This window comes from Tinamus guttatus, unplaced genomic scaffold (genome assembly GCF_059628265.1).
Source record: "Tinamus guttatus ecotype Peru unplaced genomic scaffold, ASM5962826v1 Tinamus_guttatus_pri_ptg000052l, whole genome shotgun sequence".
NCBI classification, from domain to species: Eukaryota; Metazoa; Chordata; class Aves; order Tinamiformes; family Tinamidae; genus Tinamus; species Tinamus guttatus.
In genome coordinates this window covers 2,021,564-2,163,831 of record NW_028288586.1, presented here as the reverse complement: position 1 = coordinate 2,163,831, position 142,268 = coordinate 2,021,564, and the positions used below count along the sequence as shown (strand labels likewise).

General features: G+C 41.3%; 5 protein-coding genes across 7 annotated transcripts; 4 read left to right on the top strand and 1 right to left on the bottom strand.

Moving 5' to 3' along the window:
- Positions 1-248: 248 nt before the first annotated feature.
- ZCCHC4 (zinc finger CCHC-type containing 4) lies at positions 249-8,679 on the top strand. The gene is made up of 13 exons (XM_088540065.1): positions 249-360; positions 450-568; positions 866-948; positions 1,595-1,870; positions 2,382-2,462; positions 2,756-2,828; positions 3,675-3,825; positions 4,300-4,400; positions 5,670-5,791; positions 6,132-6,207; positions 6,677-6,728; positions 7,156-7,300; positions 8,535-8,679. Exons 1-13 carry the CDS (start codon positions 249-251, stop codon positions 8,665-8,667), a joined length of 1,524 nt encoding a protein of 507 aa, XP_088396191.1. The 3' UTR covers positions 8,668-8,679.
- A 632-nt stretch (positions 8,680-9,311) lies between these two features.
- On the top strand, positions 9,312-26,535 carry ANAPC4 (anaphase promoting complex subunit 4). The gene is made up of 28 exons (XM_088539940.1): positions 9,312-9,451; positions 9,947-10,052; positions 10,677-10,809; positions 11,962-12,036; positions 12,163-12,189; positions 12,286-12,330; positions 13,521-13,605; positions 13,992-14,102; positions 14,710-14,793; positions 15,029-15,115; positions 15,850-15,914; positions 16,017-16,059; positions 16,153-16,229; positions 16,669-16,769; positions 16,851-16,902; positions 17,208-17,263; positions 18,494-18,540; positions 19,162-19,218; positions 19,382-19,438; positions 19,970-20,063; positions 21,825-21,922; positions 22,420-22,481; positions 22,562-22,600; positions 22,688-22,789; positions 24,147-24,224; positions 24,919-25,089; positions 25,644-25,767; positions 26,189-26,535. The coding sequence occupies exons 1-28, from the start codon at positions 9,344-9,346 to the stop codon at positions 26,402-26,404; spliced, it is 2,400 nt and encodes a 799-aa protein (XP_088396066.1). The 5' UTR covers positions 9,312-9,343; the 3' UTR covers positions 26,405-26,535.
- A 39,888-nt stretch (positions 26,536-66,423) lies between these two features.
- Positions 66,424-77,510, top strand: SLC34A2 (solute carrier family 34 member 2). Its single transcript, XM_010222880.2, has 12 exons — positions 66,424-66,538; positions 66,639-66,776; positions 67,326-67,454; positions 68,377-68,520; positions 69,127-69,238; positions 70,886-71,081; positions 71,759-71,854; positions 73,564-73,684; positions 74,066-74,233; positions 75,055-75,171; positions 75,268-75,392; positions 76,842-77,510. The coding sequence occupies exons 1-12, from the start codon at positions 66,433-66,435 to the stop codon at positions 77,415-77,417; spliced, it is 2,028 nt and encodes a 675-aa protein (XP_010221182.2). The 5' UTR covers positions 66,424-66,432; the 3' UTR covers positions 77,418-77,510.
- A 17,335-nt stretch (positions 77,511-94,845) lies between these two features.
- SEL1L3 (SEL1L family member 3) lies at positions 94,846-123,014 on the bottom strand. 2 transcript variants are annotated; one of them, XM_088539938.1, is made up of 23 exons: positions 122,416-123,014; positions 121,144-121,270; positions 118,032-118,153; positions 117,108-117,223; positions 115,554-115,609; positions 114,439-114,571; positions 113,693-113,825; positions 112,800-112,946; positions 112,176-112,387; positions 110,785-110,964; positions 109,070-109,189; positions 108,299-108,439; positions 107,084-107,146; positions 106,084-106,260; positions 105,241-105,368; positions 104,505-104,588; positions 102,222-102,312; positions 102,027-102,111; positions 99,671-99,780; positions 98,262-98,389; positions 96,486-96,588; positions 96,318-96,390; positions 94,846-95,017 (listed from the first exon to the last, which is right to left on the bottom strand). In XM_088539938.1, the coding sequence occupies exons 1-23, from the start codon at positions 122,912-122,914 to the stop codon at positions 94,854-94,856; spliced, it is 3,192 nt and encodes a 1,063-aa protein (XP_088396064.1). In that variant the 5' UTR covers positions 122,915-123,014; the 3' UTR covers positions 94,846-94,853. The 2 variants fall into 2 exon arrangements, with proteins under 2 accessions (XP_088396064.1, XP_088396065.1); XM_088539939.1 differs by having other exon boundaries at positions 121,144-121,294; positions 122,416-122,515.
- A 4,493-nt stretch (positions 123,015-127,507) lies between these two features.
- SMIM20 (small integral membrane protein 20) lies at positions 127,508-139,181 on the top strand. Of its 2 annotated transcripts, none has more exons than XM_088539937.1 (3): positions 127,508-127,621; positions 129,338-129,394; positions 138,802-139,181. In XM_088539937.1, exons 1-3 carry the CDS (start codon positions 127,513-127,515, stop codon positions 138,822-138,824), a joined length of 189 nt encoding a protein of 62 aa, XP_088396063.1. In that variant the 5' UTR covers positions 127,508-127,512; the 3' UTR covers positions 138,825-139,181. The 2 variants fall into 2 exon arrangements, with proteins under 2 accessions (XP_088396063.1, XP_088396062.1); XM_088539936.1 differs by lacking the exon at positions 138,802-139,181 and adding an exon at positions 130,644-131,163.
- The last annotated feature ends 3,087 nt before the right edge of the window (positions 139,182-142,268 follow it).

Below are 142,268 nucleotides of genomic sequence, written 5' to 3'. Positions count from 1 at the left end.
TGCCTTCTGAGGACAATAAATGTCATAATCCCAAAGGCAGAGTTTTTAGTTTTGTTTTTTACTTCTCCTTGGCCGCCGGTAGTCCTTAAAGTGCTGGGTTTTTTTCCTTTTTTCCTTGGGCTTGGTCTACTCTGCTCCCCCTGCGGGCCCCGCCCCCCGAGCGCGCCGCGGGCCCCGCCCCCCGAGCGCGCCGCGCGGTGGCGCCGCGCTCCGTCTGCGCACGCGCCGCTCCAGCTCGCGGCGGTGTCATGGCGGCGCGCGGTGCGGAGGCGGCGGGCCCGCGTCTGGAGCGGCCGGTGCCGGTGCCGAGCGGGGCGACGCTGCTCGGCGCGGCCCCCGGCGCTCCCAGCTGCCCCCACGGTGAGCGGGGCCGGGCCGGGAGGTCGGGAGGGCCCCGTCGTGAGAGGGGCGGTTGAAACCATCGCGCGGTAACGGCTGCGCCTCGCCAGGGCCCACGCTTCTCTTCGTGAAGACGAGCCGAGCGCAGGAGCAGGGGAGGAGGTTTTACGCCTGCTCGGCTTGCAGGGATAGGAAGGACTGCAGCTTCTTCCAGTGGGAAGATGAGAAGGTACTTATTTTTTATTTTTCCCTTCACAGTATTCTTGCAGTGGAAAATAAATAAGTTATTTATTATAACTTTGCATAGTTTGAATTCAGAATGGGAGTGGTGTTACGCAGTGTGCCGCTACACGTGACACTGGTGTGAACACAGTTGTTCTTGTGGCTCCATAATCACACGGCTATGAGAATTTTTCTGAGCAGAGGTTGCACCTTTCTAGCTTAACGGTGAGATTTAATCTGCAAAACAGAGCTGTGTCTCTTTGTTTTGTAACTGAGCGTCTATATACATACATAAATTTTGCAGGTGTCGGAAGCTAGGCTTGCAGCACGTGAAGAATATAATAGAAATCATCAGCCTTCTTTTACTCACAGACAGAACGTGGAAAGGTATTTTCTTCTAAACATTTTCTTCAATTAAAAACAGGTTAATGTAAATTTAAGTATTCAGATGTAGATATAATGCTTTAGGATTTTCTTTTCTAAAATATAAAAACAAACTGAAGGGACTTGGGAAAATGAGAACTGTTGTATGCAAAGGGGAAATATTATGACCTAATTGAATATTTCAACCTGGGAATTACATATATACTTTTTTTTGTCTGTGCATTTCTTTTCATATTATGTGCCAACAGCAGGTCAGTAGCAGTTTGAATTCAAAAAAAATATTTGTAATTTTCAGTGGACTGTGCAGAAATGCCAGGCTGTAAGTTCATATTGTGCAAGCAAGTAAAGGTAACAGAGTAACAAGTAATCCTGGTTCTGTGCATATAGAGTCCACTTGATAGTAGTGGATAGTGTAATCCAGTAACTTTATTGAGTGTCTCAACACTTTTGGGTAGCATGTTACTTGCTGTCAGAGTGGCCTTTTTTTTTCTTTTTTTTTAATAAATATTTCATTGGTGGGTTTTTGCAACACAAGCTTAAACTGCATGCCTTTTAACTGTTCAAATTCTTACAAAATATGAACTTCTCCTTTATATCTTTTATAGATGTCTTTCCAAAATTTGTTCCTTTTTGTCTTTTGTGTTTAAAGATTAAAGAATTTTATTCTTCTGCCGCTCTCACAGAGGAAGTTTTGTCAGGATTGCCAGCAATTACTGTTGCCATCTGAATGGCAAGAACACAGTGGCCACCAGTTCCAATGTGATATCTCCACTGCCCAGTTAAAAACTCCCAGTCAACTTTTGTATCCCCTGGAGAACAAGAAGACAAATGCTCAGTATTTGTTTGCAGACAGAAGTTGCCAGTTCCTGCTGGATCTTATTATTGCCTTAGGATTCAGACGAGTGCTCTCTGTTGGCACACCCAGGTATCTTGTGGTGATTGTTACATCTTCCAAATCTGTCTCAAAAACGTGCAGCTTACTAATATTAAAATAATCTAGAATTTTCTCCCTCGGTAAGTAGTTCACTAGTCTTTAATTTTTGGGGATTATCCAAGCAGCTAGTGGGATCTTGCTTTGATCTGGTAAGATATGCAAGGTGACTATATCTGCAAGATGACTATATCTGCACTGCAATCTAAAAGAAATCTGCCAGTTAAAATCTCCTGCTTTATTTGCTGCAAAAGTGCCAATTAGTTTCTTTGCTTGCATTTGATTTCTTCACAATGGATTGAAGAGTGTTCACTGGCTTTTTAATTTTTTTTTTAAGACAGACATGTTTATAACTATAAATATTAGCCAAATGGAGTCACATTGTTATTATATTTTTTGTTTATTCAGTTTTCTGTAGCTATTTTTAATTTTAGTAAAGAATCAGGCATTCGTGTCTTGCAAGATATTTTCTGAAGCATATGGTTATATGGTTATTATATTCTAGACTTCATGAAATGATTCAGTCAAAAGCGTCACAAGACGAAGATTTCGGCGTTAGAAGCCTTCTACTAGATATTGATTTCAGGTAGGTTTTCTAAGCATATACCTGTCTGAAGAATACAGGCTTCTGCACATATTTACAAGTTGTCTGTTCTTATGTTTGAGAATGGTGCTTTTCTTTCACTTTCCCCACTCTGCATCTCCCCTTCCACACACATTCATCCATGACACCTACGGTTTGAGGAAAATATTTGTACTTCATTGTTCACAGTGTTAGTATTGTTGTAAGTAATCAGAATGCTTTTTAACTGTAAATGCTCTTTAGAGCAGACAAGATGCTGTTCTATTTTTCTACTAATTTTAAAATTTACTTTACAGGTATTCACAGTTCTATACAGAGGATGAATTCTGCCACTATAACATGTTTAATCATTATTTTTTTGGTGGAGAGGTAAGACCAAACATTTCTTGACTATTTCATAGTATAATCATAGTGTAATTAAATTCCAAACACTTTCAAAGTATTTATCTCAGTAATTACACAATTGCTGTTTGCTCTTCCCCTGTCATTAGTACTAGGCCATCTCTAACTTACATAAATGTACTTATTGTGATACTGTTCCCACTTTTTGGATAGCTTCCATATTTTTGTGTTCTAAAACCTAGTTTTGAATGGGTTCTTGAAAAGAGAGGAAAAAAAAAGCTGTCTAAAGGAAGCTGAGGGCTGGTCTGAAGCCTTGTCTTTGAGTCTTTTTAATCCAACACTCTATTCAGAGTTCATGTTATTGAATTAAATCAAAAGACCTTATTCAGCTGCATGAATAGTACTCTGGTTTTCTTTTCAAGATGTGGAAAGTTGATAGCTGTGATGGCAGTGTATCATTTAAGCATTCAAATTGCAGCACTTCAGAACATTAATATTGTAGAGAAAAATCTATTTTTAATTGCAATAAAGCTGAGTAATAGAGGGAACACTGCAAGCCAAATTGGGATGATGACTATGTTGCTTTTTAAATTATTTTTTAAAATAATGGAGTCAGTGTTGGATTGCTAAAATCTCCAATTTATAAATGCCTTGATACATCAGCTCAAACTGAATAAGGCAATTGTTTTCAATGCTGCAGTTCTGGTGTATGCTGGGTTTTGTTTTTTTTTCCCTGAAATCCTACATTCACCAACACAAGAAGAATGAATTACTTCTTCAAAGTTGTAACTGCTAAAATAATCTTTTCATTGCCAAATACAATCTAGTTTCCAGAAATGTAGATTCAAGAGCTGTAATTTGTGTCTCTCTCAGGCCGCACATGAAACTTGCCAGCAATTCTTGTACCAAGACACAGGTGAAAGAGTCATTATGGTGACTGATCCCCCTTTTGGAGGATTGGTGGAAGCACTGGCTTCTAGTTTCAAAAAGATGATGGCAATGTGGAAGGAGACAGAAAAAGAAGGTATTACAAGCAGATAGGTGGGTTGAGTTTGTAATATCACCCTAAGAAAAAGCACATATTTAAAAGTCCATAATTTTGGATATTCTAGTCAGTGCTAACACATATATTATGGTTTCTAATGATAAAATATTTGATTTACTAATACTTGGTCAAATAATACCTCTTATCTATTATATAATTATTTAATATCTATAGTTATCTACTAAAATCCACTTTACAATTGACATGGACTTTAAAGGGGGAGAAGAACAAACTATCAAACCAGTATTACTTCTTACCAACCTAGGGACGTGAAACAGGTGGTCTGAGTTAACTTACCACTCCATATAAATATGCCAAAAACATCCTGTCATCCTAGGAAGTAGATCCTATGACCTGCATGACATACATACATTGAGAGCAGTTAATGTAAACTTTTCATGCTTCATGTAGGCTGTTTTTCTTTAAAGTACATCTGACTCTCTGCACTTCTAGGTGATAACAAGCAAGAGATGCCCATGTTCTGGATATTTCCGTACTTCTTTGAGTCTCGCATTCTTGAGTTTTTCCCAAGCTTCAGTATGATGGACTATCAGGTATGACTAAGGCCACTGAGTCCCCTGAGCTTCCGTGCGAGGGGGTTATCAGTATGAGTGAGACCAGAGGCCTTGCTGATTTGTGGTGTGCTGTGCAAATGAGAAAATCAGTCAAAGTGGATCATGGATTGGCTTGTTTGCAGATGGCCTTCCACAACTTCCATTCTCCTGTTGGGGAGGCATTGCAAACCCTCTGATGCCCATCATGTAGACTGTGGGTTGTGAATTTGTATAAGGCCTACATTTGATAAACTGTGTCACACTGCTGCAGTTTTACTTACCTTTTAATTTTCCAGTCTTTTGTCCATTCGTTTGTTCTAAAATGTTTTCAATGGGACAAAACTTACAGTATCAAGTGCATGTTATTGCAAAACAGAGAACTTGAAACGCTATTGCGTTTTTCCAAAATGTTGAAATGTCAATAGTGCCCCCCCCTTCTTTTTTTTTTTTTTTTTTTTTTTTTTTTTTTTTTTAAGTGTTTCATCTGCAAAACTGCTAGAATCAGAATGGAACTGTAACAATGGAAGTTTTCATAATTGTGTAAAAAATGAACTTAAGGATTTGAACACAACAACATACTTGCTAAGATGTTTTGTGATCTCTTTACTGTTTATTGCTGGAAGTATATCCTGTACAGCTACGTAAAGCTACTTCTTGGCACTTGGGTCAGGAAGCAAAGAGAATTCTATCTTCAAGGGTAGTTTCACTTCTCTTCTGCCTTAAGATTGTACCAGGTATTGCAGAAAACCAATTTCATAGAAAGGAAATTTGTAGAAGACGACTGGAAAGCTGTATTAAGGCACAGATGCTGCATTCCTGCTAGTGTTCATAGAGGAAAATCTTCGTGCCAGGGTCTGCAAGAAGCAGCGCTAATTGGATTTGCAGCTATTTTAATTATTTTGGATAGGTTAAGATGCATAATAACTCTTGTACTACAAGACAAAAAAATAGTTCTTTTTTTAACAGGGAAAAACACCTCGTTTAAAGAAAAATGTAACAACTGCAATATCACAGTTATCTAGTGCAAAAGAGTAAAAAGGGAAAAGTTAAAAACTGTAGTGTTAGGAAGTGTGTTTCTGGAGTCTAGCCTTCTGTTATGGTACATGAATTCAGAAATGCTGTAAAATTTGTACTCTGACTAGGAGTTAGTCTTTATATAAAAATAAGAATTTAATAAGATATCTATAAAGACAATAAATTTGTATGTTCTGTCTATGATAACCGTTCAGTTCAAGACCTTTTCCCCCCTCTTCTCTCCTTATTTTCCAGGTAGACTATGACAATCATGCACTTTATAAACATGGCAAGACAGGTCGTAGGCAATCTCCTGTTCGTATCTTCACCAACATCACCCCAAGGATGATTGTACTCCCTGTTGAAGAGGGTTATAGGTAAGATGTCTTTACGCTGAAGTGACTATGAGAGTGTGTTTTTATTTGGGCCATGCAGTCCCAAATTTTATTGCTATTGCCAAACTTTTGAATGCAATATGTATTGCTAATTTGAATTCAAGCACATGAATTTTAGTATTTTCTACTTCAGGTGTCTCAATGATTGAGAGGCTCTGCTCTGAAGTAGTAATGTGAATCAAGAACATTATCTTTCATTTAGCAAAGTGATTTTGCAATCCTTACCCTTACCCTTACTGTCGACTCTATAAAACTTGCTTATGTAGTTTTGGATTTCTTGAGCAAGTATATACCAATGTATTTGTAACTTTATTTCTGCCAGGTTTTGCACTATATGTCAGAGATATGTTAGCTCTGGTAACCAACACTGTGAGATATGCAATTCATGTACATCTAAAGTAAGTATTTTGAGTTATTTCTGCAAATTTTGCACTAGTCAAATAACTTTGGTATTTTTTGCCATGGTAAAAACCTATTCTGGCATTGATTTCATTGGAAAACCCTAGCCAATTCAGTTCAGACAACTTCTCAGGATGTCATTTCTAACTCCCTGGGGATTAATTCCTGTTTCATGACTCCTTTGGCTTGGAAGGAGGGCTGCAGAAGTTCGCTGCTTGCTCTTTGTGATATTTTCTTTTGAGGGGTAATTTATTTATTTATTTAAGTTTGGGAAACTGAAGAACTTGTGAGCTTCAAAGTGTGGCAATTCTGCTGTGGTTGTCACAGATTCTAAAAGCTTCTTGCTTTTACGCTCTTTACAAAGTACATGTTGTTTTGTAATAAAATATATTGCTAGCTCAGTTTTAAGATGGAATCAATGGGTTTGTTTGGATTTTTTTTAAGAGAAAATGCATTCATCTTTTGTAGGATGGAAGACGATGGAAGCATTGTGCTCTTTGCAACAAATGTGTAAAACCGTGTAAGTACAGGAAAATATTTTTCTAAGGAAAAGTGCACTTGCTGTTTAAGCTATAATCCAAAAAAAAACTGGCATGACAAGCCAAAATATATAGAAGAAATATAATGTAATAATTCAGGACACAAGAATAAAGGAAGAAAAAAATCTCGATTTCAGAAATTGTCAGTAAATAAGTTGATTGGGTAGGTTTCCACTCTGTGGAAATGTGATGAATTCCTGCTAAGTCAAGGCATGCTAAATTCCACGAACATTTGTTATAGAACAACTTGCACGTTTTGATTTGTAATATTAGGACTTTCCTAATTTTGCAGACTTTTAAATGAGAATTTTATAAACGCATAGGCAATTTCTCTAAGTGAAAAGCTTGATTTCAAAATGACCATTATAAGCCTCTCTGAGATGATAGATCTTGCTATGCATTTTACAGCCTGGTTTCATTGTGACAAATGCAACTGCTGTGCTCTTCAAGACCATTCTTGTGAGAGGACCGACGCTGGCTGCTTCATTTGTGGCAAAGCAGGTCACAAGCGCAGTACCTGTCCCCGGCTCTCCCTCGCTAAAACAGCTTGCCAGTAAGTTTCATATTGCATGAATGTGACTGAAATTAACTTTCAGATGTGGGAGGTGATTCTTACTTCATGTAAGTGGTTATAGAAAGAGGAGATTTTAGACTTTTTATGCTGATACCAGTTTTCATTGTTGTTTGCATTGTCGTTGCATTGTAGTGGAAGTGTTGTGGGAAATTGTCAGCTGGAGGAGCATAAGATTGAAAAAAACAGTATGATTTGGGCAGCAAACTTACTATGTGTCCTAATCTAAACTGTAAAAATAGTGGCTTTTCTTTCAAAATGGATTTCTATGGATTCAACACTTACTAAATAGTGCATGGAAGATACCTCTGCTGAAAAGATTCAAAATAAATCTGAAGTAACCAAACACCTCTATCTCCTTCAAATTCCTCACCAAAGGGCAGACAAAGCAGCCACTGACACATTTTCCTTGATAGCTGTCTGTTCTGCTCGTTGTGTTTTCTGCTGTGTAGTTCTATACAACTTCTGTTGTAGTATCTTCAGGTGCCCTCTGTGCTAGACTCTAAATCTCTAGCCTGTAAGATGCTATCAATGAGGGGCATGTTAAGTGCTTTTTAAACTTCTTTTCCAGACTGTATTGGTTTGCTTACAGTTCTTCACTTGAGTGGGTGGATATATTGGTAGAAACAAGTCTGGCCTGCCAGAAGAGGCGCCTGTGTTGCATTGGACATTGGGAGGGCTGGATTGGCCTCAGGAGGTTGGCCGGGTGCGTGCCGGGTGGCGCTGGCCTGCAGGTGTCCTGCTCTGGTCCCGCTGAGCGCGTCCCTGAGCTCCGCTCCTACGGTAGTGGAGCTAAAATGTAGCAGTGTGCGTATATGTATGCATATACGTGTGTCTGTGTAGATGCATATGTAAATGTGTGTGTATGTACATTCATCTCTCCTTTTAATAAGTCCTTCCCTTAGTAGTTCGTTCTTTCTTTAAGAAAGTAAAAAGACATTAAAAAATTGTGAAAACCTAACTGTTTCTTCAGGCAGGCTCATCTTGTATTGTGATTTCAGGCCATCAGGACATTTTCTGTAATAAAAAATAAGCCTGCAGTTTGTCACAGGCAGAAAACAGTCCATTTGTAAAATGTACATACTGTAAAATGGAATGTCCCTTTGTCTTCTTGTGACAGTACTTGTGAGTTCATGTGCTTAAATGAACAAATTGTTTATATTATGAGCAAGCACTGCTGTTGCTTTAATATGTGCATTTCTTTCTTGCTTTACAGAACTGACAAAAAGAAAAGACATAAAACTGCAAATAAGGTAAAGATGGGGATCCATAGAACATCAGCTATGAAGCATGCAATACTCTCCAGAAAAAGAATAAAGAAGAAAAAGAGCTGCCACCTTCCCTCTTGATAGTTACCCAAAAGACTTACAAGCCTTTTTTTTTTTTTTTTTTTTTTGTAGCAGCGTGCTTTGATTCCCTTTTCTAACCCTATTAATGTTCAAAATAAAACCCGATTGAATTAAAAGGATTGTCACTTTATGTTTAACATCATTAGGGGAAGAAAATAAAAACCCACACACTGCGCTTCTAGCGCCCCTTTGCCTCCTGGGCCAGGGCTGTGTCCGGGCTTGGGCACGGCTCAATTCCGGGGGACCCTGAGCGGGAAGCAGGAGAAGGGTCGGGGCCGCGGCAGCTTCTCCCTGGGGCCGGCCTGCCGGGAGCGGCGGGTGGCTGCCCCTTGGCGGCACGGTGAGGAGCGCTGGGGGAAGCGCTGCAAGCGCTCGGGGCAGCTGCGCTGTGCTTTTAACCAGCGCCACGAGGTAGAGCCGGGGGCGGAGAAAGCCCGGGGCTGTAACGCGCTGGGCCGGGGCTGCAGCGCCGGCGGGCGGCGCGCGGGGCCGGGCCGGGCCGGGAGGCGCCGCCTCCGGAAGCCGCGAGCGGAGGCGGGAGCGGCGGCAGGGCCGGGGCTGGGCCCGGGCCCGGGGAGCGGAGCGGCGGCAGGGCCGGGCCCGGAGGAGCGGAGCGGAGCGGCGGCAGAGCTTGGCCAGGGCCGGGGCTGGGCCGGGCCCCGGCGCCGTGGGCGCCATGCCGCCCTTCCGGCAGGTCGGCGAGAAGCAGCTGCCGCAGGAGGTTCTCTTCATGGCCTGGTCCCCCAAGCGCGACCTCATCGCCCTGGCCAACCGCGCGGGGGAGGTGAGCGCCGCGCGGCTCCAGGAGGCCTCCCCGGCTGCCGCGGCGCGGCCCTCCCGCGCGCAGCCCCTTCCCGGGGCTCCGTGTCCTCGCGGTGATCCAGCGCGCGCAGCCCCTTGCCGGGGCTCCGTGTCCTCGCGGCCCTCCCGCGCGCAGCCCCTTCCCGGGGCTCCGTATCCTCGCGGTGATCCAGCGCGCGCAGCCCCTTCCCGGGGCTCCGTGTCCTCGCGGCCCTCCCGCGCGCAGCCCCTTCCCGGGGCTCCGTGTCCTCGCGGTGATCCAGCGCGAGGAGCACGAGCTCGTGCCTTCCACCCGCCCCGCACCGGGAGAAAACACGGGAAGGAGCCCTCACGTTGAAGGGAAGATGGCACCTGAGATGCCCGAGTGGCCAGGGAGCACTGGAGTTTCCTTCCCGAGCCGATTTACAAGCTAGCATTAATGGGGAAAGAATTATTATTATTATTATTTATTTTGATCTTGCACGTGTTTGGTTTTCAGGTCTTGCTCCATCGCCTTGCAAACTTCCAGCGCGTTTGGAGTTTACCTCCAAATGAAAATACGGGGAAGGAAGTGACTGCTCTCGCGTGGAGACCAGATGGCAAAAGTAATGTGGAGTATGAGTGACATGGTGCAATCAAAACAATAAAGAAACTGTTGGAAATCAGTGCAGATTGAGGTGGTGCTTTTTCCTGCTGTGGGAAATCTGCAAGTAAAGGGTATTGAAAGAAAAGCATAGCTTAATTTTTTATTTTTATTTTATTCAAAGTTATGGGAAGGATACACTGTTGAGGCTACTGCAAGAAAGATTTACAGAGTAAGTTTATGTATAAGAATGTTGTTTTCCAAGCTATAGCAAGGCTTCCAGTTCCTAAGCGGAGTATTTTCATTGCTGCATAGCATTTTACTGCTGTTGAATAGTCTTCAATTATAGATTAGCCTCAAAATTACAGAAACTAATGCATGTGCTTTATAAGAACTGTAGTGAAAAGCACCTAGGGTTCAAAATGCAGATAAATAATTATAAGGTCAGACTTTTGACTTAAAAATAGCATAGGAGAAAGTAGGTTTCAAGTGAGAATTTGGAGGCAATAAAAGACAAGGAGAAAACTAGATCCAACTATTCTGTCCAGTAATAGGCCTTGAAGGAATGTTGTTTTCTAGTCCAGCATAAAATAAATACAAAGCTTTGCATGTTGGTTATTAATATATTATACTTTACCTTCTCTAGTTTTGGCTTTTGGCCTTACTGATACCAAGCGGATTATTCTGTGTGATGTAGAAAAACCTGAAAGTTTGCACTCCTTCTCCGTGGACTCTTCCATTACCTACATGCACTGGATGGAGGTAACTGAAGAAAGCAGGTAGGTCTGAAAAACTCTACAGGTAAATGTGGGCGATGTACTACACAGGCTATCTTACTATGTAATATATAGTTAATATGTTACAAGGGGATAAATAAAATAATACAATAAATAGCTTTAGCACTTTCTAACCTTTTTGTTAAAATTAACTTTAGAATTGACATTTTTATGTGCTTATTTGTAGCGACGAAATCTTAGTCTTGAGGTTCTTTTAGGTTATATGGGAATATTGCAGCAAGATTTGAGCACCCACCTATTAAGAGCTTGCTTAATTTGGTGTTAATATGAGGACTGTCTCTCTCTTCAGTTTACATCAATGCGAACTAATGTATTCATTTATTAAACTATTTGTAATAATATTATTATTCATCAGTCTTGTTAACCAAGGAGAATGTTGTATTTAAATCTTAACTTCATTTCTGTTTATTATACCCTGACCCCTTTGGTGGGTCTGTCATGGGTGCAACTGCTTCAGGTTGTCAGAGTGCTGTGATCTCTCAAAAGCCTCTGATATGTGTCGTGCAGTGCAAGACAATAAGTAAACATCTATTTTTAGAAGTGAGAGGAGTTTGTTGGGGGGGAGGATGAGTTGGGGATTCTCTTCCCTGTAAAGTACAAATTAAAAATAGTAAGAAAGAAAATACATCTTATATGGAACTATGGAACTATAATTTTTTTCTTTAAGAAGCTAAATTTATCTCCTGATAGGCAGTTTCATGCTTTGCAGCGTGTCTAAGCTGTGGTGAAAAGTGCTGCCCTTTAGTCTTCCTTATACTGTAGTATGTGCCTTAAAATTGAAGGGTTTTTTTGAGATGCAGATGTGGTGGGAGACAGAGTTGAGTTTATAAAGAGTGTCTGCCACATCAGCATAATGGATAATTCATGGTGGATTTGTTGATAAACTACTGAGCAGATTAACATTTTTTTTTGTTCTCCTTTGGTGAAAATAAGAGTAGATTATGAATCTCCCTTCATTAATTTGTTGATTTCATAGATCAAATTATTAAGAGGGACTGAACCCTGAAATTGGCAACTTTTTAATTCATTGTGACCATTTGAATCTCTGCTGTAACTTCGGGGGTAGAAATAAATTCCATTTTCCCCTTTTTTGCAACTTTACTATCAGTAAAGACAATCATACTTCCTTTTCAGTGTTCTCACTTCATTTTACAACGCGGAGGATGAGTCAAATCTCCTTTTGCCTAAATTACCTGCACTACCAAAAAAGTAAGAATTACACAATGAAGATCTGATTTGTCATGTCATCACTGTTTTGATTATTAATCTTGATGCCGTAAAGTGCTTTGGATTACACATGCTCATTGTTACTGACAATAATTATTTTGTTTTCAGTTATAGCACCACTGCAAAAATCTTCAGGTGAGAAACTCATTTTATCTCTCTCTATTTTTTTCTTCCTTTTTTTTTTCTGTTATTGAGACAAGTTACATCTGCATCATTTTTTTTTGTTTTCAGTGAAGAAAAGTCAGACGAGATTATGAAGCTTCTGGGGGATGTAAGGTAAATTCTGTGGCTTTCTTTTTAATTGTAAAGTATTGGATAGTTTTCCTTTTTAAGTTACTAATAACTTATTTTTCATGGTTCTGGGGAAAGGGTTTGGAATGCCTTCTTTTTCATTTACAAAGATGAAGTCAGAAGAATGTGTTTTATTAAAAATGTCTTCATCGGTTTCCACTTGTTTTCCATTTCTATTTAGAAAGGTTGCCTGATGTGTGCTGATTTTCTTACCAGCAACTGCTGTTGCTGCCATAGATGCTTTTCTTGGTGAAAGATTTCCTGGTCTGCATTTGATGGGAATTTTGTGTATGTTTAAGATTAAGTTGATCCTGGGAACATTGCGAATTCTTGTTGTTCTGGGCAGGGCCTTGCTGTGGATTTGCCTTAGTGTAACAAAGGTTAATTTGACACACAACCTAAAGTTGGCTGTGTTAAGATTGCTTTCAAATAACTCAGTATCTTTTACTAGGGGAACTGTGAGGAGCAGTTGCCTGGGGTCTAGCGCATTGGATGGTGATCAGCGCTGCTGAATATTTGCTGTGCAGCCTAGATGAGGGCACTTCACTTCTGTGGTTGTTTTTCCATTTCCTTTCTCATACTCTCCCATGTAGACCCATTGCTGAGAATCATGCTCCTCATTTCAAAATCTACATCTCTGCACAGGCACCAGTTATTCCCTCTTAAGACATGATATCTGTTCTTATAGTAGGACTAAGATAAAAGATAGGGGAGATGTGTGTGTATGTGTTGTAAGAGCTTTGCTGACTCTGTGCTCTTTCAGACGTCCAATTAAACAAACCAAGAACTTTACAGATACTGCTTTGCTAAATTCTATATTTTATTTAAAGGAAACATTGCCTTTTCTCATATGGTAGCCTGTGTAATAGGCAGAAATTGCAGTTAATTTTCTGTTGTTTATACAGGGACACGTAATGTCATTTCCTTTATATTGGAGAGCATTACTCTTCACTGTAATGTAAGCCATACTTACTATGTAGTAGAAAGTATACTGGCATAAGACAGCAATAGACCAACTCCTTGTCCAAAGTTTCATGTTTTTAATGGATTAATTAAGGATTATATTTGTGTGCATTAGGATCTGACAGACAGGTGTGACTTCTGATAGTTTAGAGAGAAGATTTGTAGTTTTATTTTCTGGTATACTCATCGCACATCTGCTTCTTCTTTTACAGGCTCAATGCTCTTGTTCTTGGTGGCAGCTCAGGGTTCATTGAGATTTATGCTTATGGAATGTTCAAGATTGCTCTCGTAACTGGGGTACGTTCACTTCCTTCCCATAGATTTTTCCTCAAAATACACCTTGATTGAATAAAACAGTAGATGTATGAAATGAGTGAAATGGGATTGCTGAAGTTTCAAGAAAGGAATGATTGCTTGCTTATCGACAACTTTGTATAGTTTTAGGTCTTGTTTCAAATGCAACAAATTCAGCATTGATGCACAGTAACAAGGGTGCTTTATTTTCTGTACACTAGCTGAAAATTTTACTTTGAATTTTTGCATGTAATTGAATGAAGCTACCTTAGTAGGTAGCTGTACTGTTTGCTCTGCTAGCAACAGTAAATCTGCTAGCACAGTAAATACATAATTGTATTTCTTGTATAATGCAATATTTCGTTAACTTTTCAACTTGAATCCTTCAGGTGCCAGGTTCTTGTCGTGGCCTATGTTTGTCTAGCGATTTGAAATCACTATCAGTTATTACAGAGATACAAGACTCTCCAGACAGTGAAGCAAAGATGACATACTTTCAGGCAAGTAAAATAAGTTTACAATGTTCTTTAACAGTAAAAAAGCTGTAGTTTAGTTACTTTCAGGTAACTTCATGGTTATCCTGTTATTCGCAGCAACTATTATTATTACCTATTATTACCGCAAACTACTTTCTTCAGTCTTTCTAAAATTCACCTCAGTTTAGCTTTTGGGTTTGTCACATTAACTTGCAGTCTCATTGATGAGACTAATGGAAGTGAAGCTCTGGGACATTCTTTTAAAATATTACTTTGGATATGATATTAATTTATTCAATTATATCTATATTTATTCAGACTTTCTTTATTTTGCACACAAAGGCACAATAACAGTGTAGTAACTTATGAAGGCTATCAAGCATAGACATTCCTAAAATATTACTGTCAGGATTGCAAAATGTCAAAATAAGATTTTTTTTATCATGAAATTTTGTTGATACATCAAAATTATTTGTGCTCCTTTGACTTCGAATGTATTTCCCTATTAAAATCAACTTTGAGAAAGTGAGAAAAGAGGCTTTTTCTGTGGATTCCTCCCAGTCTGTCATTTCTGTAGTCTAAAATTTCTCTGGAGACAAATCATCTCTTAACTATTACTTGTTTGTTACAGCTGGACACTAGTCTCTTATCTAGTTACTTACCTGAAGTAACTCGAATGGCTCGAAAATTTACTCACATTTCAACTCTTCTACAGGTAAAATTTTGCTTTCACATCTCTAATACCTGGCTTTTACAGACTTCAGTCTGTAAAATGCAAATAAAGTATTATCTAGTAGGAACCTTAAGTTGATTTTAAGTTAATGTAGAGCTCTAACTTGGAAATTTTATAATATGTTTAGTTTATCTCCTAGTATTGTAACATTTTGGTCTTGAATGTGTATTGAAGCTGGAGAAAAGTAATAAAGCCAGTGCTTGTGTCTGTATTACAGTATATAAAGTTATCATTGACATGCATGTGTGAAGCCTGGGAGGAAATATTGATGCAGATGGACTCGCGGCTAACAAAGTTTGTGCAGGTACTGCAGAAATACACTTCTGACAGTAGCTGTTTTGTTACTGTTAACATAGTTTGTATCTTAATGCTGCTTAAGTTTAATGCCCCCCAGGCAGCAGTCTTTGAGTTGAGGCAACCCAGAAGCTATTCCATGTTAAATACTTTGAAGCTAAAGATACCTGAATATAATAAAGCATGATCATATTGTGATATTTCTGTATTTTATTTATTCTGAGTTTTTCAAAGTGATAGTTTCCAACTTCACAGTTGCTACTCAGTTGTTTTCTATTTAAGGTTGTGTGTTTATATCGTTCAGTCACTGATAGTCTGCCTACTATAAATATTGAGTGCAGTCCACCAGTGTTTTCAGCCTGGTTCAATAGCACAGGTGTAACAGACCCATGCTTTAGATGCTGTTGGACTGGCTTACATCCTGTGGCCATTGATCATGGCTAAAAGTTAATTTAAACTGGTAATAATTAAGTTAATTTAAACTGGTAATGATTTCTTTTAAACATAGATTCTTGGTGATGCTGAACTATTTGGAATTTTTACTGGGGAGTAGAAATGAAAATAACTTAAGTTACTTGACTCTGTCTTTGAGTTTCAGTGATCAGTAGTCTGATTTCAGCATTCAAGAATATGCTTGTTTTTTTCCTATATACTTTTTTTTTTTTCCTGTATACTAATGTGAGATTATTTGGTAGACTGAATTTAATCTGTTTACCTATCTATTTCAATCATTTTGACTGGCAGGAAAAGAATACAACCACTTCTGTGCAGGATGAGTTTATGCAGCTGTTATTATGGGGCAAAGCAAGGTAGTTACTGTTGTTTTATCTGAGTATGCATTTGCATTTGAAGTTGAAATACAAAATGAAAGTATGTTTGGTTCTCTTTTCTCTTCCAACTCCTGTCCTTAGTCTGGAACTTCAGGCATTATTAATGAACCAGCTGACAGTAAAGGTATGTTAATGTTTTTTAAATCTTCATGTATTCAGTATCCTTTAATTAATATCTTGTTATATAAACATATGTTAACATTTCTTTTCTTAACAGGGTTTAAAAAAACTTGGTCAGTCCATAGAGTCTTCGTACTCGAGTATACAAAAGTTGGTCATAAGTCATCTGCAGAGGTAAGTCACAAGATATCCAATGAATTAGAGAGAAATTGGCATATTATATGGCTCACTGAAAGAATTTGTGCTATATCGAGGGTTCTGTGAACGTAGGTGTGTTGGTGTGGAGACTGTGGTGTTGCGAAATGTGCTAATTTAATTTTGGATGCTGAAGAATTTTTGAGCATACTTCGAACAATCTCTATGGGCAACCAACTGCCCCTGACTAGTGTTTGGGTAGGAGCCATGCAAAACATTCATAGCAACTTTGGGTTGTGGTTAAAATAATTTTCCTGTGAAATAATAATTCACAAAAGCTATAATAATAGCTTTTATATACCAGACTACTGTATAAAAGTTCCTATTCACCCATTTAATAAAAATTCATTGTGCAGTGAAGTAATGAGTTTCCAAAGGACTGACTAAAAGACTTCACTACTTTGCTCTGCCTTCCTAGTGGCTCTGAGGCACTGTTATACCACTTGAGTGAATTGAAAGGAATGGCATTATGGAAACAAAAATATGAGTCTCTAGGATTAGATGCATCTGGAATTGAAGGTACAGTAGTGTTTGTGTGCTATTTACCCACTCCCATTTTACTTTTTCAGGCTTAGTAATAATGTTTTGCTCTCTTTGTAGATGCTATTACTGCTGTTGGTTCTTTCATCCTGAAAGCAAATGAGCTGCTTCAGTAAGTATAAGGCCTGGAGATAGATAGAAAGATTGATTGATTTTTAGGTTTTTTAAAAAAAGCCTATTAAGTGAAATGTCTGGGGAAGCATGTGGCTGAGAGGAGTGCAAGTTGGGAGAGCAAATCTCATCTCACTGCACCTTGGAGAATCCAACCTCAAGAGCAGTCCTACTCTGAAGGATGCTTTAAGCATTTTTTAAAAATTCCTAATGCTTGTGTGTCTGTCTGTTAACAAAGATGGAACTTAAACCTGGGCAGCTTGTGACAGAGAGACCAGGTAGTTTATTTTCTTGTTTCTTGTACAGGGTTATTGACAGCAGTATGAAAAACTTCAAAGCGTTTTTTCGATGGCTCTATGTTGGTAAGCTTCATTTCATAGTAAGCAGGCAGTGTCGGTTTTGTATTGTAAACATTGAGATGTTGGCAAGTAATTAAGCCAATCTGAAGTATAACTGTCTATTTATTGTTATCATAGAAAATTCTGGCACACACAAAAGGTTATGTTTGGAGCAACAATGATTATAAATTTATGATTGACATACTAAATAGCCATAGGTCCCAGTTATATTTATGTGCACAGAATTCAGAATACATGTAGGTATTTTATATGCTTATCCTGTAATATATTATTCCAAGTTGTTTTCTGCTTCATGACCAATTTGATTTGGAGAAATGAGAGCTGTGATTTACACAAATTTTGAAGTATGGCCTGACTGGCTGACTGGCCCATACTCTGCCACTGTTGGTATTTTTTTTTTTACCCCCCCCTGTGAGGACTTAGATACCAGCTAAGTTATGCACAGGTATAAACATTCTCTGAATGTTCTGATGCAATTTATAGACCCCCTCAGACTGTAGCTGAATAGCTACAAATTAAACATAAGAAAGAACCGAGGAATTTTATATTTTAGTGTTGCTAATTTTTGTAAGTGTTTGTAAATACACTTACAATTTTAGTTGTTTTTTAAACTGTTTTGCCAAAAAAAGCAGTTTTGTAAGTCACATCAGTCGTTATAATTTCATAATAATTAAAAACATTATATGTTAGTTTGTAGGTGCTAACGCTGCATTTCTGGTGCTTTTAAATTTAAAAATTGCAGAAAGCAGAACTGTAAGAATTATCATAACATTAACACTTTAAATAACCACTCTTTGCCACTGTTGAAACTAAACAAAGAACTTGGTATCTGAGCCTTAATGATTAAAATGTCTTTTTTTTTCAGTTCTCTTTAACACATGAATATTGCTATGCACAATATAACAGTGTATTATAGTTTTTTATTTTAATACTGTTAGTAGGAAAAAGAAGTCCTCACCAACCCCTAATAATAATTTAATCTTGATCTTGTAGAGGATGGAATTCACATAAAAAGGATAAAAATAGCTATGTGCAGATTAGTGTTACAAATAAGTGGGGCAGGTGAGCCTCAATTACAGTCTCAATTCGTAATCCTTCATTTTAGAGTCTTTTGTTTCTGAAAAATCCTTCTATGTTATTACCAGTGTCTTGTTACACAGCTATGAAAAAGGATGAGAATATTAGGGGGAAAAAAGAACTGTTAATACATTAAGAATATCATTTTTCCCTCAGCTATGTTGAGGATGTCAGAAGATCATGTGCTTCCTGAGCTGAACAAGGTAGTAGTAACTGCTAGTTTGTGGTGATATATTTTAATATTCTGCCAAACTTAGAGGGCAGTATTAAAAGCTTAATTTTGGTTCCAAACCTTGAACAATACTATCTGTACTGCTCCTTTGAGAAAGTTGATGGCCTCAGCTTTGAACTAATATACTCCATTTCACAAGTATTGCTTTTACTTTGTTAATACTACTCTTTTTACAAAGCATGTGTGTGAATGTGTGACAGCTGTGAAGTACTTGCCTAGTGGCTCTTTATATGCCCTAAATGTCCTCTTTTATTCCATTTCTGAAAATATCAAGGGTCCAGATGGTGAGCCTGCTTTTAGTGCTTCCTTCTCCAACAACTGCCTGTTTCTCTGACCCAAGTCAGTGGGATTTTAATATCCTTCCCAAAGACCTGGAAGGGGGGCTGGAATACTCCTGCTGCAGCAGCCTGCAGAGTGCAGTTGATGGGCGCAAGGACAGAGTTGTCATCCACAGTGACCTAGGCAGCCAGGATGGCCAGGGGACTGGAATAATCATCCTGTGAGGAGAGGCTGAGGGAGCTGGGTTTGTTTGGCCAAGAGAAAACACATTCCTTGCAGTTTCTACATTTTTATCCTTTTTTCTTTCTTATAGATGACTCAGAAAGATATCACATTTGTTGCTGATTTTCTTACTGAGCACTTCAATGAGGTAAGCTGTTTGCTGAATACCAAATATAGCATCTGAGTGTATTTTTGCTGATGATGATTGAACTTGGAAATCTTTAGGGAAAATAGTTGAATCTCTTTTTTGTACACTAGTTGTCATTGAACTTTGGGGTTAAATTTTCCTTTTGTATGTGTTTGTTTTTCAGGCACCGGAGCTCTATAATCGTAAAGGAAAATACTTCAATGTGGAAAGAGTTGGCCAGGTAAAGAACGAAGGAATGGAAAAAATAATAAGTACAAAAATTCTAGATGAAAAAATTTAAAGCTTTTCTTTTCTCTCCCTGCCCTTTCCTGTGTTGCACATTCCAGCTATGATAGAGGAGAGTATCAATTATTTTTCACTGTTGTTAGGAAAAGAAGTGTTTAAAATTTACTTTGTAATCTTAACCTTATGTATACTCTGTTTTAAGAAAGAGGTGAAATTATTTTGTGACCAGCAGTATTAGTGTAAAACTGAAATCTACTTATTGTCTTTATGCCATTATTCAGTGGATTTCAAAACATTTGCACTCATCCTTTATTTTAAGATTGGATTCACATGGAAATATGCTGTTTACAATAATTTGTTTTCTTATTAGCTCCTGGAAGAGGTGGAGGATTTAATATCGTATGTATGTGTTATTCTTAATATTAACAGAGATGCTTAGCAGACATGTGAGGGACAGTGTTGGAGGTGAGTTCTGGTGTCCTTTGTTCTTAAATAATGATCTTGTAAATGTCCTTTTCTTTTGTAGTACTTGAAAGATGAAGATGATGACCTTGTATCACCACCTAATACGGAAGGAAATCAATGGTTTAACTTTCTTAAAAATAGTACCCATCTTAAAGGTAACTTGTGCTTTATACAGTGAATCAAAGAAACATGTAGACCTTAACAAATTTAGAAGAATAATCTGTTTTTCACGCTTAAGTTATTTCTATGGTGTTGGTTATGTATTTTTATCTAAGTAGAATAAAATAAATGGACCTTGTTATTTAATAGAGTTTTCACGTAGCTGCTTATTCAGCCAGTTGCCCTTTGCTGTATATTAGGAGTTTCCTACTTTTTATGAACAAGTGTCAGAAATGTTGGTTTCTCATGAATCCCAGGAAGATGTCTATTTTAGGAGACTTTAATTCCTAAGCAAGTAATAATAAGGAAGGAATAATAAGGACATACACTTGGTCATACCTGACAGTGTCTTCTTCATTCTTTCTCTCTGGGATTTAAGATTTCACACTGCTGCTACATTGTTTTGTTTAATTAGTGTTAAAAGGGAAGTAAGAGACAATGACAAACTGATGCTGAGAATGACCAGAATAGTCATAGTTTCCATTAACCATAGCATCTAAGGACTGTAAAACTTCTACAGTGTGAGCTGTCTTGTTATTATGAGAGGGAATTTGCCATGGCTGCCTTTTTGGGTCTGTTAACAATTAAATGAAAAGAGGGGAGGCTGTTGCACCTTCTTCTATTTGGCAAAACAGTCTCTAGAAATATTTTAAGATATGCTTCTAAGATATATTTACCTAAATTATCAAAAATATATGTAGATTATTTGACACTTCACTTCTGTTACCCTCCAAGATCCATAGTTGTAGACAGATTGCTATGAATGTCTTTGTATTATTTAGTTATTGAGAGGTATGTTTGTTTTTCTTCTTAGGACTGTAAGGTTTATAGCGATTAGGAATGTTACATGTGCCTCTGTGCACATGCAACACTCTTACTACCATATTTTGGTGTCCTGTATTACTTTGCTGATTGACTTATTTTTTGTACTCTTTTCCAGCTAAATATTGGAAAAGAAACAGATTAGGTATATAAAATAAGTAGTAAGATTTATCTTTAAAACTAAGTGTCTTTTTATAATGTATCCTTCACAGAGGGAATGTCGTACCCAAAATACAGCTACTATAAAAAGTACAGAAATGCTTTTGCTAAAACAAGATATTGCATGTACAATTTCATGTACAACTGTACTGCTAGCTCTGGACTCCTTCAGCCACCTGTTTCTGTAGTTTCAAATGGGTGATGAAGGAATGCTGAAGGGATGAGCAGGTCTCTGCTTCTTCATTTCCCTCATGGCATGCTGTATTACAGATATAATTAATAATAATAAAAGGACCTGGAGGTCCTTTCCCACTCCAAGCTTCTGTTCTGTGGGGGACTAACTTCAAAATGCAGCTGGGCTGCTCAGGGCCCTGTGCAGTCGAGTCCTGGGTGCCTGCAGGGAGAGGGCCCCGGGCTCGCTGGGCCTGCTGCCTCGACGCGCCTCGGGGAAGCTTTCTTCTTGCACCCAGCTGGAAATTCCCTTGCTGGAGCTTATGACTGTTGCAACTTCTTCTGTCGCTGCGCGCTCAAGAGAAGGACATTGCCCTACCTTCAGAAAGTCTTCTGTAGCTGAAGAGCCCCTTTGGCTCCTTCTCTTTAGCTCTTTCTTCTGCAGGCTGAGCCAACCCCTCAGCTTCTCCTCATAAATCGTTCACTGCAGCCTCCTGACCATCTTAGTGCCCTGCCACCAAACTCGCTCCATTTTGCGTTATACAGTGCAGCATATTTTGAGGTACGCGAGTTTTTAAAACGAACTTTGGTTTATCTGTTTCCAGAAAGTCCACTATTGTTTCCTTATTACCCTGAGAAGTCGCTGCATTTTGTCAAAAGGCAAATGGAAGAGATCATTGATCAGTGTTTACAGAAACCAGCTGTAAGTTCTGTCTTTACAAATTACAACTTTATTTTAGGGTAGTTTCAACTGAAGACCAAGGGAAACTTAATCTTTAATCTTTGCTTTTGGCTGCCTACCCCATGGGTGGTACCACGCAGCCTCACTTCCCCTTTGCTGGGGGTCTCGAGCCTTTGGCTAAGGAGAAAAGAGTGGGATGTTTCTAATTTTCTTTCTTACTTGACCCTGTACATGGATGGAATCTATTTGAACATTAATTAGCATCACGTATGCACTATATCTTATATAGCTGTATTAGGTGGCCATATTCATTTTTATATTCTGAACAAATGCAGAGCAAGTGCATCAAGTGATAGTAGTGTTTGCAATGGAGATGTTTATTCCAGCATAGATGCTGGTGGCTTTCTCTTTCAAATGTACTTGGGTTTTACTTTGTCTTTTCTTTATTTGCCTTAAAAAGGTGTATAGCTGTGAGTAACTTCTTGTATCTTTTGGCTTGTTTTCATTGTATTTGATAGGATGTAATTGGAAAGTCAGTGCATCAAGCAGTCTGCATGACTCTCTACAAAACTTCTCAAAGGTATTTCTGCATTATTTTTAAACTCAGTTGCACAAGATTGTGCAAGTACTTTTTAAACTTTTTTTTTGCTTTCCTTTCAGTGAAGATTCCACGCCACAGTTATTTAAACTACCATTTCTGTAAGTATGTTGCTATTCTCTAGTGCATTTCGTTAACCAATTATTATAATTTGATATAACTTTTTATTTCATCCTCTCATGTTATAGGTGGAATGATAAAACCTCCAATATCCATTATGTTCTCTTCACCATATTAGAAAGCTCTGTTTCCAAAATATACATTTTGAGGAGACACACAGATACTTCCAGGTAAGAAATGGGGGAAGCACAGTGTTTGTGGGCTTTGGTACATGTGTATGTACAGTCAGTTACCACTTGAAACTTCCTGTAAAAAGGGATAAGCAGCATGAGCACAATCCCTCTTTGACTGAATCTATAAATGAGGAGTCCATTAGGAAGAGCAGTAGGAAAATGTGGTAGGAGTTTGTGTCTTACTAGACTTCAAGAATCTAATCATAAGACCCAAATTGTTTGTAGGCTTAGGATAAAAAAACAATCAGGCTGCTTTAGTTTTGCAGAATTACTCACAGAACTACTTGTTTGAGCGATAACATGTAAGGAACCAAACTTTAAAAGTTGGTTTATCGTCTTGTAAGTATTCTTTTGTTAACCCCTTGCAGCCTGTAATTTAATGCACTAATGAAAAATGGGAGGGTTGACTCATAGGTGAAACATCTCTTCTGGGTGTAGTTTTGTGCAGCTTCAGGAGTTTCTGCACCCAAGTTGCTGTTTATCACTGTCTCAGTTCTGATGCAACTGCTTAAGCTATATTCTGTCAGAGGGATCACTGAGATGTCTTGGCCTTAAAAAACATCAGGAACTCCTCCCAAAAGGATTTATTTTATAATCTGGGTTACTTCATGGGAGGAGATGATAAACTGTGATAGGGTGGGAATTTTTAAAGTGGTTTTACCACTGGAGAAAATGCATAGAATGGTTAAGGTTAGAAGGGACCTCTAGAGGTCATCTAGTCCAACCCCCCTGCACACGCAGGGTCACCTAGAGCACGTGGCACAGGACTGCGTCCAAGCGGGTTTTGAAGATCTCCAGAGAAGGAGACTCCACAACCTCTCTGGGCAGCCTGTTCCAGTGCTCTGTCACCCTCACTGTTAAGAAATTTTTCCTTAAGTTCCTGCGGAACTTTTGGTGTTTGTCTGTGGCCGTTACCTCTAGTTCTGTCGGTGAAGGTATTCTCTGTATTTTCAGCTGGGCGTCTCTGATGACAAAATTACAGCCTCGTGGTGTAGTTTCTATCTTGTTTTTTTCCCCCATTAGTATTTAAAGCAGTCTGAACTGGTGTTTTTATTGAGTTGAGTAATAACTAACTTAAGAGACATGAGATTAGGACAGTTGAGCTTGAAATTCATTAAAGAACCCAACCCCACAGCTGGATGCAGTTTCCCAGTTGAATTCATTACGCCTGTTTTGTTGGTGGAAGAAGAAAACCAAAGGTTTCCTTCCAATTATATTGTTAGAGATGTAGCCATGTATTTTTTAAAGCCTAGATACGCTGCAGCATCTCTTTCTATAGCACATCAGAGTTCTTTGGATTTCCTGAGTGGAAAAATAATTACCTGGGTATAATGAATGATCACTCTCCTTTTAGGTCTGTCAGTAATGGACTTACTGCTGTAGAGTTTGGAAGCTTCTTGAACAGCAGTATAAATGACAGCTCAGACTCAAGGTCAGTATATCTAGTTGACTTTCATTCCAGAATTGAAGATTGAATGCTCTGTTTTCCAGTGCTTATTATTACATGGAGTTAACTTCTCAAGTATTACACTTTTCCTGCCAAACAAGGTTAGTTGCCTAGCTTGTAGTCTCTGAGGGAGTCAGGCTATAAGGAAGGGCACAGGTACAGGATTGTGGGAGCCTCATTTTTTTATGCTAACTGAAGGTAGGCTACAGCTTTCTAGTTAAAAAAAAAAAAAAGCTATCTGGAAACAGCTCTCTTATCTGTAATGTTTGTAAAGTAAGACAGCATGAGAGTTGAGGTACCTGAATGAAAATATTCTAGAAGATGTTGGAGCAACTTATCCTTTAACAAGGAAAGGCCAGATGGGGTTGCCCTATGTGCTTTCAGTTGTGTTTCTAAGCGTTCCTCGTGTTTACTGTTTTTAGCATGCTTATTTCTTCCCATTTTAGGTGAAAAGTGAAAAGTTTTTGGTCCCTAAAATATTGCAGTGTTTTTGACTGTCTTTCAGTGTCTTGGCTGCAGGACATAGTGTTTTACAATTTACAATAAAGCTCACTGCCAACTATATAACATTAACCCTGTCAGTCCTAAAAATATTTCAGTTTTGTGTTCACTTTTATTCTTTGAAACTTTCCAAAAAGTAAATGCTGCTTTTTATTTATTTATTTATTTTTCACCATAGGTGCTACAGTTGTTTAGATGCACATTTCTATGATGATGAGACAATAACTGTAGTTCTGAAGGAAACTGTGGAACAAGAGGGGAAGGAGAGAATCTTGGCTCAACTGCCTTTATCTTCAGTGTACACTGATGAGGACCAAGAAAAGGAATTCATCTGGGATTCTGCTAAAAGGTATTTGAAAATCTTTCCTTGAGTTTTAAAAGGGAGAGCTGAAAAGAAGGTTAATTTCATATTTTACATACACACACACACACACACACATATATATATAAAATTTGAAAATAGACATATTGGCCCCTTCTTTTTATGTCATAAAGAATTGTGTGTTGAAGAATAAAGAAACTACTGAAGAACAAAGAGTGTATTTAAAACAAGACTATTTAAACTAATTCTGGCCACTGTGTTAGACAAATAATCCCTTCATACACAAGCCTTTGGTGAAGGCCAAACTTAGATGTAAGTGGAGGCATTGCCTTCAGCACTTTGTTCTGAAACTCTTCTTGTAGAGGAGAAGCTTGAACAAAGCTCATCCTCATCCTCTTGCTGCAGAGGATGCTGCCCAGGAGGGGGGAAGTTTAAGCTCTAAACTCCGTTCCCTTTTACCTCAGTTGAAACCTGGCGTGTCTCCCCAGACAAACAGACCAACTGATTTTTTTTTTTTTTTTTTTAATACTAGAGTTGTTTCTGATGCACTAGTTCTGTGCTTCTGTTCCTGTTATGTCCAGGTTGGATGAGCAAAGCGGTGAGATACCCACACGGACAGTGCTTTTGGAGAATCAGTGGAGAGTGCTGGAGAATATGAAAGCTCAGTATGTTGCTGTAAATGGTATTAGAAAAGTTTCCTGTGTGGTAAGTATAGTATCTGTCAACAAGCCTATGAATAATTATAAGAAATTTGTGCTATTGTCAGACAGAGTAATAACCTGTTTCTGTTAACTTAATGAAATTTATCAAGCATGTTTTTTTTTTTACTGAAAGATTTTCTCATTATCTATTACAAGTGTGTCAGGTTGCAGTCATACTTCTCATAACATAAAGTGGAAAACTTAAACCGAAGTTAATAGATTAGTTTGTGTTACTCTTCAATCGGAAAAGCAACAGAACAGTTGCTGGTTTGTTGTTATCTCCCTTTCAAAGAAAACAAACATTTGATAAAGGCTATTTTAAAGCCATTTACCAACGTGTAAAGTGGTATTGCTTTCCGGGGTGAGGCAGGTTGGGTGATTTTGTTTGATTGGTTCGTTAATGGAGATTTTTAATATTTGCATAGCTAAGTTCAAATCTCCGTCACGTGAGGGTGTTCGAAATGGATGTAGAAGACGATGGGGAGGCTGAAGAGGAAGAAGAAGAAGAAACAGCTCCGACTGCAGCTGGGGAACCTGAAGAGCTGAACCAGTCTGCCGGCAGCCAGGACAATGTGTGTGGTGCTCCTGCTGAAGAACTGCCTGGGGAGACTCAAGAGCAGGAATCGAGCCTGGATCCTTGACATCGTCATTGATACCGGGAAAGGGACAAAGCTGAAATCCAGCGTCAGGGCACCCAGGTGGCTTGTGCTGCACCGGCTCAGCAGTGTCAACGTGCTGTGTGTCAGGGCACTGCAGAGAGCTGGGGCTCTCTGTGTCTGTTTGTTGCCCTTTTGGGGTGGGGAGGCGGGTGGGAAGGCACATGACCTGATATGATTTCTGCCAGAGTTTTTGCATTTGCAGTTTTGTGTGGGTAGGAATAATAGGAAATAACAGGAGTTTTCCCAGCCAGACTGTTGCGTCCTGAATATTGCTCTTAAGAAGAATGACTTTGTGCGTGATAACAGCAATATCCCTTGTTTTAAGGACCAAATTATTTCCCTGTCAGACTGTGTTCTAATGAATGAGGGGAAAGACTTCTTGTAGAGCCAAAATTTAAATGTTTGTATTCCCAACAGCATGTCTGCAGATCAGTGTAAGACCAGTTAGACACCAAAATTTAGCAACTGTTACTTAAATACATAAAAAAATATTTTTGTCTACATTTGTATTCACAATAACATAATGTTTGTTCAAGCTGGGAAGGTCATTGGTCAGTGCAGCATTTTTGTTTGTTTTGTCAAAAATGTGTGTGCGCCTCAACCTGTCCATGGTTCTGTGAGATTATTCTTGAAAGTCTATGTCTCACGTTTTTGTAATGAAAAGTTACAACAGAGAGTCTATTTTTCTATTCTGATGTTACACTGTGTTCTTCCATAGCTAGTATATTTGTGTTCCTTACTAATATATATTTTGTCCAGTAAGAGCTAGAAACTTAAAATGTTTTCCTGTTGCCTACTAGCTTTTTGAACAAACAAAACTGCTAAATGCATGATCTTCCTCCAGGACAGTGAGTGCACCTTGGATTGTGAAAAGGAAGCCAGGTTTTACACCAGGTTTTACCCTTGTAAACAAAACAAAAAAAACCCCACAAACTTTTCTTTGACAGACACTTCTGATATATTTTTTCCCCTTTCTTACCAGCCTCCTTGGAAGTTGTTGGCTATTTAGTTTTATTGCTCTTGTCTAACAGATGCTAATGATTGAAATGTTTGAGGCCATAACATGCTAATGATCGTCTAACAGATGCTAATGACTGAGGCCCCAAGAAAGCTGTAGGGTGCAAAGGCCCCGTCAGAAGTGCTATGGATTTAGTTATCCTTGCTGAGCAATTACTGCTTTTACAGAAACAACTCAGCTCAAGCCTGTCCTTGCATTCTTCCAGGAAGTTTTTGCCCCTGGTCTCACTTTAAAAACTGCCACACTTGGAAAAAATTGTTTTGCTCTACTCTGCTGCATAGTTTTAGTGCATAGTTTCATATGGAAATGTTGTGATGTGTCCTGCCTAAAATTGTTTCCGAATTTGTGCAAGAGCAGCCGTGTGCCTCGCCAGCGTTGCGGGCCCTTCGGCCGTCTCCCTGTGGTTATTTGCACCTCCTTGGTCCAGTCTAGGACGTGAGCAAGCAGGAGTTTTGTTCCAGGCTTCACGAAGGACATAGGCAGTTTCTCCTTCTCCCAGGCACAGTACAAATGCATCCACTTAGATAAGTACTTTTCAATGCATTGCTCATTGCTTCTGTCAAAGTTTTTGTTTTGCTACCAAATTACTGTTGCTATAAATGTTCAGCTGGTTTTGCTTGCATGATGAGGAATAATCCTGAGATGTTTTTGAGGGACCCAGTGATCTGACTTGTCATCTTGATCTTGTTTTCTTCCTTCACTTTTATAGCAATCGAAGGCCTTCCTGTGCTATGACTTCTCATTCTTCCTTTTGTAGTTAAATACTTTTTTATTCTCAGCAAATGTGCTCACAGTCTGCTCTATACTATTAACCTTCAGATCTATAAAACCACAACTGATACCCCGATTTTTGTTTTAGTATCTACCTTTTTGTATGTGGTATTTCTAGCTTTTTTTAAAAAAAACATCAGGCTGCTTTTGTTTTTCTGTTATTTAGGTTATGTATTCCCTTTTCCTGCCCACATCTTTTCTGCCTGTTCTCCATGGCTTGGAAACTTGCACGTGCTTCAGTTTCTGCCTTGGTCCCTGATCTGTTAGTGTTGCTTTGCTTCTGGTGTTGGCACACTGTGACCTGCCCATGGTGGTGTTTCCCTCCACTTCTGTGAATTTGTTTTCCTTCTCATCTTCATAGAGGACCATTTCAGCACTGCTTAAAAAAACAAGAGAGAGAGAAAAATCAAAATTTAGTAACCAGGAGGCCTTGCTTCAACTAACTCTGCTTCCTTTGCTAGACATTCATTGATGTAAGTATTTTTGTAATAGTACTTGCAGGTAAGCTTGAGTCTGACTTTGAAAAACCTTGATAGAGAAGAGGAAAGTCATCTGTGTTAAGTTCTGAAGTTTCTCTGGTCAATGCTAATACCCATGGTCAGAGCTGGCTCATACAACCTGCTGCAGTGGTCTCTGAGAAGAGCTCTCTTGCCAGCCCAAACAAGCTGTTGCTGCTCAGGCTGGCTCCAGTCTAACTTTGGGCCTCACAAGCTGGTTTAGAGGGAGAGCTGACGTAGCCCTCGGCAAGGAGCTGGACATCTTGGAGAGGGGAAGGAAGACTTTTGCATGGATCTCGTGTAGGGCGCATTTTGGAGGATGCATATGAATGAGGAAAGGAATTGCTGTGGGATGGGTTTCAAGAGAGAGATAAAAAGAGTGTCAGGATCGCTGAGGACAAGACCGCGGGGAGCTCAAAGGAAAAGAAAGCTTTAGGTTTGCGTAGAGCTGACAGCAAACCAGCCAAGAGACCTCTGGTGCTAGCAAAGTCCGGAGCTGGGGCACGTCATGAAGGATATAACTGCAGTGTGGGCGTTTCAGCATCTTCGCGCCGGGGGGTATTGCACAGCTCCTGCCCGAGCTGCCCTTGCTGTGGCTCTGCCTGCAGCTCTCACAGAGATGTAATTACCCTGGCCACAGTGAATCAGATATCTTGGGTGGTTTCACACCCTTCCCATGCTTAATCTCGCAGATCAAGCGAAATATCCTCTTGGCCCTACCTCCTAGTGTGAACCTATTCTTTGAAAAAGTAAAAGGAAAAATTCTTAGGTCTAATTTAGGAAATAAAATGCCCTAATTTCAAACCTGTGATCTGATTGCTGTACCCAAGTAGAGCTGTTGCATGTTAGATCTGCTCTTGCAGTTCTCTTAATTGAAGCTGTTCCACTTTGAACACACCAATTATTTTTTCATTTCGCAAAAAAGTGTTTGAGTGTTTGATTTTATAGCCTGGAGATTGGGAAACTTGCTAGCCCTCACCTGGGAAAGTGAGGTTCAAGGTCTTCTAAATTGACCAAAAAACAGCATTTGTGGGTTTTTTGGGTTTTTTTTGTTTGTTTGTTTGTTTTTAAGGAAAAAGGAAAAAGAACTCCTAGTGGTGATACTTTTATGGAGTCTTACAGACATAACCATTTTCTCCTGTACTTTTTTTTTTCTGAATTAAGTTATTACAGTTTTCAGGTCTTCAGATTTTGCTCTCAGTCTTTCCCAAGAAACTCAGAAGTTGTTTAATGAAGATATATACTTGTTCTAAGATGCACTGAAAATCATTCTCTCTATTCTTTTTTTTTTTTTTTTTTTAAGTGATGTTAGGATATGAGCTAGTGAATAAGGCAGGTAAGTGTTTTTTTTTTTTTTTTTTTTGGTACTGTTTTCTAGAATATGTTTCAATGTATATTAATTATTTGAGAAAGATACTAAGACATGGAACAGTCTTAACAGAAGGCTGCTGAAGAGACTATTCAGAAGACAATTTGCACGCAGTAACTCATTAGTTCCCTTCTTGCCTTCAGATGCTGTGTGGTTCTCCTGTGTGCTTAAACAATTTCTCTGCTTTATTCTGCAGAGATCGTCGTCTTAGTTTTTCTCCATGGCTAGTGATCACTGACGTTTTGGAGAAAGGTAGTGGAAGTGCTGAGATTGGCATGGATGGGAATGGCTCTGGGTGCGGAGGCAGCAGCAGAAGGGCTCTAAGACTGATACCGCCTGGATCAGCAGGTCACCAAACCCCAGCATGAAGCTACATGCGGGTGTGCGGGACAGCAGCCCAGGAGGAAATGTGCAAATCCTGGTGACTCTCAGAGCCAGAACAGCATGAAGGAATTCATCATGGACAACTCCTAGAGGTGTAGAAAAGCCTACGCAAAATCAGCACCTGGTTACCCACCTGAAATGAACCCAGAAAAACTCAACAGCTGGTACCCCTTAAAGGCCTCCTGGATGCAAGAGTTTTGGAGCCCAGATGTTGCACAGACTACTCGTACAGGTGCATCCTGGTACCTGTTGCGTATGTTGGTGTGAGAGTGTGAATGAGTGAAATCAGCCTGTTTGAAAATGAAATCGGCCTCCCTTGGCATACCGGCTGGCTTTAGCATTGCTAATGCTGCTGCTGCCTTGCTGTTGTTTCCTACCTAGTAGGGGAAAATGTGAAAGGAAGACTTAGGAAAGGGCCTGGATTCCTCTGCAAACTCTACATCCAAGGCAGGGTCAAAATACAGATATACCTGTATGTCTTTAAAAATGATTCTCGAAAACTGCAATATTTTTCCCTTTTTTATCGTAGAGTTTCAAAGTTGATTTGTTGCTTCTCCATATTGGGACCAGATGATTTGCTTGGGTTTGCATCTGCAGGAGTTCTTGATAATACTCTTGAGACATACTTTAGAAATTAAAAATATTTTGATATGTAGAAAGGATGGTTATCTTGACAATAAAAAGAATTACTCCTGGTTCTCCCTCATCCTCCGTTTCTGACACTGAGAAATCATCATTAGGTATTCACATTGAAGGACTTTTTCCACTGATCCACAAATGTGCAGTTTTATTACATGGTATCTTGTTTTATTTTTTTAAATGTTTAAAATATTAAAACATTTAGAAAAAATATTTTCTATTTAAAGAATGAATGAAGGTGAGTATGCAAATGATCATATGTGGAATAACTGATGTGGTATCCTCCTCTAAGGATGAAATCTACATTTTGGAAAACTTAGTGGAAGTAGAGACAAGTAGGACCTCATTTCAACCAACGGAACTGATGGCTGGCTCAGGAGGAATAACAATTGCCTTGAGTTGGTTTGCAGAGAGGAGATAGATTGAGAGGACCAAAGTGTAAGGGATTTTGATCAAATTGCAGCAGGAGTTGAGTGTGGAGATTTCTCTCCTCCTGCTTCCCCCCCTTTTTTTTCCCATACACCCTTGATATATATTATCTTTTTAAACTGCTGATAGTTCCTAGATTGGGAGCTTAATCATTCAATCTTGAATGAAGAAACAACCTTATCTGTCATGGCCAAGTGTGCTGATACTTTGTCACAATTCAACCTCTTGCCAAAGTCCTGTGCTAGGCTGTCTTGAACCTAGAAAGACTGACACAGGGTCAATCTTTGATTCCAAAGTCCTGGTCAAAGGAGACCTTGGGAAGTGCAGAGGGGAAAGTCTTTGCCTCTGCTCCGCCTTTTCGCTTGATACTGAGCAGCTACGAAGGCCGAAGCATGGATGATGTCAGTCAACATCCTTCAGTTCAGGACATCATTAGGTGAGCAGAAAGCAGCAAATCTTTACAGTTGATAGGAGTCAAGGGGAGTAAGTCAATCCAAGAAAAAATGCTTAGAACATTTTGGACCCTTTGAAGGAAAGCATCAATTACATATTTAGTAGAACAAAACCCATCAGGAAGCCTGATTGCAGATGGTGTCAGTCTCCTCTACGCAGAGCTATGTTGAAGTCCCCACTGGCATGCTGGAATGAGCTGTCTCCAAGTGACGGAGGTAGGAATCAGAAGTGGTGCATGCTGGTTGCTTATTCTTTGGGAGGTTCTTCAAATGAATGAATGTGAAATTTGCACCTGCCATTTCCCCAGAATTTTTACTTCTGTTTTTCCTTGTGTTACCACAATAGACTTTTAGTTTTAAAGCTCCACAACAGACCAAAACTTCAAATTTCATGTTTTTTCTGCTTGTGTTTTGTGCTTGTGTTACCATGATAGACTTTTGATTTTAAAGCTCTATAACAGACCAAAACTCCAAATTTTACTTTTTTTCTGCTTGTGTTTTGTGCTTGGGCTAACCTGTATGTACTAGTGACAATGGCACATGCAGCTCAGTTAATACTGAGTTAAACTTGGGACAGTCTAATTTGCAGTGAGTCACTTTCAGGAAAACACCAGCAAGGTTAATTTAACTTGATCTGACCATGTCCCTGCCCTCCTATGCAAAGTATATCAACACATGGTGTTCACAGTGCAGCCATCTGGCTGGAATTGGCATTGTTTGCTCTTGTCAGGCCATGTTACGTTGCAGATCATTCAAGGTGAAGCTGGTTATACACGAACAGCTTGTATCCTTCAGACTGGTGTTCCTGTGCATTTGTTGTTCACCGTATGTGACGTGCTCCTAAGCTGAAATTCATGGGAGAGACTTTGCTGTAGCTGTGGCTAATTCTCCGTCCTCCACCTTGTAAAGGGCAGGTTGAGCCTCGCAGTAGCCTCCAATCACAAGGAAGCTCTTGGAAGGTCAATCTTTTCCTAAATGTAGTAATTTCATCCTCTAGGAAGCTGCTTGTCACTGTCAGCAAATGAAATAATGCACTGCGCACAGGTGCGAGTGCTTTGAACAGAAGCCCGCACTCTTTGCCATAGGTAGCCTGTAAAAAAAATTTGGGTGCTTTTTGAGAAAGCAGTCATGATTTTGCATGTGATGCTGTTTACACAACCCTCCTGTTTCAAGTTAGATCACTGTAGAAAATGGAGAATGTCATGTGGTAAAAAAGTAAATAGTGTGCAATCTTACCAGTTTCCTTAACTAACTCTGACTTTTGATTGTAGCTACAGCTGAGTTCTAGTTTCATCCTTATTCTCGTGTTCTCCAACTTTAATGCATCTAAACTCAAGGATGCGATTGTATGACCCAGCTCTTGGCAAAGCTCTTAATTTAATGCTTAGTCTTAAGCATCTGCAGTTCTGTCATCGATGATTTTTGAAGGAGCTGATCACTGATGTTAGGGAGACTGTGCCTGTCTTCTTAAAGGAATTCCTATTCAACCACAATTTGCAGTATTTAGATATGATTATTTCCAGGATGTTATTTTCTCAGTTTATTGGGTTAAAAAAAGGAAAATGCTCATTCTAGAAAGCTTTCCAAGTATTGCTTGAATACATTTTTTTCTAGAGTTGAGAAATTCTCTAAAAATAGTTTTGTTTTGTCAAAGCAGAAAATAGCTTCAGAAGTGCTCAGAAGGATAGATAAGGGAGAACATCCATGAGAAATTTAAGTGAGTAGAAAATCTCTCTTCCTACACAGACATTATCTACATTATGGTGAAAGAGCTTTTCATCCAGATGTGATCCTCCCTGTGTCTTTCATTTCTCTTTGCAATTATGGGCTTGCTTTTAGTAATTTAATGAAGTGAGTATGTGAGAGAGGCATTTTTTCTGTTACTCATTGCTCAAAGTTGCTTCATTGTTTGGATGGAGTGTGCTTAACATTTGTTCAGTAATGTAACTATGCAGACAAATATTCATAGTTTCAAATAACTCAAAATTATTTAGATAACAGAAGAAAAACTGCTTCCTACTTTATTCTTTCCCAGAAGTTTGGTTGAGGGAGTATTGTAGATTCCTGATGCATAGTTTCTGAGATGCCTGATCTCCAGTGCATTCTGAAGTTAATGTGCTACAGGGACCTTTTGGAAAGTAAAATCAGTGAATTCAATTGTTTTCAGCTGATTTTGGTGTTCCTCTCACAATATGTACTCAAATGCATCTGTTTTTTTTTTTTTTTTCCCTCCTTCTTCACTACCCCCACAGCCTGTATCATCACTTCATAAAATAATAAAGCACAGGCCATTGCAGAAAACGAGATAGAAAAACTTTTTTTTCATTAGGAGAAAATCTGTTAGAGTTGGTAGTGACATAGGGAGACAGAAAGGGGAAAAGCACAGTGCACGAGTGTGTCAAACTTTCCCACATCCACTGAAGAATTAAAAACAGCTCTGTCAGAGTATAAGAAAAGCAAACAAAGATCGTTTTAGCACTTTAACAAACAAAATACTTATCTGTATTGTAAATATGTTGCCAAACATATGTCAGGCAAACATCAGGCACAAGACACCGTACCAGGGCATGGAGAAAGCTTGAGTTGATGGGCTTCAGTCTGGAACGTTTTTCAGAACAGGAGCTTTCCGACGGTGAAGAGAAAATACCTGCTAGGCACCAGCTAAAGGGTTGTTTCCCCTAATATGGGTGGATAGGAAGTTTTTAAGAGTTGGGAGTGGATAAGGAATCCAAAAGGAGAAGTCACCTGTAATTTTGGGCAGAGCATGAAGAGTGGGAGGAAAGTGTAGGAGGAAATGGGAGAGACACAGGTGGAGACAGTATTGGGTAAGCTGATGACGTGAGACCTTGTGCCTAGAAAATGGGAGTTAGGGAAGAGCTCTAAAGTGACCCAACTCGATGGCTGCTCAAGGATGTTCTGCATCAGAGCAAATCGGTCTGAGTGTAGCATGTGCCTGGAGAGATACTTTTCTTTCTGCATGTGAAAATGACAAAAAGAACAAGTTAAGCTATTTTCTTTAGCACACTCCCATCAGGTAGGAGGTCCAGGCACGTTTCTATTCTTGTCAAGGGTGATATAATTTTGTCAGCAATTTTGCAGGATTTATTTTTGTGATGGAATGTGTCAGTGATTGCTAAGGTGCACTGTTTGCTCTATAGGAGTGGTAGGAGTATCAAAGGAGTATAAATTTGTTCTGTATCTGAAAATAAAACACTGGCAGAAAGCAAACGGAAATATGTGTCACTTTGAAAAAAATGCAATGTAAATCAAATCTGAATTTGTCTTAGAATTAACAATACGGTATTTCTATTTGGAGAAATATATCTGTAAATCATGTCTGGATACAATGAAAGATTTATTTCCAAAGTCAAATGCTGATAATGCCAATGAGATACCAAGAATGTAATACCTCTTTTTTTTTTTTTATTTTTCCTATTAGGTAAAGTTTCTTACCTATCCGAGAAAAATGTGAACTAAAATGGGGTTCAGCTGTTTGGTGTCTCCCAATGCCTCTACTATTTCTGCATGCTAATCTGTTCTTAACTTAGCACTGGGTAGCTCAAGAGGGTCCCATGGGTTCGTTGGGATGTGCCTTTAGGAAGCCTATGTTCTATCTAGGATTTTTTTTTTTTTAGCATAGCTCTGCTTTTTGCCAATCTGAATCTAAATTCCTTTGCCAGTCAGGACCACTATTTTTGTTTGCAGACCAATTCTTAGAGAAGCAGAAGAAAATGTGTGTGAAAAGAAACCCCCCAGAAGTTTGGTAGCACTTTTTTCCTGATTATTAGATAATCCATGTGTTTTATTACATGAAACACTACAGTTTTATTGTCTGTATTGGCTAACAGCAGCTTCATTCACCTGTTCGACCAAGTTAGGAATAGACCTGGAATGGTTAAAATCGAGAGAGTTCAATTTGAGCAGAGGACATTTTTCTCCTTGAGTAGAAGAATGTATTTAAGGTGACAAAACCATGAGCTTTTTTATGAAAGAAGGAGGGGAAAAATAGGAAATATTCTGCAAACTTTGATTTCATGAAATCTTTGTGGGATAGAGGAAGACCAGTGTGCTACTGAGGAGAATTACAGCTGGACAGGAGAACTGTGGGGATGAACAGTATCAAGATTTTAAGAAGCCATCTCTGCACTTTTATTACATATATTGAGACTACGTAGAATAAATTTTCCATTTTTCTCTCTACTTGTTTAAATTACTCTTGTCTAATCTGTCCTCAGTGTGTATATTTACTGCTGTAAATTCAAAGTGCTCTGTAGTAATTGCTTAAAAGTCACTTACTGGGTATTCCATCTCGTTGAATTGCTTGCAAAAGTAAGGACTGAAAGCAAATACAGAAAATCATGAGAACACAGATTAGGTGCATTTGTTTTTAAATTAAATGAGTGGAAAATATTTATGGGTCTCATTGTTCTCTACCTGTGAAAGAGCTACAATTGAATTCCTGTTTGTCTTCATCTTAAATAAACACTTATTTCTGGAAGCCTCTAAGCCTTTTATTTTTTTCTTATTTTTACTAGGACTTCAAAAGTCAATGTCTTCTGTTTAACAATCTGTTGGAGAACTCATTTAACTTCCTTTATTGACCTCGTAATGATGGATTGAAAGCCTCTGTTATGAAAATGTATTGGCCAGCCGGCATCAGTAATCTCTCCTCACACACTGACCTGCAACTGGAATTCATACCAAAAATGCCATTGTTGAGATCTTTGTACAGCCTTCAGTGCTGTGGCCATATGATTGGCATTTCAGAAATACAGATTTAATTCTCCCAAAAGAGGATTTGTTTGGGTTTAGGAATGTCCTGGAACGACTCATGAGTGTACAACTCCCTCATAATCAGTTGTTTTACTGATAGTTTGGAAATAGTCCATGATGTTCAGTATTTATAGGGAGAAATTAATGCATTTTATAAGACCACCTATAAGCTGATATCAACAGACTCACATTAAGTAACAGAAGCCCCTAGCTGCCTCAAATCATTGGAGCTAGAGGGGGCAATGATTCTACCTCTGTATGGATTCAGCTGAAATGGCAGAATTGCTACTGGAAGTTGCCTTAATTTCCCATTCCCTAAATTCCTATCTGATTCTGTTGCTTGGCTGCTGTCTTCAGATTCTTTTCAGAAGATGCCTGAAAAAACTTGCAGGCAAGTCACATACTGTGCTAGAGCTAAAGCAGGTATTGCCGCGAGTGTTACAAGGGGAAGAATTTGGTTGCCTGTCATTCTGATAGCTGTAGCCATTCTAAATGATTTGTAAATGTGTTTTAATTGCTTTCTAAACCCTTTAGATAAATGCATTCATTCATTTAATTATCTTCTATGTAAACATATTTTAAATAAGGTAATTAAAGAAACTTTCCGATAAAAACAATTGGGGACCTCAGTCTCCTTGCAAGACTTGTTTTGAAAACATCTAATAATTATAGTATGAATGAGCAATTTGTATTGCTTATTTATGATGTCTCATCTGGATTTGCCCTTGCCTGTGAAGCTTCATTTGGACTTGAATCAATTAATGACTCTAATTAGAGGATGGTGTTTGATTTGAGAGCAGGAAAGCAAGTTCATGCAGAGACAACACCCTCTTCTATATCTGGCAGCATCCTTGAATGATAACGCTACGTAATAATTAGGGATGTCAGGCAAGTTATGAGTTGATTCATCTCTGTAAGTGGTCCCGGAAGAGGAGAGGAAGACTCTTCCCTAGAAGAGGTTGCAGACAGCAGGACATATAATGTTTCTTAGGTGAATATCTTCAGAAGATTCTCTGATATTTCCATAGAGTACATACTTTTGCTAATATTCAAGTTCTTGAGCTTTGCAACTTCTCTGAAGTACAGAGATAGATGAAGCAGGTGCTGGTAAAGCTAAAGTTAGGAAAGTGAGCAGAAACATTGCACATGTACCCACACAGTGTACACATGTTGGGGAAATAGATCAAAATAACTGATTTTATAGAGGTGAAAGCAAAATCTTCAGGACCCTTGCTCTGAGTATTCATGAAACAGTAAAATTCTTGGTATTCTCTTTCTCTGCCAACTATCTATTAGAAAAGTAGTTCCTTTAAATGACCCATTCATATAAGTCTTGTGGGAAGATCATAAGACAGGCACAAGCAGACCAGAACCTAAAACTGCACAGATTGAGCCAACAGAGTAGAGAGACACTTTGGGCCACTTTTGACTAGGAGAGGTTTCATTTTAATGTTGGAGATTAGCCATAACTTAGAGCCTGTCTACAGACGCAGAAGTGATAGCTGCAAAGTCTTCAGATTTTAGTGCAAGAGATAATAGCTACTGCACCGAGTGGAATGTGCTGAGTCTGCTGAGTGCAAGAATATAAGTGGTAGTAAAAGTCTGGCTCTGCACTGCACGAACAAGAATATGTCCTACAGCTGGAAGAAACTACGCTCGTGTTCAGCTACATGTGCAGCAACACCCTTGTGCACTGGAGGCATTGGACTGCAAAGACACAGTTTAGGGATGTGGTGGTGTTCTCTTCCTCACATCATGGCAAATAAGGCTTTAGAGACTAGTGAGAATCATTGTCCACCTGGGTATATGGAACTTTGAAACATCAGAGAGCAAAAGTGAAGGGGATTTCTCACCCAGAGTATTTTACCTTGAATTACTTGTTGTTGTAACAAGAACATTCCAGTCAATGTAGTGCTTAAATTCCTTCCATGTTTTGTATGTTCACATGTGTTTTTCAGAGTAGCATTCTTAGCTCTTTCTGTAGCTGATAAAATTAATCAATGCACCTTTCGGATGTGGAGTTCCAAGCACCACACTCTGTATCAGTCATTTATTTCAGGAGTGATTTTTTCAGAATTGCAAAGCACTATAGATCCACATTGAGTGCATGACTAAAATTTAACTTTTATCTCTGAATTTTGGATTGCTTACATTGGGAGTAAGTACAAGCTGGAAAAAAAGTTGCTGTTAATTATAAAGCAGACTCAAAATATTGAGCAGCGTCTTTGGTTCCTTAGGTATCGTAACAGCGTCAAGAAGCGGCCAGCCTTTCTCAGGAAGTGTTAACGATACTGATGTCAAGCCGATGGTGCAAGTGCAAAATCATGTTCTGATTCTCGTGGCTGGGATAATGCTCCAAGATTAGATCTGATCTGATTTCAGCAGGTTGGGTACTGGAGAATAGCAAGACCTTGAAGTGTGTAGGAAGGACAGTGGATGGGGCCTACTGAAAGGGAGCTTCATTTCTGACAAGTAGAGGTCTGCAAATAGGAGTAGGGTAATTGAGAATGATTTTTCTGTTCCTGCCTCTTCGGAGGAGCAGGCAGTTGTGTGTTAACCTGTGCTCAGAGGTCTCAGACCAAAGGAACTTGCCTATACGGAGCGATGTCTCAGGAAGAGAGCTGAATTATGAATTTCTCTTTGGTTGACTGTTGCAACAAACTGCTGCTGGAAATACAGATCCTAAGCCAGCTAGTTCTCTTGGAAAGAAAGTTGGTTCTTAGTGTTTTGTTTTGAAAATTTTCACATTTTTTGCAGGGATAAAGATAAAAAAAAAAGGATTAAAAATTAGTCAGTGGAAGACATGGAGTTAAATAGAGACTCTTCCAAGTAAATTTATTGATGTTTTGAACCTGTAGCTGGCATGAGATAAGCAATAGCGTAGGAGGAAGCCACATATCAGACGCTGGGATTTTTGCCATTAAATGAGAAGATCAAGCCCTTAGAACACAAAAGTATCTTTTAGATGAGGCCTAGGTTCACTCTTCAGATAAATCACTGTGATAATAGGATACAGGCACAGGTTAACAGTCATAAAGTAGACTTGCGTTATCATCTAGGAAGTTTCTTCCTGCAACAATATAAACTTGCTTACTGAAAGACAGTAGAGGAATAGTGACAGCTGACATAAAATTTAATAGTTAAGAAGCTTTATCAATGTTCTAGAAAAAAAAGAACTAACTGAAAATTACAATTTAAGCATCTCAGAAGATATCCTGTTAAACATCAGCTGGGATTGTGTTCCACTTCTGTGATGCTTGAAACCCTTTTTTCTCTGGCTCCTACCCGGACCTGAAATCATGGCAAATAAGCTTTGGTTTTGTCATTAAGGTTGTTTGAAATAAGGACCCTTATTGATGCCAACAGTTTTTGGAGCTTGCAGGTCTGGACGAAGTGATGTATTTAGCTGCCCCTGTGAGATCATCGTGGTCATGTGAGCCTGGGGAACATCAAACCTGAGGAGGTTCTGATTCATACTGCGAAGGGCGAAGGAAAACATTGGGAGGGGGCTGCTTCGAGTAGAGAAAATCCAATGCCTCTTCTGCAAAGGACAACCCCCCACTACTGTGGGGAAAACCTGAAACCACCACCTGAGGGGCTTTACTCAAGGAAAGGCAAACTAAATATTACGGTAAGTAAAGGAGGCATGAGAAGTGCATGCGGATGCTGTAGGAAGTGCACTTGCAATTTAATTGGGGACAGATCAGGATATTCTGCAATAATGAATGCCTTGTTTCAGGGGAATGCATGACTCGCATTTGGTTTTGGCTCCAGCGTATCACTGTAGGTTAGTGAGTAGGTGTATTTTATGACTGTTTCAGGCTCAGTTTGTAGTTGTCCTTCCTGGAAGATAACAACCTGGAAGTTCGCCTGTCACGTTGTCCTTCACAAAGAATATTTGCACATATGTTTGTAAGTGAAGTCATAAAAAGAAGAACTGTTTCACATCCAAGAAAATAAATCACCTTGTGAACACTGTGCATCTAACTACCTGTCAGATTTAAGTTATATTTCACAAGAATAACAGCAAAACTGGGTCCTCAAGTTTTCATTGTATGATCTTAAAAAGACTTTTTTGCTTTTCAAATGATTTTTTTCAAATGAATGTGTCAATTATATGACATCTGCCCTTTCAAAAACAAATAAGAGTTATAATAATACAGGTATACACTGAACTGATATAATCTGACTAAGGGGTCAGTCTTCAATGCTGATGTAAATTGATCCAAGGCTTCATAGACCAATCCTCTTTGCTCTCCATTAGCTCTATGTTCTTAGTCTTTAGCTCACTGCTGATAGCTACTGGTGGCCTGGTCAGAAACACCATCAACAATGTCACCAGAAGAATGTTTAATTGTCCGGTTTCAGATGCTCTGTGCTGAGCTTGATCTCATCTTAACTCAATAAACAGTGAGTTAGAAGTGCTTTCTCACTGCCATTACTTTAATTCTTTGAATTAACAAAAGTAATAAACAGATTAGATTTAATTATACTTTTCTGCAATCATAATATTTTTCTAAGATTACAATATAAGAAAGAAATTTCTTTGCAGAATTCAGCTATCTAATGTTCTCTTTCATAGCATACCATGTCCTAAAATGCAGGCGATACAGCTTTCTTACGATAGCTTTATTATTAGATAGTGCTGATCTTGTTTATGCTTTATTTATTAAGCTCTGTGCTCTATAATAAATGCGAGTATAATGAATATCGCTACTTAAGTTACAAACCACCACAAGCTCAAAGATCAGAAAGCGATATTAAAAATAACCCCAAGTTACTTATAATCAGGCTGTAACCACTCCGGGCCTGTGTGCTGGTTAATAATTTGAGTGCTGGCTTCCGCGGGCACCCCTGTTCAACACAGGGTTTGCTGCTGTTTCAAATGGCAAGTGGCACTGGAGCTTGGACACAGCAGAAGGCTGAGGAGGCTCCTGAGCATTGGTTTGGAGCCCAGGGGTTGGAGGGAGGCTGTTCTAGGTGGGACAGACATTACTGCTCCTTCATTTCCTGTGTCCTTCATTTCCTGCTCCTTCATTTCCTGTGTCTTGCCAAGGTGCCCGTTTCTGTGACCCCTTCTCCCCTCTGAGCCCGACCAAGTCCTGTTTCTTGTGCACCCCGATCACTTTCTCTCCTCAGGTGTGTGCGGCCAAGCTCTTCTCCAGACAATGCCAGGTGTCCCTCTGAGCTCCCCATGTATGTTGTCACAAATGAGCTTTTCAGCTTCTTCCCTGCAACCCTTCCCACCTCCCCAGCCACTGTCCCATCAGTGCCCCAAGAGCTCTTTCCATTTTATTTGCCTGGCCAGCTTCTATTTCTAACCCTCTTTCTAAACCTTCCATCTCTCTCAGGCAAAATTTCCTTCCCTAGCAGCCTCCTCCCCTCAAAGCATCCCTATTCCCTGGCTCTGCCACACACCCTGTAATCCTCTTCGCATCTGTCTCCCTTCTTACTCATCCTACACCACTCCTTAATCTCTATCTATCTAGCCAACTCTGGTGACCAACTGTGACTGCATCTCCTCCCTATGAGATGGTCAATTTTTGCTAGATTCTAATCTCTTCCCTATCTCAATCTGCACACCTGTTCTCAGCTCCTCCCACGGTGCTGGACAATGTCACCAAGGCCACCAGAAATGTTGGAGACTGTCCTTAGTGCCAGTTTCACCTGCGTGGGAGCAGCAGGGCTGGCACTGCGCCTGCCATGCTGGAGCATGCAGTCCAGAGCTCTACTGAGGTGGCGTTTGATATATAAAATCCACTACTAACTTTTCACTTTTGGCGCTTTTAATATTGTTCTGCTCTCCATGGAAATGATTTTGGTTACTGCAAGCAGAGCAGTACAGTCACCTAGGGCAAAGCCACTTCTGTGAAAGTTTTTCTTCAGAAATAGACAACAACATTGATTTTATACATGATGATGAAAAAGTAGCTGGAGTTATCAATAGAGATTTTGATGCCTTCTTGACTTTTTGTTTTATTATTTAATTTTATTTTGTTTTAAATTCCCATGAGAATCTTAGAATGCTTAAGGTTGGAAGGGACCTCTAGAGGTCATCTAGTCCAACCCCCCTGTACACGCAGGGTCACCTAGAGCACGTGGCACAGGACTGCGTCCAAGGGGGTTTGGAAGATCTCCAGAGAAGGAGATTCCACAACCTCTCTGGGCAGCCTGTTCCAGTGCTCTGTCACCCTCACTGTTAAGAAATTTTTCCTTAAGTTCCCGTGGAACTTTTGATGCTTTAGTTTCTAGCCGTTTCTTCAAGTTCTGTCGGTGGCCACCAGTGAAAAGAGGCCAGCACCATCCTCCTCACTGCCTGCCTTGAGGTACTTATAGACACTGATCAGATCCCCTCTCAGCCTTCTCTTCTCCAGGCTGAACAGGCCCAGCTCCCTCAGCCTCTCCTCATAGAGCAGATGTTCCAGGCCCCTGATCATCCTCGTAGCCCTGCGCTGGACTCTCTCCAGCAGCTCCACATCCCTCTTGTACTGTGGAGTCCAGAACTGGACACAATACTCCAGATGTGGCCTCACCAGGGCTGAGTAGAGGGGCAGGATCACCTCCCTCGACCTGCTGGAGACGCTCTTCTTAATGCAGCCCAGGATTCCATGGGCCTTCTTGGCCACGAGGGCACACTGCTGCCTCATGGTCAACTTGTCAAGAATTATTCAGTCTGGCAGATGTGACTTGAAATATACTCAGATTTGGACTTGAAAAGTACGATGTATTATTTAATTTCTTCTCATCAAGAAAATTATCCAGACTCCTAAGGAGGGATGTAGATTTGGAATATAGTTCCCATTTTTTAACTGTAAGGATCATTTACCCTGGAAACAAATCAGATTGCATTTCCCATCATCTCATATTCAAGCCAAGACTGAATTTTTTTTCCTAATCTAGATGTTTCAGCTTAATCTAAAGTCATAGGTTTGACAGAGAATCATTTGGTCAAAATTTGAAACTGCAATTATACATATCAGAGGAGACAATAAATCATATTCTCTCTTTATATCTATGCAAAGAATTTCCTCAGTTGTTGCTTTCAAATTTTCTAAACTTTCTGGAGTGTGTTTTAAGGAGAGAGTACATGTTCTCAGGCGTTAAAACAAACAAAATTAAGCACCGCAACTCCAGAAGCAGGTTTGCTACCCGCAGTCTCCGGCTCAGAAGAACAAGCAGAGTAGGTAGTAGTCTCTAAACTTGTAGGAAACCACTGCAAGTGCCATTGCTTTTCTCTCTTACTTGAAGCAAATCCCTTAAATATGCTTTGCCTTATCTCCCTTCTGCCTTTTTAGGAGAATCTCTCCTTTAGTCTTTCTGAAACTCTTCCAGAAGCATAAACGGAGAATGCATTATGGTAGTTAAGTAATTTGGGGGTCAAAAGCTAATATTTATGTTGAGTAAGCATTTCTGTAGGCCAGCTGATTTAAATAGGACAAATTCTGTGAGAAAAGTGCTACTTACTGCTAGTGAGGACATAAAAATGCAGCCCTTTACTGGTGCCTCTTAACCTGCATTGTGCCATACAAACCCCTACTGACTGATGAAAGCTAAAGGTGGCACTCAACTTTCAGAGTCAGGCTCTCCAAAATAAGGCCTATTTTTTAGCCATTCTGAGCAAACACCAAATTAATTAGTGTTGTGAATAGCTGCAGCTCTGAAAATCATGCCATTTTAAAACATGGCCTTTCTCTTGTTGCTCTATGAGCAGGCTCTTGAAAGGCTGTTCTACCCGCAGTCGTCTCTCTAGCTCTTGCTTTCTTCTTTTTGCTTACAAATGCACAGGGTTCAGCTTTCCTTGCAAAGTCCATGGGCAGGGAGCCTGCATTACTAATTGGAAAACACGTCTTGGATGCCTCAGGAATTGGGACAGATAGGGCCTATTGGCCTGACTTGTGCCTGCATGTGTCAGGTCCAAGCACAGTCCTTACAAGTTTCACAGAGGGTAATATTTATTGACTTGGCCTTACTCCTTTGCAGTGAATTTTCCTAGAGCTAGATGTAACACTCTTGAGTGCTCACAACCATATCTAGAAATTGGAATGTCTTAATTTTGGGGTGCTCTATTGTTTATTTGACTTTCCTTTAATTCTAGGAACTCTGAGTGTTTGGTATCCATGAAGAAAAGCACATTGTTCGTGCTAAAAATAATAGAGAATACTCATGACTACAGCCATAAAGAAAAATAAGAGAGAAGATGGGAATGTCAAGTATTTGACTCTTCAGGCTTGGCTGGTGTTTGATTGCACTTGTTATTTGTAATCAAATGAAACTTTAAAAGACAGGTTGGCAACTGAGTGAGCTTTCTCTGAAGTGCGGAAGCGCTTTTCGAGCAATCTGCTTGACATTTTTTTTGCTGGATTTTAAGGCTGTCTTCTGTGACATCTGTCAGGAATGAAGCAATGCTCAATATTCAAGAGTCTTAGTCAGAGGAAAAAAAAAAAAGACATTTTTAAAGTCCAGAAAAATATCTAGACTTCTCAGCTTGTCCATCTAGTCTCTTCTGCCGTTCACTCCCTCTCCAGCTGGAGTCATTTGGTCAGTCAAATACTGTAAAATGCAAGAAAAATAGAATTGGTTTTTAAAAAGAAATTCCTGGCAGACCGCTTTTAGACTTTTCATCCATTCTGTGAAAAAAAGAGATACTATAAGCATATGAGTGTCTTATAAGCACTGTAAATGTCTTAGTTCAGCTCCACTGGTATCCACTGACTTTCATCACAGCAGCTAAAATATAGGAGCAAATAAATACTAATGGAGAGATTATCAGGGCTGCAGGGCCCTGAGGAGTCGAGAACATCCCTCTTCTCAGAGAGGGATGTTCTGCAGGTCCCTGTGCAGGTATGTAGGCCAGTGCATTACCTGCAGGTAACAGAGGTCATGAAAATTAGCAGGGCGAGCTCACAGCTCACAGACCTCTTCATGCCTCTCTCATAATGCAGCTTTTCTTGAAATGCAAGTATTTTTATTATGCTATATATGTGGATTAGTATTATACTATTTTTCTGTTTTTTTCCCCTTATTATTATACTCAAAGAAATGAAGGCTTTTGGTGATCAGTAATACTCATAGTTATGAGAATAAGAGACAATTAGGAAGTAGCCTGAAACCAGGGATTTTTGATTCCTTACGTGTGCCTGTGACATGACCATTTTGCTCAGAAGACGAGTGCTTGCTGCAAGCAGGCCATGCGTAGAGGTTTATAAAACAATTCAGCATGTTAGATGGTAATGCAATCTCATTAGATGTCAGAGCGATTTGGGCTTCATGTTCATAGAGGTCAGATCATTGCCAGGCATGGGAAGATGGTGCAGAAAGACCTGAAGAGGCACTGGTCTCAGCTTGCCTATCCAGAGGCAGTGGCTTTGTGCAGGACTGCCTGCTTTGACCCCAAACCGTGCTACCTGCTTTAAAGAAATGCTGCACTCTGTGTCATGTCACTGGCATGCGGACTGGCAGATCAGATGGTGCTTAGCACTGGTGTGGCTGTGTCACTCAGGGCTTCTGCATTTTGCTCACTCAGATTGTGCTCGTGGACACCTTTACTATACTCTCATGAGGCAATTTTTGTTACAATTCTGCTTGCTTCAAGTGTAAGACTAATTCTGTGGAAGCTGGGGAGTGAGTCTGCATGAAAATTATAAGCAGTCAGTGTAATGAAACTGGATGAAACAAAGGTGCCTAGCATCAAATATTACTGACGCAGGACACTACAGATACACGACAGCTGCCCGTTTCCTTCGTGCGTTTGGGAATGCAGATGACTCTTGTGGTTGTGCTGAATTCTCTGAAGCTTTCATCAAACACTGACCAGCACTTGCTCATCCGGAAGCTGTTGACATTCCCCATACCACCTAAATAAATGGGAAGAGGTGCATAGTTTGTTTCCGATTTTGGGAACCGGGTACAGTCCATTGCATTACAAATCTAACATACGTGTGTGAGAAATCAAAGATCATATTTTTGGATGTGAATAAATAGGCTGAAGAATATTTTGAGGATTGGGGTCGAGGATTGCATCATGGTGCTGTTTTATAGGTTTGCAGATAGAGTAACAAATTGTCGTATTCAAGTTTACATAGACTAGTATTTCTGAATCAAAGTAAACGCATCAATTTGGTGGTAAAAGCATCTATTTAATTATCAGTGTAACTTCTGGAATAACTGAATTTGCTTTAAGATATGTGGTAAATTTTGGAAGCAATTGTAAAAGCAGTTTGCAATATTAATACACATAGATCCGGAACAACAGGCCTAATTTGATGAGAGCACAAGGCTGGTGCAGCATCCATTGGCTTCTTTTGGTAGCACCAGAAATATGCTACAGAAATACAATTTACAGGCCTGAAATAATAACACTGGTAAGGCTGGAGTGCTCTTTACATTGAACTGAAGGCTGCCACACCGTGACGCTTTTACATACATGCATACATAAACACTACTACAAAGTCCCACTACCGAGGAAAGATGAAAACACTGAAGTTAGAAACACCTATTCTAGGGGGTACTTATTTTATACAAGGTCTTTGTCTTATTGATCAAAGTCAAGCTGTGTTGCTTAGGTTTGACTTTATTTTGGATCTTAGCTGTACAGAGATTTAACACTCCTGCTACTCAAAAGGAAGAGTTTTGTAACTACTTCTGCTGTGCTATAGTCCTTATATTTTATGGTCTTGGTCATTTTTTTTCCACATGGCACCTCTTTGCCAGTATGAGACATTCAGTTTGGCCTTTCTTTTTGTTGGCTTGCAAGCACAGTGTTGGCTTATAACCTCCTCCAGTCCAGCAAGCTGTTTGTCACCAGAGGCAAAGCTGAGGTTGGCACAGCCAACAGCTGAGCAACGTGAATCTCTCCTTTGTCATGCTTTGCATACCATTAGGTTTGGAGCACTGTTATTTATGTTTCCTTCTTGCGGGCTAGACATAAATTTGAGTTACTGCATGTTTATGAGATGTTTAAACATCCCACGATGTTTCTTTTCTGACTTCTTTAATTCAAAAGTCAACAGTCATTCTTCACCCCTGTCACAGCTGCTGGATCTTACAAAGTGTTATGCAGCATCGTGGCTGCACTCCCCAAGTCAGGCGAGTGTGCTACAACACCCGAGTATGGCTGCAGCACAGGCCACCCAAGGAGCACTGCTGCACCGCGAGGGCACGACACCTCGCCTCGACTTAATGTCCTCCCTGCAGCACTGCTTAGGTAACGCGGCTTCACTTCTGGAGCAGGTTTGGCAGTAGGTCAACGCTCCTAGAGCTGCCTGTTGTGCATGTAGATACATCTCAGCCCCAAGTTGTTGGATGAAAGGCATTAGCATGGCACATCTTGTAAAGAGAAGATGATAGTGATAGTACTTAATGCTTTTAGAGCCTTCTTTATTCATAGGTTGAAAGGAAGGGAGGTCTCTTGTGGAGGCAAGTGAAACACAAAGGTCAGGAATTTGTAAGAATTATGCAAGGCTCTGGCACATGCGGCAGCAGAACCAGATCTCCTACTCCTTTCTGACAGAAAGTTATATGTAATGTCAAGAATCTCCTCATTCCTTTATGCTTAAAAATAAACACAACAAAACAATGGTGCAGTGAAGATTATCGTGCTTGTTATAAATTTCCATTTTGTTATGGAAAGTATTACAGCTTTCCATGGAAAATACTATGGAAAGTATTGTAGCTATAGCCTACAATTAAAATCCTAGTTTTAAAATGGATGTTCAGCATATGTTGCCAAGTGGAAAAAAGAACCATGTCCTTATTTCTGTTCTAGAGAGTGTAAACTGCTGAAGGTCTTGAAAAGACTGGCTGGAAGCTTGCCATCTTTCTTGTTCAACATTTTTCAATATTTCAAGAGCTGATTTTACTCTGTCTTGTTGCCTGGCATTTGGATAAATGTTAACTTTAGAAAGATCTTCCTTTTCTTCTTCTCCAGCAGGAAGAACGGATTTACAGAGAATCTGTATTTTTCTAACAGAAAAAAAAAAGGCAGTGCTATCAAGGTCATGTACTTTCTTGACAGTTAAGAACACCACTAATGCCAGCTTGTGCTAATAGCATCTCACTCTACAGATCTCTCTTTGAGCACTTTGATGATATTCATCACATCCATAAGTACCTTTTACTTCTTGGCAATCCCTTGTATTCATGTAAACAGTCACTGTTAGATCTAATCAGATTTAAACATTTGCATCAAATGAAAGATGCAGAGCAGTGGCATATATTCCTATGTAGGCTGAGAAGATGGAATTTTAACACAAGTGAATGAAAGATCAAAGTTGGAATTATAGTCACCTCACGTATCTGCACAACATGGCAATCACCTGGCAGGGGGAGGTGTTTTTAAGGGACTATCTTCTAAAAAATGTTTTCTTCAAATTGGTACTATGAGTCAATAGAAAAGGTGCATTTAAGGAATCAATCAAAATTGGAAACCATGTGTTTTGTGTGTGTGCATGTGTGCGTATATGTATATACATACACTGTGTGTACAACTCTGGTTTAGCTTTACATTTAACTGCTTTCTGTAACAGGTCTTTTAATCATTCTCTATATGCATTACCCTTTTTTGTCTTTCCTCTTTTTGAACTTCTAGCTTTACAGCCTTCTCACTTTAAAGGGCTTGATGTTTCATTTGCCTATAAATATTTTGTTGATTTGCTGAATTTCCTCTGGGTCCTGGTGTTACTAGGATACAAAATTACTTTCACACCCCGGGCCTCAATTCTTTTTGCATGTGAGAGTGATATGCATCTAACATTGGCAAGAACAAAAAGGCTGTTGTTTTCTCTATTTTCTGGCCACTTGGAGGAATGTAAGATATACATTTCTAATTTTACTATGTTTCCGTAGTAGCCCTACTTAGCAAGACAATTGGGCTTAACACTTGCTCGCATGCTTGCAAACCAACTTGATTGTTTCTATTTGTATGAAAGGAACTGTGCTATCTAAAGGAGGTTCCTTATCAGGCCCTTGCCAGAGAGCCAGCTCAGCTATCCGAATTGTTCAGGTGATCAGATCCCGATCTTTTCTGGGTGCAAATGAGCTGACGTAGCTCTTGATCTCAGCAGTGGCTCTTGAAAAGACACACGTTTGCATGTCATAGCTGCGGCCGGAAGTATGCAGTCAGACCTCACTGCTTGTGATTTGTGAACTAAACTTTCACTCATGTCCCACAAACCCTTCCCTTTGCATGGACAGATGTCCCTCTCCCGGCCAAAGAAATCTCTCCTTCGGAAGTTTTATTATTAAAAGAAAATATATGAACACCACAAAGAGTTTGGACAACTCAGCATTCCCCAGGGATGGGAAGGTCTCACGCGCCTCCAGCTTCAACCTCCTTTCCCAGCTCCTTGCGGTTTTAGGCAGTGCTTCAGGAAGCAGATGTGGGCAGCCTGCTGCTGTTTCTCTTGAGGTGCTCACCTGACAAAAACCCCAATACATGGTGAGGGAGACCCCGGAGTATTTTATTGCCTCGTCAAGCTGTGCTGAGTGGCTTGACTCGTCTGGTTTCCAAATTCCTGCTCGTCCATATGTATGTTATTCCTGACTGTAATCAGTGTTTACTATGTAGGACTTTCTGCAAAATGTGGATAACAAAATATGCAAACTGTTTTTACTAATATGTGAGAAAACAGAAATTAATGGAAGGGGCATAAAGGTGGAGGGTGGCAGTGATTGGGTGCAGGAGGTGGCCTGCTTCGTTGGAGCCCCTGGAATCTGCCAGCAAAGGTCTCCTGCCCAATGGTTCCCCTGTTGGGAAAGGCTTGAACTGCACCAGCAAGATGTATCAAGCTCCCAGTAAAGTCCTGAGGAATTTCCTGTGATCTTCCCAGCTCCTGTTCTGTGAGCAGGGAGTAAGGGGCAGTTTCCGCTCCGAGCAGCCTTTTCCTCTCCGCGCGTGGCCGGGAGACACGCCGCTCTGCCGGCCCCTTGGGCCGACGCGAGTCACGCCGAACGAACAGGTGCTTTTCTGATGCACGAGCTGTGTCACCGGGCACTCGGGGAAGACTACGCCAGCTGTAGCACACCACACACCGTAATATTTCTCTGCTGTCAGGTAGGAAAGCATAATTTACTGTAATTACTGAAAGCATCTCCATTTTGTTTTTTTTTGGGGGGGAACATCTTGAGCACACTGCTTCATACGCACCTACTTTTGGGTGAACAAGAGTTTCCAGGGTGTGCACTTGCGGTGCTGGAAATGCTGATCCTCCACACAGTGTCTTCTTGTGCATTATTAATAGGTGTCACGGCAGTTCAGATGATGCCAAGCTTTAGAAGGCACTTCTTGTCACCTAAAGAAAGCAAATTTAGGAAAGAACTAAAAAAGAGTCCAGAAGCCTAATTTGATTTGTTTTTATATAAGAGCTTCTGGAGTACAACTCTATCCTGGTTGTGGAAGTAAGTATATGTTTTGTCTTTAAATAGGAGATAACACATTTGTTTATATACATAACAAGGAGAGAATCTGCTCTGTGATGGGTTTTAGGCAAACATATCTGTTAAATATTGCTCAAATGGTTTCTTCCTTTCTTTAAAAAACACTGAGATTAAAGCTTTGCTATTTGTGTTTGTATCTTTTTGGCAAAGAGAAGACAATACAATTTGAGGGGAGGGAGTGGGGGGAAATGCAGGATAGCTCCTAGAATCAGAGTTGCGGAAACTGAAATAGAACAAATTCCAAATGGTTCTTCCTTCCTTCAACCCTTTTGTAGCTCTAAAGTCACATTTTAACAGTCACATTTTTAACAGCCTTTCAAGCCAAGGCTAAAAATCCTTATTTAGTCCCATTGCTTCTTGCACAGCTAAGACAGTGGTAAAAGTGGTCTTAGCATCCAGATTATCCTAGTGCAGAAGAGGAGGAAAAAATAAAGAAAAGGTGGGGCTCCCCACAGTGCCAGATTGCTCCTGGAGCCCCTGGTGCAGCAGCTGCCCAGCGCAAGCCACTGGCCTCTTCTGAGGCGGCCCTGCAGCGTGAGCCTTGGGGTCTGCTCGCTGCTCCGCGCCAGCCACAGAAACGCGTGGGAGAGGGGCCCTTAGCGGTGTGCCTCGGGCTCGCTGCCGTGCCTTGCTCGCAGGCTCCGGAGGCTGCCTCCTGTCACCCACAGTCTCTCTGAGGTACCGCTGCAGAGGTCACAGGAATGATCTCAGCACCCGCGGTTATGTCCCTCGGGTGAGCAGCTCTCACCACTGCCCACTGGGACGTCCTGTCTGCAGGCCCTATCCCGAGGTTCTTCAGACACCACATTCCCCATGCTATGAGGCCAGGCTCCCGCTGAGGTGTGCAGGCGTCAGGAGAGGAGCAGTGTGGCCTGCAGTGCCCGTGCCGCTTGGCCATGGTGCCGGGAACCAGCAGTGTGTGGCCTTGGCAGCGATCGCGGCATGGCTTCAGGCCCGTCTTCTGCCCGAGCTGTGAGGAGTTCAGCTTGCCTAGCTGCAGAGTGCTGGGAAGAGGTTGCTTTCCAAGGCGGAGCGGCTCCGCTGGCCATGGCAGGAGGAAGGAGCTTAGCGGAGGGACGTTTTGCCCTGATGGTGGTGTCGGAGATCCAGCTCAGAGCAGAGCCTCCACACGAAGGCTGTGCCTGGAGCAGGACGTTTCAGTCACTCTCTTAGAGCCCGCACAAACCCACGGGTTGTGTCACACTGAGGCAGCGTGACGGAGCTCGCAGGTGTCCCCAGAAGGAGTTAGAACAGCTTGGTCCAAACTTTCTCGGCTTTCCCAAGCTGGTCACCCAAACATCCTACGCATAATGGCACAGACCAAACAGTCACTGAACTGCTTGTTTTAAGAAACACAAAGTATTCAGAAATGAATTCCCCTCCAATGGACAACTTTAAACTCAGGTCCATCAGAAATCTAGGAATTCTGAAACAGAGAGGGAAGTAAAGGAGGGAAATCCTGCTATTTCAGGTATGGTAAAATACTCAAGATAATATTAACATTCACTAGGGACTGCTTTTAACCTTTTGTGATGTTCAACATGCTGTAACATGTTAATTCCCTTTAATGTGAAAGGCACTATATAAAAATCCAATAATAAGTATTCCATATAAGTTTTTTGTATTTTCTTTACAAAATACATGAGAGAATGGAATCTGCTTTGTATTCCTCCAGAATAAATCATGCTATCTTTGCATTAATACCATTTACAGACTGCTTTACTCTTTAAAGTGTTGAACACTAACCAAATCTGCCTGATTAGTGGCCACTTTACCTATGATGAAACAGTAGGACTAATAAAGCAAGAAGCAGTGAATTTCCTTCAGAAATATCAATAAGTCACTAAAACCATAATGTTCTTCGTTACAATAAATTGGTCATACGTGCTGTTTGTCCATCCTATATCTAAACTTTGCTGGGGCAAAGGAGTGGCATCTATGCTTGTATGCTTGTGTTCCAACACAGTTTAAACATAAACTCACTATTTTTCAGTTTTCTTCAACATGCCTTCATGTTCTTCTACTTTGTTATATTATTTATTTGCTCCTGAGAAATACCCGTGTGTTTCTCAAGGTATTGTATTCCTCATAGCCTTCATCTAGAACCTGATGCTTCTTGTCCCCGGTGTGACTGCTAGTGCATCTGTTAAGCTCCTTGGCAGCACTGGGAATTTTGCATTCGCTCTGTCCATCTCTCTCACCTGCAGTGGTCAGGAAGGGCCTGGGACAGACTTTAATCGCTTTCTTATCCAAGTGTCCTATTGACTGCAGTGCATTTGGACTGAAAAGGGTTTTAGTTGTTATTTCCAACATTACGTTTCAGTGAAAACATGCTTAAATCTGTTGGAGAAGTTCAATGTATAGAAAAATCACCTAGAATAGTTACTCTGAAATAGCTGTTTAGAAATATCCTGCATATCACATTCAGAGCTTATATCATATATAAGCTCTATATTTCATCCTCTTCTTTTATTCAGTAATGTTTTCAAAATAAGTAAACTGTAAAGAAGTATTTAACTCACATGATGATGAAATAACATACTAAGCATTTACATAATGTATGGAAACCCTTGATGTGACTAATGAAAGAAAAGGTGGGTAAGTCATATTTTCTTTATTTAGAAATAGTTTAGGAGAGATTCTGAGTGAAAACTGATTAAAAAAGCTCAGACCAATCAGATCAAGGTTTGGGGGCCAAAGACAGCACGCAACATATTCGTAAATGGGCTTTGCAAAATTTATTGATATTAGCATAAAGTTACAGCTTTACAACTCTGTAAGTTTTAAGTTACACATCATCTGTAACAGAGACACCTGTTTAAATCTTAATATATGCAAAATGTCACTTGTTACCTCCAGATGAAAAAAAAGTCCTTCCACTACAATTAAGAAGCAATTCTTGTCTTCTCACCTGCACTAATTTATGCTTGTTACTTAAACAAAGAAACCTTTAATGCAATGTAAATGCAATGGAAATCTCGTTTTTTGTGACACTGTCATTTTTTTTTTGATACTGCCACAATTTTAATGAAAATGAAGCAACTGAGTAATGGATTCTTAAGACTCTGCTCCTGCAAATTAGAGAGATTGTGCAAGGCTCATAGCAGCAGCTGAACTAGGTCATGTTATGCCAGGAAAGTTATGCTCATAAATAAGCATAAGATTGGGGTCTGACTTTGGCTTTGGAAGAGGCTTTAGAGAATAGAGAGGACCCAAGCTGTATGTCCCGAGGTTGTCAGCTGGTCTGTTTTTTAAAATTATATTTCACTGTGCAGGTAAAGTGTTTATAATCATTTTGATAGTTAACAACATGCACCTTTTAAAAGAATAAAATTGTCTCTGTTCTATTATTCCTTCTGACTTGAGTGATTAACTAAGTAGAGTTTGGATCTAGTTGTTTTAGGAAAAAACACTAATTGTGGAGTCAGATAACCATGAAATAATCCTGCGTATTTATAGAGAATGCTCCAAATCCCGCTCCCCAAATTCAGTTGTAAGAAAAGGAGAGAGAGTATCTTCTTCTGATTTGATTTTGGAATTTCTTGGCTATTTTACCCTGCCACACATCTCCAAGCTTCTTCCTGCCAGCACTGAGCCCTAAAGGTGTCCTGTAATTTCTGCATCATGTGTATCCCCATTAAAGGCAACAGGATGTTATGAATTTTTCTTGTAAGGCCACATAACTGCAGTAAAAGTACTTGCCTGACACAAATTTCTCTCTTTTTTTTTTCTTTTTTTCTTTTTATTGGAAACAGGGAAAAGTCTGTATATTGGCCAAGTTTAAGGGCAGTGAGGAAATATTAGGTGTTGTAGTCCTGTTAAGGTTTGTTTTGTGTTTATCTTGCAGTTAACTTTTGGAAAAGCAAATACTGATCTCATTATTCCTTTAATTACCCCTTAAAACAAAACCAGAAACATTTGTTTAAAAGGATAAACTGTAAGCAATTAAAAAGCAGCTGCTACATATGTACCTCAGTCTGCATTATAACAGATATATATGTTTATTTGTATCCATAGATATATAAAAGTTCTTCTAAGTCAATGGGAACTGTGATGGTGTGGCTGAGGAAGATTTTTGCTAACTAACGAGAAGCAATGCCATTACAGATGGACGCATTTTGCTTATTCAGCTGAAGTCACTTATTACAGACATCTTTCAGACCGGTGTCTAAAGTCTACAATTCTATCAAAAAAGCAAAAAACATTAAAGTTCTACCCATGTAATTTGTAATAAGGACTGAAGATGAACACCCAATTTAAACTACAAGGAGACTGCGGTTTGGCTCCTGTGCCATTTTTGGTGTCATCTTTACTAGAATACAATCCTCCAAAAGTGACCAGTTTCATAGCTGCTAATAAGATGTAGACAAAGTAGTTATGGCTGGGAAGAGCTCCTGGGACAGAAGGAGAAAATTACTTTAATGTGTGGCACAGGGAGGTCTGCTAGTTGCAAGGTCTCACAAGTATGAAGCAAAATGAGTTTGTCCAATGCGGTAAGAAAATTACTGTAGTGCTTGCTCCAGAAAGCCTGTCCTTGCGCTTGTGCAGTCGTTCCGTTAATATCATCTCTTTCATGGAATCACAGAATCACATTTCAAGAAGATAACCTTACAGAAATGACATATATACACCATTTCATTTTAAAATGGAAACTGATGTACACTTGATAGAGCGACATACATCTTTTATACATGTGCAGAACAGTACATGCCTCCAGATAAGTTGCTCAGCCACAGTCCTAATGCAGTAGTCAAGTACTGATTTAGGGTTGTGTCAACGTGTTTCTCTTTTGAAAAAAAAAACAAAGGTTTTAAGCTGTCTGGTCACTTTATAGTAAAAACTCTTTCAAATACTGTGAGGATCAAACTTGCTTTATTTTCTTTGAATGACTTGAGCTCAAATCCTTCAGTGACTATTCTGAAAAAAAAAGATGATAATCATAAGTAATTAGACTTGAACTGTATTTTAAGGATTTTTTTTCTATTTGAGATTATTGAATAGTTGTTAATTTTACCAATTTAATTTAAGGATATGTGCTGAATTAGCATATTAGATAATTAGTTTTATGGAAAGCAAGCTTAAAGAAAAGAGATTTATCCTCTCACCTTATAGCAATAGGTTACCTTTAGATAACTTGCTCTAGAGTTATTCCAGGGCTGAAAACTCATAATCAAGAGATAACCAAGGATTTTTCTACCATAATAACAAGCATTGTCATTGGTAATTGGGATGTTTTTTAAAATTTGAATTTGAGGTGTTTAATGCTTTCTCTGAAATGCACAGTTCTGCACAGAAGTAGTACATTCATGTCCTTTGAAAGTGCAGTGTGTTTTGCAAGACGTCACTTATTTTGGCTAAATTCCTCATTTAAGTCATTGTCCAACAAGCCTTTCAGGTAGAAGCTGCGTAGGTAGAAGGGTTTTTAGAGCGTGGCTGCTGTACAGGAGAAGGAGGTCTGGAAGCAGCCCAAGGAAGCAGCTCCTGGGCAGGAGAGGGCACCAGGGAAATGCGAGCTAAGTGTCACCCTCAGCGCACACCCGCTCAGCTGGTGATCCTACCTGCTCATCCAGCTACCCGCAGCGGAGTGTCAGCCAAGGACTGACAAATTGTGTGGGAGGAAAACAATGCATTTTTTTAACAAAAATTGTCTTTGAACAGTCTTTAAATAATAAAGGAGTTAACAAAACCTACTTTCCCGAAGCACTTTGGGAACCGTAAGTTAAGGTTTATATAAGAGTGTAAATATGATTACTTATTTAAGACGTCTCACATTTCCCTTCACATCTTCTCTTCCTCGTCCTCCTCATTACTTGTTTACTGGGACGATGCTGTTTGCATTCATTAATATGTGTCCAAAACGGGAGGCACTGGTGGATGTGGCAGAGGAGATTGGCTGAGAGAGCCAGCGGGAGCAGGGGGGAAGCAGGGGGCTGCCGGGAGGGGGACATTATTAAAAAGTAAGAGCAGGTTAGCAAGAGGGGAAGAATATTGGGTTTCTTTTGTGATAAATATTTCTCATCCTAAAGAATTTGCAATATCTTTGTTTTAGGGTTGCTGGTTTTTTAGTGGGCATTTCTTAATTTTTTTAAATATTCAAGACAATAAAAGTTTGGAGCCTCATGATAAAAAAAAATCAGAACTGTGTCTAGACTTTAGTTTTCAAAGTGGGTGATATAATCCATATTTTTTGGCATTCTGATTGAAAGCTAATTCAGACTAGTGCTGGTCCTACTTCACACGTGCCATGTTTTAGTCTATGTCTTTTTGTCTGCTGTCAGTCCTGTGCGTTTTGATGAACCCCGAGATGGGTAGGGATATCCTCAGTGAATAGGAAGCCGAAACAAAACACTCCAAGGAGAACAGAAACATCCCTCGTCTGTGTCTTGGATGGCAAAAACACCTATCTGTGTGGCCGTGACCCAACCCCCAAGGTGCTGCCTTCACAGCTTCTGGGGGCTTTGCAACATGCTTAGTGACAGGGACCTGCAAGGCCAGCTTTGTAAGGAGGATAAGCTGGCTCTACAGCAAAGGGACTGCTCGGGTATCAGAAAACCAAACTGTGCCACTTTCCTTTCAAACACATCTCCTGTCTATCACTCTTGGCCATATTATTCCTTCATAAAAACTGGTTTCTCTGTTTTGAAGTACTTCTTTCCCTTCTTATCTATGAAAGCCCTTCTTGTAGCTTTTCTCTTATTGACTCCATCTCTTCATGTCTTATTTTCCCTTCCTGGTACAAACTCTGATGAATTCACCCTCTTTCTGACCTTTTCATTACTCAGCTTGGAAAACATGTTAAATACAACCACCCCAGTAATTATTTGGCATATCTTTATGTGGGAGACAATGAGATGAATAGGATTCTAACACAGTATTTTGTTATGGGATTCAGGTTCTTTATCCATAAATTCTGTGTTTTCCCACTGATGTCAAAACAATCTTGGGAATTATTAGTTCTGAGTACAGTCAAAACACTGGTGAAAAAAAGAAAAAAGAAAAACAGCATTCTGGGACCACATTGCAGTTATACCCACCTGAAATAGAGGAGTACTCAGACATTTTCCTTGTAGGCATTTAGACGTCAAAGTCTAACTTAGGCTTCTTAATGGAAAATAAATGGATCAATCAATGACGAAGTTGTGTCATTTACTCCACTGGACTTTTTCATTGGTAAGCTGTACTGTTAAAATGATTCAATGTAGCATACTTTTAAGAAGCTATCAAAAACTAGGGCCTAAATTCTTCTATGTAATTGAACAAGGAAGATGTTCCCAGCTGATTAGAGGCAATGCTTTAACCAAATTACTGTTCCAGCTGTAAATTATACTGAAATCAGCACCATTTCTTTCTTTACAATCAGTAAAGTGGTGTGGTGTTACATATTTAGAAGAAGAAAAGGCTAATTTAAACCACACACATGCAGTTTGCCTAGATTTGGCCAAGGTTTATAAACAAGTTAAAATGGGCAGCGTAATTTCCAAACACAAGCTCTTCAATAAGAGCTGTGTAGGTGTATTTTAGAGTTCCGACACCTTGTGTATTGCCTGAAGCACTTGTAGAATATTGAAAATTAAATTGAACAGTAAGAGAAATAATTTCTCAGCTGAGCATCTTGCTAATGTATGCTGTATTTTGCAGCTGTATCTACTAAAAAGATAGACTTGATCATGTGAATATTACTGCTAATGCATGTATTTCTTGGGCTGATCATGTCCCTTTGTAAGATAAATGGCTATTTCTTTATTTTAATTGTGTATAGGATACCTCTGATTTTCTGTTGCAGGACCTGGTTCTTGGAGATGAGTGGGGTGGGCAAGCCGCAAGGGAGCTTGCAGCACTTTATAGCACAGAGATCTTTGCAAGGGGATGCTTCTTGTCTGCGCTATCACTTTTTGCAGCGGGTAAGCGAGCAGACAGAGTTCACCTCTCTCAGAATTTACAAATGCCAGGAATTTTTTCCCACTCACGTTGAAACATTTTCTGCAACTGCATCTCCTGCTAAATCCTAGACTATCTCAGATGGGTTTTAGGCTGATACAGACTGACGCAAAGTAGCTGCAGAGTAATCCAGCGACTCCATGATAGGAAATCATGACCCTTGAAATGTGCTTGCTTGTTTTGTCTTATTAAATGTTCCCTATCCAGGTAAGGGGGTGGGGGCAGCACTGGGTTATTCTTCGCTAGGAGCCTCATCTCTTGAGCCCTTTCCTACCCGTGAAGGCAGCAATCTGGATGGCAGCTCAGCAGGCCTGCGCAGGACTTCAGCCTGCTCTGTCCCGCTCCTGAGTCCAGTCACATCCACCCCGTGCCTGGGCAATGAGCATCGCCGGTGGCTTGCGGAGGGACCGTCCCAGCGTGGCCCGTGACAAGCAGGGCATCGTGACAGGCCAGCTGAGCTGCAATGCGTGTGTCCTGTAACCCACCCTCCCGCCCGCGGAGCCGGCTTTCGCTGTGGGCGCTCACAGGGGGACCGACCACGGCTCCGAGTAACACGAGGATTCGCAGGTAAAGACTTAATCGCATTCCTTCTTTAGAAACTGCTGAGTTATATGTAACATAGAAGTGCACTTTTGTTATGAGAGCCGACCCTGGTGGGCGCAGGGCTCACGTTCGGGCACCCTGACTGCCTGACGCGGGACAGAACATGGTTCCTGCTCCGCAGGCAGCTCTCATGCCTCCATCGTTACCCTGAAGGAGGCCAAGAGCTGCTGGGCGGTCGCACATGAGGAGCTCTGCCGTTGTTGCCTGCAGATGGGCTTGTGGAGCTCACCGAGAGTGGGCAGCAAACGTGCCCCCTCGGCCGAGCGCGCAGAGGGACGTGTGAGTCAGCGTCGGGCCGCGAGGCCGCGAGCTGCTCTCCCCCTGAGCTCCCGCCGCGCCGCACACACACACGGGCCAAGCAGAGCTGCTGAGCAAGCTGCTGGTTTACAGCTCGTCTTCTAGGTATAACAGCGTGTTGAAACAGTACGGATTCAAAGGGGAAAAGCCCCGGAGCCTACACAGTCCCCCAAGTGCCCTGCCAGCAATGCCAGTCCCTTTTGGGAGGTCTAATCTGTAATATCATATGGATTTATTGGATAATCTATCTATTTACCGGACAGTCCTCTTCCTTGTTAGCGTTCTGAATGCAATTGCCAAAGGTGCTCGTTAAATCTCATTTAGGAGGAGAGCCACAGAAAGCCAAAATGCTAATGAGCTCTCCTTAATTGTAAACACGGGGCACTGATAAGAATGAAACTCCATCCTCCGTCCCGAGAGGAGTTCTTACGTGTTTCCTACTTACGCCGCTTTTTATCTGATTCTGCTTCACTTCTCTCCTTAGGCAGGTTAATAGACACTTGAAGAGGCAAATAACAGTATTGCACCTTCCTTGCAACCTTTTGAAAGACTTTTGAGGTTGCAAAATATTTTTTTGAAACTTATTATTGGAAAAAAAGAGATTATTGAACGATCAGGCAGACGGCGTTTTTTTTAGGCTGGAACAACCTGTTCCATAGCACTCTCATGAACACGTTAGTAACTCTTATTTATTGCTGATGGGACAGTTCCTAGAATGTGATAAGTGTGAAACAGCCCATAGTTTTATCACTCTTGGTTGCTGCCCACTCCTGCTAAAAAAAGGTTGATTGTGATCATTAAGCTGCAGGTAGGCAGTGCCTCTGGACTGTAAAATAGGAATGTTAGTATGTAGTGATGAAAGCAGACTTTGCTCAACACCTGTCTATATATATTGCAGGTCTCAGTGGCTGCCCAGCTGATCCATTCACTCCATTGCCTGCAAAGTACGACGTGGTAAGTAAAACAACTAAGATGAAGTTTGTTTGCTTATTTATTAAAATACTTGGCTAGGTTATAAACCTAGAGCTCAGCGTTCATTGCTCTAGAAATGGCAGCAGTGAGAGCTAATGTAGGGAGCTGGAGTGGCAAGTGAAATGTCATCCAGCTTCCAGCATTTACAGCTTGTGTTCTTTAACTGCATTTATATTGTAAGGATTTTTTTTAAATACATATGGCACTCATGCTTTTTTAAAAAATACTTTTAAACAAGGACTAGATTTACACAAACTATATTAGAATAACTAGATTTTTGTTGCTTACTACAAAGGAAATAAATATATTAGCTGCCAGAGATAAAATAATTGTCTATAACATAAAAACTATCATTTTAACTATTGTTTGAATTAGAAAGCAGCGAGATTTTCAGTCATAGTGTTCAGTGGTATTGGATACTGGAAAGTGTCTATGATGTGATTAATGAAACATATTGGAAGGAAATACTGCCAGTCAGTGTGTTAGCATAGATAGTGTGTAATGTCTGTGTGCAGCACTGTTGCAGTGCCAGGCTGTTCTTGATGGAAACATTTTCTTATGCTAATTCGGTTTGATATACTGCGGTAGAAGGAATACATTAGTCTAATGTGCTTAGTTCAACTAATGTGGCAGTAGGCAGGAATCAGCTGGTATCTCAGTAACTTTTATTAGCAGCTCTTCCATGTGATCAGTAAGTCTTTTTAATGTCATTACTTTTTCCTTTCTGGATTTTTTTTTTTACTATGTGTTTCATGTCAGGGATGGGGTAGGTGTCTGATTTAGTTATTTTACTGAGAAGTTTTTAATTTTCTCCTAAAATTTGTTGTTATTGTTTTATTTAAATATGCACTAGACATTTCAGGTAGTTTATTGATATATTTTCAATTTGGGGTCTTAACAGGCGGTGTCTGGTGCTTTGCTTATTTGTGAACACAAGAACTAATGTTTGGAATTTGTTTTCTGTCTGCACTAGCTTAGAAATATGTTTTATCTATGTTTTTAGTTTTGCCATGTGTTAGATTCAGGCTTGTGAGAAGGAAGTCTCAGGGATTGGAAGGCATAAACAGTGAGTACAATACTTATTTCTCTAGCTTTCACGCAGCTGTTTTTTCCTTAACTGCACATTAGGTAACAGTTTACACCCTGGGTAAGCACATTAACTTATTTAGAGAAAGAGCCCCAAGGAAGTGGCTGGTGCCAGAGCAAAGACAAAATTTGCTCCTAGCAAGGCTGAATTATTGCTGGCATTTATTTAACTTCTTACCTGTTCATTTGCACTTGGGGCTTTGTGGCTGCAAAGGAACAGGTTCTTGGACAAAATTATCAGCTGATGTAAAGGAACTAAATTAATTCATGCTGGCTAAGAATCTCTTCTCTCTATACAGTTTGCTTCTATGTATGAAATAATGTGTTTTGAGGGAAAAAAATTAATATGTCTTTAATGTGTGTATAAGAAGGAATGCTATATATTTACTTCTATAAAGTATTCATGATAAATATTTATACTTGCCAATTTGTACAGCTGGATATCAGATTAGTTGATTTTTAACATGAAGTCTGTAACAGCGTAGTGAATGGCAAGAAAGAGATGTGTATGGGTAGAAACTGAGAGAGAGGAGGGAGAGGAAGAGAGAGTGTGAGAGAGGAGTCTGGCTGGAACCGAAACTTGATTCAGGGCTGCTTGAGCAACCAGGAAAAAAACTCCAGCTGCGTGTATAGTCACGCTGCTGTTTGCAGTTATTGCCAGCTCTGTGTGAGAATAGCGCTATTTTCTCCAGAAATTTCATGTCATTCTGGTTTCGCTTTGCCTGTTCCCCTAGAAGTTGGATTTCCTTAGGGTTTACTGCTTCGTCCTGCGTATTCCGTGCACAGGTTGCCCTCTCGGCGAGCTGTCATGGCTGGAGGGCTACAAACAATACCGCGCAGACACACGCAAACGCTGCTCGCTGTGTTAAGTCCAGCAAAATTAATAGATTTACGGTTGTTTCCGAGATGAGACTCAAAAGCACAGGAAGCCGAGCCCCACAACAGAGAAAATGTTGTAACAGCTCAGTGAGTCACTGGGGGAGGCAGGACGGGATAACTGGATGACACCTAGTGTTGCTCAGATAATTCACTGGGAGTTCAGCTCGCAAGAATGTGGCCGTGAGAGAATGGCTGTAAACATCATGAGAGCCCACTTCGGCTCCGACTTTGTATCTCGCGTTTTCCTCCATGGCCTTAATTCCGTTGATTTCTTTTTATCTCCCTCTCGGGGGCTTCGGTTTCTTTCCTTGGTTGCAAGGATGTCACAGGTAGTTAGCATTTTCCGAAGGAAAGACAATACTTCCAAGGGAAGGAGCGAGCGGTGCGGGCTGGCGCGAGAGGCTCCGCGGCGCGAGCTGCTCAGCAAGGCCGGGTTACAGCCTGTGCAGGCGTTAGCTTTCAGCCCTTTGCAATATGCATAGAATATTTTGACCTGCTGCTGCCAGAAGGAAGCAGCTCCCGTTTCAGCACCTGTCTAAACAGGAGGATGCCCGCAGCGGTCGCCTGGGCTCGAGCCGGCCCGCTCCGCCCTGGCGCAGGCGTCCCGTCCCGCGTGGCCGCCCTGCCAGTGGATGCGGGAAGCGCCGCGCGGAGACGCCCGCGCTCGTGGCTCCTCGCTCTCTCACGGCGCCTCCGCCAGCACCGCTGCCACCCGCGCTGCTGCGTCCCGCCAGCGCCGGCTCTGCGTTGCGGGCGGTCACCAGCCCACCCGCTGCCTGTCCTAACGCGTTCCCTCGCTGCATGGCTGTATCCACAGTGCCCAAAAGTATATCTGCCAGGTCTGTGCTCTTAGATCCCTCTCCTCTTGTCTTTTGCTACTTTAGCTACTTCTGTCTTGTACAGAGTGATGTCTCTCGTAGATGGGCTTCTACACAGTGCCTGACATTAGCCCTTCCAAAGTGGCAGCTAATACGAGGGGCCAGGAATTGGCACAGGCACCTTTGTCATGCCGCTGCTCTGTTCTGCTGCAGCGCCCCGGCTTACTTAACAATATTTTTCTCAAGACATCAGTATCTGTCTTTGGGACAAGAAAAAATTCTCTGATGGAAAATTGCAGAATGTGGATTATCTTGTAGCATGGAGATTAATTAACAGTAAGTAGCTGGGGTCAAGACTCTTAAGAGCCAGTGTATCAGGTGGCTGTAAATTATCTCCTCAGCTGTTTCAATTAACAAGAGTTGGGATCTGTAGAAAGTTCGTAACACTTCAAGGATCTGTGTGGTTCTTCAGTCCTTGATACCAGTCACACAGAACAGTAACACCACTGCAAGCCCAGACACACAAGGCAAATGCTGTTAGGACATCTGGTGTTCAAGTCTGCCAAAGCAGACCTTGATTAGGACTTGTACGAATAGTTTTATATATGTACTTCGAAAAAAACACCCGTTTCCTTAAAGAGGTGCTCAATTCCCATTGTAGTGTATTTAGCACATAAAAACATAAACAATAGTAATGAAAGACATACCTGTGAGATCCTGAGCAATATGAGATACACTTATGAAAATATGCATTGCCAAATTCTTGAATGAGGAGAATTTATTTTGGAGACATAAAGGTGGTTCCTCTGCTGAAGCTTTGAAGCTGTTTTTTTTCTAGCAAGTGCATCAGTTCCATTCCCATTCTGTAACCATGGAGGCTGAACCCTTCGTTTCTGCACTGAATATCAGTGCAACAGAAGAGCTGTCAAAGTAGCTTCTGGCATCCCGCAGGCTGGCGTTGTTCAGCATATTCTACATCTCTCCTTGGTGGGAATATATTGCCAATGCAATTTCACATCTGAACTTCCTATGCAGCTTCATGGTTGTTTTTCACTTATACACTTATGCCGAGCAGATATTTTTATATAGGGCTCTTAAATTGCTGAGCATATGTAAACGCAACTTGTTTAACAAGATGGTGGTGTTCTGGTACAGGTGGGGCTTGGAGGTTGTGCTGGCACAGATGAAAATATAAGAATTTGCTCACAGCAAATGAAAAATCTTGTTGTAACAAGTAAGAGTGATTTTCCTCTATCTAGTCTGAGATCTTCCTCTGTGTATCTTAGAAGCTACTATGGATCTTATGCCTCTAGAAATGAGTGTGTTAAAGCACAGTTTTTGCTAATGGCATTCCAGAATAATTTTTCCTGTCCGTGTAGAAAGGGAGGAATCCTGTCCTCAGTGGAGGACCTAAATCAATGACTTTGTAAGGCATGAGTGTACATCTGTGACATGTCTTCCAGCTAAGGTTGAAAGCAAGAACAGGACGTGTGGCTTTGATGTGGGCAAGGACAAAACATTTTCAACACCAGCCGCATAAAAGATCGTGATTAGATGAATGGTTAATTGCACTTCCTTACCATGGCTGCTGAACATAGTTGAACCTTGTTTACAGGAGCATGATACCCACCCTAACCCTGACTCTTGGAGGCTGGACACAAGTTTTCTTGTTGGTTCAGCCCAGCCAGTGCTAGATTTACTTGGCCAGATAAATATTACGGATCTTTCAGGTTTTGGTTCAAGAAATAACAATCTCCTTTGCTTGTGCCTGGGCAAGATTTGTTATTAATGCTTTTACTTGTGCTTTTATTAGGCCTGCAGGATTTTGCCACGTGACTTAAAATATTTACCAAATGTGCTCAAACAGCCTCAGGAAGGTAGAGGTGCAGGCAGAAAACCTGCACTGAATGGGGGGAGCCAGCAGCTTCTCCTGATGCTGTTGCTATTTCGCCTTCATCAAGCACGGGACTTTTGGGCACACTGACAAGTGGCCATTGCCCTTTTAGTGACACTGTTGTCCGGCTGTTCAGCATGGATCCAGGCAACAGGCACTTGAAATTCTAGGGACTTCCTTCAACTTTTCCCTTTATGTCACCATGGAAATGAACCAGGAAAGGCAACAAGATTATCCTTAGCACGCATAACCCAAATCGGACAAAGTTTCAGGGAAGAAATTTCTAACTTCGTTTGCTAGGGATTGTATATTGGATTCCTAGTTTGGTGCCAGACGTCAGTTAAAACCAGAGGATGGAAAAAAGTTAGAGTCTTCTGAGGTTTTGATGAAAGGAGATAACACTAGCTAATTAAATACTTACAGTTTGGAAAGCTGTGAATCTTTACTTTCAAGATAGCTAAAAATAAACAAACATGCAAGCATGAGACAGAAATAATTTCTAAAAATTGTGTAAGTTGCACAAATAAATAAACTGTGTGATTCCATAAATAACATAGCAATTTCACAAATAAAGAAAAACAACATAAAGAGGAATAATAAAAATAAAAACCAAAACCCTGTGTTCAGGACCAAATTGTTTCCACTCCATTTCCATCTCTTTTTCTCTTAGAGACAATCATGTTTCTTGCCTACCTTGTTGTGAGTTCAATGTTTTGACTGCACACACATTTTAATGAGTACTTTGTTAGTTGTAGATCATGGCTCCTTGGCCTGAGGTGGAAAAGCCTGAAACCAATAACTATATAGGGGACTCTTCCAAACAAAACCAGAACATGCCTGGAAAGGAAGGAGAAAATCATAAAGGTAATGTGTGCTCACCTGTGCATTTCAATGGGATGTTTAGGGTTTTGGGCGAAGATTGAAGATAACGAATTCTGTCTTTGTGTGTGTTATATTTCATTAGGCAACGTAACTTCGCTTGGAAATAAAGGGGAAATTCAACCTGCATTTTCCACAATAGCCTTGATAGATGAGACAAGGCCAGAAGAAGAGGACCCATGGGCTCTGCCAGAACTTGCAGACACTGGGGTGAAGTGGTCAGGTAGCCATTTCTCAGTGTGCAAGTTACCTTCTCTTTTCCATCACTTCTGCTCTGTTTGTCTAAATTCATTTTCTGAAACGAGAAATTCTGGAGAACAGAATTTCAGATCTGAGCACAAATTTTCAGGTGTGGGCTTTACGTTCTCTGTGTCACAGGTAAAGTGTTATATTTTCTCAGATAAGAAGAATCTGGAAATCATGCCACTTATTGTACTTAAAGCCTGAGAAAATGTGCATAACAATCCAAAAGAGATATGATCTTATTTTCAGGCTCTCACTAGTTCTTCTTAACAGAGTTAGATGGATGTGTAAAACCAAGGGTCAATCTCAGATTTCGTAAAGCCTTTGTATTATATCCAAAGCTTTTAACTGTAATGGTTTTTTAGTTAAAAATTGCTTAAGAGCAACATTCTTTTGGATTTAATCATGCACCTGACTCACAACACTGTCCTTGACTCCACAGTTTCTCCTGGAGCACTAAACTGTTCCAGAGAGAATGCCGGATACATCAAACGCATTTTTCTTTATGTTTAACTTATTTGTTTTGCAGAACTGGATAGAAAAGGGAAAATCATTCGTGTATTGTATGGGATAGGGAAGTTTATCATCTTGCTTGGATTACTCTACTTATTCGTGTGTTCCCTGGACGTGCTGAGCTCTGCTTTTCAACTGGTAGGAGGTATGAAAATGCTTCTAAAATATCAAGAATGAGCTATGAATAAGACAGTAAATCTCTTCTGAGATTAGAAGCATCTGTCTTCACCAGCATGCTTAACAGATTTATACATGCAGAGATGGATTCAGAAGGAAGTATTTCTGATTGAAGATTGACCTCCCTTGAAAGGGGCCTTTGTTTCTGAAATTCCAAAGTGCTGTTGATGTTAGGGACTACTGGCCTGCACTACTTATGAAGTTCCCGATACTTCAGTGATAATTCACAGAACTACACCCATGCATAAATCTATCTCATGTGAAAATCATTTAAACAGGAAGAAATACGAAAATGTATCCTTGATCAAAGCATTCAACACTGAAATACCTCAAAAATCCTTTATAAATGAAGACTACTGAAATGTAATTTTTTTATTTGCTTCTTTCCAAGAGTGAAATTTTGCTCATGGATTCAGAGGTGGCAGTCAGAGAAGTATGTGGGCTTCTGTGTAGTTTTTCTAGATTTTTAGAACCGCAAAAACCCTGCAGAAACAGAAATAGGAACTGAATTAGTCAGAATTATTAAAGTATTTTTTGGAAGTAACCAAAAATATTAAGACAGTTATAGCATTTGAATGTATATTTGAATTTTATTGTCTTTCCATTGATGGAGGTAGTTACGTTGACTTCTCTATAGAGCTTACTAGAGCTTTTTCAGTTGCTGAAATGAAAGAATATAAAATATTCTCTGATATTGGGGAAACTGAGAGTTTAGGAACTGAGTTAGCATCCCTGGCCTACTTCACCTTGTCCCATCTTTCAGCTGACGAGCATGGCCACATGCGTATCATTTTATTGTTTGGATGTTCTTTAATCAAATGCTCTGCTAATTTCTAACTATTTTAAACTTTACCTAGCACTTCCCTGACTCTAAGAATATGTTTTCATAGGTAAAGCAGCAGGGGACATTTTTCAAGATGACTCCGTGTTGTCTAATCCGGTTGCGGGATTGGTGATAGGCGTTCTAGTGACCGTCATGGTCCAGAGCTCCAGCACTTCTTCTTCCATTGTGGTCAGCATGGTGTCCTCCACACGTAAGTCTGGTTACGGTATCTTACTAGATCACCCACAAATCTTGGTGCAGGGTGTACCCCTGCCTTTCTTAAAACTGCAGGAACTTTGGGTATAAGAATCAGGACTGCAGGAAAGGATTTTCACAGCTGCTGCTATCAAACTAGAAAAAATAAATAAATGAATGCCCTGCAGAAAAGGGTGTCCATAATTGTAATGAAAAGTATAGGATCCTTTAGCATTGAACACATTAGCTTTGGAATTATCTGCACATGTTCCTCCTGTGAAGCAGTTACTGAATGTCATCTGCTTTAGTGGCATCATTTCAAAATTCTGCAATAAGTAGGGTAATGCCTGGGAAGGAAAAGAATTTCTCTTAATCTGGCCCCTTACCATGTCATGAAAGGAGATAACCATGTGCTGCAGATTCTGGGAGGACCAACTAGCTGGTACTGCCTTCCCAAGGGGCTTGACTAAAGCAAACATATCTGGATCAGAGTGCCTAACCCCACTGGGATCAAATGAAATCACGATTCCTATGACATTAATAGGTGTTAATTTTCACTGGACTGAATAGTTTGCTGATGCTCTGATTTGTTTCATTCAGAGCTTCCTTTTCTGCCTTCTAGTGCTGACAGTTCGCTCGGCGATTCCTATCATAATGGGGGCGAACATCGGCACTTCGGTCACAAACACAATCGTGGCGCTCATGCAAGCGGGGGACAGGAACGAGTTTAGAAGGTACTGTACTTAAACTCCAGCTCTGAGGAGTTCATTTGCTTTTTCCTTAACAGATTTTCTTATGTATTCCCTGTCACTATTACAGTAATTCAGCTATTCTGCCATCCAACATTTAAATGTCTAGTTAGAAAAGTTGCAAGCAAACCTCTAAACCAGCCTTAATGAGCTATTAATACAGCAAATTTAAGTCATTTGGCATTTTACATCTTATCTCAATGAAGGTTTTTAAAAAAAAAAAAGGGGAAAGAAAAAAGGTCTTATTTTACTTTTCCATCAGTGATAATGATGGCATTTCTGTAATATTCTGCTTCCTAAACTGTCAGCTTCAAAAGGACAGCAAGTTCTAAGCTATTCCTCATGTACGTGCCATTATAGTCAAAGCATAAGGCTGTGTAGATATATGGCTTCATATAGTTGAAGAAAAGCATACTGAGTTTCTTTAAAAGGTTCGTGTTTACGTAAGAGTCTGTCATTTTTCATATGATCTCACAGAAACATAAATTTTCAAACTGTTCGCACTATTTCACCTGCCTTTCATTTTCTCTTTATCATGGGAGGGTTGTGCAAAAAGTTAATATTACACTAATTTTGACCTAACCACTGTCCTTAAGAGAGGCCTTGAATTTCTAAGGTTTTGAAGTTCACAGAAAGCAAGATCTGATAAGATGAAGGAAATAACATTTCCTCTATTAAATATAGATGGTGACAACTTTTAAATTGTCACTTGACGTTAGTTTTGAGAGAGCTTATAGCTTACTGGAGATAGGCAGTAAACTTGGGAGGGATGGGAGACTTTGGTACCTTGTTGTTTATGACACAAGCAGACACATGAAATAAATCAAGCCAGAAGCGTATTTCTGAGTTTTACTGTCCTGAATCTTTAATTTTGCTCACCTTTCTCACTTAAATTGCAGTGCTAGGGTAGCCTTATTGGTATCTGGGAAGCAAAAAAAGGAAAAAAAATAGTGACTAGCAATGATCAAAGTATTTTCTCTGTGGTAGTACTGTCAATTCTGCTGGTCTACTCTGAATGTTCCCCCTTGAGCAACTTGTCACGGGGAGCCAAAGTTACAGGATTAGCATTTCAGGGAGTGTTTCCTCTTCCTTTACTGCTCTTCACTTCAGAAGTTACATTGCAAAACATGATCAGGCAGATTGCTCAGGAGAACAGGGGAGTGATGGCCCCTGAGGATGCGGCTGCGGAGAGGAGGCTGAGAGGGAGATGTGCAGGAACACGTGCGAGGGCTACAAAGAGCATCTTGCTGCGTGAGCCAGGGAGAACAGCTCCTGGGGCAACCCCTGCTTAGGCGTTAAATACGCAACAGGAAGGGGCGAGAGGCAAAAACCAGCTCTACAATGACTTCTTTCTTCAGTCAATAATCTTGGCAGTCTTTGTTATGGGTTACTTTTTGTCTTTTCTTGTTTATCTTAGTTCAGTCTCTTGGCTGGTTGTTTTCACTTGGGCACCTCAGGCAGAAAAAAAATGTGCTCTTTAACAAAGCCACTGTCGTCTTCTGTGACCCTAAAATGAAATAATGCCCATCTCAAAATGGGCTTCTTTCTCACCCCTGGGGTTTCGTACCTAGCTGATGTTGTGCATATACTGCTTAATTAAAAGCAGCTCTGTTTTTTCATTTCCTCTTGCAGGGCTTTTGCTGGAGCTACAATTCACGATTTCTTCAATTGGCTTGCCGTATTTGCATTGCTGCCCATTGAGGTTGTTTCTGGTTATCTTTTCCATCTCACCAATGTTATAGTTGAGTCCTTTCATCTTGAAAGTGGCGACGATGCCCCTGAGCTACTAAAAGTTATCACGGACCCTTTTACAAAGCTCATCATTGAGGTACGCTCTTTCTGTCTCCAGCTGAAGCTTGCTTATTCAGTTATTACAATTAGTCAAACTTCTCTGTGTCCTTTGGGTTCAAGTTCATTGGCAAATAGATTTTTTCTTTTGGATCCTGCTTCTATTTCCCCCAAATTTCACCTTAATGATGATAAGCCTAACTAGGAGGACTGGGAATTGAGCTTGAAGTCTCCACAGCAGACACACAGGATGGCAACCTGTGGTCTCAATATTGTCAGATATTTGAGACACCTTAGCACATCAAGATTGTCTTCATGGGCCTTGAGGAGATGGCACAGAAACTTTTGGAAACTCTTACCAGCCTGGAGGGGCAGCTAGACAGCAGAACAGCTCACAGCTCCTAAAATGACAGTAAACACTTATAGCTAGGCAGATGTGTCAGTGTAGGGTGAGTAAGATGAAGTGGGAGGTGATTTGAGGAGACTGAGGCATGGGTAAATGGTTGTGTATGCAGAGCGGTACCCTTCTCTCTGGGTAAATCCTGGAGAGACTGGTACGTGTTGGGTAGCAGGCCCACCAACAGAGATGATCATGTAGACCTTGCATGGCTGAGCAGGCATCTTGCTTCCTAAGCAGAGGAAGCTTCTGAGCAGAGGTGAACAGAAGTAGGTGATAAAAGTTAGAATAATGTTTCCTTTTTTTCCCCCTCCTTTTAGCTTGATAAATCAGTAATTAATGCAATTGCTACAAATGATGAATCTGCAAAAAACAAAAGCCTGGTAAAGATTTGGTGTGTAACTGAAACCAATACGGTGAGTATTATGTTAAATTACATGTTAAGCTCCTCAGGAAACATACTACTGATCTGTAGTTACACTCCTTATTATAGGATCGTGAAATTAAATTTTTAAATAAGTATATATTTTTTCTTTTTTCATCAAAAAAGGAATGAAAACAATTTAATGTAATTTTTCCTTCACTGAAACCAAGCATGTCATGCCAATGGTGAGTGTGACCTGGTTGCCTGTAGTACTATGCAGCCCCTTGTTTGTCAGAACGGGCAGTTTGGAAAGAAGCCTTTCACTCCTTTCAAATCCAAGTTCCTTGAAATCCTGATATTCTTACTGACTCCCTGAAAGCAGAAAAATCTGCAATATGGTCACAACAAAACCTTTTTTCACCCACTATCTATCTATCTGATCTAACCAGGTTTAAACTCATTTGTGTTACAGTGGCCTGTTGGCATTTGGTTATTTCAGCTTTCTTGGAAAGCTGCCCTCTAGAAAGCCTCTGTGGGGGCTAAATCCTGTTGTTCTTCACCCAAGAAACACTATAGCTTGAAGGCAGCTGTTGCTCAGATGGGCATTAATACATATTTTGGAAGACTATAGAGCTAGGTATTTGGTTTGTGTTCTTCTGCTGTCTAACAATCAGAGCATTAAATAGCTCCTGGATCTCCAAGAAAGCTGTTCCATTTGTTATTATGGATATAAATGTAATTCCTAAAGTCCCAAAGCAAAAGATACTTCAGGGCATGCAGCTGAGAGCTTAAAATTAAGTGCATGGGTTTTTTAGAGGAGCCCAGCTCCTCTTGAATGACGACCTAGCTGGCCAGTGAAATGCTAGCTTGGGAGGTAGCCCTGGGAGCAGAGCTGCACGGACATGGAGCTCTGCCCAGGTTACCCAGCCACGGAGACGAGTGTCTCACCTCGGGGGACGCCGCGAGCGCCCCTGGTGCTGCCTGAGCGCTCGCAGCGAGGCCTGAGCCCTGCTCCCTCCTGTGCTCTGCCCGCTCTTAGGAGATAAGCCGTGGCACGGGAGCTTTAAGTGCAATACAGTCTTTTTCTGCATTTGCTTATATTGTGGCTATGTAACTGCTACCTCTGCACAGAATGAAATTACAAGAACACATCAAACTCCTGCAATTTTGAAATGAACTTGGTGGGTGATTGAACAGACTTGTGACAGATTTACGCTCTCCCCCATTTTTTTGTTAGTATGGAAATAAACATATTGACCCACTTTATAGCTAAAGCGTCTGGAAAAATTTCAAGACAGCGAGAAGCAATATTGTGTTGTATTTGCCATGGCTTATGTGCTTGGGTGGGCCAGTGACCAGGCTCCTTGCTGAAGATATGGGGGACGCTGCTGCTTCTCCTGCCTTCACCCAGTTTGGGTCATTCCGCACCAGTCAGAGGAGGACAGTGCATGTGCTTGTCCAGAGGCAGCACCCAGATTTTACCGCATTTCTGGAAAAGAGAATCAACGAAATGAATTTTAAAGATGCCTCCCATTCAGCAGTGTGCTTCCCAGTATATCTGGCTGGTAACCTCTGTTGCAGGGGTTGCAACAAAAATATTGCCTTGTCTTTAAAGCTGTGTCATCTAGTTACACTCCTGCTTATGAATCTGCCTTCAGTTATGAAAGCTTGATTGCAGGAAAGAAACAGGAGCACTTTGCCTGAGCTTTTAGTGAAGGGTTGCAGGTGACTGAACCATGTGCTTTGTCTGGCCATCTTTAGACTCTGCAGAATGTCACAATTCCACCTTCAGAAAACTGCACATTTCCTGAATTCTGCTGGTCCGAAGGAAACCTGACATGGACCCTCAAAAATATATCCGAAACAGAATATATTAGTAAATGTAAGTAGTAGAACTACATTTATTTTGGTGTCTTTACTGAGTTATGCAACTTTTTAATGTCTTTAGCAGACTGTTTTACAAGTAGTGGGTGATTGTATTATATGTGGGACAGCTGTGGGTGCAGCCAAAGCAGCTAGTGCTCCACTATAGTTAAACAGCTGGAGTTACTGGGACCATCACTGTATGTGGCTGCACATGGATCTCTTTCCCTGCTCCCTGGTGTAGTAAATGAGGACTTCAGTATCAGGTCACTCCTGCTGCTCAGGTGCCCTGGTGCTATGGTTGCTCTGCTGGAGCAGTTTCTTGGATACCTCTATCCCCATGGGGGTCGTGGGAAGCAGGGTGAGGACCAGGCTGACCCATTTCCCATTTCTTTTTCAGGCCGGCATCTCTTTGCAGAAGCAAACCTGCCTGATCTTGCCATCGGTCTCATCCTTCTGGCCTTGTCCCTGCTTGTTCTGTGCTCCTGTTTGGTGATGATCGTTAAACTCCTAAACTCTGTGCTGAAGGGGCAGGTGGCAAGCGTTATCAAGAAGACGATCAACACTGGTAATGTGAAGCTCGTGTTCCGGCACAAGGCCTACATGCTTCTTCTAGAGCAAGCTGGAGAAAAAAAAGTTTTTTAGTGATTTCCATTTACTTGCTCTGTTGCACTCTTTAATGCTCCCATGAGCAAGAAAGGGCAGCCAGAGGAGCCCTTTTTGACCGAGCAGCGGTACCTCCTGTGTGAACACTTTTTTTTCACTCAGCTGCCGCTTCTTCATTCTCTCTTGAATGAAGGGAGAGGCTAGAACGTGCAGCAAGGAAGAACAGTTCTCACACATATCTGGGGTAAAAGGGAGGCCTCACAGAAATAGGGAGGGCAGCAAAGTGGTCCCCATTAGGTCTTCTCTTGTCCTGACTGAATCAGAAAAGAAGAGCAGAAAGTAATCACAACAAATAACCTGATTTTTGCAGGATGGGTCTTCAGTGTTTTCTGAAGATCAGATTTATCTAGCAGAGACCTGTTTGCAAAAACCAAGGCATTTTAGACACTTAAAGCCTTTGTGTTGAACTCCATAGAAACATTTCTGTTTTTTTTTTTTTTTTCTTTTATTGCAGTAGAGCGTAATTACTACCCTGGATGAGGACAAAGGTCTACCAAGTCTAGTCATGTCAAAGTGTGTCTAGAGGTGGAAGTCTGGGGAGAGACTACAAAGATTAGGGTATATTTAGAGCAGTAGGACCAACAGTGACCCCAAATCTCGGCGTATGAGAAAATATACAAAGAATATATTTACATTTCAAATGTTTAATAGTATTTTAATTGCTATGTTATATCCTCTAAATACTTTCTAAATATGATGTCTTTTTTTTTTTTTTTTTTTTAGATTTTCCATTTCCATTTACTTGGCTGGCTGGGTACCTGGCTATGCTTGCAGGGGCTGGTATGACCTTCATTGTCCAAAGTAGTTCTGTTTTCACATCTGCTATTACACCTCTTGTTGGTAAGCTGTCTGTCAACATTGTATTCTGTATCCTTATGTTTTATCTTCTTCTTGTTCCAGAACCACTCAAGCTTGTTTGTTTTTTTTTTCTCCCAGGCATTGGTGTTATAAGCATTGAGCGCTCTTATCCTCTTACCTTAGGAGCTAACATTGGTACAACCACAACAGCTATACTTGCAGCTTTAGCAAGTCCAGGAAGTACACTAAAATATTCATTACAGGTTAGTACAAACCAATACTTCCTTGACTTCATTTAGAAATTGTGACCTTTCTGAATAAAAGCCTGATAAAATTAGCATGATTGCAAATATCCTCTATTGGAACATGGATATTGTGTTTGATTTTGTGTGTCCTGTTAATGACCGCTCATTGATTGTTGATGTATAGTGAAATTTTACTTTGATAAAGTTGGATTGATTTTAATGAATTCATTCAGAAGTGGGACAAGGTTGGGCATCTGACCACTCAGCATGGGATCTTTGCAACCTGGGATTTAGTGCCCACATTTCTGACCGCTCTCTTAGCAGATCCTCTACTTGGGTTGGTAATTTCTGTAAGATCATCTTCTCAGTGCCCTGTCTCTGTTTGTACCCTGGACAGGGACTCTGGTCATTTAGCAAGATGTAGCAGTGAGAATACGTACAGCTGTTTTCTCACTGTAATTCTGTGTAGATTTCTCTGGATTCCTTGTCTCAGGGAAGTAGGCAGCTTGCCTTGGGCACCATTTGCCTTCTTTAAAGAACATTCCGGGTAGAAGGCAGTATTTGAAGACAAGAACCCTCTACATCAAAGAGTGAAGATAATTTAGTGTTCTTTTGATTTTTTTTTTTACTAGCCGCAATGAAAGCTATTGACCCACGTGGAAAACCAGAAAGAAAATTATAGCAATGATTTTATTGTCCTCAGGCAAGATAAAATATATGTAATCATGAGAACACATTATCTTGATCAGGCTCAGATTTTGTGATAAGTAGCTATTTTTATAATGTACTATAAAAATGAAAACTATACTTTCATGCTTGCTTTAGTCTGATAATAATTAGAGAAGGAAAATAACATAATTGGAGCAGGGAACTTACTGCTTAGTGCACATATTCTTATTTATCCCAAATGACTTCTGAAAGCTTGAGGAAGTAGCTGTCTCTTGGCATTTACATTTTATAGAGAATTTTGAAGTTGGCCCTTATTTTTTTTATAAAGAATTTTTAAGTATTAATCGGGTGTTAGCTAATTTGGGGAAAATCCAGGTTTCTCTATAACCTTAATGCAATATCTCATTTATGCTTCCTTCTAAGTTCTCCTGTAGCTCTCACTCTGAACATTTCCTTATAGCTGCTTTCTTTCTGATGCACCCTCCTTGCAGCTGCAAGCTGCTTTTTACCTTCTCGGGTGCCATGAGATATGTTATGTTCTTTAGGCTTGCCTCGTTGTCAGATGCTGTGCCCTGTGTGCAGGCAGTGGGTCTGTGTCTGGAGGATGTGTTACTGCATCTTTGCTCTGCACTAGCAAAAGCCTTGCAGTGAAATAGCATCAAGGATGGGAGCAGAGGAAGAGGGGAGCAAGAGAAGGAAAACTGCAGAGTGTTAGGACCACTGCAAGCTGTTATTATGTGGGTAGGAGTTTTTAAAGGCATTTTAACTACTGAGCTTCTCTGATATTTTTGTTTCCAGATTGCGCTGTGCCACTTTTTCTTCAACGTCTCTGGGATTATTCTGTTTTACCCGCTGCCTTTTACCCGTCTGCCAATCCGCATGAGCAAGAGCTTGGGCAACATAACAGCCAAGTACAGATGGTTTGCTATATTTTATCTTCTCATCTGCTTCTTTCTCTTGCCTTTGTTTGTATTTGGTCTATCCCTGGCAGGCTGGCCAGTTCTTTTGGGTGTTTGCCTTCCCCTGCTTGCTCTTTGTATTGCTGTGGTTGTGATTAATGTTATGCAGTCGAAGAAGCCACACTCACTGCCTGAGAAGCTCCAAAACTGGGATTTCCTACCCATCTGGATGCACTCGCTGGAGCCCTGGGACAATATGATTATGTCTTCGCTTGCCTTTTGTGGGAAACACTGTTGCGGCTTCTGCAAATGCTGCAAAGTCAGCGCAGAACAGGAGGGTGCCAAAGACAAGCAGATAAAAACTATGGAGGTTTATGAAAACACCATTGCAATGGCTGATGAAGACAGAGGTGTAAGAAGAGTAGCACCCGTGGCTTGTGTTGAAAAAACGGGCACAAATAACACAGCCTTATAGTAGTGGACAACCCCCAATAGTCGAGATGCAGCATAGGACACTAAGGCTCTTGAGGACCAGCTGGGACAATGCACTGAGGACAGAGTGAACATTTTGTTAGGACAGCAGCTAGCCGTACATCACTCGTCAAGGAATGGAGTCAAACAAGCTTGGCAGTCCCCAGAAAATCTGTGATCAGGTGAAAAGCTAGGGACAGATTTGCTTATAGAGGATCTACTAGGTGGTCTGTTCATCCAATGCTATTGGTAGCAAACTAAAGAAACCCTGTGTAGTCCCACGAACTGAAAGGATGAAAGAAGGGGTGAACCACTCAAACTTCAGTAGGAAAAAAAACCTAAAAACCAAACAAACGATGTGCTTATCAAACAGCCTCCCTGACCTGCTGGATTGTTCAGCGAAAGTCACTTTATGTTACGCATAAGACTCTGGAAAAGAAAACAAACAAACATAAAAGAATCCTAATATTCTCATTTGCCTGTTTGCAGTGATGAAAAGGGAAAATAATAGTCCCAGTTTGGACAGAATCTGTTCTGTGTGCATGGAGGGAAAATAAAAGGTTCCTTCAGGAGCCCGGCAAGTCCTGCTGGGCATAAAGGTCCCATGAGGCCATTTTGAGCCCTCCCTGATCCCTGTAACACTGGGGATGGGAGCACTCGCCTTTTCTCTCAAAATGAAGGCCAAAATGTGCTTGATGTGTAACCTTCAACAGGCAAAGGGATCATGTGGTTTGCAGGCACCAAGTGGCTGCTGAAGGGCTTGGTGACTTGGGACGTGGCTCAGTGGCCGTTCCTCTCCAGATGGTCCTGCCTGATCTGTTCCCTTCTCCAAAGGACCTGTCCTGGCACAGGCAGAGGAACTGTGCAGGAACAGGGACCAGTGGCTGCAGTGAGGGAAGAGAAAGCCTCCCAAAGCAGGGCTGAGGCCAAGGGCTGTGTGTGCGGCCGTGGCTCCCCCTCACTGGGCCACAAAATGGCCTTGAGGGTAGTGCTGGAGTCTGGCTTTGGAGCTGCAAGAGAGCTGCAAGCGCAGGGCCTACGTGAGAGACAAAGGAGCGTTCACTCTGCACCTTCACTCTATGCTCTGAACCGCCCACCCGCCTTGGGGATAATGTGAATTTTACTACAAATTTTATGTAGCAATCAGATCCCAAATAAAAATCCACAGTGTAGTCGTATACGACTTGCTGGGAAGCCACCTGCGCTCAAACCTTACTGTTACTGATGTTTTAGTAAGGGCTTGTGAGACTTCTCGGAATCACAGAAAGACAAAACGTGTCATTTCAGCCTAAGGAAAGAGTATTTTTAAGAAGCATTAATACCTCTGCTGGCCTTCAATAGCTTAGACGTAAGTACGGAGTAGTATCCAGGTCCGACCACTTCAGGAAAAGAATCTGGTAGTTGGAGGTAAGCCAAGTTTCATTTGGAGACAGTTTACATGGCTGAGTTGTAGATGAAATTCAGTACAGAAATGCTGGCAAGACCCTTAGTTTGGTAGAGCCACTCAGTGCTGCTAGGATATAGTGACTTCTGAATAGTGGTTTGTTTTCTGCTCTAGAATTCAGTAGGCAGAATTGAGCTGTCAGGTAAATATGTACATTTTAGAAGTAAAAATTAGTTCATTTACTTTCTTTTTTTTAAACTGAGCTTTCAGCTGGCAAACTAATTTGTTAAATCTGTTTGTAAATCGTATCCATACTGAGATTCTAACTTGCTTTATAATCAGAGTGAATTTCCACAAGCTTTGGTGTAGTTCTGCTCTCCTTAGGTTTAGTAACAGAGAGCAGAGGTATGCCAAACTGTTTTACTGTTTTTTATTTTTAAATTTATTCATTTTCCTTCATGTTGTTCAAACAGAATTTTGTCAGTATCTGATTTTTTTTAAGTGGAATTTTATTATCTTCAATAGTTGTTCCTAGTTTTGTTCTCAGAATTCTGGATGCTTTCACAATGTTTCTTTAAATGCCAGCTGGCATTTCCTATGCTCTGCTTCTTCAGACATGGAAAAAAATGTCAGGAATTCTTTCAAAGTTATCTCATATTTCCATTAACCCTCCATTGAAATAGGGGACATTTTCATCCACTTTTAATCATTTCTTAAACAACTTGTCCATTGAATCTTGAAGTAAAGCCATCAAGCTCTACTTGATGATAACTTCCAGCAAAACATCAGAGAAAAAGCAGGTCTTAACGAGAATCAGGGCAGTAATTATATTCAGACATACAAGTACTTTGTATTCCTTGTTGTAACATTTCCCCATGCCATATCCCATTCTTACTTGCCTCTCTGTCTGCTTATGAATTTCGGGCCAGGTTGTGCTACTGTTTTAGGCAGGTTCCAGCACAGACACTTCACAGCACAACAGGTCCTGGTGTATTTCCCCCCATGCTCTTAAACATACTTGCTCTTTATTTATAATTATTTGAGTGTACAGGTTTTTTTCATAAGTTATACCGAAAAAGGCTCATGGGATTGTGTTATATATTACATATTTGAAAACTATGCAATGTTTATCTATAAAAATGTAAAAAGGAAGTACTGTATATTTTGTAACATAACTTTTAAAACTGTTTGTAACTGTGTATACTATATATTATAGAGGGTATTGGCTCCAAGGACACATTACACAAAGATTTGTTAGTAAAGCAGGATCAAATTTCTTAAAGATAAAAAACACCTACATATTTTCTTAATATGGCTTAATGCACAAGGACATTGAACTCTACTTTTCTAACAAGATTTAGAATTTTGGAAGTACAAGGTTTCTAAAAATGCTTTTTTAAACTCTTAGACAGTATATCTTTTAACTGTTCTGAGGGCAGTATATGGCTTTATACTTTGTCATGAATACTCATCTTGTCCATCCTCGTGCATTGAATGTAAAAATAAAGAGAAGTTTTAAAATACTAACATTTTTCGTAATATCCATTTATTTATGTAAGAAGGAAGTTTATATAAAAATACATGTTTAGGCAACTTCTATTCTGAGATGATACAGTGTAAAGAGAATAAGGACAGCATTAACCAGTGAATAAAACCACCTCAAACCTGTGTGTCCAACAGATTTTTGGAGGAAGGAATTTTTTTATTTTTTTAAAAAAGGCTGTTAGGGCTGGGCACGGCTGTCCGGGGGAGCAGGTTTTGCGGCCGGGCGCTGCAGCTCGGCCTCGGGGAAGGGAAGCAAAGGTTGCCCGCGTGCTCCTGCAGCCAGGGTACGTGTCACCGTGCCGGGCTCGGGGCCTGCTTGCTGGGGAAAGGACAGCAAGCCAAAGGTTTCCAAAGGGCCTCTCAGATCTCAGGATGTAAGTCACCTCAGGCCCACCTGCAAGATCAGCGGCAAATATAGTTTTGCTCTTGTTTGATTAACTGTGATCTATGTGGCTCAAATAAAAGAGCCTGAGAAATAAAAGGTAGAAAAACAGACCTTAAAAGCCTTTAAGACTATTATAAGTTGTTGGACTACCTAACCCTAAAACGAAAGGTAACCTAACCCCGATGCAACTGTCATTCCAAACTACACCTTATTTTAGTGAGATGAAGATAACAGAAATATTTCTTATAACACAAATATTTATGCAATATAGTATAAACCACCTTCTTCCCAAAAATGTAAGCAGAAAGTACCTTAGGCCTGTGGTTTAAAACTTACATCTCCCTACATTCACATGAAAAGAGGTGCATTCTGAATGCCATCACCCTCCATGACTCACTGTCCCTTATGAATCAAAGACCATCCAGGAAAACACGCACAGATCAGGCCATGTGTCTCACAATTTCCAAACCCTTCCAAGGGCTATGGAGGGCAAAGCTCAGCAGTGCCTATATGTGCTTAGTAACTGTAAGAGCTGTGCTGAACAGAAGACTTTAAAGCTCTCAAAAATGCTTCAGCTGGTTGCCTAATTGCTCCTTTTTTTTTTTTTTTTCCTCATCTAAACTTGTGGATTAACTGTGCTGTTCACAGCTCCTTGTGGAGCTTTTTTTTCTTTTGTCTTTGTCTTCTGTTTCTTTTTTGTTCCTGTGGTTCCAAATCCCTTGAGTATTCTGCATTTAAACTGTATTAAGCCTGCCATTATCAAGAATTCCTATCAATCAGAAATATTGGTTAACTACTTCATTATTTATCGCTGCAGCTACAGTCATTGGGGAACAGTCTGATTAATATACACTGTTCTAGGGATCTAGCTTTGCAGAGGTCCTTTGGTAGAGTAAACCAGAGACCTTAAGACAAATGTTGTCAAGAAAACAACTGGAACAATTTCTGGTCAACTGTTTTAGGCAACATCCTGCAAATGTAGCATAAATAATCTGGGGTGCAGATTGGTGTGGTACTGCTAACAATACTGTTAACCAATGAACAGCAGCGAAGAATCTGATCCTAACAAATAAAAGTAAATAATGAACAGTACTGAGCAAAAACCCACTACTTCAAAAGAAATATACCCTATACAAGTAGCAGAGGGTGCCAGTTGTACAGTGTCCATAGGCTGCGCTTCTGTGCAAGTGCTTTGTCCATGTTCAGACAGATTTTCTCTAGCTAATGTCTATTGCTGCTGTGCCATGTGCCGAAGACTTTGCACTGTATGTGTCAACCCACTTATAATACTTCTCTAGATCTTATTCCTTTTAATATATTTTACGACAAAGGAAATGTATCATTCATTTGAGAGAATGAGTGTTTACTGAATATATTGCACAGTAATTACCCTGATTTTCTTGAGCTGTCCCTAAACAGATTTCCCATAACAAAAGCTGTCTTTCAACAAGAGGGAGAAATAGAACGAAGGCTAATATTAAAAAGTTACAAACATTCCGTCTTACTCAGCACCTGATGAAATTTCCTAATTGTCGTTTACACTTTTGGGGCGTATCAATCTTTTTACGCTGCTCAGTGTGTAAGTAAACATTACTGTGGCATAAACAATCAAGGTAATTACAGGAGAAGATATTTTGCAACTAACAGCATAGCTGGCTGGCTTTTTTACACAATACAAAAAGCATAAATTACAGGACATGCAAACAGTTTATGCACCAAATGCTGCCCTTGGTTAGGCAACGTGCAGCCATAATTAACATTAGGAAAATCTGCTCACGTGTAAGCTAGGCTAGCATCAGGCCCTATTTTAAGTGACTAATGCTATGGCCTCAGGCACTGGATCTTAAATGACTGCCAGTAGCCTTGGTGTTCATACATAATACAAAAATATGGTATTGACTCTTGCTTGTTGCTTGCAGCTGTTATATTGCCTGAAAAGATGTTTTTAAATGTATCTATCAGTATTGTGAGTGATTTCTTTCCTTTTCTTCCTCAGAGCAGGAGGTTGAGCATGATTTGAAGCACTTGCCAGGGCAGCATGAAGTGCACACCTCCTACCAGCTAAGCATCCTCTGGGTCCTGATAGAGGGTGGTTTTGGTGGAAGGAGCATTTTCAGTGAAAACAGTGGCAACTGACTGCCCCCCACAAAAGGCCATAGACAGAAATGAAATCCCCCCAGCGCCACTAGCTCCAGGTGCAGGTGCTGCGTCTCTCCCGCTGAGTGCGGCCCTCACAGGGCGCCCCTCACCACACACTGGCCCCACTCAGAAGTGCTTTTGGTGATACTGGGAGGCCTCAGCCCCCTCCAGCCTTCACGACTTGACGAGGCAGCCTATGCCCTACCCTGGGCCCAGCTTGCGGGCTCTTGTGCTAGCAGCCAGAGCGAACTCAAGCAGTCTGATCATCCTGTGGAAATCTGCTTAGCCTCCTGCCATGCTGCCATGTTTCACTCCCCTTGGAGCTGACGCCTTCCTCCCAGAGAGGAGAAAGAGGAAAGAAGTAGCAACAAAACCCAAGTCGTTCATGGTAGCTCAGTTGGGCTCCTGTCCTTGCCATCAGCCCTGTCTGCCTGGGATGGCTCTTTCCCCTCATTCCCACAAGCTTTTGGCCCAAAGGCCTGACCTCCTGGTCAGACAACTGCACATATTTCTGAGCAGGCAGGGACCACTTTGGATTCCTCACCAGAGATTTCAACACTGGCGTGACATGCAGGGAGGGAATCTATTTAAATGCCTCTGCGGTGAAACAAATTCCCAGCGAGCACAGTGAGGCACTGCGGGCCCGGCGGGTGAACCTGGCAGTCCTTCTGCAGATACCTCATGGTCACAGGCGTGAGGGACCGCGTCCAGCCCACTCCTCCTGCCAGACGGGAGACCGCCAGCAGTGCAGTCCCAGTCTCAACAGCTGAACCCAAAACATTCTATTTATTGACTCAACCTGCTCAGCAAAACTGTGTCGAGGGATTCAGCTAAGGTAGGCGGCCACCCTGGCTGCCTACAGGGGTTTGCTTTCTCACTGAAAGACCCTTTAACGGGTAAAACATCTTACTATGCTTCTGGAGGGTGAAAAACATACTGGATATACCTATGGAAGAGATTATAAATTGAGCTGTCAGCTGTTTGTCCTGTGATGGATATGGATGTTTTCTGAGAGCAGCATCAACATGCCTCTCGTGTTGGTACAACTAGTATTTTCCTGAGCCTTATTCATCTACCTCTTCTGGATATGAGTCAGGAGGTATAAGCTCTCTTATAAGTTAAGAGGTAACTTCTAAAGCTATTAAGATGGTTCAGGCATGTGCAACAGGTGACAGAAATATTTTATGGCACACACTGGTCTTGGAGAAACCAGCTTAGCATGTGGTACCACCTCTCAGGGAAGGACCTGGAGGAAGGGGTGAAGCTACATTTACTTAGCCAGTGGCACTGCCAGTTAATAACATGCTTCAGGCTACACCGCAGGATAGATTTCTCAGTAAAAGTAATTAATGAGAAGTTCAGCCAGAGAAAAATCTGGCTGTGAGGACATTATAGATAGCATCATAAAAGCCAGCCTGGGAGAAATGTGCACCCAAGAAGAGCCGGGCAGGTAACCCAGCCGGCTCATACGCAAAGGCAAACCATAATTCCCAGTATGCCCGAGGGCAGGCCTCACAGTAGCAAGGAATCAAGGAACTGGGAGATGCAGCCAAACGTGCCAGCTGGACACCCTCCCTTGGGCTCGTCCTGCATCCAGCTCATCTTGCGTGGCCAGTTCGCTGGTACTGCCGCAAAGCCAAATCTAGCTTGGATATGGCTAAATCTTAATCTCCTTGCATGTCCCCAGGTGGAATTAAAATAAATAGTGACACAAGGTTAAAAGATACGATTGAAAAAGAATCTCTCCCTAAGGTCAGCTGTGTCCTTGCCAGGCCATGAGCCTGAGACGCAGTGACCACCCAGCCCAGCCCCATGGAGCCTGGTCCGCGGCCGAGGCTGGAAGCCTGGGGGTAACTGGTGCTCGGTGAGACACCATAAGCCACTGCAAATCTTTTTTAAACATCCATGCATATTTACACACATACAAGCAAGAAAATGAAGTGGTAATGAAAAATAATAAATTTACACTTGAAATTTTTGCCTAGAATTTTTTAGGTTACAAATTAATACCACTCAAAACAGACTGAGGAATTTACTTTCCCAAAAGTTTTAAAAAAATCCTTCAAATTTAAAGGATGAGAAATGCTAGCAAGTTACAAAATCTGAGAGAGTTAAAGTATTGAACACCTGAGTTGCTGTTTTAATAGCAAAAAGGAGTGATTGGCAACAGCTGAAAAAAAGAAGAAAAGCTTGTTGGAAATGAAAGGCAGGGAAGTCTTTCCATGCCTGAGACAGGTGAGCTTGGTGACAGGAGGAGGAACAAGGTTTTGTGCAGACATATCAGCCCTGTTCTAAAGATAGCATCTGGCGGTGTCTTCCCCATGGTGTTATTGCAGGGAGTTATCTGTTCCCGTCCTCCTTCCCTCCTGCCCAAGCTCATAAACTAATTCCTGACAAGGAGTGATGCACAATAAAGTCTTGTGGTGCCAGCGGATAATCCTACAGTCGATGTGATAACTCAGCATGAGTTAAGATTGCATTCTGTCCCTGAAGGCCCCCAGCTTTTTTTCTTACTTTTTTTTTTTTTTTTTTTTTAAGTAGGGCAGAAGATGGTTATATGCACTTTATTGCTTTAATGTACATGTTATTGCCGTAGTGCTTGGGAGTGATGTAACAGATCTTTGCGCTTCAGGCATGCCTGAACACAGAGCAGAATGACTCCTGTTTCTGAGGAAAACTCACACTTTTCCTGGTGTGGAAGAGATCCACAGATGTGGATAATCACCAGCAGGTATGTGCTAAGCAAAACGCTGCAGTAACTGAGATGCTGGGATTGTTACCTGTGAATGGATAGCAGAGCTATATTTTTGGAAAAGAAGTATATTTAGAAAAGGGTAAAAAGGTGTAAGCTGAAGGCAGTGCCTGGGTGCTGAGCAAGGAAAGACAGGATGGTTGGGAGAAGCGGCAAGGAGCGAGCAGCAGCCGGCCGGCCGCATGGAGGTGAAGCACAAACCTTGCTGGGGGGCAAGGAGAAGGGTCGGGACTGACTCAGAGCTGTGGCCTGATGGACAGCTCATTCTGTTTGCTGACTTATGTCTGGGGAAAAAGTCTGGAGGAGGGAGAGCTGGAATCTGAATGTGGGGATTGCTTCCTGCATGACTTGGGTGCTTTTATGTTTGGATTTAATTGTTTTTTTTGAACTTTTTCACCTGTTGCAATCTAAACATGAGAAGCTATATATGACAGACCCAGGAGAAAAGCTGCAGTTGTTAGGACTTATCAGGATTTGTTTCTATGCCAAGAGCAACACTCTGCGTGAGCTGCTCTTGCTGAGTCCAAGGTGCTCATCAAACCTGTGCTCCGGAACATGGAAAAGTAGGAGATGACATGAGGCTTTGTGTGCTTGTTTTAGCTTCTCTGTTAAACACCGAACTCTGAAGAAGGCTTGCAGCCCCGGGTAGCTCTGCTGTCCTGCTCTCCTGCCTGCATGCAAGGTGTGCAGCTCCCCTCGGCAGCCCCTGCGCTAGGAGGCTTCCCCACGAAGCAAGGGAGACAGGCTGGGGACACAGCCACTGCCCACCTGGTCGGCATCCTGCAGGAAAGCCAGCCAAACTTCCAAGTGGGAATTCTATTTGGTCTTGCAGGTCTGCGATGGATAAATCAATATCCATCACTGGGCAGTAGGCAGTACAGCAGGGAAAAGCTCATGAGAAAAGCCATGAGAAACTGCCTGGAAGCAGAGCAGTGTCAGCTCCTCATTCGCTTGCTGTCTTTGCTCGGGACCATCAGCTGCAGCTGGCAGAGGCCCAGCATGTGCCCAGCATTAGCCTCTCATGCTGATTCTTGACAGAATCATAGGCCCAGGTCACGCTGCGCAGAGTTCACCTGACCCAAACTGCATAACCTGAAGCTGCACGGCCACAAAAAGCAGAGGGAACTGAGCGAGCCCTGTAGTTACATCATGTGATAAAACACTTAAAAGGATGTGGTTTTCCCAGCTGTTCATGGCACAAAGTGGTAGGAGAGCATAAGATAGTTATAGCCTGCAGCAGAGCAGACGGGCTTATTTAGCATCATATTATTATTATTATGTTGTTGTTGTTGTTGTTGATAGTTAACAAGGAATGCTTGCTCTTCCAAGGATCTTAAACAGATATGAGAGCCCTTAATGGGTGTTGCAAAGCAGTTTTTAAAGTCCAGTTTACAATTTCTCCACTCGGGTGGACGGGTGGAGCTCAGGATGCTCAGGCTGCGGCTCAGGTTGTGCCACAAGGCTGGGCTGCCTGGGGACAGAGCCAGTTACAGCAGCTCTGGGCTCCTGTAGGCAGACAGGAAAACTGCTGGATAACAGTGATAGGGGTAAATAGGGAGAGGAAAAAAAAAAAAAAAAAAAAAAGAAGGTTTCTGGTTGACAGAAGATCAGGTTCTGGCTGAACCCCTAGAAAAAAATGATACTCATTAAAATAGTGCTGCTGTCTTAAACATCAGGCAAAGGTAAATGTGCAGAAAAGAGGATGTGCAGCAACAAGGAATGTAGCTGTTAACATTACCACAGTCTTTTAAATGTTTTAGAAAAAGAAAATTCTTAGTGGCTTTTGTGAAAGGATAGTCTGTGCATAACTTTACAGCTTTGCAGTAGGGACTCTCTTAAATCCAGCCTGCCATCTTCAGTTCTTCAGGAATTACTAGGTACATAAAACAGGTAAATATCTAGATTTCTGCTTTCACACAAAAGCCCAGCTGAGGGGGTATCTGGGAGGCTCTATACCTCCCAAATCTTTATTTGATTTATATATATATATATATATATATACACACACACACAACACATTTTATAAAAATGTGTGAAAAAAGAAAGTGCAATTGTGACCATAAAATTATCATTCCAACTGGAAAAGGAATCTTCTTTAATGAAAAGCCCTTGCTAAGTGTCCAGTGTATTTCATGAGACTCTAAGTCTCAAGTTAGTGGTACAGGAGGGCAAGGTACAGGGGAGGTGTGAGCTATCAATAAGCTGAGCCTGTTTGTTTTTTTTCTGCTTGCTAATTGAATTAGCACACAGGATAATAAAACTTTCTTGGAACTGTGCAAGGAGACTTTACTACTCAGAATGCTGCATAAGGGCTTTCTAACTCCCATATCGGTGTCAGGGCGACCCAGTCTGTCATAGAGCTGTTCCTTTGTGTGTTCCTGCATGGTGCTGATTGCACTGAAGAAGCAAAGTGCTCCTGTGTGTTTCTTAAATTGAACATGTAACATGCAAAAGTGATGCCTTCCCTCCCTTTTGATGATGGGGAAGGCCCATAGGGTGCGTTTGCCCATGGGCACTAGCCCAGAGGAGCAGGCAGTGTAGCAAGGCTGGGACTGGACAGCTTCCAGGTGCCTGGGGTTGCCTGGTTCCTCAGCATGGCCACCACTTCTGCTGTGGATTTCAGGCCCTCTGTAGACATCTCCTTGCTTATAACAGTGCAGAAGTGACCACTTTTAACTCTGCCAGACCGAGTCAGGTGCCTCAGGAACTCAGCCATGGTTTACTCTGGCCATTGGCCTGTGTGAAGTCAAGGCCTATTGGAACTCACCTCTATGCTCTCTTGCAACTCTTCAGTTCAGCGAATCAATCCCTAAATATTGGCCTATTGGTCCCTCTAGAGGCTGTGAGTGATTTTAATATAAAACTTACTACCACTCAAGTATGTCTGAGCCTAAGCAAAGATTTGAAAATATGTAGGGGACTATTTTCTAAGAGAAATGTAGAGATTATGGGAAATTCTGGGTTATTTCCATCAGTGTTCACCCAGCTGGGTTTATCCCAGCTGGTATTGTTACTAAACCCATTGAAATGAGTACCTTGTGTTCGTGGGCTAACAGGCGGTGAGCAGGGAAATGAACTCGTAGGATGTGTGCGCGGGCAGCGGGGCTGCCCTGGGGGGTTCCAGCCCCAGCCTCTGCAGACCTGCTCCCTCTGAAACGTTCCTGGCTCCGATGGCTCTGCCCTACCGGCCTCGGCTGCGGTAGCGATTTCCAGCTAACTAACTGACCTGCTGCTCGTGGCTGATTTGCTTTATGGCGTTTGTCCTTGCGTGCTGCAGCTGGGGTTTTACACAGGCAGTAACAAGGCACTGCTGAGTTCTGCACCAGCACGAGTGGCACTGGGTGCCCCAGCGCTCATGGTCACGTAATAGAGGAAGGGAAGGAGACCTATCTATGGCACCGTATGCAGTAAACTTACTTGGATGTCACCTGGAGCAGCAGAACAAAATGGAAAGATGTAAAAGCAAGTTAGCAAGCACAGCAAGACCTCAAAAGATGCTGGTGAGAGAACAACTTTGAGTACTTAAGCAGAAAAAGTTGCAATCACAGTAATAGTGCAATCAATCTGTGACATACACTGAATTCCTACTCCTTTTCCTGGTGTTGTTTTTAACTTCCCCTGCTCCTGTGGGCCCTGAGGAAGGTGGTTTCATTCCAATGTCAGCAGTAGGGATGTTATGGTGAGTTGTGGGTAGCTGAAGTCTCTCACATACGGAGTTCATGTTAATGCTCTTTTCCTTCTCTCTCAGCAGGAGCAATGCCAGACACAGGTAAAGCACAAGTGGAAACGTTATCACTGCAATCAATCAAGATTGGTTTGTGTTGCCCTGCAGTCTACAAATGCCTGCTAAGTTCATTGCTCCCAGGAAAGGAAGTCTCCAAAACACCCATGCATGTCTGGATTGCAGGAGGGCCCATGTTGGTGACAAGGTCTGTAAAAAGCAGAGGGACTCATTTCCTGGTAGCTGGTAGCAGTATAAAGCCTCACAGCCTACACCCAAGCAGCCAGCAGTCTTGGAGTTCATCTGCACAGTTATCTAAGTAAGTTATCTAAAAAGATACGGCTTGATTGGCATCAGCTCATGCCCGCTGCGCTTCTTGCTAGTGTGCGTTCCGGCACACCTTGGCCCATTCAAGCAGTGCCCTGTGGGACACTGTCTGGCCATGGTGGAGGGTGTTGTGTGGAGCAGGGCTATTGGGACCACACCGTGCTGTTCCCAACACACAGTGGGGACGAGGGAACCCTCTCCTGAGGAAGGGGGTAGCTGTGCTACTTCCTCCCTGATGGGCCCTAGTCCCCATTAGATTATTAATACAGAGGGAGAGGGATTGTGCAAGATGGAGGCAAATTAAGGATACTTGCTGGGCAAATAATTAATGATGGCTACACCTTGGTTGCTACTCAGTCGAGCTGTCATTGGGTAGTGTGAGGATCTGCCAGTGGACTTGCACTTTCTCCTGTTCACCTGGCAAAGCAGATAAGAAGAAACAGCAATGCAGAATATCAGTAGCTATCTATCTGGAACGCTGAGGGGTGATGGAGGACGGAGGTCAACAAGGGCAAATTGGTGAAAGAAAAAAAAAAGAAAAAAAGAAGGAAACAGAAAATAGGGATGCGATGCAGCAAGGTCTGGGGGTGAATTAAAAGGAGAGATAAGAGATTAAAGATCACTGGAGACAGAACATGAAAGCTTATTGCAGCCTGCTTTCTCTGGAGGGGTGCTGACCGGCCCAAATACCAAACAGCTGCTTGGTATTGACCAAACAGCCCAGCCCTCTTAAGGAAAGGGCCCATTAGCTGAGCTCTCCTCAGTGCCATGTGGCTTGGAGCCCCAGTGCTTCAGGGTGTCTAACCCACGGTAAGTTTTCTAGTTCTTCTAATGTTTACTGTAGGCTGAACCTGAACTGCTGCAGTTATGCATGGTTTTTCTTACTTCTCACTTCAGTTGCTGGTTATTCCTTATCTCTTTGGGTTCTGATTCTTGTTTTCATAAACCTGTTTGTTTGCCCATGACTGCTTTTAACACATATGTACCAAGGCCCAGATGGAAACTTACATGTTTCATTGTAACTAGCATGGTCTTCTGGATTAGTAATTAGGTTTTTTCATAAAAGTTCAAGTCATCATGTGTTTCCAGTGCATTTGTACTCCCACCTCCCCCCCTTATTTTTCCATCTTCTACTGTTTTCAGGAGTTGTTTCCCTTGCCTAGATCTCAGTTAGCATGGGAGACTGCTTTCTGTGCATGGATTCTCCATGTCATCCTTTAGCATCATTGGGCTTTTCCTGTTAAAAATTTTAGCTGTTTCTTTCACCTCTGCTCCTTCTACACCTCAGTTTCTTCACGCAGCTTGTGTATTTGCATGCAGAGTTTTCTTTTGTTGTTGCTTTTTTTTGTGGGGAAAAATGTAGGGGAACTCCAGAACCAGTTTACTCAATGTTTTCCTACTTTGTGCTGCACTTGATACAGGATTAGGGTCAGCAGTCAGCCAGTCTTAAATGTCATAGTCCATTAAAGTCAACGGGGACAGTTTACACAGACTGAGAATTGGCTATAAAATTAATCTCTCGGGGATAATCCATGTTTCCCATGTGCTTGTAAAGAGCGTCTCTAATGCTTTTCTAGTATGAAATGTATTTGCAGTACAGCATTGCAAAAGTACCAGGACAAATTCCTGGGGACTGACCCATTTTGGCCCCTGAACAGACTATTTTGAAGTATGACTTTCCAATAGGCAGGACTGTGTCCCTTGGAGCCTGTGCTGACGCCTGCACGTGGGCATGCAACGCTCAGCACTGGGGCCGGGGAAGGCTGCCTGTGGGCAGAGCTGTCCTACCCTGCCATGCTGGGGGAGCAGAGGCCATCCAGCTCCTAGGAATAGCTGCAAAAGCTGGACAGCCTCTTTGAAACACCTACTGCACAATCTCCAGAGGTTGTTGAGTGCTCAGGGAACTACTCACCACTGAGTTCATTTCTGAAGCTTATCTTCACAGCACCTTATTTTCTCTGTCTGTAGTTGGTATGTAATTCTCTCCTTTTTCATAGCACTGCTACATCACATGGGATGTTTCTCTGTGTTCCCATGCAGCAACGCACATCTGTTTGTTTAGTTACTGTAAACTGTGCATCAATACTAGATAAATAGCTGGGCACTCATTGGATATAGCCACTCTGAAATTCTTCATGGTGAAGTTGTGCTCCAATTCATTTGCTAAAGATGATTCTGAGCTGAACCAAGAGAAGAGGGAGAGGAGGGAAAGAGGAAAACGGACACCACTTAGCACTGCCCGAAGCACTAGAATTTTGCAAAAGATTTTGTGAAATATTGTGGGCTTCTGTGAAATATAAATTCTATGAAATATAAAGCAGTATTTTAGCTCTATACCTAGGGACTGCTTTAATACTTTCACACTCCCATCTTAAGCACTCAGTGTGGGCTGCAGGTAATACAAACTCCAAAGGCCTTTTCCTCTTAGGAAAGATAATGTTTGATTATTGCAACTTCCTTTTTTATACATTTTTCTTCTTGCAGATGCAGTAGAGCTGTGGAGCTGCTTAGCTTAATTAACAGTCCTCTCTGGGAATTGTACCTGATTCTCTAGGTTTTCAAACAGTCCCCTAGAAATCAGATCTTATCGTAAGTGATAAATAATAATTAAATAATAATTATTTCAGCTTCAAATATTGCCAGCTTTCTGTGGGGTGTTGCTTATCTTTTGCATGCTTCGGTGTTACTTATTCCTGGTGGGACTTCTGACGTTAACGGCTAACAATAAACAAAGCCCTCATTATTAACCGTTGGCGTCAAGAAGGACATTACAGCTTTGGCAATTGTCTTGGGAGATACAGATGTGAAATTACCCCTCTGGCAAACTTCCCCCAGCTCGTTCAGCGCGGAAGCTGAGAACACGACCCCGCTTTGGGCAGGACGCTGCAGTCACGCGGACGGCAAACACGGAATCCTGACCTGTGTGTGCTAGGCCTGAGCTGCAGCTGCTCCCAGCACTCTGCAGTTTCAGCACATGGGGGTGATGCCGGCAATTGCACCAACACCGATAGTCATTCATGGGATTCATCTTCTCAACAGGACATTTGTCTTAGGATTTTTTTTTCACAGCTCCTGTCCCTTGCACAGATTAGGGCAAATAGAGAAAAATAAGTGTTACAGGTATGGCCTGCTGGATGCAAACCTGCCATGTGTGTAAGCCAAATAGCCTTTTTTTTTTTTTTTTTTTTTTATGGATACTTTACCAGCATGTGCAATTTGGTGCACAGCTTCATGCCTCTGCTGGGACAACTGGCCTGCTGGTTTTCAGGGACTGCACTCGGCTTCTGTAGCACATCTTGTCCTGCTTTCACAATTTCACCATTCCCTGATCCCAGCACAAATGCACATCATGTCCGCTATTTTAAATCATGTCAGACCATTTGTTTTCACATATTAGGCGAGAAATGTAAAGTTGAGAGAACCCTTAAAATATCCTTACATTTACAGTAAGGAATCTAGTATGAAATTCAGCAGTACAAAGACTCTGCAAGTCTAAACAGGTTAAAAATTGCTAATGATCTATTTGCAATGGATACCAAAAGCACAGGGTCTATAACTTATGCAAGTCAGAAATTAGGTCCTAAGACCAAAATACGTCATTTGCTGCCTTCTTGCTCAAAAATCAAGGAAAACTTCAGTAATATGGTGTGTACATAATTCATTCTGTGCTTGTACTGCTGAAGAGAGAATGTGAAAAAAAACAAACCCTTCAACATCTTATTTCTTCTCCTCTCTTTCCTTACTGAATGAAATTACTGGCCAGAAGAATTAATTCTTCCCAGAAACTTTTTGGTGTATTTTATTTTGTTTTTCAGCAGCAGAAACATTTACTGTGGAGCAGGGGGTATGTATGCATGCATGGGCATTTATTTCACTCTCACATATTATTTCTTTATCACTCCTCTCCTACTGAAAACCTCTCCTGTTTGATAGAAATGCATTTCCAGGTTTGCTCTGCAAGAACTCTGTATCCTCAAAGCACTGGCCAATTGCCCCAAGGTTTAAAAAAATCCTTCATATAAAGTCTGAAATAGAAAAATATTTTTATTTACAAGAGTAAATAATGTAGTGCAAGGAGAGTGGATTTAACCCTCAATAATGCATAGACTGATGCAATTTATAATCTATGTGATTTAAATAATTTTGCAGAAGTGTATGCACATTGCTTTAAAGGTCAGATCTTTCCTACAGTCACTTACCTCACAGCTTAAAATCAGACAGAAGACATTTCCACTCTATACTTATTACCTGTATAATCTCATCTAGTTGTTTATCAAATAAATTGCTATTTAAACAAATGTCTTTAAAATTTACTATAGGACCAGAAAAAAGCCCTCACCAATATCAGGTATAAAAGAACTTGAAATTAAATTGTTCTTCCACTTTGTGTCACCAGGCTATTTTATTTATTATTATTATTTTAAGGAAGATACGTTCTCCTGGGTAGGGGGGGATGTTTTTGGGGGGGAATGGACGGATGGGACACTAATTACTCTGTTCTCCAGGGAACTGCTGACACTTTGAAGTTCTGACTCTTCAAGGTTAGCCAGTAGGACTGCCAGGCCATGATCATATTGAAATCTTTGTGATATGAGGTTTGATTTTTAAAGGAAAATGCCTTTTTGTCTTAAAGATTTTCCAGGATGGAAGAGGAGACAGAAACAGGCAGTTCTTGTTCCTGCATGCAGGGGCCGAAGCCCGGGCCGCGGCGTGCGGGAAGCGCCGGTGCCGCCGTTCGTGTTTTGTCTGGTGTTCACACATCCAGCCTGGGCACCCTCAGCACAACAAGCTCAACAGTGGTAAGGGCAATTGGGTAATATTGGAGTTGAAGAGTAAAATCTACTCTTCACTGAAACCAGTGGGGGTTTTGCTCGTGCAAAGATGAAGATTTTGTCTTTCTTTGTACATTAAAGAAATACCGTATCATCTATTTGGGTCTACTGAGAAAATCAGTATTCTTTACTTGGCTTGTTGAAGAAGTTACAGGGGAGTGTTTTGTTTTTTCTCTCTCTCTCCTCAATCATGCTTAAGTTAGATCAGTGGATTTCCATATGATTTTGGCTGTTGGGGTGTGTTCTTAGCGCTCATCAACAACTAGGACTGCCAGTTTTTATGTTTGTAACCGTTCACATCCCATTTTCATGATGGGATACTAGCCTTAAAACACAAAAGAAAACAAACTGTTCCTCAGCTGGTAACGAGCTGATTCTGAGGGTTTAACTCTTGCTGTGCTGGACCATTTGAAAAAGCAGATTCTTCTTGTTGTTCTGTTCTGCTGGCATTCTCATTATTCTCCGTGGATGAGGGCTCATCTAAAGATGGTTCTGATCTTGATCCAAGAGAATTATTGGCTTCAGAAAAATAAAAAAAGAAATAATTTTAAAAAATCCACGACACTGATAAAGTATATTTATCAAAATTTACAATATTGTGTTGAATTAAAATAGCAGTAAGCAATACTAAGAAGATAAGATTTAAATGTTAGGAAACATTAAGAATTCCTGTAACTTTAACTATGCTCTTGGTATGCGGTTCTCAAGTTGCAACCATTTTTAGCTAGTAAGAAATGAAAGCAGGATTTCAAAATTATTTCCATATTAGATATATTTACAGCTACATCTCTTAAATATTGCTTAATAATTATTAACTATAAAAAAATTTTTGCTTTTGAAGAAGATCTTAAATAGTATTCCCTATTGCTGTAGGGTATGAATTTAGCAACTTAATTTCTGTAATAAAATACAGGAAAAAAGATTTTGCCAGAAGAACGTCATTTTTGAAAGAAAATGCATTTAGTGGAAGAAATTTTCTTCATCACTGCTAATATTTCCCAGCTTCCTGATCAAGATTATGTATTGTGATTTAAAGTGAAATAATGGGTTAAAGTTGTCAATGCTTTTTGAACAATTCCTTAGTTTTGCATATGATTATAGTTTACCCCCCCCCCCCTTTTCTGAGCAGTTCAGTTTTGCCTTCTAGTATCTCTTTCAAGTTGGGGAGAAAATAAATAAAGTTTTAAGAGCTGAAAAGCCCATCTTTAGTTTTCTGCCTCTTAATTACCTCTGTTGTCTCAGAAAAGAAACATACAGATAAACTTTCTAGTGCAGGAGAGAAGTTATTTGGAACTGCTGATTTTGTTGAACTGCTGATTTTGTGTAACTGCTGATTTGAGCACTGGTCTGAGGAGGTATGAACTGTCTGCTTGCAAGTCACTCCAGTGGACCCTCTGAACCTTCCCTTTACTCCCAATTTGTATCTGAACAGAGTCCAGCCCGAGCTTATCGCATGTTGTGAAAATAACATGAAATAATAAAGTCATACAATCATTCCAATAATACCCCATCTGGAGGGACAGAAAATAGCCTCTTATTTCCACTCATAATCTCCTGCTGATAATGTCGACATTAAGTAACTGAGTTAACTCTCTCAGCAAGGGAAATTCTCCAGAAACTAACAGGTTTAGACAAGTAATTGGTGACTGATTTTATCCATCCCTTTTCAATGATGAAGGAACTACCTGCATGTCATAAAATTTGTGGTTTGCAGGCAGATCTAACCAATTTACAATTCTTGGTTTTAAAGTTCCATAGTGAAATAAAAAGAACCCTTCTCTCTTTTCTTCCCCTCAATTTTACTATGACAAATACTTACCAGAAAGAGACTGAAAATATTGCATTGTAAATGCAACCAGAATTGATAAGAGAAAGGTTCCCATGAAGTATATCTGTGAGAACAAGATTAAAAACATGTTAGATCAATGCAAAACCCAGGTACTGCTCCAAATAAACAAGTGATCTTTAGTAAAGAGGCAATACATACCAGAGTAGATTGCAAAATATTGTTCCAAAAGACTCTTATATGAAAATAAAGTAATGCCAAGGAGCATGGACTAATTGATTCTTGGTTACTATAATTCCAGCACCTACAAATAAAACATTAAAACAAACAATTAATTCTACTCTGCAATTTTGAGACATCTGTCATCTGGGCATCTCAAACTGGTTTGCAACAACCCTCAGTAACTCACAGAAACAAGCAGATATTATCATCATCCTGCACAGGGTGAAACAAAAACTTACAAAAAATACCAGATTAACCTTATTCAGCACAGAATATGTTACCATGGGCACCTGCTTCTATTTTTCTGATTAGTCAATAACCGGTCCTAGTATCAAGGCTCTCCTTGCCAAAAAGACACATGCAAGCTCATATCCAAGTTACTTTGTTCTAATAACACAAGTCATTATCAGTAGGATTCATGTCAAGGTCAGATCTACGAAGTTGGGTATGCAGGAAATTGTGAGAGAACTTAGGTAAGCGCCTAAGCCAAGTAGTTACTGGGCACCATGTTGTGGGCTGAGCTTAGCTGCTTTCCAGAGTCCGTTAATGACAACTTCACCAGCTAGAGGAGTTCAGAGGGCTAAACCACAGGTACTTGAGTTTGCAAGTGACTCTTTCCTACCAAGTTGAGGAGATTAGGGGTGGGTGTGTGTGTGTGTGTGTGTGTGTGTGTGTGTGTGTGTGTGTGTGTGTATGCCCCTGCAAACAGGAGCAAGATAATGGGAAATCACTGCAAGGCTGTCAGTTCTGGAGTTAATCCCAGATGGATTCAGCCCAAGTGAAAGCCGAATTCAGAATTCTAGTTTGCAAGTCCAGCTGGACCCACTGGGTCAGGAAGCCCTATTTATCTGACTAGTGGTTTTGTGCAGACGGGAGATAATTTAGGGGACAAGTACAAGTTCAGGCTAACCAAAGAGAAGAACAATTTCAATAGATTGTTAGTGAATTAACAAATGGATGTTTAATGTTATCATCTTCGCTTTTTTTAAGAGTCACATAAAACTGACAAAATAGAAATTAGAGTGCTGATTCTTTGTTCAATGTAGTAACCACTAGTTCCTTCTTCCCTGAATATCTGAAAGACAGTTTTTCAAGTAGTGCATAAGCTTTACATTTACACTGTGCTTTTCAAACCCACATTTCCCAATCTAGGAAAAGGGCACCTAAGATCTGTACTGGGACCAGAGTTCTTTAGGTGCGTGAAATGTCAGGATGGGCAAGAGAAAAAGCAGCTCTGTAATCTTCTCACTGATCTAATATTCTGTGCCACGACATGCATGTCAGGATGCTCTGGGTGCAGGGGGAGAGCAGAAATAAACTGAGTATCTTGAAAAAATGTCTTTGCAGAGTAAGTAGGAAGGATTGCTATTATCCCAGCTACATACTTGTAACAATTCCTTATAAAATTATGCCTCGTTTGGCATTAAAAGATTATTTTGGACACAACATACAAATCGTCAGTACCTAACAGAACTGGGAAAGATCTCTTGAATTATTAAAGCTGTTCCCTCCTATTTCAGGCAACCATGTATATTCAAGTCTCCCATAATTGGCTGCACCTGAAGTCTATTTAGGCAGTTCAAGATTAACATTCATTACAAGCATGTTGATCTTACCTCTGTGTAATCTGCCTTAAATCTTACAGATGAACCAAGTTAATAATTCTAGGAGTTGTTGTTTTCAGAAGCAAATGTTACTTACATGGAAAGACTGAAGGTACTGAGAATGTTGCTGATGAAGCACAAAAAGGCTCACCTGTAATAGAGTTCCTGAAGAAGTGAAGTATTGCTAGAATGCACAGTTTGATCGATTTCCAGGTGATCCAGAATGTACGAAGGTATGGAGTTACCCTCTTCTATGAGAAGGGCCAAATTAAAGAACCCCTACCAAAAAAAAAAGTATATGAACTTTGAATCATTAAGTTTTCAAATGTATATTTAAAGCCTAACATAAGCATCATATATTTAAATACTTACAATCATCTAAAAATTCTTAAAATATGAACTATGTGATCTTCACTGAACAGTAACATAGCCTTTTTTCCCAACCATATATTCAGGTGAATTCTGAAACTGCAAATGAACTAGCACTCATTTGCTGTGACACTGATCACTATTTCCTTACAAACTGGCTGAAAGACGTTCTTAGCTTTCTCATTTTTAATTGCACTTTAAACAGAGCCACCATCGCAAATAGTCAGGTTTTATCTATTGGAGAAATACAGACTGAAAAAAAGAAATGGATTTCTGCTCTGTTCTGTTAGCATTTCACTTCCTTACACTTAGTTCATTACTCACCAACAACAATTGCAACAATTATTCTGAGAGCAGAAATTTGCTCCAGCCACTTCAAATCCTTAATCTTACAATTTTTCCTACTTGGACAAGTCTTAGGCATCAGACTTCAGAGACATAAAGCTGAGTATGTAGGAAAGCTACTACAGGATTTGGCTTTCACACTTTAAAATGCGTCTCTTCTTTCCACTGCTAGTTGGTCAGTAATGTTTTTTTCTTTTATCCCAATATCCTCAGAACAAAACTCAGCTCTGCTAATCTGACTAAACTTCCATACAAGATATTGTCCGAGGAAAGTGTTGTGGCAACACAGAGACATGGGCAGAGCAGAATAAAGCATGGGGGATGTTCCAGGAGATTGTAGCAGAACAGTGCATGTCTTCAGTAATGTGACCTGGTATATAGTTTCATTATTAAGCATTTTAAGATGAAGATTTTGTCGAAGTGAAGCAAATGTACTGAAAAAAAAATCACTATAGGATTCATTGTATATATGAAAGGAAACGAACCAGGCTTTTTGCTTATTTCCTAAAACAGTAGATAATAGTTCTGGAATAAAACTCAGGCAGTCTATTAACTTACACTACTGAAAATACAAAGGTCACAACAGAATCATCTGTGTGATAGCAGAGTGGCACTTAATTAGGCCATTTGGCTTTAGCTCTGAAAACAACCTAATTCTAGGTTATCTGTCTATTTATTGTAGGTTTATCTTCTATTAAATAGCACATACTGACTCATGAGGTATTTAGAAATGATTATAACTTTTTCTAGCAGGTGTGTTCAGCACACACATGTAGCCAAGCCAAGTCAGTTCCAGGCATTTCTGGACGCTGGTGTTTTATTAACCCGTCACAGCTGCAGCCCCACCTGTGAGTCTCCCTCCAGGGCAGCCTGCGCGTACATCCGCACCGAGAGCTCCAGGTCTTTGGACTGGTTCTGGTAACCGTAGTAGTAGAAATCTCCCATTTTCAAATAAGCTGTGGAAGAAAACAGCAAGAGACCATTTAAAGCATTTGCAGAGAAAGAATTCAACTATAAGTGATGGAGAATTTAATAATAACTCTATTTAAGACAGCATATTAAAAATAGAGATATTCCTTTCCTCTCATGGTCTCTGTGGCTACTTTCCATCAGACTACCTAATGAAAATGTTTATCCTGGCTCTTTCTCTTGGTTGCTCTTTAGTAGATGAATTTAGTGAAAAACTTTGCTGCATTTTCAAAAACTGAGACTTAGAGACGTCATACTGTATTTCTTCTTCACTTACTGAGTTCATTGAGGGAACTGTGGCCCTACCATTTAGGTTAACTCTACTATCTTATCACACTTAAATGTGCTATTTAGGCACTTGTTCTGGACTTATCAGTATGATAGCTGTACCCATCCCAAAAATGCAGAACACTTTGCTGAAGTTAATTTCATCAATTTCAAATCCAAACTATTTCAGGATGACTTTAGGAGAAGACTTCTGGTCTAAAAACAGAGTGATGGCTGTCGAATCTTTTATGAATACCTTTCTCTGATACTGCACAGTAAAGAAATGCTCCGCCAGACAGGAGCAAGCACGTCACTGCACTGAACGATGCTGGAGAGTTCATAAAACGCCCTGGGCTTTCCCTCACCTTTCCCTTTGAGGTCTGAAATAACCTCACAGCCTGGCGTTGTGTGCTGACAACGTCAGCTCCCTACAGATCCCTGGTTTGTGCCGAGCGCGTCGCTGCGCCCGCCCGCTGCCCGTGGCTGCTCCCGCGGGCCTCACGGCGCGGCCGGCACCGAGGCGGGCGCCCCAGCGCGGCAGGGAACCGCGGAGGAGAGGGCTCCCCTCGGCGTGTCACCTCAGCCACTTGGCCCCAGGACGCAGGGCCTGGATGTCACTGTGTGCTGTGGTGACGGTGGAGGCTGGGAGCCTCTGCTGAAAGGGTTTGGCAGTGCCAAGCCCACACAGGGCTCTTGATCCTCCTCCGCTACTGCAGGCAGGTGCCTGAGACACAACTCACCACGTGCAACTTATGTGAAGGGGAGATAAAGAAATCCAATCCTTCTGCTGCTGAGGCCAAGGAGTCTTCTGTCTGTGGAACCACAGCTTTATCCCACCGAGCCTCAACTCGGACGCTTCTCTCATGCCACGTTGCACCAGTGGCTCTGCAGGAGTCTGGCCAAACTGCACCTTGCAAAGCAGGCTGTGAACTCTGCACAAGAGCTAGCAGTTCCCATGGCTCTAGGCTCTATCAGTGCGTTTTTATATTTCAGGGCTGCTGTGCATTTCAATACATAGCTTGAATAATTTTTACACTGCACTTGTTCCCAGGCTTACTGCAAAGCATTTAAACTTCCTCGTGAGACAATCAGGTCGAAGCTTTCAAATACTGAGTAGCTCTTTAAAAAGCACCAAAATGACTTAGTCGCTCAGTGAAGTCACAGAGGTATTGAAATTTAGGGCCAGAGAAAAGGTAACTAATATTTGAATAAACCTTCCATTCTAGAAAGGCATGTATTTTGTTTCAGAGAGACAAGGAATCCTTAAATTCCTTCAGGTAATCTGTGTCAATGTTAGTAAACTCTGAACCCTAGCAGAAAAAAAAACTCACAATAAATTAGATAACGAATCCTTTAGCCCTCATTAGTTTCTCATGACTCAATTGTCATGTGGAAGTATATTGGCTTTTGGATTTTCTCTTTGATAAACTAAGCAGCACGAACTCCTAAAGTCTACCACTCTTTTTCTTTTAACCTTTCAATCAATTGCTTAGGCTCCTAAATGTCTAGCCCTCTCTCAGACCTCCACTTTTTAAAAATGTTTTATCTATTTTATCCCATAAAAGGGAAACTCTCCAAAAAACCTGCTCTGAAACACATTCCCTAATATATTTTTTCTGTTATTCCAATCAGAACACTCTAAACAGGAAGCCCACGAAAAGCAGGAATTTCTCACTTAAAGATGACACACAAAATACTGCAGCATTTTTGTAGAAGCTCAGTCACTGTGCCTTATTATTGCAGAAAGAAGAATGGGCAAAAAGAAAAGGACAGATTAGCTTTTAACACATGGTCCCATTTGAGGATAGAGAAGGCAGAAAATGCTAGACTCCATGTCTGGTCTTCACTCCTCCTTTAACTTGTTCCATCATACGAAAGTAGAACACTCATACAAATAATACAGACTGAAAAATTAGAACTGCACTCCTTTAGAGAACTGAAATCTGAAAGAGATTCTTATACATACCAAATGAGGGCGCATTGATTTGAGAAACGGAGAAGTTATAGTATCTCCAAACACAATCTGTCGCGAGGTATTTCTTTGCTAGATCCTGGAAGGAAAATACATTAATCCATTTACATCAGAGAAAAGATATTAGGATCACATTATCATTAAAGGCCATTTCCTTCAGGACGATATGTTGTGAACATGTTTACTTACTGGTCTTTCTTCACAGATGTGTGCTAAATTTGACTGTGACACTTCAATTCCAGTTTCAGCTGCTAAAATGTAATGCAGCAGAGCTTCATGCCTAGTATTAGACAGAATAAATAAGCAGAAAAAAAGCACAAACATTCTAGTTATAGTTAAATAGTACTAAATAAATGGATACAATCACTTAGCAAAATTTGGGTAAGTTTTAATTATGGTTTTAATTAAAAGCAAGAGGTTGGCAAAGTCTTGCAACAGCTACATCTGCTGGCAACGCTTGGTGTAACGAACCATGTGGGAGCTCAAGAAACTTCAGTTTTCTCTCTGGTACTAATGCCAATGCAGCTCCAGGAGTGTCTGCTCTTTCAGTGTGCAAGGCTGATGATAAAACTGGATTGACTGAAGCCCAATCATCTGTGTAAATGTTTCAGATACAACTTACTTTAAAAAAATCCCCCACTTAAACTCTGTAATTCATACTGCTGTGTTAGTATCTGTGTTTGTATCTATCTGTTAGGAATCTGAGTAGTTCTTTGGTATGTTTTATCCTTTTATTTATAAGATTTGCCTTGCATGTTTAGATTATAAGGTCTGTGGAACAAGAAATGCCCACGCAAGTGAACAAGCCCTAGAACAGTCTCAGGCACTCTATGGACTCTAGGCACTATTGCAAGTAATAAAAGCTAATTTATGTTAATAATCCAAGTAATAAAAGCTATTTTTTCATTTGCTGCATAATATTTCAGTGCTGCAGTACAGCGGTACAGCAACGCCTCTGATTCCAGAGTGTGGTTTCTCTTCCATGTTCTCTGTCCCTGACCTACTCAATATTATGAAGATTAAGTAATCAAAAACTAAAAAACAGACTTCTTTTTTAAAACGGTGTGTTTGATTTTCAAAGTCTGAGGTATGTGTAGTTTTTCCTGTCAGAGCTTCTAACAGTCAAGCTTTAAAGCTTTCCAAGCACAACATAAAGCTAAATCCCATGCCAGGCTTTGGGGTTTGTTGGTTTGCTTAACTCGAAACAAGTTATGGTCACCTATACATTTGATGTCAAAAACGGTGATTTAAGCCAAGAACCTTGAAATAAAATTGATGAAAGTATTTGCCCCTTATAGAATAAGCAGACTTAATCTGCTTCCCAACTGCCTCTGCAAGATTGCATTTTTTCCTTGTATTTATCTTGCAAAAATATCTGGGATAATGGAGATCTGAAGCATAGGACTAATTCGTGATACCTAAGATGAGATGTTAGTTCTAACCTAAAAAGAAATCCCTCCTAGGAATGCATTATACCAAACTGATCCTCTGAGCTCCTCGCAGTGAGTTATTTTAACTGCACTATTAACTGACTGCTAGCAGGGGCAGGCTGAGACTTTATGGACCACTGTCTTCATCAAATACAGCAGCTTCTGCGCTCTGATGCCAGACAAACATGGAGCATCAGTTTAAATCCTCGTTGCTTGCTGAATATTGTGCCTTGTTAAGATTTAGGGAACAGAGAATATTAACTATTTAGGAAAAAAAAAAGAAAATAATCTAACAGCCAGAATTTTCATGACATGAGAAAACTTTTGCTGTCCATGTCAGTTTGGATTATTGGGCAGTACAGTGAATGCACTTGTGAAATATCTTGTCTATTTCCTGAAACTATGGCTGACTTTAGGGTCAGCAATACTGAGTGTGACAAGGTATGTCTTATCATAGAATCACAGAATCCTTAAGGTTGGAACCTCTAGACATCAACCAGTCCGACCTCCTGCACACACAGGGTCACCTTGAGCACAGGGCTATCTCAGTAGTATGTGTATTCCTCGCAATGTATTGCTACTTCTAGCTGCCCTGAGTCTTCTATCTCCTAGAATTTGTTTTTTTTTTTAAAAAAGTGAAGAATTTTTTAAAAAAAGGAGACTATTTCTTATCAAGTCAAGAATGGCCCCAGTGCAAAGGCATTACTTTGCTTTCGTCATTTTGCCATTGGGTTGATGCAGCACGAAGTTTTCAAGAACGTGCTTTCAGAAACTCTCCCAAGTTTCAGAATGCTGTAGGCCTTGGCAGCTATACTGGTCAACATACCACTCTATAAACTCTTTTCCTCTTGATTCTGTCAGACTTATTGAACTATGCCTTTGATCAATTCTTATTTCCCTTTATGTCAATGGCTGTTTTGCTCGATTTCAGGGTGCTACAATTTGTATTTTTTGAGGTGATGGCCTAACATGAATTTTTTTATTGTGGTGGTATATAAATAAAAAATAGAAAATGAACTTGAAGAGAACAGAACAAACATACCATGAAAGTTCCAGATAAGCATTCAGAGCTTTTCTGATGACATGACCTAAGTAGCCATTCTTCTCTGCAACGTGTTTTGCCCAGCTATAGAAAGAAGAAATAGTAAGAAATGAGCACCTAAGCCCCAGTAATATTATCCCCATTCACAGCGTCTCAAATGACAGGAAAGGATTTCATATTGTTCAGCTCGACTTCTCCCATAAGACAAACTATGGGATTGCATAGCAGCTGCTGCATCAAGCTTTTAACTGCTGACTGAATGAGAACATATTTGTTCATCCATCTCCACAAGTGTAGACATTTTTGGTAAAATTACTTTGAAGATAACAAAGTGTTGTAACCACTCATCGTCCTTTTCGTTGATGGAAAATATCAGTTCTACCACATCAGCAGCTTGTTATCTCTTGATGAGCAAAAATGCCTTACTTTGTTAGACAGTACCTGAACATTTTTTTTTCTGGAACAACTCAGAGCCTGCGTACCGGCAAATACAGAGGTTTACTAAAAGTACTTAGCATCTCTGGAAATCTGCTGGATATTTAGACAATACACATATTCATGTGGATAAAACTTAACTGAAGGGGATTTTCTTCTCAGGGAGCAAAGCACCATGCAGTAAAAGATAAGTAATTATAAGATAAATAAAATATTATGTAATTAAAAGTCACAAAAAAAAAAAATCAAAGTAACCCAACCAGAAAAGTATTCTCTATTAACAAATGGTTTAATTCCTCACATTACAGCTTTTTCTGGATCTCTTGGGAAGTCTTCCATATTTCCTGTGATGTAGTACTGAGAGCATCGTAAAGTCCCTTCTATATGTCCCCCTTGGGCAGCTTTATAGAAATACTGCGCAGCTACTGTCTGTGAAGAAACAGGTCACAATTAGCAACGCTGCATTATTAAATTTACCAAAGTAAATCTTTCCTCTTAGGGAAAATATCCTTTTTTTTTTCACTGACACACTCAAAATTAAACAAACAGGCTGCTTGACAAAAGGAAAAAATAAAATCTTGGTAGACTGCAATCTTTTATTAAAGAATTAAATTTTACAAACCTAGCTTGAAGAAATTTCACACTGTCTCGAGGTTCACACAAGCTTTATCAGTGTAGCATAACTGTCTTTTTAACTGTCTAATGACTTTCTAACTGTTCAGGGACAAGTTTCTGCTGTTTTTATTTATTGTGGGAAGTGTTCTTTCCTCATCAAGTACCAGAGAATCCACTGGGACTTCTGCTGACCTGAGCAGCAGTTTGAGTCACACTGGCAAAATTAAAGTCATTAAGAAGGTTTTAAATCCAAGACCAAGGCCCTGGTTGGTGTTAATGGAAGCAGGAAAATAGAGGTAGCTCCTGTAGCTACAATCTGCACCTGCTTTGTTCCTCAATTAAAGAACACAAAGTTATGCAGGATTGAGAGATCTGAGTAACATCTCTCAAAGCAATTTCCAGTATCTCTGTGATAAAAGTATCAAAATTTGATACAGAGTGAACACAGTAGCCTCAAAAATGAAGTCAAAATTTGTAAATTTGGCCCTGCCGTACAAAAAAGAAATGTACTGTTAAAATATTTACTCACTTGATTTCTACCAGGCTTTCCCGGAAAAATCCCATCTAAATAAAGGACACCGAGGTTGTACGATGCATCCGGATTTCCCAATTCTTCAGCCATTAACCAGTGTTTAGCTGCATTTCTGTAGTCTCTTTTAAAATTGTGGTAGTACCAGCCCAATCCGTTCACTGCCTGGGGCAAGCCCTTGAGGAAAGAGAAGAGCAGGCTGGGGTCACACACGTGGTGCTGCTATGGGTCGCCCTGAGGTTCCACCCTGCTGTTGGACTGTGGGTTTTGGCTTCTCCAGGCAAAATTCCACTCATCTGGGATTTGGCATACAAAAGCCTGCTGACTTCTTTGTTTTCCTTCCTTCAGGCCTCATGCTGAGAGCAAACACCCTCCAGGCTACGGACAGCGAAGAGATTCCCTCAGAGTCTGTCAGGCTGTTCCTTAGGGAATGGTTCCACCCTGAAATGCATCTCTAGCATCTTTAGACTCTTGTCCCTGTCTGTATTCAGATTTCTATTGGGTTATTAGCAAAGCCCTGTGGACATTGTCAGTATTTTAATTAGCTCTGGGTTGAGAGCTGGAGGTCTAGGTATCTAGATTATCTGAGGCCTAGGTATGGTTATGGTATTATACAAGGCAAGCTCTGGCTTGGCTTATTAAACTGTACTTAATTATTAAATGGAGTGAGCCTCCTTTCCTCTGTTATGCCCCTCAGTGTTATCCCCAATCCTGGAAAAAAAAGTAAAAGGTTCTGTGGTCATCTGTGTCTTCCCCTTGAAGTACAGAGGGTAAGGGGAGAGACAGAGTGCAGTCTTCTGCTGATCACCAGCATGCACCTGGATGAGTCAGCTGTAAGAAGGCATAATTCTAGGTGGAGTGACCTATCAGTCCCAGTGAAGACAGGGGACTTCACTGTTGGCACACAACTATGATACTATGTATTTTATATGTATCAGGGTGCATTATAACTGGCAAAAGCTAAAGAATGATTATGATCAAATATTTATTTATATTTTACCTTGGCTGCTGCTTTCTTCATCAATTCTAAAGCAAGTTTTATGTTCTTTTTCACACCTTGACCCTAGGAAATGGATAGGTGAAACAACCACAGTTTATAAATACAGAATACAAGCTGATATAAAGTCACATATAATCACTCAAAACGCATCTTTACACTGAGCCAAATATTTACTAGGATTTACTCAGCTCTAAAGAGTTACAGTAAAAAAGTGGCTTTGTACCAATCACTCCTTCACGGCTTTACACAAGCTCAATGATCATTTATCATTTAGCTTCATTTTCTGAAAAAGCAATTTCACTGACACATACAATTTTTATGGGTAAATAACATGATATTTCTTTAAGTTTCCGTAGTTAAGGAAGAATGACTAGTACCAACAGCTTTACAGACTGTTCACGAGTTGTCAGTGGATAAGAGCTCTCAGCTTTCCTGAAAAAGCTGTTGAGGTGTCTCTAGAGGACATACATAGATGTAATGCTGATGACATTCAGATAAAAAGGTTGCAGACACAAATCAGACAGACCAGGGAGAATCACCTCACTGCCAGGGATGCTCAAAAATAAAAGAAGCAAAACTTGAGCAAGTGTTTTGTATAGAAGAGCCCTCCACTGGTAAAGCAATAAGGTGAACATTTAACAAGGCTTTACTGACATCTTTACTCTGTAGCCTTATGGGCCACACTGCTTAGCTGATACACTTTGCAAGGTTAACCTGTGAAATCTGTTGCTAGTTCAGAAGGCTCAGCTGCACGGGGAGACTGTTAATTCCCACTCAAACAAAATGTGTGCTTAGATATCTAAGAAAGGACATTCTGAGAAAATTTAACTTCCACCTGCATCTCTACACCTACACCTATGCCTACTTGCAGGTTAGATCTTTGGGGCTGCCAAGCAACTAGGAAAAAATTGGGTCCAGGATTTCCATTGGATTTTGATCCTGAATCTGTCTAAGAATAAAATGACTTAATTGTTTTAAACTTACTCTTATTTTTTAATTTTTTTCTTGCGTATCTGGACAAAATTAATATTAGATTCATAATTATTGAGCGATTTTCAGAGCTAATTTAAAAGCATTTTGCATGTTCTCACAATGTGTCACTGCAGATAAATTAAGAATGTTCATATATGCAAAACATTTACAATTTATCTGCAACGACACATTTTTTACTCAAGGGAATGATATTTTGAAGTGAAAACATGAAACATGACTTACCTTAAATAACACAATGGCATAATCATATATTAAGACTGGATCTTCTGTTTCTATTGCACCCTTTTCATACCATTCTATTGCTGCTTCAGGATTTTTTGCGACACCCTGTTGGCCCCAAAACAGCATCTGAGCCAATCGTTGCTAAAAGAAAACAGGGTGAATACCCGTGTGAGATATATCAGCATTGAGCCTGGAACCCAAGGAGCAAATTTTTGCAGGCTTAAGTGGATTTTAGATATGTGAAGAAAGTTTCATTTTCTAGACACTTTTAAAAGCATGGGCTATCAATAAACTTCAGAGAGGGTTTCCAGTGGTGAAATGACTGGTGTACTGACAAAACGGTGTATTCACAATAGGCCTACGGCAGGCTTGGCTTTTGCAGGTGTTAATACTATGAAAGTCTGCCTTCATTTAAGTGCAGAAGAAAATGGTAAAGGCACCAGCAAATGCAAGCTAATGCCTCAGTATTACAACATATGATGCCAGTCTGAGACCAGCAGAAGCAACTGCACAGTGACAAACACACATCAGAGGTCAGAGAGGGTGGCTGCAATACTGAGTCTTGATCACTCTTTCCTTTTTGCCTTGCATCATTCTTATGGCTGTTTTCACGGTCACTGGACACTGTGAGGCAGAAACACGGGAACTAAGCTCACAGACAACATCTAATTCTGAGCAGGATAAGGGCAAGCAGGTCTGCCCCAGTGCTCTGCAGATGTACATACACAGTGTGCATGTGAAAAGAAGAAGGGGAAGTGTCTAGCTTTGTACCTGTGCAGCTGCATTTCCTCTTGTTGCTTCATGTTTTAACCACATAAAGACATCACCATTTTCTTTTGTCTGAGCTTTCAGCAGTTCATCATCCATCAGCCTCACAGTTTCAACAAATGCCTAAGAAGGAGGTGAACAGAAGGACACAATGAATTCATACACCTGCCAACCAATGAAAATGTTGCCTTACCCTTAAAACACTTGTGCTCTAGTCTTGGTTTTAAAATTCTCACTGTCCCTTTGATGCCCAGGGCACTACACCCAGTGTAAAACCTTTTGCTGTGTTTTCAGGCAGATCATTCACATTGTCCCCTTCTATCTCTCAAGAGCTTGTGCAGCAGCCTGGCATACAGACGAGTCTTCCTAAACAAGGCTCCCATTCCTGTCACTCTGCCTTCTCACAGCGACTCCCAGGATAACCAGCCAAACTGCTCCTAGGAATGAGAATTATGGCAGCAAAGGAATCTGACTTATTTAGGACTCTTTCTCTCAAGCACCACAAGGCATTATTTTTTCCTGAGATGTACAATTTGCTTTAGAAAAAGAAGATAAAGAAGGGAGAAAATAAAAAGGAGGAATGATATGGAGACACATAAGACACATAAAGGCAAGATGCTCATTTTCATCACCAGGATTTGGAGGAGCTCATTAAAAAAAAAAAAAAAAAAAGTGACTTCAGGCTTCAGACATCATAGACACCCCAAAAACGGGCAGTTGGAGTCACACTTTGAAAGAGGAAAGGAGTTGTACTTATGAGAGAGGAAAAAATATCAGAGAAGAAGGAGAGAAGGATAACTAACTGTACATACAGTCTTTGCAAATTTCTCAAGAGAAAACAGCTTTGAGAACTGAACCCACGGAATATTTGGAGACTCACAGTTTACAAAATTCCTGTAGCCAACAGAGACTGCAAAAGCACCACAATCCCTCAAGCAACAGGAAAGCATCGAGAACCTAACGCAGCCAGCTTTTCAGGATGTACAGAGGGAAAAATCATGGCGAAAAGCCAGTTCCTAACATGACTCTGCTACAGCCCTGTAACTGAGGTGAGGAAGGCTCAGGATCAACACTGCTGTAAGACACAGCATTCTAATCTAGGTGACTCTATGTCAGTTTTCAGTTAAAATCCTTTTTTTTTTTTTTCTACTACAATAATCAATAATAATTCTTCCCAATAGACCTGCATTCTAGTACTGGCCTACATTGTTAAGTATTTTTAAGGACAAGGCCATGTTGTCTCATATTCAGCAGCTAGTTCTGAAAAGATTTTGCTGTCAACTTTATCTCCTTAAATAGATATTAAACAGCCAAATCTTCTATATTTGATTATAGAAAAAACTTGTATAGGGAGAGGACAACCCACCTTTCACTCAAACTTCATGAAGTTTTGTTATTGAAACAGTAAACTGGACAAAAATCATGTCCATTTAAATTAATTAAAAAGAAAGTAGGCAAGGAATTAGGGTTCAAAAACAAGACTTAGATTTTACTGAAAGATAGGCATGTGGGGGAGATTTAAGCCTAGCTTTGATGTGGATTGCCCCTTCCAATAAAGTGAATTAATGATACTTGCACATAATTTGGGGGATTTTGTAAGGATGAGTTAATGTGTGTAAATCACCATGAAGAAGGAAATGTTCCATCTACATGATTAATATTAGCATATGAAAAGTCATTTGCACAGAGAAATTCAGGTACACTTTAAACTCTTTTACCTGTTCCCCCGTTATTGTGTGTTGATCCAAGGATGTCTTTATCGCAATGTTACTGTAATAAGCATACGAGAGCTCCAGGTCAAGGGGATAGTTATTAATGCCTTGGTAATGTTTGTAGCCAAGATTCATCACTGAAAGCCTCTCATCCCCCTGAGCACCAACCAAACTATAGAGCAGTCCCTAGGAAGAAGCAGCAGACATAAAAAACAGTGAATTCTTTCAACAAGTTTACCATTATGGCAGGAATTTAAAGGCTGTATACAAAGATAAGAGTGCTCCTATTAACACGTGCTGTACTAGCTATAACATGTAAACACAGAAGCAGAATTCCTCATAGCCCTCAAGCCTGCTATACATACAGAAAGCTTTGTAAGAAAAACTAAACTCTCTAATTACTTAATTACTTTTCAGGTATTGCCCTTACGCTGCCACCAAGCATGCAGCAAGTTTTCATGCCTCTGTATCACTGCGTTATGTGCATACTCTTTGATACAAGCACACCTGCTCATAGAGTCACCCTCTTCCAGGGACAAAGGCATTTCCCCTTTCTTTGACACTGCAGGTCAACACATACAAATATTTCTGTTCTTTGCAATCTACCTGAAAATTCTAAAGTTCACATGCTGTGTAGCTCTTCATCTGAACCAGGGTCAATTTTCTCCTAAAACATTTTTTCCAAAAACACGAAGGTGCTTCCTGTCCTATCTGAGACAGCTACGAGCAATCCAGGTGGCTTCAGAAGTCACCGTACTTAGTAACATAATTAATCTTTTTAAAAGCAGAGATTTAAGGACTCAGTAAGATTTTGGACTGCAATGGACTGGCAGCACTCACAAGGCCAGTTGTCAGGTCTATGCAGTAACTCCCTAAGCACTCTTATTTGGGCAATTCTAAGTAATTGACCATGTTCTCAGTGACACATTTTTGCACAATATGCCATGGGACTTCTTTCACAGCAGTATCATGCAACCTGTTCACTTTAGGAGAATCTCCTTAAGAGAGACCCATCTGTGAGTAACTTTGGGTGACTCAAGGGCCACTCCCTCATTCTGTCTTCTCGGGGACTGGGAAAAGCCATATGTTCCATGCTGTTCACTTCACCACCTTCTCTGGATCTCACTAATCCATTTGTTTGCTTGTTCTGGATCAACAGGAGAAAGACTCCTGCCATAAACACTTCAGTATCATTGGGCAATTTAGAAGCAGCCATACTGGGAAGTTCCTTCAGCTGCAGCCTGAAAAGGGATCTGATGATCAGATGAGGCAAGAAAAGCCATTTCCGCTTTTTAATTTTTTTTCATTTTAGTGAGTTTAAATTCACCCCTTTTTATAAACTGCCTTTAAGAAATAATTAATTCCAGAGACATAACCAAATGTATCAAGTATACTACCTTTGTACGATCCACAGGCACACCTAGCCCTGTTTCAAATATAACTGCAAGGAAATAGGAAGCTTTGTGGTATCCACAGCAACTGGAATCCAGCAAGAGAGGGATAAAGGAGCCCGCATTGCTTAAGCCATCCGCGCTGGATAGACGCTTTGCGGCCTTCTCAAATATCCGCCAGCCAACTTCTAGAACCGCATCATTTTCATCTTCTAATACTAGAAATGCAACATAGGATGCACAGTTATTGCAAGCGTTTAAATCAGGAATTTATCTCCCCTGCTTAATTCAACTTTACCAAGTCAGATTTTGCTATTCTTTCTCAAGCCGAACAGCATTTTCAATGCAGGCTGCTGAAATTCCAAGATGCAAGGAATTACTGAATAGGAACAGTGAATCAAATCAGGAGGGCTATCTCGAAGTAACTAACCACTACAAGCATAATTATATCTCTATTTATGCCTTCTACTTCTAAAGTCATCCCCATTTACAATGCAACATGTAAGCTACATGACACTTCTTTGCTAAATTAAATGATATGAAAAGTCTGCAAACCAAAGTCAAAGCATGCCAACACATATGACATGTATTGTGAAGTTATTTCAGAACAGTAAGATAAAATATGATTACCATCTTGTGAGCTGAAATCCATTTCTTGCAAGAGTTTGAACAAACTGTGGTATTTTTCCCTGAGTTCTTTTCCCCACATGAAGGCCTCACATTTGGACTTCTCTCCATATTTGTGAATTAGCTCGGAATAATAGTTTTCGTAGACACCTAGAGAAAAATGAAGTATTTAAGACCTGAAAACTGGCATGATTGGTCTTTAAAACAAACTTCTAGTAGAAAAAAAAAATGTTTTTAGGATTTTTTTTTTAAATTCATGGTCAAAACAGCTTAGGCATATCTTTCACAGAATGCAGTGTAAAAACTGATATAGCTAGCACAGGTCGCATAGAAGAACATTCTATTCCATAATCTTCCCACAGTGAAAGTAATCAAAATCTAATTGGAAACAAACTCATGTTCAGCACGCACTTAAATTCCTTCATTAAATAAAGCATTTGCTTCAGTATAAACTTGTCAATTACTTTCCATCAGACAACTGTAGAAGAGAGACTCTAGCAAACTATGTACAGTTGTGGGGAAGGACTTAAAATATATATGCTTTTTGGTCATTTGGGAATTAGGCAGAGGAAAGTAAATGTAGCAGATTTATATTTAAGCTTGAAAATATTTTTTTCCCTTTATGTGCCTGTCCTTCTACAGGAGGTATACCAAGAACATGATTTAAATTTATATTTTATGGCACAAAAGTTTTTGCAGGAACAGAAAAACACTGCTGGCCAACAGTAGTGAGATTAAGCCCCTTAAAACTACTTTTCTTTTAAATTTTATTTTTATGTGTATAGTCAGATTTAGGTTTACTTTTGATAATCACTATCCAGCCTCTGGTAGAAGAAAAGGAAAAAGGCCTGCAAAGACGACAGTTTAAAACACACATCTCACAGATAGATACTTACAGCCCTTTTGGACAGCTTGCCCTTGACTCACAATGTCTCTGTACTCAGACACTATTTCCTGAACATCCATACATCTCTCATAGTAGAGCTCAATTTGTTCCGTTGCTTCTTTGTCATAAAGAGGGTTCAAAATCTAGACAAACACAATACCAGATAAACGACAAGTACTCTGTTGTTGTTGTTCCTGACAAACTTGCTATTTCTCAGGAAAGAGATTGCTCACAACAAAGATGTATTTTGTTCATGTGCCAGATAATCTGACGCTGATCACAACAAACCATGGCCTTAGAGAGCCAGCATAGCCCAAGATACAGCAGATGAATTTCCAAACTCAGTCAAGCCTATGGGGCTTTTGCTACTGGTTTCAATAAAACCACAAATTAAACTTCAATACTGCATCAGCAAAGACTCTGAGAAACTGAACATTACTGAAATGTAAGTCCTTATTTACATGCAGATTCAGGAACACTGCTTTCACATCCACTTCGAGAAGTCTTGTCTTTCAGCATTTAAGGCAGTACCTAACTTTCCTAGATTTCAGCGGAAAATGCTCATACATGGCTTGTACATTCCCAAGTTCTATTATGCTTGATACCAAGTTTATTACTTGCTAAGAGCTTCAGTAAACAAGAAGCTCCTGTGTCTGCATTGAATACTCTTAAGAGCCCAGTGAAATTTCCCTGAGTAAAAGAAAACCAGAGCTGGCTGGTAACACTTAAGCACTGTCAAATACTGCTTTTGTTTACCTGTTCTGTTTCCAGCACGTTCAGACGATAGTATTTCACAGGACCAAAGAATGCTTCAATACCATTTGCATATCCACTGCCTCCAAGAACAAAATATCCAGCAGTGTCATCATAATAGAAATCTTCCCTAAAACTTAACATAAGAGAGAAACAAATGAGCTGTCAGGAGGTACTATGATACAAAAATAAATTTATATTTCATAGCTTTCATCATTGACAATCTTAAGTCCACTGCCAGCATCTTTTTTTTTTTCCCCCACCTGTTCACTCTCCCAGTCCTCCTGCAATCTAATACGGGAAGGTCTGGAGTAGATTTAAGAAATGCCTTATTACAAACATTAAAACATCAGGGTGTTTTCTTTTGCTGACACTGCAGGTGAAGTTTTAAGCTTCATTAAACAACCTCAAAGATTTCAATTTCCCCTCCTTCTGCATTTCTCTCTAAAAACAGCATGAAAGTTCTAGCTGAATATTTAGTTTCTAGTCTGTAAACCACAATGGGGAAGAGAAAGAACAACACTGAAATCTGCCACGCAATTTATGAAAAGCTTTTTCTAATTATTTATACAAGAGACAATCTTAAGTTAAAGAGAATTATATAGGATCTGCTTTTTATTTATTTATTTATTGGCATATGATTCATTTGCTTAGAATGAAAGTTAGAGCAAGAATAACAAAATGAAAACCTCTTGACAAGAGAGGTATGAGGATTATACCAGCAAAAATCAAAGGAGATTTTGCAATCTACCTTACCAAAGCTGGTAATTTCAGTGGTAAAATGATGCTCCTTCATGATAGCAAAACTTCCCTTGACTTTGGTGCAGCCAGGATTTCATTCAAAGACTGATCCCAATGCTCCTGACCACAGTGTTAGTGGGGAATTGGGTCAGACTCTGGTACTGGATTGTGCAATACCGAATAACTCATATTATTAACGGAAATGTTCAGATCTAGCTCAAAATAAACACAGAAATGTGTGCAGGAGCAGAAAGACAGCACTGACATTTTCACAGCCATTTATAATCTCAGGTAAAAACGTGTATCCTCCCCATCACAATCTTCACATCTGAACACACACACACATAACACTTGGCAAAGGGAAAAATTCTGCTTACATGAAAGACTGATGATGATGTCTCTTCAAATTCTTCCCAACACTGCTTACTTCTATCTAAAAGAATAAAATAATAATTATAGTAGATTAAATATTACAAATAAGGTTGTTTAAGACACACAACTCAGAATTTTCTCTTCTCTTCTGTGTTGAGCATTGGCACTGATTTGTTCTGGCCAATAGTGAGAAAAGGAAAAGAGCAAAAATAGCACAGATGTTGCCTACTTCAGCTACGTAATTCCTGTGTTCAGGTACAAGACATTACTATTTTGCTGAAACTTTCACTGCTCCAAAGTGCAAAAGAGAGTTCTGCTTATATCAGCTTCCTCAAAAAGCAGTAGCTTACAAGAACGGTAGGTGAAACATTGAGGTTAAAATAATGCACCATAACTTTAAAACGTCTGGGTTGAACTCCTACGAGAGATGCAAAGAACAGTAGGTGAAACATTGAGGTTAAAATAATGCACCATAACTTTAAAACGTCTGGGTTGAACTCCTACGAGAGATGCATTAGGTAGATTTCCAATCGCAGAATGGTTGAAGATATTTGCATTCCTGAAAAAGAAACTAAGACCGGATTTTCAGACACGTTGGTGCTTTCAAAAGCATCCTGCAAAATTATTTGGTGTACCTGGGTACTTTTGGGAATCCATCTGCATCTTTAAATGCTCATAAGGTCTGACTCTCCATTCCCTGATGCCTCAGTTCTCAGCCTTCCCCAATTCATGCGCTTTGCCTAAGGACACGCTGCTCTAAATGTATATAGTGGCTGACAGGGAAATAAGAGCCTAAATGAGGAGATATTTGTGTACCTTTTGGGGATTTAATAACTTGCTCCAGAAAGAGATGACAATAAGATGGAACTGAACCACAGCCTCCTCTGTCCCAGGGAATGGCTCTAGGTATCAGAATATGTTTTAGTTTTGCTCTGCTTCCTCTTCTTTCCACGAATGTTGATTAAGCTCCTGGTGGCTGCCTTATTTCATCCACAAGTGCAAATTATTTAACTGTAGGTTTTTCCTCATACCTGAATAAATTCATTCTACCCTCTGACTGAAGAATATATTTTTTTTTAATTTAGTCTTACAAACAATCATCAAATTCCCAACAAGAAGGCACTAATATACCTTAGGTCAACATTGACAGCAGCAATTACATTTGCACCTGAAGCTGGGCATCAATCCATGTGCTCTTTTTCTCGTTCATATCTACCTGATTTTCTTGCAAGACAAGTCTGCTCTATGGAACTTTAGCTCTGTTTCACCGTTTACCTGTTTAAATAATAGGTGGGGTACAAAAGGAATGGCAGTAGTTCAGACTACACTGTTCTGTTTCAGCTTTATCTGTCTTCTACCTCAAACTTTCAATTTGTTACAGCTCTTCTGCTGATTAATTAGGAATTATTTTTATGATGCAAAAGGAAATAAACTCGATTATCTTCAAGGAGAAAGAAATTGAGAGAAAAAAAAAGGATAAATAAAAGGCAAAAGTAATTGCAATACAGAGTTGTTAAACAAATCTCAGTCTTATTCCATCAGACCAGTAGCATACATACCTGTCCGCCCTTAAAGGAGAGATCCAGTCGAAACCACTGTCTCAGGGGAAGGCTGAAGCTGGTTTTCACTGCGAGATCATCTCCTCTAACGAGGTGCATCTGAATATGGACATAACCTGAGAAGGAAACAACAAGGTGAAGAAAAAAAGGAAATAAAAGTCCACAGAAACACCGACATTAAGAATGGGTAGATCTGGGGACTCGCCAAGCAATTGATCCACTCAAAGAGAACCACAGGGAAACGTGCTGTATTTTCATTGAAGCAATACCAATAAAGGAAAAGGTATCACAGCCCTAGGCCAACTGAATTTAGTTTTTATTAATTATCTGGACCAGTAACACAACAGAGAAAACAGAAACAGTAAAAATAACAGAAAGGAGCAGATTAGTAGTGAAACTTTTGAAAGGGGAAAAAATTTAATGTCTTGTTAAATAACCAACTGCCTTTCAACCTGTTTTTGGATCAGGGAATTAGACAGCTTCCTGAACATCACACTATAGGAAAGAATTTGGACTTTTTGGACTTTCTCTGAGGCTATTCCAAATTTTCTTTAGGAAATTAAGAACTAGGCACAATATTACAATATTCATGAACACTGTCAAGATAAGACTGCTCAATTCCAGTGAATATTCCTGACCTACAAGATTCAGTCCACCCTCCTGCTGGCACAGATTGCTCTTGAATAACAAAACAGAAAAGCGATTACCCATTTCTAAAAATTAGCCAAGATTACATGCTTATGCAACCATTTTTCAGTGGTACTCTATTAATATAGTAGCTTCTTTCCTTTTCAGACATACTGGACAAAAAGAAGCATTTCACAAGTGATGAGTCTGATAATGCATTTTAAATGTTGCTCTTAGACATAGATCTATACGGATTACATTAGTCCCCATCAGAAGGCCTTTTACAATATCACTTACCTTCCTCATTTAGAAATACAGCAGGAGTACTATACATTTCTTTCGGATCAATAAAATAGAGTATCCCACACAAATCCATTTCACAGTAATGCACTAAATAGAGCCAGATTGAAACAGTGAACCTGTGTGAGGAAAGAGAAATAATCAGTCTGTTCCTGATCTCCTTTAGGTTTTAAAAACCTCTGTAATTTGAAAAGCATCCATTCCACTAACTCAGCAAGCCTCTTACCAACATGTAATCTTCAGGACAGGACACATCCTATACAGTAAAAATCTGCAGAACAAAAGTACCTAAGATCTGGGGATCTGTGACCTCCTTTTACCTGTGCACTTCTGTGGTACCAGCCCAAGAGGAGAGGAAGGGAGTGTGACCTGAATCAATGCCAGAATGGTGGACTGGAGCTCTGGCCAGATCCCACATCAACAGGGAACTGAAAAACCAACTATGATAACTGCGAGTTACCCTCACGCAATCAGACTCCAGGACAAAATCCTCAAATGGATGTTCTTGTAATGTCAAGGGTGGAAACCTGTGAAAACTAAGGTATCACTTCTCCACTAAATGCCAACAAGTGGAAATGTGCTCGGAAAAGGCAGTTAAAAATGAAACCAGCCTCTGGGTAGTAGAGATATGAACAGCTGCTGCAGAGTTAAAGGATACATAAAGGTGGAGCCTGTACAAACTCTTAAGTTGTGGTGAATAAAAACCAAACCAAATGCTATCTATAGGGCAAATTCTGTACAAAGCTGGAGTGATTTTACTGGCTTTAACCAAACCAAACACCAAACCAATGCTATCTATAGAGCAAATTCTATACAAAGCTGGAGTGATTTTAGTAGCTTTGAAGATGTTACAAAACAGATTTTCTGACGCACTAAAAGCAGAATTTAAACCACAGTACTTGATTTTAAGGAGTTCCTCTGTGCCAGCCTAGAACCGCTTCTAGTGCTGTTAACAGGAATGTGAGTGCTTACTTCTGTAACAGCAAAGTTAGGACAATACTGAATGCTTTTGAAAATCCTAACTCCAGTGGGCTATAACCAAAGTATTAAAATTACTATCATCTCCTGATAGAGAAGTTATCTTTCTTACTGACTTTTAGTGGGAATACAAAATACCAGTGACATCTCCTTCAAGTAAGAAAAGAATTTGTTTATAAGAGCTTGAGTTGGGTCAGCTTGCCTTGTTTCCCCTTCAGAAAAGTTACAAAACATACAGAACCGTGTGTTTTTACCTAAATGAAAACAATTAAGGTCTGAAAGCCTAACAGCTGTTTTCCACTTAAGAAAAATGTGAGCGTGGTGAACTTTTCCCTAATATAGTCAACACCTTCTATAGCTAACAATACCATATCCTTTGCAGGCAGCATGTGGGTGAGGTAGAAGGCTTTGTAAATCATGATCACTTGTAAATAGAGCATTATAATCTACAGGCAAACACTGTGCTTACAGAAATACTAATTATGTTTGTATATCACCCCTCCCCTCTTCCACCTTGGCAATACAACAAGATTAAACACTGTGGTATCCATTTAATCCTTGACTGCCAGTCTGAGTGCATGACTGTTCTGGACATATTTCTGTGGACAACGAGTTTGGGACAATTCTGACGGATTTTACATTTTCCAATGCTGCAGAAGGCTGTATAGAGCGTGAAAGACCTTGCACTAACCCTGCTGCAGAGCGTCCATGGGCACCTACCTCAAATGGCAGCCATCTGTCTCCAGTTTCATCACATTTAAGCTCATCTGCCACGTTAACTGACAAAGTAAAATCTGTATTGAAAAGCTTGAGAGGGATCTTTTTAGTCAACTAAATATCCAACTGAAGTCAAATAAGTAACATTGGTTTGATGCATCTGCTTCTGTCTGCCTTTTGGTGCAATGGGCAGCCGCCAATCACTCCGGACAGCTGACGGAAAAACCTGTGAGGAGGTTTGTGCTCTCCTTCCCCTGCTCCACGACAAGCTATCTGAGGCCGTCCACAGCCACCATGCACTGGCAACGCTCCATGCTAAGACTGCCTTAAGAGACAACCTTAAGACAAGAGGTAGGGAGCATGGAAAAAGCCGTATAAATTCATGCTATATATTCCCATCCAAACCTGCGGCACCTCCATGCCAAAAGCAGAACGCAACTGCACCAGTGTGCCAAAGGCAGCACAGTGTGTAACCTCTCCGACGGCCACTCGAGGAGGCAGGAGCTAAAAATTGCTCTGTACTTATGACTTCAGCGCACAGCTCAATGCTATTAGTTCCTAAGGAATCTGTTCTAGTTGGCACAGCTTTTTCAGCTCTCTTCTTGTTACTACAGGCCAAACACAAACCATCAGGCAGGCACGAGTTCCTGTGATCATTTCCTGCCTCTAATAACATTGCCAGGGGTAACTGCCTCTGCCGGAAGGGTGAAATTTGCCTATTTGCTCCTCTAAAGTTGCAAAATGTGACCGGAAAGTTACGGCAGTGTGGGAAAGGGGGAGAGAAGAAAGGTGATCCTGCCAGCACAATTCCTCCACCACTGAAGGGTGTGCAGGGCTAGGTGCTTTACTCTGTTTACTTGGGAATGATAGAAGGATGCAGTATAAGCTCAAGCTAGATAGCTTGTCTAAGCCGGGACCCTACCACTAAGGGCTTGCTGCTGCAAAATAAACTAGAGTTTATAAATAAACTGTATTTAAAGGGAAAACCTGCTCCATGCTGCCTGCCCTTGCAGGAAACCCCGTTCCTCAGTAAGTTTGCAAAGGTTGTTTGAAATGCAGAGCTCTCTGCAGCGCAGAAGGCCTCAGGCTAGGGAGCCATGAGCCCACGTGACTGCCAGCAGCAGTTTGACCACGACAGCACAAATAAACCAACTTAGCCTGCTAACAGCACTACCCAGCTGTGTCACACCTACCCCTGCTCTCCCTTGTGCAGCTCTGCACCAAGACGAGCATTGTTTTGAGTCTGAGCTTAACGCCTTCCAAAACTGAAGGAGAGCAGAACAAGCCCTAGATAGTTTCTTTCTGAGCCACTTCTCATATTAGTAATCTTTCTATTGGTGATGTGCAGCCTAAGTGCAGACAACAGCCTTTAATAGTTAATTGCAACCAGCCTCAGTAATTTGTGTATACTTACATTGGATAATCAATCTGATGTTGCCTGACTGTCTCAAGTTCTCTGTTTTCAAATCGTTCAAATTTCTTCACAATTCCTGTTTTCTCCCCGCTGGATGCATACATGAAGCTAAGAATCTGGACACCATCTGCAAAATGCAACCTTTCTTAATCTGCCAGAAAACAAATATTTACAAGCGCCTCTCCCATTAACAGCTCATGCTTGTACAGTCAAACACATGAATCACACGATAGATTAAAAATTAATGTAAACATCGAAAAGTCCTTTAGCACAGGTTCACTCGCTGTTTCTAAGTGCATTACAGTCTTAATAGGAATAATCTACAAAAAATAAAGTGTTATGGAGCACATTCCCAGCTGCTATTTAGAAGTAGGGACCGAATTATTCAAATCTAAAATACTTAGAGGAACAGGAAAGACATCTCCAAGGCCATGACATATCATCAGCTTTCCTAAAAAGAATAAGCAAATGGATATGAGATATTTTTAAAAATAACTCAAATAAAATGTTATTGCCTCCTACTTACTGTTATATTGTATGTTTTATCCATAATGTATTTAAATGATGTATATGATAATTTTTCACAGTGTTCACAGCATTCTTATTATATGGCTCCAGTAGATATTTTGGAAAGCCTCTGAAGGAAATAATTTCCTTGGTTCCCTGTTTGTCCTCACTGTATTTACATACCAATGTATTGAAACCAACTGACATAAATACCTTCAATGGATTTCCTAGGAGATAAATGTTAGAAAAAAAAATGTTTTGCTTCTAGGTTTGGCTTTGAATAGATAGTGAGAAGAAAAAGGGTTATCAGCAGATGTAAACCTAGAGACAAGCAGATAGAAAAAAAAAATCAGCAGAACTCTGGGAAAACCTGGAAAGCAGAATTGTGGGTTTCAGTAATTTCTGTGGTTGAATGATATAGAAGATAGACTTTATATTTATATGTAAAAATACTTAAACATAGAAATATGGCAGTAAATAAAGTATTTCTGCTAACCAGTAAGACATATAAAAAAATATTTTTATAGAAGTGCTAAAATTAATGTTTTGTGTAAGCAAATTGTAAATGATGTATTTCTTGTTCACTAGATGCTGGTTCTTTTTCCTTGTGATTTGTATGAAGTTGAAGAGAAATTAGAATTTCTGCCACCGAAGGAAGTCATTTGACATTATATTTGCTGCAGGTATGCCCTTTTTAGCAGCTTAAAGATGTTATTTGGGTACCATTAGTTCTCTTGGAGAAGAATAAAGTGACACTGCACATACCGCTTTCATGGGGGCACTGAGGTATCTTGTTTGCTTGGAGTGTCCACAGATAGTCAGCACCCCACTGAAGACAAACTTTGTGGTCTTTATAGGGACGTTTAAAAGGTGGGACTGTTTCTAAAAAAGTGTAATTCCTGGCGACTGCCCGCTGGTAGCTTTCATTCTGCTTGACATCGTAGCTGCTTCCCGACGCATGACTAATCCATGCGTAGAGTATCACACTGTGCACTATTATTGAGTTCCTGATGATATAATCATCTCTGTAAACCATGATGCTTGGAAATTTCAAACGGACTTGTCGCGTTCTACTAACATAAAGGCTCTTCTCGTCCTTCCATCTCCTTCTATATACAGACACACCAGTCCTGAACTCCGAGGAAGCTATTGCTTCCAGGTTGACAATGCAAGGCTGAGAACACAAATACTGAACTGAAACCTCAGAGTTGTTATGAACTTTCTTTTCTAAAATGTTTAAGTGAATGAAGTCCCCATGATCCATGTTTCGTCCAAACTGTGGAGTGACTGCTGTTGTCCGCAACGTCTCTTTCCCAAAGGCTGGCAAAAAATTCTGAGGGAGAAAAAGAAAAAGAAGTTGATCACAGAACTACGTTTATGCGATTACTAGCACATTCACAAATACTACAGAAAAGGGCATAAGCAAAAAGTTTATGTAGAGTGCTTGGGCTCCGAAATACAAAGATCCTTTCATGCTCCAAGTAGCTATGGGTCACTGAAGAGATGATGTCAAAGTTTTAATGGTAACAAGTAACCTATATCAAGTTTAAAGCTTTATATGCTTCTCTACACAAACTGTACTTATAGGGTGTATCCTTCTGCAAGCACAGTCAGGTTTTCTAAGATACTGACTTACACGTCACGTTATTTACGCATGTTCCCACAACCAGGCCTAAAGAACAACTACTAAAATGTATTAGCATTTATTCTTGCACTGCTGTTTAGTTCTTCCACATCCTCACGTTTCTACATATCTTGAAAAGAAAAACAAAAACTACCTTTGCTAGCTTTCATGCAGTTATCTGATGATAAGGCACTTAGCACCGGCTTCCTGGGAATGACTTCAGGTTTGCGAGGCACTAGGAGCTTCTTAACGGGAATGCCCTTATCCTGAATGTGCATTCCCAAGCCCGAGCCGCAAGGCCAGCAGACAGCAATTGCTCAGCTTCTGCTCTCTAGAGCCACGCATGTTAGAAAGTAGATTGAAAGAGTGCCTTGGCAGGGCTTTACTCAGGGATTATCCTCCACGATCAAGTTCTCGTCTGGAAAGCTCCCAGCCACTTCTGCTCCCGCAGCAGCAGGCTCGAGGCGCTGCCGGTGCTGCACAGCCACCGCCCCTGCGCTTCTCTCAGCTTCCCTGGCCTGCCTGAAACACCCAAGACTCTCACTTAATACTGCCAGGGAAGCTGATAGTCGACGTTATTTAAAACGTGAAGAACTGCCTGCAGTGACTTTTAATTTGGCCAAACTTTAACAAATTGGACGGAAATTTATCTTAGATATCTGGCTTGGATTGATTTGTGATTTTCACTGCAATTTGTGAAACATTTAAAAGTTTAAGTGAAATAGGCTGTAGACTTCTGACGGAAGTAAGATACTGTCTGAAGGACATGGCCTCTTCTGCTTTTTCTTCTTAAAAATTTGATCATGCTGCATGAGGCTTGTGCTGAAAAAAAAAAATAGTCAGGTAGCAAAAGTTCCAAAGCTATAAGTATTAGGAAAAGCCAGAAATAACTCTGCCTGTACAACCTCCTCCCTCCTACAGATGATGATTTTGCATTTAATGATATGATCAGGTGCTCTTCTTCCCCTGAAACTGCTACATCCTTGAACACTCAGGAGACCTCTATGTTGCAAGTGGAACATAGCAGTATATAGAGAAGACTATTTTTCCTAAGCTTGGCTTTACTTAGGGCATAAACTGGAAGACATAACCAAGTGAAGGAACTTTTAGGACAGAAAGCAAGATACCATTGCAGACAGCTGGATAAATTCAGAGAATGACTGCAGTGGATATCCCTAGATCTTTCTGAATTGTCACTTAAACCATTTTCCACAAAAACAATCAACTAAAGATTTTTATTTTCGTAGTGCCCAAAGAGAGACACAGGAGGCCAGATGTGCATGGATGCTGAGCATTGATAAACACATGTGTAATCACCAAAATGCACACTGCACATGACTGCAGGGTCAAGACCTAGCCCAAGTACCTGCAAAAGGCAGACTCTTTACAGTAATAGTCTTCCTCCATCTCTGCCTCATTTCTCATTCTGTAAAAGGGATTCTATAAAAAATAAATTAACTTTTCTGTCACTAATGGGAAAGCAGAGTAGAAACATCCGTTTGAATCTGACAAATTTTCCTGCAGGCAAGAGTTCAAATGATATCTATTAAGTGGAGCCAAGTGAGGACGACAAAAAGGAAAAGTTAGTAACGGGAGGCTGCTGCCCGCTGGGAAAATTACCACACCATGTAGTAACACACACAAAAAAGTGTGAAAATTATCAGACAACCTTAATTTTAATACCAATTCTAACACTTTTCAGGGCTGGACTGAAACTACAGGAGCTGGAAATCAGCAAAGACAACCTGGCTCTGGAAGGGTTCTTTAACTTAGATGCAGCAGCGTGTGCATGTGGTTCCTCCGTTTCCAGGCTGGCTCTGGCAGAAATTTTGCTGCTTTTTGCCCTGGGGATCTTGAAGCACTAAGCTGTGCAACCCAAAGCCAGTCCTGGGCAGAACAGGCTGCACCTTCCCAGAGCACAAGACGTGATGCACAGTGACTGCCTACAGGCAACTTCAGTTGTGTTGGTTGTACCAAACCAACACAGGTTTGGTGCCAGTTCTGTCAAAACAGCTTTGCTGGATCTGCCCCAAAATTGCTTCCTTGTACTCATTGGTGACAGATGCATTAATTGAGACATACGCTGCAGAACATGTTGTTCCACACCTAATAAAGCCTTTTGGAGACTCACATAGGAAGGAGCAGAGCGTGCAGACCCCCGAGTAGCTCCATGCAGATGCAGCAGCAGCTGAGAGGCAGCAAAATCACATGCGGCTCCTCCGCATACTGCGTAACACGTGTGTTACCAGAAAGCTCCTGCTCTCAGGAGCCCTAGCTCTTCCCTCGCCGTTACCTCAGATGATTAGGCATAATCCCTGAAAGCCAGGATGAAAGGATTACACAATGAGTGTGATCATGGAATCGAAATAAAAAGGGTTCTCCAACATAGTAAATGGAGCCCCTAACTCAGGCCAGCTCTGCTGGATTAAAAATGCTTCTGTAAGCATAACGGCTAGAGTTCAACAGGGAAGGTGAGGGGGTCTCGCTGTGCGGACAGCTTTAAGATGGACAACCTGACTGGTGGAGAAATCCATCAGCAGACAGATCAGCTCTGAACTTCACTGCCCAGCTCTGCTTCAGAAGGAGCCTCTCAGCTGGGAAGCTGCTCTCAGCAGCCTCCAGGCCCAAGCAGTGAGCGAGAAAGCACCTTTTCCGTAACCCTCTTTTAGCACAGACTATCTTGGATAACGTGGGGAGATTTTGTCTTCAGGAGCCTGACGGCTCCGTTTCCACTTCACCTCCTCCTCAAGGCAGAGACTCTGCTCTGCATCTCTCGTGGCTTGTTTCCAAACCATGCTCAGCAATGGACAGCTGTACAACCACACAGGTTTTATCTGGTACCACGAGCAGAGCGCAGGGCCGAGCCTGCCAGCTCTGCGGATGCTCACGGTGGACAGCAATCCCGTCCAGCTAACTTCACAGAGCACACAGCTGCTCCACCGTCTCTCAGAAGCATTAATCACATTATTTCTACAATGACACAAGCCATAGTTTTTTTCTTAAAATCTCCTGAATCTGAAGAGGTTTGTTCGAGTGCTATCACGGAGCGCTGGGAGAAAAATCACCTTTTCCAGCAATCGGTGGGAAAAGGGAAACTGAGAAACACACAAATCACCCGAGATCCTGCTCCCGGCGGGGCCCTCCCTGTGTTCGCCCTCCCGCGTGGGAAGGGCTGCGGGGCTGGCAGGCGGCGCGCACGGCGCACGGAGCCCGCCGCAGGGCTGCCCCGGGCCGGGAGAGCCGCTGCCCCGGGCCGCAGGTGCCGCCAACCCGCAGCGCCCCGCGCCCGAGTGCGGCGGCGGGGCAGGCCCGGGCGGCAGCGGGAGCCGAGGGCGGCGCAGGCCCCACTCACCGTGAGCAGCAGCAGCAGGAGGAGGCGGCGGGCGGCGGGGGGCTCGGCCGGGCGCCGCATGGTGCCGCGGCGGCGCTGCCCCGCACGGCCCCGCTCCGCACGGCTCGGCCCGGGGCGGCTCCGCACGGCTCGGCGCGGGCCCCGCGAGCCGGATGCGGCTTCCTGGAGGAGGGGCCGCCGCGGGCAGGGCCGGGCCGGGCCGGGCCGGGCGGGGCAGGGCCGCCTCCCCCGCCGCCGCGGCCCCTCAAGGCAGCAGCGTCCCGGGGAGCCGCAGGTGCCCCGTGAGGGCTCCGCGCGGCCCGCCCCGTGTCTCAGGCCGCCTCGGGCAGGGGACGCCCCACGGAAACGTGTCTCCCGCGTCACGCGGGGGGCCCCTTCCCTGCTCCCTCCGGCCGCCGGGCTCCGCGCTCGGCCCGCGTGGAGGGAGGGAGTCGCGGGCTTCGCAGGGCACCCGCGCCGGGGCTGTCCCCGTGAGAAGCCCCGGGAGGGCGTCGGCAGCGCCGGCTCGGGACGGGGCCTCGCACGCCCCGTCGCCCACGCACAGAGGCCACTCGCGTTGGGCGGTTGTGCGCGACAGCGCGCCCGGGCATCGGGGAGACAGCCCGCGAGGCGGCCCTGCTCCTGGCCAGCTCCTCCGTGGCTCCGGCGCCGCGGGCGCCCACGTCCTCCGAGCGGCCCTGGCCGCGGGGCTCGGACACTTGCACCCCCACCGCCCCGGGGACACTCGGGTGTACGAAGGAGCCTCCGCCGCCCCGCGGCAGCTCCGCCCCCGGCCGGGCCGCTGCCCCCGCCGCCTCCCCGCGGGGCGCTACGGCCCCGCGCCGCCAACGGCCGCCCACGTGACAGCGCCGCTTCCTGCTCGCGCCGGAAGCGGGCGCGAGCGGCCATGACGGCCGCGTCGCGCACCGCGCTCGTCTTCGGCGGCTTCGCGGCCCTCGTGGCCGCTGCCTTCTACCCCATCTATTTCCGGCCGCTGCTGCAGCCCGACGAGTACAGTGAGCGCGGGGCGCCGCGGGGAGGCCGCGGGGAGCCGCAACGCGCCGGGACTGGGCCCGGGCCGGGCCCTGCAGGAGCCCCCAAGGCGCTCCCGGCCGCTGCGGCGCGAAGGGGGCGGGAGGGTCCCGTTGCTCCGCGCGGGCCGTGCCGCGGGGCTCGCGGGAGCGAGCTCGGCGCGGGGCGAAGGGCTCCTGGCGAGGAGGAGAGCGCGAGGGTTAACGACCTTTCCGAGGGCCGTACTTACCCGAGGGGCTGCAGCGCCACGTCTGGGCCCAAGAAAAACCGATCTCGCAAGCAACCAGAGGTCTTTAAGGAAACTCTGAATCTGGAAGTTGCCCGCAATCATTTTTTCCCCTTCTGTGGCCCTGTTTAAGAAACCTTGTGTATGTTTGCTTGTGGCACGCTTCCTGCAAGCGGTACAAGTGTTGGGTCAGTATTAAGGAAATAATGGAATTAATGAATAAGCTTCCTCCTTTGCACTTCTGAGTTATATGACTGAGCCTACCAAGTTAGGTTCTTTCTTTTCTTTCTGATATGCTGGTCAGACTCTGCTTTGATGACACCTTTATTAATTTTTTGTGGTCTTCCCTTGACATTAGTGTAGCAGGAGTGCTGCTTAAGTCGTTGTTTCCATCCGCTGAGAACATGGGAAGTGGATGCATTAGTTCTCATCTTTGGTGTGCAAAGGTTGTAATTTTCAGAACTGTCTAGTGACAGCGAAGCTCCTGCTGAAGCTCAAACCTCCCATGGACTTCAGCGCTGGTCGAGTGCTCGGTATTTCCTTGTATTGGGAAGCTGGGTCTGCAGTCAGGCATCGGGACCAGCATCACAGAGCAACGCTGCAAAATGCAGGAATGGATTCTAGTTCAGGGGAGTGACACTGCATGTATGAGCTTGAAATACTTACTTGCTTTCATCTTGTATTTACTGTTCATCTTCCAAGCGGGGGACAGAAGCGGCGCAGTGGAGCAGTAGAGTTACCAGGACCGCCTGGTAACACTTGGAGCTTGTGCCAGAGTAGGATGCTCATGAGTTTTCCATTTAAAGTGAGCTTAGTTCCTGCTTTCCCCTGAGAATGTGTGAACTGTGTGTTTTGGGTTTTTTTTTATAAGACTTAGAAGTTCAGGGGGATAGGAAAAAGGCTAAGCCATCCCTGCTTTGATTTTGTGCTCCAAAGCACTACAATAGCAAAGCAATTAACAGGATATAGATTTGCCTGCTTGTGCTCTTGGAAGTGCTTGAGGCTTAAAACCTCAGTCAGATCCATTACATGGAAAATATTGCCCTTGGTATTTAATTTCAAAAGTTGCTGCCATGAAGTCTGCTTGTGATAGAATGTAACATCTTTCAGTGCCTGAAATTGGGGATCAGCACTTCTGAGGGGGAAAACAAACAAAACCAGAAAAACACTGAAAGTTTTATGTTGAACAGGAGTAATAGCTCCTAAAGGTACTAATCATTCCTTAAATTATGGTGTCAAGGAAGGTATTTTTCCTTTTTCTTTTCTTTTTATTTATTTATTTTTTAAAAGACCTACTCATTCCTCATTCCTTTAAGTTGGTTATCCTGCAGTTTGGTTATAATCTCCCCAAACAGACCTGCTCTGACCAGAACTTACAGGATATCATCCAGAACGAATATAATTTTCAATATCATTTTATTAAGTGCTATCTGGTACTTTCTTTTTATTTTATTCTTTCTGTTCTGTTTTCCAGAGAAAGAGCAGTTAATAAACCGAGCAGGAATTGTTCAAGAGAATATTCAGCCTCCAGGTACACTTGATTCATGTGTTTGTATTTATTTGTTTTCAGGTCTTTGTGAAGTAAGATCTGAGTACTTCTGTGGACTTAAAGAGTAGATTCAAGTAATATGTTAAATTTATTATGAAATCAAAATAGATTATCAAGAAAATGTTTACTTGAGCTAGTTCTTCTCTTAAAAATCCTGAATTTAACAAAGCCTTTCTTTAAATTAACTGACCAAATAAGTTGCACTAAATCTGATATCTCCATGCTTTATTAAACAGATATCAGATTCCACATTAGAAATTAATTTCTAAACCAGCTCAAAGTGATAGCAGTCATAAGTATTCTGAGAGCTGTCTATAACAAATATACATCCCTTTTGTGGAATACTGTTTTCAGCTCAGCTTAGACACTTTTTAGGAGCTGTAGCTCATAAGCCTCACAGAGGGAGAAGTCAGAAATCCAGGAAAATGTTGAATGCTAAGAGCTGCTGCTACTGGTTGAAGGGATAGAAAACCATACAAAGGGAATAAAAAAGCAAAGTACTGCGACAGACCATCCTTCATAGTTTGCTGTTTCATAGGTCATAGAAGTGGTATTAGGTATTCAAGGTTGGAGCCTCTCATTTATATGCATGTGGATGCTTACTCATATCCAAATATGTTAAAGGTTTTTTTTTTGTTTTCCTATTTTTAGGAAAAAAACAGCAGCAGCAGAGGAGAATCAAATGGGATCAATACCATGTCCTTCCTACACTTTTTAGCTAGGCTCTTAGTGCATGACTCGCAGTCCAAGCAAATGCTAAAGCACTGAAGAGATATAAGAAAAAAGTTACAAAATTCAAATGTGTTAAACCTGCCTTTTTAAATGAAATACTAACGAGGATGGACCTATCAGATTTATCTGAGATGTAGACACTTGATGACCAAGGCTCCCCAGTAGGAATTTTCATCACCAACTAAATTAAGATGAGAAAGTTTAGATCCAGTAATTGAAAGCAAAATCTGGACAAATTTAAATGTAAAATAAAATGCTGTTCTAGATGAGGATAATAACATTGAACCACCTTACTTATGGATGTGATGGATTTCCCATTATTTGAAGCATGAGATTTTCCTCCCAAAATATGTATGTAAGCTTAAACAGAGTTGTGTCCTGAGTACAGAAACTGTTAGAGAGGGTCCCTTTCTGCTTTGTGCACAAGGCTGGGCTAGCAGACCAAACTTGTATCAACAGGATAGTTCTGAACTGCTGGAATTTTGTGTTTGATTTGTAGGATTAAAAGTGTGGTCTGATCCATTTGGAAGAAAGTAAGTGTGGCTGCTGAGTGCGTTGCATGGAACCACCAAGGAAGGATGTCTGCAGTTGCTTCTCTGTATCCTGAAGTGTCTTGAAGCGTGGCCAGAGGAGAATGTGGCACATGAGGAGAAACAAATGCTGCTGGTTGGGATACCAGAGGGGAAAGAAGAAAAACCCTGTTTTGGCAGTGGATCTGGGGGCATAGTGCACTGACTGTAAGTGAGCTGAGTGATTCTTGGGTTTAGATTTGAAATCCTTGACAAGAGGAACGTGGAATTGCTTTAGTGGTTAATCTGTAAACATTTCTACAATAAATTATAAATAGAATAAATGATGCAGACCACTACAGTTTCCTCCCTGGTACAAGAATTACTTTGTGTGGTTTTATTATGAAAATGTAATAGAGTGATAGAAGTATATACTGAGAGAGGGTGGTGCAGAAAATACAACACAATGAGTGTAAATTTGTATATTAAAATTCACTCCTTTTAAACTAATGTGTGGGATTTTCTTTTCATTTTGCTGCTTGGTTTAGCATCAAATGTTGGGGTGGAGAAATAGACCCTTTACAGGCTGTGTTTTTAAAATTTTGGTTTTATTTTGAGATTAACGATCATTAGAAAAATTTAGCAGAAGACTGCCCCTGCTAGAAAGCTTTAACCTTAATTGGATGCCTTTGTAAACAATAGGATATGAATAAACTATTAAGTATAGATACAGTCTGTAATCTGATATTATCAGAGTATTAGTACAACATGTTCATTTAACTGGATTTTGCTCCCCCTTCTTCCTCACTTCTCACTTTAATGCTTAGCAGTTCATTATTGACAGCACCACCTTAAAGACCAGATGGTACATGGTAAGTTGTCCTCCCCAGAACTCCTCCATCATGTTAGTCAGAAAGTAAGAATTCTTGCTACTTTTGTAGCCTGCAGTACCGGTTATTTTACTAGCACATCAAGATTCAGGTGACTTTATAAATATTCATAATTTTCCATAATTATTAGTACTTTGGAAATATCAGTGTGACTAATGTGACTTTTGCAGAACTGATTTGGTCGTTTTGATCTGATCTTTTCCAGTTGTTTTACAAAAAGTTCTGGATAAAGCATTTAATAAAAATGTTTTCTAGGAATGTTTTTAAAAGTTAATAATCTATATTTTGTAGTGAGAATATTTATTTGACACACATTTATTTGAGATATATTTATTTGATATATTTATCTGAGATTTTATTTCGCGATCCTGTGTGGAGATAGCTGGACAAAAAGTAGGATTGCAGCCCCAGACTTTGAGAGCTAACTTTGATCTCTTCAGGGAGCTCCTTGGAGGAATCTCCTGGGCAAGGGTCCTAGAAGGAAAGGGGGTCCAGGAGAGTTGGCTAATATTCAAATACCGCTTCCTCCAAGCTCAGAATCGGTGCATTCCTATAGGAAAGAAGTTGAGCAAGCGGGGCAGGAGACTGGCGTGGATGGGCTAGGAGCTGTTGGGTAAACTTAATGAGAAAAAGAACATGTATGTAATGTGGAAGAAGAGCCAGGCCACATAGGAAGAATATAGGAACATTGTCAGACAATGCAGGAATGCGACGAGGAAGTCCAAGACCCATTTGGAATTAGAGTTAGTGAGAGATGTCAGAGGCAACAGGAAGGGCTACATCAGCAGCAAGAGGAAGACTAGGGAAAGTGTTAGTCTGCTGCTGAATAGGGAGGGTGCCTTGGTGGTGGAGGATGCAGAGAAGGCAGAGTACTAAATGCCTTCTTTACTTCTGTCTTTACTGCTAAGGCTAGTCCCCAGGGACTACAGAGCCTGGAGACAAGATAGAGAAGCAGGAGAGGAGGACTTTCTACTGGAGGAGGATTGGTTTAGGAATTATATAGGCAAACGGGATACCCATAAATCTATGGGCCCAGATGGGATGCACCCAAGAGTGCTGAGGGGACTCACGGGGGTTATTGCTCAGCCGCTGTCCATCATCTTTGAGAGGTCATGGAGGATGGGGGAGATATCGCGGGACTGGAAGAAACCAATGTCACTCCAGTCTTCAAAAAAGGCAAGAGGGAGGACCTGGGAATCATAGAATCATAGAATGCTTAAGGTTGGAAGGGACCTCTAGAGATCATCTAGTCCAACCCCTCTGCACACACAGGGTCACCTAGAGCACGTGGCACAGGACTGCATCCAGGCGGGTTTTGAAGATCTCCAGAGAAGGAGACTCCACAACCTCTCTGGGCAACCTGTTCCAGTGCTCTGTCACCCTCACTCTTAAGAATTTTTTCCTTAAGTTCCTGTGGAACTTTTGATGCTTTAGTTTCTAGCCGTTTCCTCTAGTTCTGGTGGTGGCCACCAGTGAAAAGAGGCCAGCACCATCATCCTCACTGCCTCCCTTGAGGTACTTATAGACACTGATCAGATCCCCTCTCAGCCTTCTCTTCTCCAGGCTGAACAGGCCCAGCTCCCTCAGCCTCTCCTCATAGGGCAGATGTTCCAGGCCCCTGATCATCCTCGTAGCCCTGTGCTGGACTCTCTCCAGCAGCTCCACATCCCTCTTGTACTGTGGAGCCCAGAACTGGACACAGTACTCCAGGTGTGGCCTCACTAGGGCTGAGTAGAGGGGCAGGATCACCTCCCTCGACCTGCTGGATACACTCTTCTCAATGCACCCCAGGATCCCATTGGCCTTCTTGGCCACAAAAGCACACTGCTGCCTCATGGTCAACTTGTCGTCCACCATGACGCCCAGGTCCCTCTCTGCAGAGCTGCTCTCCAGAAGGTCAGTCCCCAGCCTGTACTGGTGTCTGGGGTTATTCCTCCCCAGGTGCAGAACCTTGCGCTTGGCCTTGTTGAATTGCATGAGCTTTTTCACCACCCAGTTGTCCAGTCTGTCCAGATCCCTCTGGATGGCAGCGCAGCCCTCTGGGGTATCAGCTACTCCTCCCAGTTTTGTATCATCAGCAAACTTGCTGAGGGAGCACTCTGTGCCTTCATCCAGGTCATTGATGAATAAATTGAACAGGAAAACTGTTCAGGGAAACTATAGGCCAGTCAGCCTCACTTCCATCCCTGGAAAATTGATGGAGCAGGTCGTCCTAGGGAACATCTCTAGGCATGTCAAGGAAAAGAAGGTGATCAGGAGTAATCGGCATGGATTCACCAAGGGAAAGTTGTGTCTGATGAACCTGATAGCCTTCTACAATGAGGTGACCTCTGATGGACAATGGGAGGACAGTGGAGGTTGTCTACCTTGACTTTCGACACAGTCTCCCGTAACATCCTCATAAGTAAGCTCAGAAAGTGTGGGCTGGACGAATGGACAGTGAAGTGGATCGAGGACTGGCTGGATAGCAGAGCCCAGAGGGTGGTGATAAATGGGGCCGAGTCTGGTTGGAGGCCTGTGGCCAGTGGTGTCCTGCAAGGGTCAGTACTGGGCCCGGTGCTGTTCAACTTGTTCATCGATGGCTTGGGCAAGGGCACAGAGGGCACCCTCAGCAAGTTTGCAGATGACACCAAACTGGGAGGAGTGGCCGACACTTCTGACAGCTGTGCTGCCGTTCAGAGAGACCTAGACAGGATAGAGAGTTGGCCAGAGAGTAACCTCATGAGGTTCAACAAGGACAAGTGCAGGGCCCTCCACCTGGGAAGGAATAACCCCAGGGAACTCCAGTACAGACTAGGGGTTGACCTGCTGTAAAGCAGCTCCACAGAGAGGGATTTGGGAGTCCTGGTTGATAACAGGTTAACCATGAGGCAGCAATGTGCCCTCGTGGCCAAGAAGGCCAATGGGATCCTGGCCTGCATCAGGAGGAGCATTGCCAGCAGGTCGAGGGAGGTGATCCTGCCCCTCTGCTCAGCTCTCGTGAGGCCACATCTGGAGTATTGTGTGCAGATCTGGACTCCTCAGTACAAGAAGGACATTGAGCTTCTAGGGAGGGTCCAGCAGAGAGCCACGAAGATGATTAAGGGATTGAAACATCTATCTTATGAGGAAAGTCTAAGCGAGCTGGGCCTGTTTAGCCTGGAGAAGAGAAAGCTGAGAGGAGACTTGATCAACATGTTCAAGTACCTGAGGGGTGATTGTAGGGAGGATGGGGCCAGGCTGTTCTCTGTGGTGGCCAGTGACAGGACAAGGGTGTAATGGGTGTAAGTTGAAACATAGGAAGTTTAATCTTCATATGAGGAAGAACTTCTTTCTTGTGAGGGTGAGTCCTGGAACAGGCTGCCCAGAGAGGTTCTGGAGTCTCCTTCTCTGGAGATCTTCAAAACCTGCCTGGATGCCACCCTGTACCACGTGCTCTAGGTGTCCCTGCTGGAGCAGAGGGGTTGAACTAGATGGTCTCTAGAGGTCCCTTCCGACCTTAAGCATTCTGTGGTTCTGTGAGATGGAATATGAATGAAAAATGTAACTTAAGCTTTTGGAGGAATGGATTGCAGCCCTAAACCGCTTTTACATCCTAATATATATATGTATAAACACATACACATAAACCGCTTTTACATCCTAATATATATATATATATGTATAAACATATACACATATATATGTATAAAACTAAATTTGGGCCTGGAGATTAAACCCATTAGTTTTTAAATCACTAATACTTATGGCAGACAAGGGCATTTTGGTTTAGATGTAGCATGGTTGAAGTCTTATAGACTGTTGATGATAGAGAAAATGATGAAACACCAGATCTTCAGGAGGAATGAATATGGCAGAAACTACTAGCAAGTTTCCAGGTGATACAAATGGGGAAGAAAAATGGTATTCTTAAATATTTGCTGAATATTGCATTTGGTTTATTGAGATTTTTCCTGTGGGTAAACTGAGAAGGGTTTTTTTCCTTCTTTAATACCCAAACATGCTGAACACCCTCAACTGATGATTGCAAGTATTACTATAGATTTGCCCTCCCACGAAGAAACAGGCCACAGAAAAAGAAACAATTCTTGTGATTTGGCTGTTTCCTGCAACAAAATAAATCACATGTTTTCCCTTCTTGTCCTCTAGCAATAATTAACTACTCATTTTCTCAGAACTGTGAGCGCTCCTACTGACCTTCTTTGTGTTAATATGCAGACGCAGCAGTAAGTGGAGAGCTGCGTTGGCTTTTTTTATTGTGCCACACAGCCCAGACAGTGTGTTTGCTAGTGGAAGGCAATTATTTTCAAACTTCTGAGAAAGTGCTGCAAAAGCTATACTGTTAATGTGTGGGCAATGCAGGACTGGAGGGCAAAAAACAAAGTGCAGGTTAAAGCCTAAGTCACTCTCATTTTCACCTGTCAGCCTCTGATCCTAGGTGTGCTCCTGCACAGTGCAGACTGTGTGAGCCTTGCAAGAGAAACAGTGCAGTGTTAAGGCACTCTCTTGGAAATTAGGACACTTGTGGTCAGTTCCCTGTTCCACCACACTTTTTCTGGCAGTGGGTAAGTAATTTAGCCTTTGAGATTCAGTTCCCTGTCTGTAAAATGGGAATAATGGTACTCCCCTTCCTTGGAAGGCATAGTGAGAATAAATACAACTGCTAGAGGAAGATCTTTTGTAAGTTGGGAACAGAGCTTAAACTATAAATCCGCCGAGAGCAGAGAGGGTAATTGCTTACCTGCTTTGTTCCTCGGTTGGCCATTCTGAAAAGGAGCTGGCAGTCATGTTGCTTGCACAGATTGTGGACTGCATTCATGTCTTTGAGACCTGCTGCCCCCAAAAATCAAGCAACAGAGCCGTAGTCTTTTATTATTTGTTAAACTCACATTGCTTGTTCCATCCCTCATGACTTCCTTCAGGCAGTGTTCTTTTGGATCACAGCAACCCCTGCCCTTTGCTTCTGTTCCTTGACACCGTTTTCTGTGTGATTTCCCCTTCTCTTAGAGTGTGTCTGGTGGGAGTGCAGCTTGGGCAGCCTTCCAGCTTTCAGCTCAGTAAGTCTGCAGTGTTCAGAAAGGAGCTAACTGCCTCGGGGTTTTAACTCAGAACGAGTTCTGTGCCACTATGGCAATACTATCAGAGCTCAAATATGAATGGGTCCAAAAGAAGACTATTTCTTTGTCATATATGCGCTCTTACTCTTTCTTCCATGCTTCCATGCCTTTCCAGTAGTGTAATCAGCAGTGAAATGGTTAATGATGAGCCTAGTATCCAGCTTCCCGGAGCCCCTCTGCAAGGAGGGATTTGGATTTTTTTTTTTTTTCATTTTATGGAAAATATTTTTGGTTCTTGTCTTCTGTAATAGCACGTCCTTCCTTCTGTCCTTCACCTACGAAAAAAAAGTAACTGTAAGTCTCGCAAGGGAGCTACAAGTACTGAACAGGGGAAGCTGGGTCATAGTTAAAAGAGGCAAGGAAGAACTGGAGATATTGCAGGAAAAAGAGCGTCCTGCAGCTCTGGAGGGGCTCCCAGTTTTGGAGGTAGATTGGCAAGTGTGGAGAGGGGAAAAGTGCCTCCTTTGCTATGAACCTTTCTCTGTGATCCAGTACAGGGAATACCAGCAATACCAACCAGGGTAGTGGAGGAAGGTATTCCCATTGCTTCAGCAGAAATTCCTGTAGGAGGAGTCCCTCCCAGCCACCCTTTCACTCAGACCCGTGTGGTTCAGGCACAGTTTAAGAATATATTTACTCTCTTCACCCTGGATGAAAAGAAGTCACTGTGGATATTAATCAGTAGCATTTGAGCCCCTTAGGGTGCTCGGAGCCAGATCTTCTCCCCACCTACAGGTAAGATAAAGGTTCATGTAAGAGCTCCAACTAATGCTCAGTATTACAGCCTGAATGCTACCGCTAGCCTGGAAACTGGTAATCTCCGCAGGAGAATCTTCATTACCTGCTTTCAGCCCTCCATTCCTCTGGTCCTCCTCACAGTCATCCTGTGAGCAGCTAACACAGGCTTGTCAGATATCCCATATAACAAGGAATTTCTCATAGGTCAATCCCAAATCCCAGACCCCATATTAAAAGCATATGAGATATTACTTTGCCCACTATTCTGTGTTTTTGTATGGATGGAGTGATTTTGTGGCCTTTGTTGACTGTGCCCTACCTGCCTCTCAGCACTACTAGCTGAAAAAGCCTGTAAAGAACCAGGCAGGACCTAAGCAAGGCATCCCCGTCTGTGAAGTCTGGTAATCCTATTAGCCTGTCACAGACTTCCTCTTAGTGGTTTTCAGCTAACAAACTTTGGGTTCATGGTAAAAACTCTTATTATTTTCCTCCGTACACACTTTGTACAGTTAATTTTTGTCCCAAAGCTATCATTCCAACTATTCCAAGTGTTTTGTACCCCCAAGTTGTTGAAACAGAACATTTCATTAGTATATTTGTACTTCTTGTACCACTTACATGAAATTTGTCCCAGGACAGTTTTTTGAGGAGGGCCCTACTAAGATCCCTCCAGACCAATATTCCCTTTTTGTCATTTCCCCTTCAGCTAACTCAATTCCTGGCTTACAGTCTTGATTAGTCACTTCCCATATGATATCATTGCAAATGCTTTACTGAAGTCCACATAAACTATATCTCCTGATTTCCTGTCACATTGGCAAACCTCTTACATTATTAAATAGCCAAATTAATATTCTGACATGTTCTATTTTTGTAATTTTTATTAACATTTCCCCTTTATTCACTGCTTACTGTAAATCTTGTATGCTCTTTGGGTAAGAATACTGGCTAGGAAGAATTTTCCAAGAGAGTCATAGGATAACCTGGACATTCCACATGTTATTTTTTGGTCTGGATGTATCACAATGCATCCAAAACAAAGAGCTAGAATTATTAGAGAGCTATCTAAATACTGTGATAATTACCGACTCTTCCAATTTGAACAGAAAGGAGACATTTGCTGCTATTGCTTAATTTCCAAAAGCTCAGATTTTTTTATTCATTCTATTTCTGAGTCATTGATTATTAGCTAAAAAGAATTAGGCCTAGCTAATAGAAAACTACCATCAATATAGCTCAAGAACACAAAGCTGGTTTTTCTTAGCCATAAAAACTATCACTCATCAAGCCCTCAGAAGGGGATGGCAGTTAGCAGACCTTATTGACAAAATGTGGTTATTTAAGTGAATCATTATTTCCACGTTCATTGGCAAAATTGTTCAGAGGATTACAAAAGGATTTACATCTGGTTCTGGTTTGCACAGGTCATCAGATATGTATTGCTTAGAGAGGTGCTTGACAAGGCAGACAGGATGCCCAGATAATGATCACCTTGAAGAACATAAGTTTTTTTCTGCTTCAGTCCTTTGGAATCCAGAAGAAGTATACGTAATGGTACAAATGTAATGTTTGGGCCTATTGTTTAAGTGGAAATATGCTTTGATGATGCTTTGTGACTTGTTGATGAACTGTCATATCCTTTGAGATCTAGTATGTGATCTGTATCATCTGTTGGATCTTAGAAATTCTGAAGATGAATTACTCTATCCAATTTCTTGTCCTACTTAGAGCCACCCAGCTCACCCCACCCTTTTCCATGAATCTTCTTGTGATGCTGTGCTGTATGTGGAGTTCTCATGCCCTCTAAGTCTCAGAAGAGAGAAAGGTGTTTCATTCCTGTAATTTTTGTCCTTTCAAAACAAAACAAACTTGCTTTGTATTGAAAACATCATGGATGTTTAAGATCAGGTTCAAGCTAGCAGCTCCAGGCTCTAATTGCAACCCCAAATCCGTAGGAGATTTCTCATCTCTAGGCTACTTTTGTTATCTAATTTTGTAGGTAGACATCTCCAATACTAGAGGTGGCCTTGCTATGTGGTCGTTTGTAGTACAGAAATGCTTGATCATGATCGTCATTTAGTTCTGGAGACACATTTGGGATTACACTGCCTAGGAAATTGCCTTGTGGAGTAAGTATTTACCATAGGTATGAGGCTCTTTACAACTTAATCCCTTCATGATTCAGTAATTTTGCCTCCTCTGCAGATTTTGAGATAGAACAAGGGAAGCTCTTGTATTTCCTGCTTAGAGTACAGGGGCACTCCTTCACTCATGGCTCGTTTGTCCTGGGGTACAGAAAATCCCAAACTGGATTTTCAGATCCCAAATTTCTGAAAATATCTGCTGACATTTTTAAGTCTGTGTTTCAGTTTTCTAGGTGCATGGCCTTTTTTACTTATGAAATAGCTTGTGGAATGTTACTTTTACTGCATGTAAGGAGTACAGTAGTATTTTTATCTGTTTTGCTGACATTACCTGGATATAAGGAAAAGTTCTGCTCTACACGCTCATATGTTAGTGTTAGTCGATGTGTTGACTATCCTACTGCCCTTCAATTTCTCCACCAGAAACTCTGCAGGAAAGAGCCCTTAAAACTGTCTTCGTATTCAAAGTCCATGGATGCTGTCTGAACAGTTTCATGTGAAGGCCATGTGTTGTGTGTTCAAAGTCTTCCTCATAGTTCCAATGGATTTAGCTCTGTGTATTATGACAGAAATCATCACAATGATACCCATATAAAGGAATGACAAGGGCGCAAACCCACTTAAATTGGCAGCAGCTAGGCATCAGGTGAATTACTAGCTTTGGCACAATATAGCTGCAGTTGCAGGAAGTGCTGGGGAGTTTGTGGAGAGGAATCATATGTAGGAAAGGACAAAAGATTTTTATTGCGTGGGAATGCCACAAATCTGCTCTAATTGCTAGAGCTCTGTCCAGTGTGTTTCCTCTATGTTTACATTTCACTAATTGTATGTCCAGTGTGTTTCCACCCTGTTTGCATTTCACTCATCATAAGAATCATCACAAGTCTTTGCCAGGATGACAGTAATCCATCTGAACCTGCCAACCCAGATTGGAGATAGGAGCATCTTCCCATTCACAAACCACTTTAATTGTTTCTTCACACGTAAGATGTCTTACAAACAGTGAGATCACAGAATCATAGAATACTTCAGGCTGGAAAGGACTGCTGTGGGTCATCTAGTCCAATTCCTGCTCAGTGCAGAGCTAATATCAAGGTCAGATTGGGTTACTAAGGCTTTTCATCTCAGACCAAGGACAATGGTATTTATCTTATCTCCAACCTTAGCATCCCTGTCCTAGACAGACTATGTCTCTACAGTCTTAAAAGGGTTCACCTATATGCCTTTGCTGTCTATTAGTCAGGTAGCATAATCCATGAATGCCCAAATAACCTTCTTAAGGGGACCATCACTGGGACATTGCCTGGATTTATCTATCCTGCCACAAGGCTCTGTGCAGCCTGCTGTATTTTTAGGGAGGTAGAGGGACACAGTGAGGTCCCAGTCTCTACCAAGGTTTAGGCTTGCTCCATGTGTCCGATATCCAAACAAAAGCTAGAGAGCTGTGGTGGTGTTTCACCAGCACAGACGAGGTAGGTGGTGGTCACCAGCAGTTCCAGCATTTATTTAAGGGACTATATGAATGGAGCCGGCTTTTGAGGAGGTGCTTGCAGTCCTAGCAGGGGTGAGGAGCTAACTCTGGGCAAGGTGGCCACGCTCCCTTTCAGAGGCAGCATCAGCAGCAGTGCCTTGGCCATGCTGGAAGGCAGCTGCGCGGGGTGCTCGATCCTACCTCCTCCCACCCAGCAAAACAAGAGCTACAGCCGTATTGGGGCAACCTCCTTTTACTTACTAGGAAAAGAGTCAGACCTGCGGAACCCAGACACGGACAAGAACAAAATCATCTCTCCTGACTGCTCAAACAACCCAAACCCTCCACATCTTCAGCCCAGGCAGCCTTCGTGTCCCTCTGAGGGAGTGATTTTCTGGCTTGGAAGCCCTCTGTACAGGTTCTTTCCAGGCACTCCTCTCTCATTTCCCTTGCACTGGTGTCATTTTAGATTTGCCAGCTGGGACTCAGCCCCTGGGCTGATTCCAGCACGTGAGCCTAGTTTTATGTCAGAGTGTGCTGGCTACTCCCCTGGGATATTACAGGGCGCCTTCGCCAGACGCAGGTGGTGCTTAAAAAGGTGCTCCTGGGCCCCTGGCAGGAGGTGGAAGGTGGTGGTGGCAAAACAGAGGGCAGGTAAAGCCGGGATTTCTAACTCCTTCAGATGTCGCTTTCCTGGTGAGTGAGCGGGACGTAGAATAATATTCTTAACACTTGTAGCAATAGCAAGGAGTGCCATTGCCGGTATATACTAGTTAGTTTTCCTATTTTTCTTTGTTTTTCTTTGTTTTTATTTTCAGAATATCTGTGACTAAAAATATAGTTTCCCCTGCCCCCAAAAGAGCCCCAAAATAGAGATTAGTCAACTGGATAATTATGCAGTAAGTGTCTGAATGTAAAATGAAACTTCTGTCTTATTATTTACTATGCTTCTTATTTCTTGGTGAAAACGAGTTGCCTTTTGGTATAAAATATATGGTTCCACTTCAAGGGAACCGTGTCTTTCTGTTCTTGCACTATTTTTGTGTTTGTGTTACTGAAAAAAAGAAAAAAAAAGTAGCCTGTGTGGTCACAGCTGAAGAATGAATATTTTACTCCTAGGAAAAGGTAAAAAGGAAGAGAACTTCCATTTAGTTGTGTTGTGTAACAGAAAAGAAAGTCTTTCAGAGAACAGCAATGCTAGATTTTCTTTTCAAATGTACTATATATACGTCACACAATTAAATATGAGCTTATTCAGAACCAGCAGCAAGCATTT

Bases quoted from the DNA above. Each gene is read 5' to 3' on its own strand.
- ZCCHC4 (XM_088540065.1), top strand. From the start codon at position 249: ATGGCGGCGCGCGGTGCGGAGGCGGCGGGCCCGCGTCTGGAGCGGCCG. The intron at 2,463-2,755 runs GTAGGTTTTCTA...TTTACTTTACAG, and splicing joins CTACTAGATATTGATTTCAG to GTATTCACAGTTCTATACAG. The intron at 7,301-8,534 runs GTAAGTTTCATA...CTTGCTTTACAG, and splicing joins CTCGCTAAAACAGCTTGCCA to AACTGACAAAAAGAAAAGAC.
- ANAPC4 (XM_088539940.1), top strand. From the start codon at position 9,344: ATGCCGCCCTTCCGGCAGGTCGGCGAGAAGCAGCTGCCGCAGGAGGTT. The intron at 18,541-19,161 runs GTAGTAGTAACT...TCTTTCTTATAG, and splicing joins TGCTTCCTGAGCTGAACAAG to ATGACTCAGAAAGATATCAC. The intron at 25,090-25,643 runs GTATTTGAAAAT...TGTTATGTCCAG, and splicing joins ATCTGGGATTCTGCTAAAAG to GTTGGATGAGCAAAGCGGTG.
- SLC34A2 (XM_010222880.2), top strand. From the start codon at position 66,433: ATGGCTCCTTGGCCTGAGGTGGAAAAGCCTGAAACCAATAACTATATA. The intron at 68,521-69,126 runs GTAAGTCTGGTT...TCTGCCTTCTAG, and splicing joins CAGCATGGTGTCCTCCACAC to TGCTGACAGTTCGCTCGGCG. The intron at 69,239-70,885 runs GTACTGTACTTA...TTCCTCTTGCAG, and splicing joins GACAGGAACGAGTTTAGAAG to GGCTTTTGCTGGAGCTACAA.
- SEL1L3 (XM_088539938.1), bottom strand. From the start codon at position 122,914: ATGGATCATGGGGACTTCATTCACTTAAACATTTTAGAAAAGAAAGTT. The intron at 121,271-122,415 runs GTATGTGCAGTG...TGCATTTTGCAG, and splicing joins TCAGTGCCCCCATGAAAGCG to ATGGTGTCCAGATTCTTAGC. The intron at 110,965-112,175 runs GTAGTATACTTG...GCTTCTTCCTAG, and splicing joins TGCCTGTGGATCGTACAAAG to GGACTGCTCTATAGTTTGGT.
- SMIM20 (XM_088539936.1), top strand. From the start codon at position 127,513: ATGACGGCCGCGTCGCGCACCGCGCTCGTCTTCGGCGGCTTCGCGGCC. The intron at 127,622-129,337 runs GTGAGCGCGGGG...TCTGTTTTCCAG, and splicing joins GCTGCAGCCCGACGAGTACA to AGAAAGAGCAGTTAATAAAC. The intron at 129,395-130,643 runs GTACACTTGATT...TTTGATTTGTAG, and splicing joins AGAGAATATTCAGCCTCCAG to GATTAAAAGTGTGGTCTGAT.